General features: G+C 39.5%; 1 protein-coding gene and 1 long non-coding RNA gene across 2 annotated transcripts; both read left to right on the top strand.

Annotated features, from left to right (window-relative positions):
* Positions 1–2,958: 2,958 nt before the first annotated feature.
* foxc1a (forkhead box C1a) lies at positions 2,959–5,167 on the top strand. The gene has a single exon (XM_020637166.3). It carries the CDS (start codon positions 3,261–3,263, stop codon positions 4,683–4,685), a length of 1,425 nt encoding a protein of 474 aa, XP_020492822.1. The 5' UTR covers positions 2,959–3,260; the 3' UTR covers positions 4,686–5,167.
* A 57,037-nt stretch (positions 5,168–62,204) lies between these two features.
* Positions 62,205–103,707, top strand: LOC136178893 (uncharacterized). Its single transcript, XR_010666195.1, has 3 exons — positions 62,205–62,613; positions 62,972–63,136; positions 103,043–103,707. It is a non-coding gene; the product is annotated as an uncharacterized lncRNA (long non-coding RNA).
* The last annotated feature ends 18,189 nt before the right edge of the window (positions 103,708–121,896 follow it).

The following is a 121,896-nucleotide window of genomic DNA, read 5'->3' on the forward strand; positions in this document are numbered from 1 at the left end:
GTGAACACAGACTAGAGCAGGTACATCATTAGTGAATGGGTTATAATCCATATTTAATACACATTTCCTGCCAAATGAGTACTTTTACTGCTGCTTATTTCAATACATTTAGGTGATTACCTTTGCCCCTTTACCTGCTATTTTCACAGTAATGTGCTATTTTTTATTACTTTTTGTTAACACAAGTACTTCTTCCTTCTCCAACACCTATATGGAGAATAATAGGAGAGACAGCAGTTGTGTTTTGTCTATTGAATGACATCCAAAATAGTTTGTTAAATGCGTTTACACTAACATGCAGGTTGAAAGGTCTCGTACTTTTAAAACATAGTTTCAGTTTTTAGTGTGGCACTATATTTATACAACAGACAGAATGCTGTTGTATCTGTATATTTGTTTAACTACTGGCTGTGTTTCAAGTTCAGTGAAGTAAAGTTGTGGTTTTCTTTATCTGATAGCCTATCTGTGTCTGACATACCTGTCTCTTGATGTGACGACTGACTGTGCTGTTACCTGTATTCTTGATTTAAATTCTTCACTCTACACATTTTGCAAACAATTATATTTCAATATATTTTGCAGTTGGATCAATATGTTTTTAATTTCATGTGACTAATCATGATTTAGATATTGTATACAGGATACAGTCTTCTCTTCTAGCAATGAACTTTTTTATACTTTGCAAGCTACAACAAGCATTAAACTAAAAATGTTATATTTTATTTATTATTTAATTTAAAGTGAGGGACTGTGCGTGACTAGTTTACTCTATTATTCATAAAAATGTTGCTTATGTTGTCCCTTCGGCCTGAGGCAGCTCTGCCTGTCAGACTGAGGGGGGACACGAAGGACTGTAGTACTGTAGTAGACCGCTAGGTGGCAGTAGTGTCTTATTAATAGTATGCTATACCTTCCAGCCTAACACGATTCAACACTGCCACACATATCATGACAAATGTTATAGTGTTTATAAATTAAAACTTTTGCATTTTGGGCAACATCAATATATAGAAAAGAAAAATCCCAAAATAAAGAAACACAACTAAAGGGCCATATGAACAGAGAGGCTATATGTGTTAAAAAAAAAAAAAAACCTTAATAACTGAAGCATCCGTGGAGATTCAGTGTTGTTTTGTGTTCTGATTGTTCATATTGTGTTCAAATATCTCAATTAAGTTACAAATGTATCAATCTATGTTGAAGAAACTGACAGAGAAACTTACATCTTGCTGAACACTAGAGGGCGCCAACATCCTATTTATCTATCAATCAGTCTGTCTGTGTCTGTCTGCCTGTTGTGAGTTTGATTTGATACATTTTTGTAAACATGGCTAGTTATACAAGTCTGAATTAGAGTACACATTGTTTTATTTGAATCAGTCTCTGTACTTACATTATTAAAGTCAATATAGATATAATCTTTCTTATTGTTTTCCATGTCCCATGTCTTTTGTTTTAAGGAAAGTACAACTTACAAATGTGGGGAAACTAGATGTTAAAATTGACATAAACAGACAGTACAATCGACAAAGTTGTAGACCAAAATGACTAGAACAAGTGTGTTCATCTCCCCCCCCCCCCCAAAAAAAAAAAATCTGAATCTGAACAATAATGCAGCCCTGTAATTAGTGGTATACAAAAGTCCATAGCCTAATTGTTCCGCATGTTGTTTCGTTTATTATTTTCACATCCATTCATGTGTGTCGCTGTGGTTCACTCGTGGATACCTTCAATAATGAAGATTTAAGCAGGACTGGGTGGGCAGGCCGCAGTATTAAGTCAAAAGTCCGTCGTGAGTTGAGTAAACAGCTCGGGGCGGTGGAAAAAGTTCATGCCCGGGTCCATGTAAGGAGAAACCAGCCGAGCAGCAGGCCACTGCACGGACGTTTAATTAAGACGACCTGCGGAGGATTACTGCGATATTGGGACTGTAACTTTGCCTCACAGTGACCATTTACAATTTCATGCACAGTCGCCATTGACAGCAGGGCGATACAGAGGCCTCAAGGCTCCGCTTATTGAACCTTTTTTCTGTCTTTGGCCCAAATCTGCGTTCATTTCACATCGGCCTCAAACTGATTAGTTACGTTCGGCTGCCATAAAACGCCGTATGACCTCTCAAGTGACTATTTTTAATATTACATTTAAATTAAAAAGTCTCTCATGATTATTTTATTCCGTTTAAGTTAAAAAATAAATCCCCCAGAGGCCCTCAAAACATCACATCCCACATTCAAACATTATTCTGACAGGTACCTCGTGTAAGGTGTCACGGTCATCCCATTTGCTCCTTTGTCTTTAAATCTTTTTACTTTGAATAAACTCTCACACCTCGCAGCCCAAGCTGTCTTTTAATTCCTGCAGTAATGAGATCTCGCTTCACCGCCCACTGCCAACAATGCGAGGCTCTGATCTTACTGTGATCTGCTAACTAATACAAATGCACCTCTAGGCCTATGTTCAAACTGCGCGTTAAGACACCGTTTGGCTGTTTTGAGTTCATATGAAAGACAAGAAATGAACGTGGAAACCATATGTCATAAATTAAATAAATGAGGCTCATATTCGTAACGACAACCATGTGATTTCTCAGTAATCCCTGTGTACATTTGACTTCTTTAAGATATTTATATTTGATATAATTGATTTAATAAGCATATCTTTGTTATAATTAAAAAAATCTAATTTTGACAGACAATCCATCTGTTTCTTTTTTATTTAGACATCAACAGGTCTGACAGAGGATGTCTTTCTGTAACAAAGTGTGCGGGAATTTGCCCTGCACGCTTTGATTGCGCACATGTGTGAGTTGCTCTGTCACGTCTGAAGTCTTGGCTGGAGTGGACTGGGAGGTACCGACACCTCCTCTTTCTCGTTTTTTTTTTTAAAGCCCCGAGTGTGGCCATCAGTTCTCTGCTCCCTCCGCATGGCCTGCCTCCTCATTGGACAACTCGCGCACTTTTAGGGAGGAGCTCCACCCGCAGCAAAAAGGAGGAAAGAATTTAACTGCGCAAAAGTCCCGTGTGCGGTGACGGATATCCAAAGTTCAGAACTTTTTCAATGTGTGTTTCATAGAGACTTAGACATGGGGACGGCTTAAACGCAGCTGAGATCCAGCACGTTGCACTGTTGTTGATACTTTTCCTCTTTTTCTTCACAAGTGCGCAGTGGAGGAGCTGTGATTTGTGCGCCTCCGAAATCTGAGGTAGGAGAAGTGGAGCTCTCCGTGTGCGTAATTTGGACCTTTTCTTCCTGACAACATGCAGGCTCGCTACTCCGTCTCCAGCCCAAACTCTCTGGGCGTCGTGCCCTACATCAGCAGCGACCCGAGCTACTATCGGGCCGCAGCCGGTGGCGGATACACCGGGATGCCAGCTCCTATGAACATGTACTCTCACGCGGCCCATGACCAATACCCTGCCAGCATGGCGCGCGCGTATGGGCCGTACACCCCTCAACCTCAGCCAAAGGATATGGTGAAACCTCCCTATAGCTACATCGCGCTCATCACCATGGCTATCCAAAACTCGGCTGACAAGAAGGTGACCCTGAATGGGATTTATCAGTTTATCATGGAGAGGTTTCCATTCTACCGAGACAACAAGCAGGGCTGGCAGAACAGCATCAGGCACAATCTGTCCCTAAATGAGTGTTTTGTCAAGGTGCCTCGCGACGATAAAAAACCCGGTAAAGGCAGCTACTGGACCCTGGACCCGGACTCTTACAACATGTTTGAAAACGGGAGCTTCCTGAGGAGGAGGCGGCGGTTCAAGAAGAAGGACGTGGTGAAGGAGAAAGATGATCGACTGCAGAAGGATGTCGCGCCGCCGAGGCAGCAAGGAGGCCGGGAGCAGGAGCAGTCGGTGCAGGGCTCCAAGCCCGTGAGGATCCAGGATATTAAGACTGAGAATGGGACAGTCACGCCTCCGCAGGCCGACTCTCCCTCTCTGAGTACCGTGCCCAAAATCGAGAGCCCGGACAGCAGCAGCAGCATGTCCAGTGGGAGTCCTCACAGCATCCCATCCAACAGATCCATCGGGTTGGACAGCTCTGAGCACCACCATCACCACGGCCAGGCCTCTACGCAGGGCTTCAGCGTGGATAACATCATGACCTCCCTTCGGGGGTCCCCACAAGAGGCCACAGAGCTTTCCTCCGGCCTCAGCGCCTCCAGAACAGGTATAACCCCGTCTTTGTCCTTAAACTATTCTCCAAGTCAGCCAGTCTATAGTTCCCCTTGTACCCAAAACTCCATCTCCACTACCTCCAACGCCACCTATCATTGCAACATGCAAGCCATGAGCTTGTACGCCGGGGACAGGTCGAGCCACCTAGCACCGAGCACCACCGTGGACGAAACGTTGCCAGATTACTCTGTCACCACCACCTCGTCCTCCCTGAGCCACGCGAACCTAAACTCTGCGCAGGAGGGCCACCATTCCCACCAAGGGAGGCTGACCTCATGGTACCTCAACCAGGCCGGAGACCTGGGCCATCTAGGCGCGGCGTACCCCACCGCTCAGCAGCAGAACTTCCATTCAGTCCGAGAGATGTTTGAATCCCAGAGAATCGGCTTGAATAACTCGCCGGTGAATGGGAATAACAGCTGTCAGATGTCATTCCCACCGAGCCAATCCATCTATCGCACTTCTGGAGCTTTCGTATACGACTGCAGCAAGTTCTGACCATAACAACAACCAAAAACAGGCTCAGTATTCTCCTCACGGTGTTTGAACTCTTTTAGTCAAATCAAACATTTCCCCACATGGACTTAATGAGACCGAAAAGACAAACAGAAAAGACTTGATCTCGTTTTTGTCTAAACAACAGTGTTACTGCAAATAACACGTAAGTCTCTCTTCGCTTTTGTGCCTTTATTATATGATATGTTAAAGTAATGCCAGTTTCCATGGACGTGTAAATTGCATATAGTAATTTATTTCTAAAAATAAAAATGTAGCCGGATATTATGGACCAAACACCAAAAAAAGTGTTTTTAAAAAATGGAATTGCCTTTTGTGTCCAAAATAATTTGTTCCATTATAAAAGAAGAAAAAAAAAGGAACGTGTATATCGCCGTACTATTTCAAAGATTCTTCCTTTGTTGAAAAGTATTTTGAAGGATTTGTTTGTTTGTTTAATAAATTGTCATTTTTTTGAGTTTAAACTTACGTCTCGTTTCTTGCAGACTTCAATTCTGGCTCGTGATATTTCACATTAAGATTTTGTTTTTCTATCTGCTCTCACCCTCTGGCATGTTTTTTTTTTATATTGAGTGCGTTCAGCACAACATGCGTAAAAAGTTAAATACACTTAAACTGCAGGCATCCTAATCTTCAACACCTTGACTCTAATAATAAGAAAAATAATATATACCCCAATATAATACAATATTGCCCAATAATTCTCCTCTCCTTCCCATCAAGACAATTTAGAGGACACATGAAAACAATTATAAAGCAAAAAAGCTAATTTGTTTACAATTGCTTGGCACGTTACGTATTTATTTCAAAGCTTTTTACCTTCTTATGTTATTTTCTGCCTGTATTTTTATAGTCTCATTAGAAAGGCTGTTGGGTTTATACGAGCTGGTGTTGACCTGAGGCCTGCAGACCTGGGAGCCAGCCTGCACACAGCAGCAGCACTACTTTGTTTTGGATCGTGTTGTGTGTTTACTGGCGCATTCCTCTGCTTACTTAATATCATACCACACATGCCAAAGATAGTGTTGTTGTCACTTTACTTCTGATGATTGAATCATCACAAGTCTGACATGACGCTGACGTGAATGAAGACAACTAGCGTCACCTTTTGTTTTTATTAAACGTACCTCAGTAGTTGTTCAGAGTGTGTGTGAAGTGAACTCAACATGCTTGACATGTCAGATCGATGATTTATTGTTATCCTATGTAGTGTTGTTTTCATTCATCCTCACAGTTACATCAATTCATTACAATGATTCTCTGTAATCACGGTAAATACAAACTCAAATATTACTTCAGTCATAAAATAGAGAAACGCAATTCTTTATTTTTTTATGTGAATCATAGAAAATCTTTCCATTCACTGTAAACGCAAAAGCACGACTTTCTTTCTTGACAATCAAAGTAGAGTATTATTTGGATTTAATTTGCATTGCATTTTATTTTATTTTAAGGATTTCAAATATTAATTTAGCAAATCTAGTTCAAGTTCTATTTTATTTTGTTAATATATAGGCTACTACAATTAAAAATATGTAATAATAGTTATTGCTCTGTCAGACTTGCGTAAGACGTGCGGAAAATGACGCATGGCGAGAGTCCGTAAAAAAGGCAAAAGAAATTAAGTATGTATAGGCAAAAATAAGGCTTTATGAGAACATTATTATGTGGTGTAAACATGAAGTGCTTTAGAATATGGCTTAAAAAACATGTAATAGTAAATAAAACAATATCTTTAGGAATTCCAACACATACATTTGCATTTGCAAAGCAAGCTGTTGAATTTGTTGTTTTTATACTTTTGCATACCGAATTTCCTCCAGAAGGAGAGTGGAAGACAACACATCAGGCTGTGGCACATGTTGGCATACACAAAATTAAGAACCCGCAGCGAGAATTAGCACAAGTCGTTATTTGAACTAAAATATGAAGTTATTTTTTGTTGTTACAAAATCAAATGTGATTAAACTAGGCTTTTCGGCGATTTCACAAGAAAGACAGCAGCAATACTACAACACATCATATCAGAACTCGAGTAGCTGCAGGTCATGTGTTGTGTAATAGTGAAACAAGAACAAACAGTGAAGAGCAGAGCATATTTCAATTGTTCACTGTAGCCACAATGAAATGCTGCGTCTCTAAACTCCCCGATTGCACCGATTGCTCATAAAAGTCATTAGATACTTTCCCAAGTTTGGGGCCTAATAAACAAACGTCGTGTTAGCCGAAAGATTGATGGCGCCCTCACAGAAACGAGCAGGTCAGGAAGGAATAAAATTCAATCAGAGACGTGGAATCGTTTTTCATGAGACGGAAAAGGCAGAGAGGGAGAAGGAGGTCAATGAGGAGGATGTCGGCCGCCAGAGCACCCTCAACAATGTAACAGGACATAGCATACCCACACGTGCGCGCGGCCACACACACACACGCGCACACACACACACACACACATATGGAGACAGTAGAGCCTATCTTGGTGTGTTTGATTTGAGTTCATTTAAATTGTAAAAAAAAGAAAAGAAAAGAATATCGCCAAAGACAAGCAGTAAACGGTTGAAATGTTAGATAACAACTTGTACTTTTGGAGCTGAAAGTGAACAGATATTGTAATTAGCTCTGAGTTTCCTATGTGGGGCTCGACAGGGGCTGTCATCTTGTCCCGAGGGCTCCCACAGCAGCATAAGTACAAACTTAATTTGATTTTAATTTCCTTTCCAAGAGGCAATATTAGTGTCTATTTTCAGATATGTCCTGAACACTGTATATATATATTTTTTTTTTTTACACAAAACAACAGCAACCCAGATTAGATATTGCTTGTGGTTGCATGTCAGTAAACAGGGGCGTCATGTGTGTTTGGGGCTTCTAGGGACCCCTGTTTTTAGATTGTGTGAAACATACCGCCACATTCCTTAAAAAGCCCAACTTCCATAGTTTCTACGGGTGAAGTAAAAAAGACAAAGGCGTCTGTAGCCTCAGCATTTTATATATTACAAAACTGTATCTGTGATTTCATTTTTTGTTACCAAATGTGTGTTTAAAAGCAGAACGTTAAGTTCATGCCGTTCTTTTTGGCGACCATTGAAACAATATTTTAGAAAAACGTGGCAAAAGTTACACACCAGTAGGCCTATTAAATAAATAATGATCAAAGCAATTATGTGTATCATATATTAAAGTGTGTTTTTGACACTCTTGGGTGCAAGTGAGGCCTGATATTGGCCGGTGTTGAGAGGTCAGGTCAAAGTTCAAGAAATTAGATATAGATATAGGCCTACACTATGGCTCCGTCGTCACACAATTGTTATTAAACGATGCATCAAAACTAAAGTTCAGGTCAAATAAATGAATTATGTTCAATTTAAATTCAAACAATGCAAACAAGTGACGTATATTCTGATTAAATTAGGATGATGTTCAGACGTAAAACTGATCACTTTGCATTTTTAGTAAAACAAACAAAAGAAAAAAATCCACTACACCAATAGCCTACATCGTTCCTTACTTTCAAATGCTGTATTTTTTTTTTGAAGAAGTTCATCAGACTTATGGATCGTTATTCAAATATGTAGGAGTAGACTACATATTCCAGTGTGTTATAAACAGTGTGCCTTTAATAGCCTATACTGAAAAGAAAAAAAAACCTTTCACTGTTTGCAGTTTTTTTTTTGTAAATCTAGGAACCGATTGTCATTCCATCGACACTGGATGTAAATGGCGCCAGCTTTGAGTAAAACGCAGTGCAGTGATGCCAAAGCTCCCCAGGAAATATCTCGTTCTTGTTCCAGCCTCGTGCAGACTGTGTGCACCTGTGTGTCTGCAGTGTCCAGCTCAGCTCAGGATGGAAAAAGTTTCAACTCTCTGTCAGTGTACAAGACCCGAGCTGCGCGCGCCATCTGTTTCTAATTAGGAGTCCATAGACTCAAATGCTGTGTGCTCTGCGGCCAAACGAGGGAGAGGTTGGAGGTCCAACACTTGTCTCCCACAAGAAGAAATCAGCGCCGCGTGCAGCTATTCAGTCCTGCGAGTCTCATTTTAAAGACAAAGTTTTTTAAACAAAATTAATTATTCACTCGGCTTTATAAAGTCAGACAGAGCGATGAGTTGTAAACAGGGCTTCTGGATGATATAACCATCTTAAAATCATCTACAGGAGAACAGTATTGAGCTCGTGCGGACCTGGTAAAGCTGGATAATGGAGCTCTGTGGATTCAGAGCGACCTGCGAATAACCCGACAGCCTTGGCGAGTTACCTCAAAAGCGAACAGAGTTTCCTTCAAGTTACACAAAAGCTGCTTCTCTGCTGCTGCGCGCGCCTGCGGTTTCTAATTATAGCGCCCTATACGCGCCTCAATGTCCCAATTATCCCGCGTGACATACAGTCATTTATCGTCACCTGTGGTTTATTTTCATGCGCACATTTTTTGATTTTTTTGAATTTTTTTTTTTTTAAGGCCGACCACTTTATGACCGTCTTCTTGACGTGAAGGGCCAGTCAGGAATACGCTTCATTCTGTCACAGGTATGGGTGATAAAATTAACCTATATCTCTGTTTTGATTGATTAAATAATTAATTAATTAACGTAAAATTTCTTAAATTTAAGACACATTAGCAGCACAGACACAGAACGAAGGGTATCTTATTAGGTGACTAAAAACAACAACATTGTTAAAAGAAAGAGAACGCATTGATGGCTTGATGTTTACAAAAATATATATATTTCAACGAAATTAACACTATGACAAGATGACTAGACATAGCCTAAATGAAAAATAAAAACAGCAGATATTAAAATAGGCCTTGTGCATACATTTGACAGGATTTATTTTTATTTATTTAAAAAAACACATCCTGCGTCATGAAACAATAGCTTATAATGTAACTCCTTACACAGGTAGAAAATGAAACGCAGTGTGAACCTATTCACAGAAACATACTTGCATTATCACTGCATGGGTCATATTCATTCATGGCTTAACAATTTAGTTTTTTATGTGGAAATCTTTTTTTTTTTTTGTCTCATTGTCTTCCTGGTAGCAAGCAGAGCAAACTTGAACTCTTAACTGGTGACATGAGAGGAGCTCTTCAAAGCTGTCCATCTGCTGCTATCTGAGCCACAGTAGCAGTTGTCTGTGTCTTTCGAGGGTCTCATCTCTTTTTATGGCGCGAGCGAGGCGGCCACTTGGCTATGAAAACATCAAGAGCAGAGTCACACTGCTCTTACACACCGAGACATGACACTGCTCCTCTTTGATTGTCATGCTTAAATTGGATGCTTCAAAAATAAAATCAGGGCTATAATGTAATCATAGTTGGAAACGTAAGAAATATTTATTAAAAAAACTCTGTTTTAATTTCCTTATGAATATATGTTGTTTTTTTATCCGTTTTTAACGAGGTACTTAACGTTAGGTTATAAATATATTATTCCGTTTCAAATTTCAAATCAAACAAGTAAATACAACAACGGTATGTTTTACTCACAACGGTGTACAAATAAAGGAAATGTATTAACATAAATAAATTAAATATAGAGATGCTCAGCAGGACAAGCACCTAAGTAATCTCCCTTTATTATGTAGTCCCAATTATATTACAAAATCAAAAGAAAATAGAAATGAAAAAACAAATTTAGGATAAGACATTTAGAATATTATTCATATTAAATCAACATGATGTGCTCTTACATTTTGAATTAATGAAAGATACTTCCTGATTCAAGTCTTATACTGTATGCATACTCATGAAGACAGATTTCCTAGACTTGTCCGAGACAATCTTATTTTCCTGTGCGGTGGTGGGTGTTTTAAGTGCTCTGAGATGGGTGTCATATATGCACCGAAAGAGGAGGAGGCAGTCTTGCTAGTGACCCATCTCACGTCTGGGTTTTTTTACTCCGTCCTAAACAACAAGAAGAGAGAGAGTGTCACACCAACCAGAGGGAGGGACAGGGATTTAGTGAGCTGCAGAGTATTAATTGATTTATTCATTTGAAGTTTATTTTTTATAGAGGTATGAAGCAGGTAAACCGTTGCCACACTGCAGAAAAGTAAATGTCATATTTCATGATGGAAGAAAGGAAAGAAGTCACACAGGAGGTGGATCTAACTTAAAGTTTGATTTGAAAAGGGGGAGATGGTCTGTGTGTGTGTGTGTGTGTGTGTGTGTGTGTGTGTGCATGTTGAGTTAAAGCCATCTTAACTCTTACAGAAACCCACAAGCAATTAATTCCAGCAACATCTATGTGTGTGCTCATCTTTGCTGTAACCAGAAATTGAGGGGATGTCGGTGTGTGAATACAAAAATAATTAAAACCACCAAAACAATCCTCAACCTCTTTCCTCTTGAAATATTAAAGTGCCTTTTTGCATCTTCCATCTTCTGCCCCCGTTTTTTTAATATATATATATTTTTAAAGTTATGATTGGAGCAGCGATTGTGCTATAGCCAAAAACAACAACATTATTGACAACTTCCTGTGACTTCAAGTTGGGACTAACTCAGTATAAGTTTTATTTTGAGAAACAGATTCATGTGAAATTATTTTATAGCCATCTGTGATAAAAATGTGACCATGCATTATGTCTGTCAGTTAACCAAAGAGGTCAGTAAGTCAAGAAATATCTGATTTAAATGAATGACAGTTAAGTGCTACTTAGACATAGTAGAGTGTTAATCCAAATAGGCCTCCAGTCTTTCCACCCATCCCCATGTTGTTGACAGATTAGTGATGCTCAGATTGATAAGGCTCGGAAAAGTGAATACAAAGTTAAATCCTGGAAAGCTTATTGATTTCTTAAAATTTGCTTTTATATTTTCTTATAATCTATCATCATTGAATCTATGATGTCTGTACTGTGAATGCCAAACTTCCCAGCTCTTAAACATACAGCAACTTAATGTAGAACCACATTATTTCAGCACCTTCCCATTCTCCATTGTACTATTACAGTTACATATAACAGCTTATACATAGCAGTTTTATATTTAAATGATTAAATTACTTTGTTTATTCTTGTTTCTGCACATGGAGAGTAATGAGGAAGAAGTGTCAAATTTCGAGTTCTGTATATGCATTGAGTCTGATTCTGAAAATACACCAAAAAACATCCTTTCCTTTACTTTAAGAAGATGCAGAGAAACTTAGTCGTATTTCTCTGTATTTATAGATGATATTCATTGTTGTCTCTATAAATAAAGAGATCAAGCACCAAATATGTCTGAACTTTACTAACAGTAGAGAAAAAGTCAGTTTCCTTTTGTGAAAAAGACTGACTCAGTTTGCCATGGTTGCCGTTTCATTCACAACACCACGCTACAGAATTAAGATGGAAAGTGACTTTTAGTGGCAAGTAGCAATAACTGTGTGTGTGTGTGTGTGTGTGTGTGTGTGTGTGTGTGTGTGTGTGTGTGTGTGTGTGTGTTCTCTATTTTTCACATACATCGTAGTGTCGCAGGTAGCAGACACTTACTTAAAGCCCCCTCCCCACTACCACAACACACTTGTAATAAAAGATACACACGCACACACACATTACAAAACACATGAAAAGCTGTAATGGAGAATTCCTGCAGAATGGGGTGTGAGGTGAAACACAGGCAAGTAAAACAACCTGGTTCAAAGAAAAACACCACCACTTTAAAGCCACAGCTATTATAAATGTTCACAGTTTCTGACGAGATGTTGCTTTCAGTCATTCACAGATTTGTATTTGTGAGCAGAAGGGAGATTACACAAATCAACCACAAAGATCTTATTTGCTGTAATAAATGAACACATTTCCTTTGACCTGAAACAACGCTAACGTGCAGCATGAGGCTGTTGAAGTTGTAAAATATACAACATGGAATAAAAACAAATTGTACAAAATGTGGTTGATAGGAATTCCTGCAAAATATATCACAACTTTGTACAACCCAATCAATCCTGTGTATGAAAAGCTAACATAGCTCTATGCAGGAACCCAAACTGGATCTCAGATGTCAGCTGTCTGAGCTGGTGTCAATGGACAATCTACCCTTTGACCTCTGACAGGAAAACCATTCCTCCCAACGGTCTTTTTCTGCGAACCATTGTTTACTCTTCAGCCAGTTAACTAATTTTCTCTGAGTCGTCCTTTCTCTGTTTTTCATGCTTGGGTGCTTTGAAAAGAGAAGAGGAACGGAGGCAGAAGAGAAGGTTGAGGAAGAGACAGTATTAAGAGTCCAAAAAAAAAGAGGGAACGAGAGTAAAAAATAAACACTGGTTAGTTGAGATTGATCTGGAAAGACTGGGAAGTAAAAGCAAAGGTGAGAAAGTAATATTTGTTGAATGTGTTAAGATTAAATTATGAACCATTTGATTTAAAAAAAAAAAAAAAAAAACTCTCCACATTCTCTTTGTAACATTTGGATTGTGAAATTGTTATATATTAACTTGAAGAAAGCTTTGAATTTGGGTTTTATTTGTCATTCTGAAAGCTGAGGAAGTATTTTTTCTCATTCAAGGTCTCTACATAATGTGCTAATTTGCAAAGCTAAAAGTACTGTAAGACCTATAAGAACACTAGCATCTGGCTAACAAGGCAAAGCTAGACTTTGAATAAGCTCATACATTAATGTGTTTTAATGCCTTTTACAAACCCAAACCAAAGTCAGGACAAAGTTTTCTTCACGTGATATCCGTGGGTCTTTATGTACTCTTGTGTGGACTGCAGGTGTGAGGTCTTCTCCTTCTGCTGAGAGGCAGCCAGATGGTGTTTGTGTGTGATGGCGAGCAGCGGCGATACAGCGGTGGTTCCTTTCACAGATCAGCACTCATATCTCTGTTCCATCTCCAGGCTCTCCGCTCATATAAACATCCCCCAGTCCACGGCCCTCTGATGTTCTCTCCATTGTGTTTACAGTGAGAAGTCAGGCAAATACGTGAACTTTTAAAGACAAAGAGAACAAGGAGGAACAATGGACAAAGTGGCCGAGCCGGTGAATAAGTTGTAGGGAAAGATCATCAATGTTTCAATGTGCAAAAAAAAAAAAAAAAGTTCTTGGAAGATTGTGTGAAAATGTAAGTAGTCAGAGAGTCCTTTTGCCGCTCCCCCTTAAAACAAGACATTTAAGACGGATCTTTTGATGAGATTTAATCCTCAGTTTGCACACAACACTCTACACGCAGCACAGCAAACAAGTTCAATTTTCACTGATTCTGCATGGAGATGGGCAGACCCCAATCCTGAAAACAAAGAAGTCATGTTTCAGTTCTCAGGGCCTGTGGTAACCCAAATGAAGAGTTCAGGCAAAGTGGAATGCAACACACATGCACACACACACAAGTGCTTACTCACAACTCTTACTCATTCTGCCAGAAAGTTCAGTCGTCTTTACGATGAAGCAAATGAGATGTAGCTTTCACTTTTGACTGAACAACAATCATGCACAATCCCTGAACCCCGAGCAATACTACAAGTCCAACATCAAAGCATGCTCAAAGAGCTTGTCTCTCCCCCCCCCCCCTCTCTCCTTTTAAACGGCTTGTTTTTCAGCAGTAGAAAAGGGAAAAATCCCCCGAACATCAAAGAGTGAGACAGAGAAAGTAATTTAGCCTTATCTTAATTGAGCTGCAATTTTAATAATGATCTTACACATTGGGACCGAGGAGGAGAGAAGGAGCTGCAGGCTGCAGGACGAGATGGCCGGCTTCGCTCTGTGCCCCGCTGATCTACTCGTGTTGTCCAATTTCAGCTCCAGACATGTCGTTGGCCGGTGATTTATGATGACCTAATGTTTCGTTTACTTTATGCTCATAACAGGCGGGCAGATTGCATAGGGCATGCCGTATGGGGAAACATGAAAGTGCCGCGGCTGCTCGCAGGGCTGCAATCCCCAGCAGTTCACAGAAATAAACAGCTCTGTGCTGCAGCCACCTGGCACAGCTAGCCCCCCTTTAAATGGATGTTTACAAAAATTCCAGACTGTATGTTTCATTGGCCGACGTGAAGCGGCCATCAATCTGTAATGTGGAGGGTTAAACACTTGATTTAACCTTTGGAGAAACACACTGACCCCGCTGTTAATGCACTTTCCCAATAATTGACTTGCCTTTGCCAAACAAGAGGGCAAACAGACGAGGGTCTGACAACTGTCGACATTAAGGTCAAGAGTCCAGTAAGTCAGTCCACTTTAAGGGTCAAAGATTCAGCTTCTGTTTGTGGTTTTATGGCATTTAGCAGAGCAACTGAGAGAGACAGCAACATTTCTGGATGCTGCATACAGAACATTTAAATACTGCCAAGAAGTACATACAACAGTAGCTCTGTGTAAGATGATTGTATTACGGTATGAACAGTTTCAGTTTGTGTTCAGTACAAATATTCTTGTGATGATGTTGACATATGTAGTCTTAAGGGTCTATATAACAGGAACTGAAATATTTGTTCTCATAAAGTGAAGAGATATGTTTGTGGCATGATGCAAGTAGAAAGAAGCAGGGGCCACCTTAGCCCTCATCTCCAGCATCTGAAGTGTTATACCCAGGTTTCACCTTCCTGATACGGGCTGTTAAAAGTGACTGCTCTGTGTGTTTTCTTTACCGCTCACTGTTGAATCTTTGAACACACGCTTTAGGTACAAATTTAAGTCAAGTAGTAAAGATGTTCCTTTGTTGCAGATACTTCATTAGAATATTTTATTAATTATAAAGCCTTTTTCTTAGCAACCATTTAACAATGAAGTGTCATGTTGCCTGAGTCCTTAAAGGTGGAGTTGAGTAGCATTGTGCGTTGCAGCTTGTGAACGCAACATTTAAACTGGACCCCCTCCTCCATGGGCTCATCGCTCCCAGAAGCGCACACTCACAGCAAGACCTGATATCAATCAATCTTTATTTGTAAAGTGCCAATTCATAACAAATGTCATCTCAAGACACTTTACAAAAAGCAGGTAAAAGACCCTACTTTTTGCTATATTATCTACAAAGACCCAACGTTAATCCATCATGAGCACAGCACTAAGCAACATTCAGCAAAGTTACTGTATATTGGCAGGAAAAAACTTTCTTTAAGGCAGAAATATTGGGCAAAACCATACTCATGATGAACAGCCATCTGCTGAAACTGTGCTGGGCTTGAACGTGTGCTGGGCTTGTGCGAGCACAAGCTAACCGCCGTTTTTTGGCACCTCCCTGTAACAGAAAACACTCCAACTCCACGTCCACAGGTAAAAGCCAACACATACTGTATATATGTTTTCTCTTATTTCTCGCTATTGAACGATATCCACACCTAAACACACCTGCATGTTGTCATTGGCTGAGGGAAACACACCAGCTCAGAAACATCCAGTGTCAACCAAGACATGAAAACACATTCAGAGGACAGGCTCTCTACAAATACAGGTACCACCACACAAGTATGGAGGCACTTAAGAGATGATTTAGTGTCATTACTTTTGGCAAATTCTTTATCTTATTTTTTAGGAATAAGCTACTGACTCTATCTTTAATCTCAATGGGCACACTTTCTGGGAAAAAGGGTCATGACTCTAAAACCTATTGACTGACTCAGTCAGTCTCATTTCTTCACTCATCCCCTTAGTCATTCTTTTCCTCTGATGGTTTATAATTATCCTGCCATGTGCCTGAGGTCAGCCTCTCATGACAAACACTCCTTCTATGCTCATAACATAAGTTAATAAAAGGAGAGTTATAGGATTTATTTGTTTAAATATTTAAAGCGTAAAGAAGTCTATTCATATCGGACAAGGTGGTTTGTCTTAAATCAGGGGTTAGGATTAAGGTTACACACTTGTAGATGCAGGTTAGTTGTTCTGTTAAAGGTCATAGCGAATAAATGAACATGGAAGGAAAAAGATGTTGACAAACAGGAACATCTTTTGTCTTTACTTTGTTTTGCTCTTACCCTCATTTTCAGTGCATTTTAAAACTCGTACAAAATAGAAGAATTAGTAATATCTTTGTGTATCATTGTTCGCTCAAACTGTTTGATTTTATGCGTTGCTGTTGTTTAAAACACTGCCCAGAGGCCGTGCCTCTAACAGCCAGAGATGGAGATGTCAATCGTGTAAATATTTTTCTCCTACCCTGTCTGGCCATTCAAAATCCAATTTGAAAATCCCATCAGATAGGCATTTCCTCCTTCTGCACCAGCAACCAGAGCAGGCGACTGCTACATTCTTATCTTATCGGCAGCAACAATCTTTCATCTTGCCGTGCCCAAACAGGGAGAAACAGAATCGTAAGTGGTTATTAAGCTCCCACCTTCGTCACAAATAATGCACATAGTGATACAAATACGCTGCTTCTTTTGTCATGGACTAAGATTTGATACAAGAAAGGAAAAAAATCCCCTTGCTCTTAATACTCCCCAGGTCTTCCTTCTTTTTCTTCTCTCCTGGCACGGTGACATGCACGATAAGAGCAGTGAAGCAAACTGTGTGCTCTGTCTGGTCTGCACAGGAAGCACAACGGAATCAGTGGTGTTGTCAATCAACGACGGCTCTGCTGCCGTCAGAAGCAAGAACAATAGCTACTGACTCAACTGGCATCAGGGAAATGTAGTCAGCAAGCAAGTCTCACTTACACTGAGAGAGAAGATAAAGTGAAGAGGAAAATGAGAGAAAGTAATCCAAAAGTTAAGTGCGTATCCTGTGTAACCTTGTTCCCAAGATGAAACCATAAACTCATGACCTTTCATAAAATGTTCTGAAAGCTTCCAGTTCACAAGTTGTGTCTCATTTTTATATCATAATATATCTGAGGACTATGCTGTTTTTCCAAATTTCCCCATCTTTTCCATCATTCTTCATTATGTCTCAACATTTATATGCCACGGTACTGTTAATGTTGCTATAGCCTTGCATCTGTTTTCTCAGAGTGTATGTCAAGCATATTGTGTACCAGGTTTTAAAGGCAGGGTTGGTAATTTTCTCCAGATACACTTTTTAAGATTTTGATTGAAATTGTCTTCAGGTCCCGATAGGAATTAATAAGTCATGAGCTCTGGAAAAGGAACGAAGAAAATCTGTCATCTGTAGCAGTTGTAACCCTGTAAAAACTTGGGACCAATGTCTACCACGAGGTGCCATTTTTATGAACCAATCATGCCTCCCTGTCTCCCTGCTTATTCTCTACCTCATGCATGCACGAGCCCACACTCAAAGCATGAGCTGAGGTCTGTTTCTGGACCAATGGCGCTTGTGCATGTAAGTGAGGGGTGTGGCTTTTGAGGCATCGCAGAGGAGAGGGGATGGGTGAAGACGGGGCACTGAGGGAATGCTACTTTCAAAATCTTGCTAGTTTTTGAAAATTACTAACCCTTGCCTTTAACTTTGGGCTCTCTCCACTCATCTGTGAATCATTTCCTTAGTAAAAAATATTTGTTTTTCAAACACTGGTCCTTCATATCAGACAGAAGTATACTAAAAAACAAGCTTTTCAAATCATGCATCTAACTGCATCTGAAAAGACTACAGTAATTAACCAGTATTTAAAGCTGGTAGCCAATAGAGCCATAAGACTGGTCAGTTGAAATGTGGCCTCTTAATTTTTGAAGCAGTCTTTTAAAGAAGAATCTTGTGAGGGAAAAAAGGGAATCAAATATACAAAACACAAAAGCTTCTAACGAGTTGATGAACGTGCATGCCATCGTGCCAGGAGAGAAGGAACCCAAAGTTTTGACAGGGTTCCTGTGCGTATTTTGAGCTGCTAATCAATGATCAATCCACAGACAGTTGTGTTCTAGAGAAAAGGTTGGTTACCACAAGATAAGATAAGATAATTCCTTAATTGATCCCTAGAGGGGAAATTTCGGGCTTTGCAGCAACACAAGACAAGTAGCAGCTGGTAGTGCCAAAAAATAAAAACAGAATAGATATGATGAGTACAAAAAAAGATAGGAGGAATATACAACTGAACTGTAAAGGAGTGAAGTGAACTATGCAGGACAATTAACACATTAAGTGCCGTGAATCCCAAATGCATTAGAAAGATTTTACCTTTGAGAAATGTTTTCAGCGTCTAATGCACATTTTGGTTTTAAAAGCCGAAACATTCCTGCCTTGGCTTTCTTGACACCGCAGGAAATCCAATCCCAATCAGTCTATTGCAAAGAAAAAGCGTGATACACTGTGAAAACAAACAAAGCATCAGGACTTGTTCATTTAACACTGTGGCATGCATTATTGCACAGGAAAGGTTTTTCAATGCCAACATAAATACATCCCACCCTCATGTTGCACATTCTGGGGATAACATATAATCAATAATACAGTAACTAGTGTAAATAATAGTTCTAACAGCAGCTGCAATGTAATGATGATAGATCTAATAGCTCCTGTGCAGAAATGCATTCAGGCTTCAGAAGCTAAAAAATGGGGAAACAGATGGCTAAACCTCCCCATAAGACTTTTTACATCGATGGAAAGTATGGAACATAACATAGCACTTTAAGACACATGTGCGCACACACACACACATACATAAACCACACCAACACACAAGCCATCTGTGAAAGACAGGACGCAGCGAGTGCATCCTTCAGCTGACACTTAATGGAGGGGAAGTCGGGCTTTGAGGCTGTTGTATGACATCAGCACAGCAAAAGTGACACCATTTATCACCGACCAGTGAACATGAAGACATTCATAACATCCTGACAGGAAAATCTTGTGGAAAATAATCAGTTGGGCTTTGATAACAACCTGGCTCCTTCTTCTGCTCCTCATTTGGATGGTGTCCTGTTCTCTTTTGTTTTTCTTTATCTGTGACCTCTGTTAATTTATCACATATTAAACCTGCCGCATAGAAGTAGAGATGTTCCTATGCCATTTTTAAAAAAAAAATCCTTTTAAGCTCCTCTCAAGAACTTTCAGTTTGCATCAATTGTAGCATCCCCTGTAGACAAAGTGGTACCTCTTCTCTATTTCCTAATCTTGTTCTGTACATGCGTAAGAAGTGTTCTCGGATGAAAAATCTCCCCCAGCTGTCTTTTGACAGTCATTTGTACCACTCACTGTGAATCTTTGCTGGGAAAATATAAACATAGACTGTTTCTGCAGCGTGCTGTAACTCACTTTGCCTGGCACCTACCCAGTGGCAGGCATAACAGGCGTAGAAACCTACTGTATTGAAACAGTCAATCATGTCACTATTGATCTTGTTTGCTCCAGTGGGTCACTTTGAGGCCTCAGTATTCATTTCAGCATGTTTCACAACCTTATAAAAACTCTCTTTAGGTATGTTGTCAACAAAAAGACCTTATAGTTGATATTATTCATGGATCATTTCCCATGGAAAGACAGTTATCAATGTGATATCCATATACTGGTGAACTCACAGAAGAAGAAAGGGCAGATGACCAAATCTTTCCAGAACACACTCACTTGGGTCCAAAGGTTAGTCAGCCCTTTTCCCGTCTGAGCAAAGCGTGGAATCTTAGCAGCTCTTTGTAAACGACCTGCTCTCACTTTAAGTTTTCCCTTTTGTGCCACGGCAAAATTGGAGCTTTTGTCATGTGTCAGAGGAGCATGGACAGCAGCCAAGCCTGTCCGTAGGTCTTCCTATTTTGACACCCTAAAGCACCTGCCCTCACTGAAGCATGGCATGGAACGTCACAGAGAGAACAATAGAGAAAGGGCCTCTTTCCAACCAGTCCTCGTCGGCTGATCCATCACCGACTGCCTGTCACTCAAACCCATTAAAGGTCAGTGTAGCTTGCTAGCCTTTAACTCTCAGGAGGACACGCCCTTATGGACCCTGCCAGTTTTACACTCACTTTTTCCTCTCCACCATCCCCCCCCCCCAATCCCCCCCCCCCCCCCCCCCCCAGAGGTCAGACGAGGGGGATATCCCAGAAGGAAATGCCTGAGCTCTGAAGGAGGTGCCTGCGCTCTCTATCTTTTTCTCCATTACTTTAAGCACAGTCCTGGGTGTTATCTCTCTTATGTAATTGAGTGCTGGGTGCTGATAACAGCATGTCAGAAGAAACTATATTCCCTCCTGAACAACATTTTACTCCTATTGTAGTTCTTCTTTTCTTGGCAACAACTCTCTAACTTAAAATACTGTTGGTGACAGACAGACAGTTAGGAATTCATCATGTTAAGAGTTTGATTACAACAAATCGAGAAACTCTAAATGAAAGAAGGGAAGATATAAGATGAGAATACATTTTTTGGATACTTGCATGTTACCACTGAAACAATCATTTATCAGCTAGATTGTTGCTGCACAGTTAATTTCACAATATTTATTATGGTTAGCTTTCTAAAGGTGTCACTTAACAATATAGCACTTTATTAGTTCACCAAATGGTATCATTTGGGAAAAATGAATTTTCTTTTTGTACTGCTTTGTTTTGAATTTGTTTACAAGTGTCGCCATGGGTGTGTCTGTAGACTCAACTTCAAACAGCAAACCGGTGCTTCAACTCGGATAATAATTCATAATAAGATACTTTAAAGGTGATGACGGGTAAATTAATGGTGGCAAATGACAGTTCGACAGTAACCTTTTGCCTTGGCAGTAACTCACTTGCTCCTGGACTTACTAATTAGTGTCCAAAGGTAGAAATTTATGGAAGGTCTTTTGGACTTTCTTTGCTTTTAATCAAAGTGCCGTTTAAAAAAAGGTGCCTGAAATAACCCCAAATGCATTCATTGTTGCCAAAACTGTCAGTAAAAAATGCAGCCTCTAATTTATTATAAAGGCCGGTTGGCTCAAGATCATAAATTGAATTGTAGATATAAGGTTTTCTTACCTCGCTTACCTGATTCATCACTCACATCCGTTAGACCACACTGAAGAGACAACTAGAACAGCAACAAGGCATAATGTGTGCACACGCAGAGGCACACACAAGCGAGCCTGCACACTCAAGCACAAGTGTGTTCAGCCATATCACGCCTGGCATTCCAACCCCTAGCTTGGCTTCGAGAAATGATTTAGGTCTCCTCCTCTTGATAAACGCATACCTTCGCTGTTGTAAAATGAGGGGGTGCCGGGTAGGAAATATGAGGCACCTGAAGCTGAAAGGAGTCAGGTCGTTGTGGCGATACTTCATGCTGCACCTCGTTCGTCTCTGGCATTGCGAAGACAGATAAATCTCTTTTTTTATTGCGTCTCCATCATCAAGTGCAGGAGATAGAGAGCTAGTTGCCATGGCAATGACGACTCACCCCTATCAGTTCAGCACACAGCCTAAAGTATAGGGAGTTGTGCTCGACTGCACGCCCTCCATATGCATCAAGAGCTGATATGAAAGGACTATTTGTGATAAAGAATATTTGGTTTTTGGCTGGATATTGATCTTAACCATTGGCTTTAGATGAAGTCCAACGTACTGCAAGTTCAATAAAGTGCCGATGTTTTCCCCCCTTATAGACATCCAGTTTTTCCTGGCCAGTATCGCACAGTTCTTGCTGATGCTGGATGAGATAGATTGTCTAAATAACATTATAAGGGGTACAGTCTTGAGCTGTGTATGTAAAGTTATTCAGAGATATTTGTTGTGATTTTTGAGCTATAAAGGATAAAAAATGATTGTGTGATAAAAAACATAAAAACAAATGTCCTTGCTGTATGAAGAAGACTAGATTTCTAACCTCAGCAGATATCTTATTTCCAAGTCAATATCCTTTTTTTTCCCCCCACAAAGGAGAGCAGAGGACGTCAAGGGAAAAGTAACTCCTCCAATGATCTCCTAACAGCCCCCGGGCAAGCTTCAACCACAAAGCTGTCCATCATCGAGCTACAGTTCCTACCTCTGGGTTAACAGCCAACGTGCAGATAACGTCAGTCAGTTCACCCTCTGCAATGACAACTTTTACCGGTGATTTTTGCAGCTTCTCAGACAACAGTACGTCTTTGTCTGACCTTTGTTTTTTAAGAGGTAGAACAAAATTGGAAGGAAAACTGTAAAAATAAAAGTCAAGGTAAAATGATTTTTATGTATTTCATCTCTGTCTTTCGTCTCTGCTAATGCAAAAAAAATGTGTTATTTTTATCATTCAAGCTCAGCATTTTTCAAGGCAGCACAGATTTTTTTAATTGGTGTTTTTTTTTTTTTTCTTCAAGATAGAATTGCTTTAGAATTTTCTCGATTTCAATTAGCAACCTTTTTGTAAACTGGATTAAAATATGCATTGTAAAAGTAATATGAAGATGTTTAAAAGCACTAGTGCTCATCATGCCAAGTTAAATCAAGATTCACTTTATTTTAGCAGGTTAAATAGTAATAGAGTAAATGTGCTCATGATGATGCACCTTTTCAGCACAGTTCCATCAGAGCATGAGGGTACTGGAGTCAGTTTTCTGCTCGTACACACGTTGACTTTTTATAACTCAGACTGGTGAACAGTTTGAGCTTCACATTAATTTTTGACATAAAATAAAAACGTATTATAACAAACTTTGTGATACATCAACAACAAACTAAAGAAGCCTTAAAACAGTCAAATTAAAAAAAGAAGTTGGAAAAAATAGAAAGTAGATGAGTAAACAAAAGCTCATCTGAATCTTTATTTTAGCAGAGTCGTAAACCATGTGAGCAAAAGAGATGATAGCAGGTCGCCTGCCTCGTCCATGGCAGCTGTCAGCCTTGGCTCGTGGTTCCCTTCTTTAGGTCAGAGGTCATCCAGCTGTGGGCCCCCCTCCCTCTCTCCTCTTTCTCCCCCTGACACAGCAGATGTGGTCGGACCACCATGGCGAGGGCCTGACCACATCTGGCTCTGATTACAGCCAGACAATCCAGCTTTATCAGCTCCATCCACTTCGCTGAGCTTTCCTACACTCGTTCTCCCAGAGGTGATGTGTGACACATTCTCAACTCACCAATACCGGCTTTATGGGGTGATTTATACAGTATTTAAGTCGCCAAAGCTGAGTTTAAGGCCGTTGAAATTCTTTTTTGGTTTGCACACTATATCAGACTTCTACACTTTTCTTGTCTACCCACTTTTATTTCCTCACCTCTCTTAATTCCCTGATGTGACAGTGATGCCTGTCAAATCAATTACTTTATGATAAACGTCTGAACCTCCATCAATACCTGCCTGTACTTTAACATGCTGTTTCTGTCATCATGTGATACTGTCATCTCTTATGAATGCACAAAGCGTTTTTCGAGTTGATCATTAAGCCCCATTTAAACCACCTTTATTTGACGGGCAGTCATGTGATCAGGATGAGAAATATGTCACACTTGCAGATAGAAATCCCTACATCCATAAACAGGGGAGTTTGAGAGGATTGTGTTGCATACAGGGATCACTGGCTGCAGTTTATTTTCCCAGGGTGCCTTTCCCATTATCCCCACCCCATTGCCAATGAAACCTCCACAGCTCTTAGTTCCCGTGGATACATTGGGATATCTCAAATCACTTCAAACAAACAGTTGAAGGATGAGATGGAATCCCACATTTATGAAAATATGAACCTGAAATTGAGTCTACCATGAAAAATCTATGAAAACTATTTGAGGTGGGGAAACTTGATGCTTGTTTTTAATCTGTATAATACCGTTCTAAGGCGGTGGTTATACCACCTGACTTCTCCTTCATCCGTCAGGCTGCATAACTCAATGTTAAACACATTTTGTGCCGTGTCACATTGATGCCATTTCTCCTGTGGCCTGCTGTCCTCATCACATTAGAGGCTAATGGGGGAAGTCGCTGGGTTGGTTATCACAATGCTTTAAATGTCTTTTACCCCTCCATCCGTCCAACCATCATCACCTACTTTAACCCCACTCAACCCCAACAGCAGCCCAGCACAGGGCCGCTCTTTGCAGGCTTCCGCATGTCAGGGGGTCCCTGTGCAGTCCACTCGCAGGGACACAGGCATGTGCACTAAAGCTGTCACCGCCTGCTACTGCTGCCAGTGCTGCAGGTTATCTTCCCAACAGAAGTCCCAACTGGACCACTTTGGCTGTTTGATCTTTAATACAACTGAATGACCTTTGTTTTCCCTTCACTTTTATTTGTCTTTGAATTGTGATTTGCAGATGCCTGGTAAGGTATCTGGACTCTTGACACATTCATTTTTTTGAAAGGTCAAACTTTCATAGCGGTAATGCCACACTTACAGAAAACCCTCAAATACATAATAACCAAGGCCTTTGCCATAGTGTACTTGTGATCCTTGCCTTTATCAGGTTAGAGTGCTGATGATGCTAAGAGGTCAGGGATCCTATCAGCAAAAGGAGGAAATGGGTGAGGTTTGTTGCTCTTGAACTGTGAGGACAAACAAACAGAATGCTAATTAGAAAAGTTAAGCTGTTAATGACCCCCCACTGGTGGTGAAAACTGCCAGTCAGCAGGGAGGGTTCATTGCCTTTTTATTACCGTGAGGCTGATGACATCCCAAAAGGTCTTTTTCAAATGTATGTTTCACAGTGTGGCAATATAATTCATTAGCACAGCAGAAAAGAAGGTGCACGAAAGCCACGCATGCTAGTTATAGCATCAGCAATAACACGTAAAAGAACAATTTAAATGTGGTTAAGACTGTTAAGGATATTAATACCACTTTCATATGTTTATTTACAAAGAAAAAAAATACAGTCAGCTAAGAGTTAGCTTAGCTTCAATATGGGGATACAACTAGCTTGACACAACCACATGTTCACAGCTCAGCTTTTGTTTAACCCCCTAGAAATGCATGGTCATACATTAGATAAAATGTATTTTTTTGCAATCTTCTGATACAGCCAAGCTAGCTTCATTTTTCATGGACTCTAACAAGTTGTTTGTTGATAAGCTAATGAAAACTAATGCTTCAGTTTTCACACACATCATTAAGCGTTGTTATTTTCTCGCATAATGTACCTTTAATCTATTTTCTAATTCTAACTTCACTCCCTGATCATGAGCATATGACACCTTTAACACTTAATCTTAGTGATACTTAAGACAATGCAGAACTTCAAATCATTCACTCACATGAGACTCTCAAGTGTGAAAGCTGACTTCTACCAAACTGCTAATCAAGGTTTACAGACACAGAACTTTTTCTCTTTTTAAGTGCAAAATCATTTAAATCAAATTTGCTGCCAACTGGCCCAGGAGTTTGCTACTTTTTAGGTGTCATCAAAGTGACCCAGTTGGTTAAACCTCCAACATGTGTGAGAGTGTTTTCTTTGGGGGGAGGGAGCAGGAGGAGGTGTAGGGGACTGCAGGGAGCTAATTAGATGCTATTCTCTAACTCAGGGCCAAATGGAGCAATTATCTGGCCGAGTGAGTAGATAATTCCCTCCCATTCATCTCCCACTGTCAGGGTCTCACTATCCACCAACCTGTGCTGGGGATTGGATGCTTGGGCCTGTTGACACCTAACCTCTCTCTTAAGCCCTGTGTCACCTTCTTGCAGGTAACTCCCTGCTGTCTCTTAGCAATAAGCAACATGGTGGATCACCTAGTTGATCATTTCTCCCATGGATGTCACATACCATTGCCTACCCCCACCAGGATTTATCACTAGCACATCTCAGGTTCACCTAATGAGTCTGTTGGTGGGAGAGCTAGCTTAAAGGGATGATTAATGCAACTGCCCAATAGGTCTGATGCTGGAAACAGAAAGAAAACGCTACATATGCTCCTGCTGATTGAATTAAAAATTAAACATGGAGTTGGCAAAGAGACAGAAAGGAAATTTGATTACATAGCGAAAAAAAAAAGAAGATTAGCCACATTGCTGTATTCTGCACACTATTGTTCAACACATGACTCAAAACAGGTGATCTGTCTGTTTTCATCCAAGTTCAGTGTTTTGGAATGCTTTGCGAGAATCGTAGGATAACATTTTCCGCAGACTGAGACCTCTGTCCAGAGTTTAACATTTCACCGCATTTCCAAGCATAGCAGGAAAGTTCAACCTGCTGACAGGAGTTGCCATTTATTACAGTGAAGAATATCACTTAAAACCAATACGAAGAAGGCATCCTTTCAACACATTTCCCGACTGAAAAGAAGTGTTGAGAAAACAGGCCTTAAAGACTTCACTCATGTGGAACTGAAGCATGTGAGTCACAGACAACATGTGAGCATGCATCATTTTCAATGAGTCCTAAAAGACGACTCAAGTACAGTATGAGAGACAGGAAAATCAGTAAGTACAGGGTAAACTTTGATTGCTTTACATTAAAAAAAAAATCAATACTTTTTGCTCTCATTCTCTTACTCAGTTTTTGTAGACTAAATTCAGATGAAAATAGTCTGCAGTACAAAAGACATTTACATTGTATCAGTGTATTTTATTTTTAATGTGGGCTCAGCAGCTTTGATTTATTTTAATGCCTGATGTGAATCTGCAGTTTGGTAAAGGATTGAAAAGTCAGAAATAATGTAACTTTCAATTATAGTTAATTAAAAGACAGTGGTTGACACAAACAGCTGAAGGTGGGCCACACAAATCAAACTGTACTTTACAAAAAACGAAATTTTAGAAGGAAAAAAAACAAACTACAATTATTTTTTTCTGAGTTTTGAGATCTGTTTAAGGTTACGACATAATCGCATTAATGCTCTGCATAACTTATACGCTGCAAGTGCACTTGCTAATTATGCACAGTGGTTGTTTTTAAAACTGTAATTTATGATAAGGTATTAGGTCATAAGACATAAGGGTTCATGTAGTTTGTCTATTGTCAGTTTGTTTGCTCAGTCTAATGTGTTTATGTGTACATTTATAATACATTTATAATATAAAAGTGCTTTATTCCAGACACATTGTGAGCATCATTATTTCTGTTATGAGGTACAACAACAAGCAAACAATAAGCAAAATACTTGTTAGTATCCAAAATCTTTCAAATTATTTTTTTAAAATGATGTCTTTAGCTTCTGAGGCCCATTTTATTAATCATCAAACGCTGATAAGGAAATCTTTTTTTAGCACAAACTTTTCAAAGTCAGACAGATTTTGGTCAAGCCTCCATGTCTCCAGAGAGATCAGATTAATAGAGAACACATCTCCAGCCTTTGCCTGCACAGAGGGGTCACTGAGGCAGAGGGAGATTTAGGAATGTCTGGTATTGGTTCGGGCGCCACTAATGAAATATTCAATCACAGAAGATGGATAGAGCTTTCGAGGACAGCGCCAGGCCTCCCCTGTCCTCCCACCTCTGCAAATACATGCTGGTCACACCTGAGTAATCTGTGCATAAGGGAACTTCTCACTTCCCAGCCAAATGTCTGTGTGACAAAAGTAATCTTTGAAAGCCTCATGTTCACTGTCCTCCTCTGCTGTTATTCTCTCCCTAAGCCCTTCTCTTCCCGCTACAGCTGAGGTGAAAGACGAGGATGAGAGGAAAGGGGTGGAGACATCCACATGACCTTGGAATTAGTAGAACTCCTGGGACTCAGCTTGCTGGGTGGGACTGCATTGGCAGCTGCTGGATTTTTCCCTCCCGGGTGCACAAGATTAATGCATGCATTGGGGTTTGGGGGTGCTGAGGCAGTGGGGGGGCATGTGCAGTTGGAGCAAGAGTGGTTCAGGAGAGATCTGTACACTGTGAGGGTGTTCTAAAGGACCAGGACTTTGTCTGATAAGGGATCATAATTAAAGATTTATGCAATATCTAACATGAATACTTCTAAGCCAAAGTATAAAAGTCAGCAGTGGATAAAAAAAATATGTTTTCATCGTATGACCCTTGCATCACACTGCTACGCAGGGCCTGTTGACTGCTTCCTGTAAGGCCACACACGCACCAAACACTCTGGGGATGGGGAAATTTCCCATTTTCTCAAGTATTATTTTCCTTGAGCTTGAACAGTGACCCATTCAGGTCCCTTTAATGTACGTTTTAGGATCTCAAATGAAGGATCTGCAGAGTATTTTGCAGCGTATGCTGTAATTTTTCTCAATGCTATATGTATTCTTGTTGAATGTTTTCCATTCAATTACTTATTAAACCTAAACAGTTAACTGAAGCTTGGAAAGATATAAATATAGTTGGATGACAAGAATTTTTTTTTTTAAAACTCATGCTTTCTTAGAAGAATTGCATCAGTAATATATGGCAGGCCAATTATATTGGTTTGTTGACCCCTGTTTTGAAGCATTATGATATGTTGGCCAATGTACATTTTCAGGACAAGAAGCGACTATATTGTAATAGATCAGCTTTATACCCAATTATAGTCAGCAAGTGGTTATGGCAGCACATGTCAATCACTCGTACCCATAATATGATCAACATGTTTTGGTCTTCTATATTTTAAATGTGATTATAATGTACATAATGGAAGATTATTCTGTTCTGAGGAAGACTAAAAAAAAGTGATCAAGACTGTAAAGACACAAGGGAAATGTTAACTGAGGTATTACATCTACTGTAGAGAATATAGGAACATTTTCTCATAGGCTTCTACACAATTGGACTCCTTTGCAACCAGTAAAGTTGCCCCCTACTGGCAGTTAGAAAGAATGCGGGCTGTGTTAGTTTCACGGTTCAGATCCAGAGGATAAGAAAACATAAGGAATTTAAGAGTTGAAGAAAAAAAAAACCTCATGGTCCTTTTAAAGATAGAGACTCATCAGCAAACAGAGCATTTAATGCTTTGACTAAACAACTGCAACTTTGTACTTTAACAATAAAAAAGCACCTTCAGAGAAGTTAGGATGGCTATGTGTTACATGATGCCCGAAGTAACAAATCTTCAGTGGTCTTTTTTTCCCCAGAGCTTACCTCCCCAGGAGGCGCTTTTACCTTCAGCTCCAACACAGTAGCATTTTAAATGGAGCTTCCAGACGTCAACTGAGCTCAGCTGCTCAGGCAATCAGAGCTTTTCTCTTTATTTAGGAGGGCGTGTGGCTGTGCATGCACGTTTGTTCAGTTTGTGAGTGAGCATGTTGCAGCGTGATGCATGTAACATATTAGTGTGCCATAAATCCAATAACGTCAGGAACTAAGAGTCACCAACATATTTAAATAAACTGAGAAATACGGCCCGGGCAGAGTGTTGACTCGCTGTTTGACTTCTGTATGTGTACTCAGGCCACTTATATCTATTTATCCAACTGTATTTTGATTAGGTGAACAAATGTAGGAAGATAAATGCCGAAAACGTCGGGTCCCTCCAATAAGATGTATATTTTTCCTGGCCCTGTGGAGTAATTTATAACACTAATCCTGCAGAGTTTTCATGTGTAAACAGCATTTGAGATTATATAAAAACATTTTAGGATTATGTAAAGGAGCAATTAGTCAGGCAAGCTGCAGGCTCTGCGGTACGCATGGACACAACTCGGAGTGGCTGCTCTCAACAAGCCTTTTCATCTGGTATTAATCGAAACATTGCATTTAAGTTTCTCTCCTCTCGTGTGTAAGTTTGTCTATCTTTCTGACAGGTGTTGAAAACTAAAAGCTACTTCACTTTCGAACAAAGCCATCATATCTGCTGTGGTCCAGTTAGCGGCTCATTCCTTTTTCTTCCGTGATTTCTCTCTTTACTTGAATTCCCACTGACCTCATGACGTAGCATGGAATCAGGGTATTAATCGGGACTTAGGCTCAGCCTGTTCCCGGCCTCTCATCTTGGGAGTGCCTACAAAGGTGCCCGAGCAGACCAAATCCTGGCTTCATTTCTCCATATGAACTCATTTCCTTGCCGTGGTTCTCGAGTTCATGACAATGTAACCTGAGGAGAGCAAAGACCGAGGGCCTCCAGGGGATGAAAGCATCCAAAAGCCTGAGAATTAACCCCTCGGGTCAACTGCATTATCCACCTCTATTTATAGTTAAACTTTAATTTCTAGCGGGTGAAAAAAGGCAAAAAAACAGGATTACAGGGGTCACAGCAAGAGATTTGCAGTTAATTAAATCAATCGTAGAGATTGACAAAATCTGTGGCTTTTTCCCTTCAATTTTCTGTCCACTTAGTGACATCTTAATTGCATTACATGCCTTTATTTCATAATCAAGTTTTGTAAGTTTGCCTAGGGTCTTTTATGTTTTGGTTTCTGAGAGCTGACTGGAAAAAATGTGTGTACAAAATATTCCAGTGTGAATCCCAGTCTTTTATTGACAAATAAAGTTGTTAATGATGCCTGGCAGTCTCTAATCCCTAATCCCCCTTCTTCAGTTTTGCCCCCTCACACTCGTCTTGATTTGCAGATTGGTGATAAGGTAAAAAAAATATTTCACACTGAACAGAAGGGCTCTTAGACACTGAAGTCGGTCTTCTCATCAAGGTGTCAGCCTCGCCCTTCAAGTGTTTTAGACACATTGTGTAAAGTTTCTAAAGTTATGATCAGGAAAAAAATGATCTATTGACTGCCCATCAGTTTATAATGATGGCTGCGTTTCATGGAAAAAGATGACAACACTATAAGCTTTAAATAGCCACATTGTCTTTGGAATGCCCTGAAATATCTGAATAGCTCTTCTGAAATAATAAACATATCTTCAAATATTCTGTTTTTAGCTGTTCCTTTAACTACCACTCAGCTCCCTGTGGGAGGAAGCAAAGCAGTCTGGGAAGTTATATTTACACAAAACTCCCAATCAAAGCAATTACAGTGACAGGAACGTCAGTTTGGTGAATTTGGCCCCAGCATCAGTCAGTCAGACTTTATATGCAGAACATTTCACACAACAAAAATGTATTGTAGTCAGAAAATCAGAAACAGAAACTGACCAACTGTGGAAAGGTTATTGTTAATTATAAATGAGGAGCTATAAATGAGGAAACACAGGATGTGATGCAAGAACATGTTTGTATGGATGGATGCCTGTATGAGTCAGTAAAAACTCAAATGAAGAGGATATGTGTGTGTGTGTGGGTGTGTGTGTGTGTGTGTGTGTGTGTGTGTGTGGGGGGGGGCTCATAATCAAGGTTAGGTTAAGGTTTCTGTATTTGTACCTGTACTCTCACTGTACTCTCACTGTACTGCTGGTTGCAGCATGCACCCAAGGACAACCTTGAGCAAGCAAGGTTTTTGATGATGATATTATAAGCAGAAACAAAGTCCATCTGTAAAATGATAACTCTTACAATATATTGAGCTTGACAATTAGTTTTGGCAGTGCTATATCTACAATATGCACCAATGTGTTCCCAATACACCTCTGAGAAATGCCAGACTTTGGAATTAGTTAAACATTTTACTAATCATCTAATTGATTGTTCAGGCAATGAATCTGCGTTGTATGAACCTCCTAAACTAATCTAATGTCTGTGTGACCAACTTGAAGATCAAATCAGACTCATTATACAGTTGAGTGTCTGCCAAGTTGAGCAAGCAAATATAAAAAAATTAAAAAAATCTGTCATGGAAATGAAAGTCAGAGTGCAACCAATAATATAAATTGTAATCACGTTCCATGGTTGCCATAAAGCTGTGCTAAAGAGCCGGCAGCAACATACTGCAACAGGATGAAGTGCTTCCATTGTTTATGCCATGAGTTACACCTGTTTTAGGAGAAAAGGGTCTGGGTCCTATTTGGGACAGCTCACATTATAATAAAGGGTTATTGAGCAGGGCTAAAAACCAGGTGACTCCTTAAATGAGAAGATGGATGGTCATCTGTTTGAACATGATAATGACTGAGTGCTAATTGCACCAACAGTACGGTCTCTTCTTTGCATTGCTCCGCCATACCCCACCCATCTCTCTTACTGCAGTTTGCAGCTGCCCCCTCCACCTCCCTAAACCCCATAGCAATGCAAACCCCTGCTCGGAGCACAAAGGGAGCCTGTGTGAGGTGTTCACATACCCCCACCTCCCACCTCCCACCTCTCTGCTCCTACCCCAACCAGCCTCTCTCTCCCCCAGTGTGGCTGATGTGCTCCATTTGCTGGATGATGGACTGAGCGGGACGAGGCAAAAGTTCACACACCTTTCCTGTTCACATGGAAGGGGGAGGCTAGTTTGACCTCACAAGGCTGCTCAGGGGGGCCACCTCCCATGTGCCACTGCTGGCTGCTGTTTCTCCTCCTCGTTGCACTACAATTTGTCCCCTCATTTAAGGCGGGCCACGCCTCTGTTGTCCTAATGCCATAACTGTTCTCGACTGTGCTAGGGCTGCCGTTTCCTTTCCAGGGATGGAGAGAGGAGGGGGAGGTAAAAATAGAGGAGTTTCTTTGTATAGGGTCAATAGTACGTACTATATGAGCTCATAATGAACATACTATGGTTAAGCTAATGTACCAATTTTGTTTTTAAAAAATTGCAGTCTTTTTTTGGTCCAATTTCACATCTGTTTTGCATGCACCGCAACATCCTGCTATAAAGTTGTGCGTAGCAGTTTGCGGAGGCCGCCGCTTGGCGAGAGAAGTGTGTGATAGAAAAGTTTGTGTTTGCGTCTTTAATCAGTATGTACTCAGCAGGTCTGGCTTAGTGGCTGCGGCAAGCAAAACAAATGGCAGAGCCACCATACTTCCTCTTTTCCCACAATTCAGCTGTCTCAGGGAAAAGGATCTGCCAGTGACTGAGCACAATTTGGCAACCCCCCCCCCCCCCCCTTCACCACCACCACCCTCTTCCCTCACCAACCCCCTGACCCCCACTCATGTGCGCCCACCCTCATACACACACTCCACTCCAGCCCAGAGGAATTCATTTTCTAATTTTCCCTGACTGAGAAAACAATACACATGCCTTAACAATGTTGACATCTCTAATGCCTTTAAACGCAGTAGTAATGGAGCTTTGATTGGTAGTAAGTAGATACAGGATTACAAGCACACATAAAGAGCTCACCCACTCTACTGCAGCCTCTCAGACCCCCTAGAGAACTAATATATTGGAGGTAAAATAAAAGGAAAACATAGAAGATTATCTGTTCATTATTTGAGAATGAATGTTTAAACAATTATTTAATCATTTAAACAACATCATCGTTGCAAAAAAAAGCACATGAATGAATGTTGAATGTAAAACTATTTGGAGATCTTTTACAAGGTATAACTTCTTCTACAGGATTGGGTTTCTAGATGAACATTTGAGTGCATTCTTTGTTTGTGGTTATACACTAACTGTGGAGTAACATATTTAGACTTTATATGTGATTTATTTATATTGCTATAAAGGTCAGACGGGGCTGATGCACATGACTGAGGACAGCAGCTCAATCTCAGGACACACTGAATCTAGGCTCAAGAAATCTGAGCTGACAGAATTTGTCTCATTGTGTATTTTAAGACAGGATTATTCTACATCAGAACAATGTCTAAATATTAAACTGTATGAGCTTCACCAAGGTGTCCCGGAGTATAAAACAAGTCAATGTGACAGACTTATTCAGGAGGAGGTACTGTATGTCTTAAAGTGTATAGTTGGTTTAACAGAATTATAATTTTGACATTTGTATGAAACATTTTACATTGTGATTGACACAGTTTCATTTTCTTTGCAAAACAGCTCTCTGTAGGGGCATCAGTAGCCCAGAGGTTAGTGCTCATGCCCCATGTTTGGAGGCTACAGTCCTCCAAGAGGGTGACCTGGGTCACACTTAGCATATTCTGTTTAACTGTTATTATACAACATGATTATCCGAATTTAAACTATTAATTACAGATTTAACAACATTAACAGTCTGATTGCTACATGTTCGTGTGGGTCCTGGGTGGTAATGGTCCTAAGCTGCGGTAGTGATAGTGTCATCTGTTAATCAGACACTCACTTTAAGTTTTTCTCATCTTTTTCTGTGGCCACTTCATGCACCATGTGCTTATACTCAGCAGAGCCATAATCCAAGAACAGATCAAGAGCATCATTCACAGTTAGTTGTTCACTCATTGTGGTGCTACCACAGAATGACATGTAAGTGCAATCACTTTTTTTTTCTTTTTTTTAAACCAAAGTTATGAAAACCAATCATAACTGATCAGTTCAGCAATGTCTTGATCTGTTAGAGTTCAAGTGTTATACAGAAATCATTCAAGTTACTGTGGATGTGATCTTATTTCTAATACGTAATCTTTAAATAAAGGGATGACAGTTTCATTTTAATATATGCAAAAAACTGAAAGGGAGTTAACCTTTACACCCATGTGAACCACATACAGAGTGAACACTCAACTGCAGTTAAAACTGTGAAGAGGATTTAGCTGCATGCACATCATGATTGAGATCATGTTAAAACTACATTCATTGCTTTCAATCTCTTTAAAGGATCAATATGTAAGATATCTACTGAATTAAATCAAAAAATGACATTTCTATATCATTAAAGACATTAAAGAAACATGCTATGTTAAAGTGCTGGCTTCTCTGTCAAAAACTCAGCAGCAAGTGTATTTTACTTCCAGTCCGGAATGGTCTGTATTTGTTTTTACCAGTGAGGGTAGGTGGTTTTAGGGCATCCCCACACAGCTGTTTTTTGATGCCCCTTAGTTTGCCTGTTTGGGACCAGTTATGGTAAACCAACAGGTGTTGCAGCGATTGAAACGAACTGGTTCAGGAATAACTGATTCTACCCGACCTCAAAAGTCGTAGCATTTTTCTAATAAGCTCCACGAAACAGAGACGTGGTAAAACTAGGGTAAATATTGGAAATGCTTTTGGAAAATGGACAGAGGTTAGAACGCAGAAAGGTTTCAAGACCGATGCAGAGTGGGCTAAATGCTGAAGCTTCCTTGGCTTTTCAATTTGGACTACAGTACCCATTTTAAACGCTACTTGTCAGAGGTGTATAATGCACCTTAGAGTCCTTTGGGTTAGTCCAGAGTTCAAATTTATTTTAATCTTTTTAGAAGTGCAAATGCTAAATTTACTGTACCTATATGCCTTGCTGTGAATGTTCATTGGTTTAAAAACTACAACCTTGCAATTACTTCAACTATTATACAGTAAGGTGTTAGAGTGCAAAATTATGCATTTTCTCCAAAGAAATCACCTATTGAAGGTTACATAGTGCAGGTCTTCGATGGCAAGTCCTTGTCAGACAACACTCATTAACCAGTTCGTCTCCCATGAACACCTCTGTCAGTTATTATGGCTAATTGTTAGCCAAGTTAATGGCAGCAGTGACTTCCTTTCCCTCGGCACAGCTGATTTATAGCCGTCCACATACTTGCTTGAGACAATTAACACCAGTGCACCTGTCACATTCTACACAGTATAGAAATAGTGGTTGGTAGTACTTTATGAGCACTTTGACACTGTGATTGCTATGCAAATCCATGCGATATATCCAATATACACTCAATGAATGTACCAGATTTTGTTTCCAAGAGTTTGGAAATTATTTTTTTATAGTGGAGTCACCACAGCTTGATTTGACAGTCAGTTCTTTTTTAAAACTCTAATTCATAGTTTTGCAATAAAGTGTTACTTAACAACTAATCAAGCCATTTGATGAAAAAAAACATAAAACCACAGTTACCTCCCTGCCTGAGAGACCTTCATCATCTTATAGCATGATTTTATGTTTAGGTATATTAATTAGCATTATTGGGTTTTTTTTGGTTTTTTTAACAAATTAGTATTTCATTTTACCATGTCGACTTGAGAAATTAGATCAAAGGGCCAATACATTACATTGTTTTAGTAATATGTAGCTGCAACCAGAAGCTATCTAGCTAAGCCTAATGTAGACAGCTAGGCTACCCTGGCTCCATCTTAACAAAATCGAAATATCAGTATCTTTAAAGTAAATAGAACATCACCTTATACCTTATAGTTATTATAGTCCATACAAAAATTAGAATATCAGGTTGTAGTTTTTCAGGGAGTTATGTGTGGGACTATTTGCTTGTAGTTCATCCAGATGTTGCTAGCTAACTACTGAGTAAGCTAATTGTCTGTAGCTGGCTGTATCTAACTGTAGCCTTACATTGGCCACAATATAACTTTCAGAGAGGAAGCTAAAAAACATATTCCCCAAAATGTTGACTCACAAGAGTGAGACAGACTTAATGTTTCGGGGATAAGCCTTGAAAAATAGGCCATAAGTCATACGGGCATTGAATTGTTGTAGTGATTTTGATTTATATGCATGGGCATGTCGCAAACCAGTCAAACATTTTCTCACTTAACGATACAAGACTTCAGTCTGACCCTTGAGAGATGACATCTCTCCCATGTCCATGATTCCCTGACCTCATCATGTCCCCCACCATTTATGTGTTACCATAAAAATCATCTGTTTCTGGCCAAACCAACCGCTGAGTGACTTATGCCTGGCTTGGCAGCCCAGGAGGCAGCAAAGCAGGGAAGTCCAATCCTGGAGGCCGGCTAGTTTTGGATCAGCAGCCCACACACACAAAAAAGGACCCCTTCAATCATTCCCATGGTTCTTATTCTGGGCAGCAAGCGTGGTGTCTACAGTTTCCCAGGCCCCTCCTAAAAAATGACACATTCTCAGACCAGATGCTTCAGACAGCAAGCACAGAGCTGTGATTATTAGCAGGGCCCTCTTTTTTTGTCTGAGAGAGGGGGCAGGCTATTTTTAACCAACGATGAAAGTTTGAATATCCATCCACCCCTTGGGCACACCAAAAACTGCTGGAATAGCCCCTACAGAGGTGTCCATTACTGGCAATGCTACATTTACTTTCTCTCACTGCACAGAACCCAAAGTCTACTGCTAAGGAGGGCTGTTGATGAGTGATTGAGAATGCTTTAAGGTGGTTTGTGAAGGCTTGTGACTGGTTTTCTTGTTCCTTTGTTGGCTGGCAGTGATTGTCAGTGGCATTCCAACAAGCTATATTTCCCATACATTCCTACATGTTTGCAGTGTGGGCTGTCAGGAGCCAGATGCATATGACAAGCAGGGTTTGAGAGCAGAATGAGGGCTGTCAAAGCTCGGCTGTATTAGATCAGATGGAGAAAGACAAACGCTTACAGAGAAGGACAAAATAAGGTCTGGTGCACAGAATAGGCAGGTTCTGTTTTATCTATGTGATCTGCTCCTCTTACTACTTTGAAAACGGATCATGCAGCAAACTCTAATCATTAGGAATATGTGTTTGCAAACAGCTATCATGTTTGCTCAAACTCAAATTTTCTTATATTAATGATCGATCACACTTGCTGCACAGTTCTAAAAGTCTTGTGTTCTTTCTGTACAGTAGAGGGAGTGATGGGGATTTGGTTGTGAGGTCAGGCAAAGTGCAATAACAGTGAATCAATTGAGTCAATGTCAGACCTCTAAATGTGCTGTGTCTAGAGGTCCTGGCTACAGTTCAAGGCGTGCACAGTTCACACAGCTATGCTGGCTCCACATTAGACCCTTTAAACGGCCCCTAAAAAAGGTATGAAAGAAAAGCTGACAGTTATTGTATTTCCTTTCTTTTACATTTTGTTCTCCTTCCATCTTGTTAATAAAAAATAAGTTTGGTTAAAGATGTGGTTATCAGTCTACACTTGTATTATTTGTCAGAGTCCTTATTACAATCACAGCTGGATAAAAAAAACTCTTTGATGAGCTGTGTGCAAAAATCTATTGTCTTTAAACTGTTCCTCATAAACAATAACATGTTTATTATGCAAATCGATTTTTGCATGCACATGTAAGAGATAAATGTGACATGGTTTGTCATTATGATGATGCCAAACTACTTGTAAGAATGTCTCTTGCGCCTCAGACTTCTGCAGGCGCCAGCCGCTGCACTGGAAATGACTACGCCGAGGAGAGGAGAGAAGGACTATTTTTGGAAGTTTGTCTCAAAATATTTCAGAAATTATGACAGGAATGAGTTTACGTAGGTCAATGTGAGTTTATGAGTCACTTATATTGCCCAAGATTGCAAAAGAGTTGGAAAATACATGTGATGCACTGTGAAGAGTGCGTTTGCACATTTGTTGTTCTGTTAGGGGGGCAAATGGAAAGAACATGCAAACTTCTTTCATTCTTTTTCTCTCTTAGGCTCTCTCCGTCTCCTCTTTCCATTCCTCTTTCCCTCATCTCTCCATCTCTCGAGGGGAGGAAGGTTTCAGAGTTTCTCAGGAATGTTGACTTCTCTGTGCCTCGGTCCCCTGGGGGACGTTGGTAGGGGTCTTGACCCTTCTCCTCCTGTATCCCTGGAGCCTATCGGCTAACTAAGTTAGCATGAGATAACTCTCCGCTCCTGGCCCCTCACTGAAGCCTCTTTTCCTTCCCTCCCTTTCTTATTTCCCTCACCCTGGGCTAATACAAGACAGGAGCTTCATAAAAGAAACTACAACATCCATCACAACACTGTCTACTAGTGGCCTATGGCAAAACATGTCTTTCAACCCCTTGTCCTCACACTGCTCATCGATTTAATGTACTAGTGCCATTCTCACATCTGTTGGAATATGCCATGCTAATGGTGATTGTCTCTCTGTCACACAGTGGCATTTTATGTTATCATAATTGACCACACATAAAACGAATCGGGCATTAAAAAAGATCTAAGATTTTAAACAGTAGTGCAATACCATTAGGATGCATTACAATGCTGTCCAGGAGCTCTGACCTACCTGATGCTTCCATCATCTGGAAAAGTTGCTGCCCAGGTCAGCAGTGTATGCTGATGCCGTGGGGAGCATTTCACATGTCACCACAGTTTAACAGGTCATTAGCATCCTCTGTATGTGTAGTGTGTACTGTATGTCTATGTGTAGGCACATGCCCATGGGAACTATAGGGAAGTAGCATTGCTGTCTTTGAATGGCAATTGTTTTTGTTTGGTTACGTAGAGAGCAGTGATAAACAGCCCAAAAATGTATTACTCTTGATTTATAACATATTCAACTGTTCAACTTTTAGAGGTCGGGAAAAAATCGAAACAGCATACACAAATGTTTTCTTATTTGACCAAACAGTTCTTGATTTAGTTTAGTTTTGTGGACATAATATGCAGTTAAAAAAGGTAAATGCAATATATTGTATCTCAATTCTCAGCACATCGCAAAATGCTTAAAATCACAATAAAATCGAATCATGACTCAAGTATCGTGATTATATCATATCATCGCCCCTAGCAACTTTTGTGATACTACTTGTAAGAGGCTAGTTTACGAAAGAATAAGACATTGTATACTGAACTAGGTAATGTTTGCAGTATTTCAATTCTAAATTGTATCATAACCTTTTAAAATAACATTTCTATTGTCACCTAAGGAGACTGTTCAAGAATTAAGAGGTTGTTCCTATTTGAGGTCTACTGGGTCTCAAACCCTATACTTAACCCCACCAATTGATCCCAAGATGTAATTGGATTCCATAATTTCTCAAACACATGGACTAGATTTACCATAATAAATGATAGACCCAACCCCTAAGGGCCCAATGTCAGTTCTTTTGTCCTATAGGGTCCCGGTTCACCAGAAAGGACCTCTTGCCTGTGCCAAATTTTGTATCACACATCCAACATTATGGAGGCACAGTCCCTTGGTTCTATTTTTAGGAACTTTAGGAATATATTAGAAACTAATCTACTGCATTAATTCAAAGGATTTATGGTTGTTTGCACTGGAATTACTACTCCAAAATTAATCAAGTGTATTTCAAAATGCAAAATTATGACTGGAAGAAAAAACATTTCCTTTCTTTTCTATTTTATGTTTTAGGGCAAGGTTCAGATCTGTCACTTCAGAACTTTAATATTTCACACACCCTTGTATACATGCAGTACCAACAACCGACTTATAACGTATATACTTACTCAAAACTTCTTATGTTTTCTTGTCACTTTTACAACAGAAAACTCAAGTTTCAAAGACACTGGTAATAAAGCTACTGGTCGTAACGGCTGACCCCTGCTTTGACCTTTCCATGTCATGGAGACAACATTTATCAGGACCATGAGTTGGAGATGACTGATCCACCTCCTGTTTGTTGTGTTGTTTCTCAAGCCTTTCTTATTTCCCTGGTAGGTCAGTAACCCTGTGATTTTCTCCCACACTCTGGATAGCATTGCCTGGCTCTAGCACTGGTCCACCTCTTGGTCTCCTCACCCTTCACATTGCCTGGGGTGTTGCTTGAACTTAGGGACACACTTTGTCCTTCACTGGGGGAACTTGGAACCAGAAGGAAATGGGCTTTTTATTCCCAAGGTTGGGACAAGGAATCCTAGGGAAAACATGAGGAATGGCTTAAAAAGAGGAAACATGGAGATTAGAGGGGCTAAAAAAGAAATGCACAAATGCTGTTTTTCAAGTGTGTCAGCAAAGAGAAGATATAAAGGAAGAAGTTTAGCAAAGAGTGAATGGACATGGTGACTTTTAAATAGCTTCAGGCTAGAGTTGCTCAATCAGAAGGTCAAAGTTTGAAATGTGTAGCCTCAAATAAGGGAGGCATCTTTGAACCCTCAACCTAAAATCTGGATTTAGTTATTCTGTTACACAAGTGATGTGCCCCACTAAATGTAAAACCACAAAGTACATGGCTATTATTTATTATTTACGATTTCCATTTTGAAACTGAAAAATAAAGGAAATGGACAAGACTATACCTTGTGTAGAAATGCATCGCACAAATTTTCTTCCCTCCCCACTTCAGCCATTTATTGCCTGTCCCTTAAATGAACTAGCTGCCTGCAGACGGATATTACTCATAACTCCAGCCACTGCCAAGTCCTGCTCTGAGGGCCATTAAGGTGTTTAAAGTCAGCCATTCATATTTGTGCTGGATCGCTTTTTGTCTTTTTAAAAAAATAAATATTCCCCTGAAATTATTTCATGAAATATATCAATGGTGATTAACTTCATGTGCACTGCATCATGCCCAACCATCCTGCAATATGCATCATTCAACACCCTCTATAATATACTATCAAATCAAAGCTTTGTGTTTTGCTGTAGTTATAGCCTGCTATATTTCTGATTTTTAAACTTGACTTGAAACTTTGGCCAACATGTGGTACTAAAAGTAGGCAATAAAATCATAGAAGGTCAGGGCGCCAGTTTGGCTCAGTGTTTAGAGCCCATGTACAGAGCCTATAGTTCTCTTCAGAGCGGCGGTAGGTTTGAATCCAACCTCGGCCCTATGCTGCATGTCATCCCACACTCTCTTATCCAACAATTATTGTCTCTCTTCAGCAGTCCAATCAATTAAAGGCAAAAATGGCCCAAAAAAAACGACTTTAAAAAAACCACAGTCAGTCATTCTTCTTTTCTTACTATATCTTATATTAAGCCTTGCATGGCTCACGAATGTGATGGTAATGCTCAACTTGTGTCATTTGGTCATTTTGAGCTGTTTCTCTTATTCCATTTGTTAATGCAACTTGGAACCCTGAATCATCTGTAGGCAGCCTGGTATTGAAAATGTTCACAACAGCAAAAAAAGGGTAGCATAGATCTATAGAAGTTGACCAAACTGCTTATTTATGCATAAAGGAGCTAAAGGTGTCATTTTTAACACAGAAGATAGACTTTGGGTTTTTCCGTCCTTACACACCAGTTCTTTTTCAACTAAATCTCAGTTCTAAAGGCCCATAGAGTAATCTTGAATAATTCAGTATCCTACATGTACTTGTCTGTAGTATTTGTGAAAGTTCATGTGTTTGCAACTCCTTGTCTGAGAGCTCTCAAGCGTTTGAGTGTGAATGTGTGAGTCCTGTGATTGACACTGGTGTTTACAAAGCCGTCTCTCCACACATTTCGGGTCAACTGAGCGTCTACATTACTTTAGTGCTCCTATTGTTCAGCGCTTCTCCACAATTTAGCACAGAAATCATTCAGCACCAGTTTACACCACTTTCTGTGTTTAGGAAAGTCATTGATCTCAATCAGCGGTCCATTATCTTTAGCAGGCACTTATCCACATTGTCACTTTTTCTTGAGCCCTGTGACTCGGAGGTCACAAAGGCCTGGTGTAACTTAAACTGCGTGGATGACTCCCTGGCCTCACGTTTAAAGAGTCTTCCAGGGTAAATATCCCCCAAGGGGCCTTTCTGCACAGGCAGTTTCTCTCTACTCTTTACACTTAACCAACCAATAGCATAATGTCATGACTCACTCATTGAATCAGGGATAGACTCTTTTCAAAACTAAAAGTGTCTCTTAATCTGCTTAAAGTGAGAATTTTTTTTGATTTTGATGCCCCCTGTGCACAGGATAACATGTGACCCTTGTCCTTTCTTTTGACAGGCAGATGTAAGACACATGAAGAATCTCTGCTGTGGGAAATGTAAGAGCATGTTACAACAGTATGCAGTTATTCACTTCATGAGTATTAGGGATTATAAATCGTCTTTTTTCTGATGGTCTTGTGTCAGGTAGAGGCATCTGCATTCATTTCAGTTCCAGGAGCTTTATGAATGCGGTAGTGTGGTTTTAATTTCTCCTCTTTCTTGTTGCTTGTTTGGCAAACTATTTTTTTTATCTAAATCTTCTGCCTGTGGGAACACCACTCTATGTAGCTATCCTTAGCAGTGGGGTCGAATTACAAAAAAATACCAATAGAGTGAGTATGGAAGTGGGTAAGTAAGTAAAAATTTATTCATATAGCCCTTTTAAAACACTTGGTTACAGCAGCATCTTCATCCTTTCTAAATTTCACAGGAAGCCAATGGAGGGACACAAGAAGAGGGAATATGTGGGTTTAGGGCTGGGTCTTTAATAACCTGGCTGTTGCTTTTTTTGTGAGTAAAAAGCTCAGGATCTGTCAAAGAGAGAATTGGTGGGATTATTGTGCTATTTCTTAACCGTCGGAAACAGGTCAGAACAAGCTTTGTTATATGGTGGTCAAAAAGAGAGACAATGATGCAGGTAAACATATTTGGATATTTTTTTTAAATCAGATGCAAATGAATCTGTATGAATGTCAAAAGGATTAGATATGACTACTGAGGCCACATTTTCAGAACTGGACCTATGGCCAGAGCCTGTATTCCTATAGACTCAAATTTGCGTCGTCACTAGTCAGTGATAGAATGATTGTCTTATTGGTTACAAATTCAACACTGTTGTAAAGTTTAAATTAACCTTAAGAGCAGCAGGATAGTTTAAAACACATTTTTCATTTACAAACATAAAAGTTGTACATTGTTCATTTCTTGGAATTACAGACTCCATCAAAGAAATTGGATGGTGGTCATAGCCTATTCTACATCTCACTGTACACCAATGTTAAGTGTGGCAGTGGTTTAGGAGGTACACGTGATTTCTGTCACTCTGGGATTTTGGCTTTAATTACTAACCCAGGTTTCCTCCAGAAAGGCACAGAGTGTTCTCACATGGTGGTAGTGTTTCTCCTGAGGGAAGTCTCTGCTGAAGTAAAGTCAAATGAAACAATCAGGTATAAGGCCCCGTGTCCACCTAACGTTTTTTCCGGGGGGTTTTTTTCAGTTTTTTTCCGGGTTTTTTTTCAATTGTTTTCAATGAGGAGAGAGCATTGGCAGCAGAAAGCTTCCTTGTTTGTGTGGCTGCTCCAAGCGCTCAATTTGAAAATCTTTCAACTTTTCTGTTAATGTCACCGGTGCTCTTTTCCAAATGTATGATATTCCCTGTATTTTTGCCGCCTACGGATCGTGTTTTTGTACCCACATCCTCTTTGCTCCGTGTCTGATCGGGAAAAAAAACGATCTCAAATATAAAACATGTAGTAAAAATTAACGGAGCCGTGTCGGTCATACAGCGGCCATTGTCAACAGACTGTTGCCATAGACGGGATGGACATTCCTTTTCTTCTCAGCGCACAAACGCTCAATGTTAACACTCCCGAGTGCACAGCCAGCGGTTTTCTGCTAGGTGGACACGGGGCCTAACTTGTCATGTCATTGATTTCATAATTTACACAGCAGATTTTTTTTGTTCGTATTTATGAAGTTATTTTATCATACCCGATTTTTAATCTGCAAATCACTGACAGAAATATCAGACATGTAACTTAAAATGTTTCCACATTTTAAAATTTGCAATTGCACACACAAAACCAACTCCAATCTGTGGTTAATGCTGTCACACATTATTTACGAGCTTGGCCACATCCTCTTTTTACGAGAAAAAAATGCCCAAATGTGGCACAGAAAGTTCCATCCATCCTCATCAGACACTTAATGCACAGACACAACAGATAGCTGACTTCAAACAAAAAACAAATTGACCTTGATTGGGACTAATGTATGGCAGGAAAAGAAGCGGTGACAGAACCGATCTGGGTGGGATGTTGCTGACGGGTGCTTAAGCGAGGGAGTTGGAGCAGGGCGGGCTTAGTGATGCTTTGGCGCTTTGATGTAAACAAGATGAATATCTGGCATGTTTACGCTTAAATTTGGTGCCCAATTGTGAGAAGATTGGTTACAAATTGAAAAATGAAGATCAGGTGCAGAGTCTGGGAGCAATACTCACCTCACTTAGTGGAAACTGTACACTCAAATGCGCACACTACACTGAAACACACACACCAAGGCTTGACGAAGTTTGCATTACACAGTTCTTCTACTTTCACCAGCCAAACGTGTGCCCATAAACTCTCTGCTAATGTATTCTTGTCACATATTTAAGAAAGTCGTAAGAGTATTCATAAAGCGGCCATGCTAAGGAGGGGAGAGGGAGCCCTAACTCGAGTTGCACTGCTGCTACCCTCAGTCCTGGGAGAATAAAAACATCTTGTTTTCATTACTGGGAGGGGGGGGTCAGTGGTTGTGGAGGGAGGGCAAAGGAAAAGGGAGGAGGAGGAGGAGGAGTGGAGGTAGCAGTTTAATGTGTATGTTTGGTTGAATGTTTCTGTGTACTACAATGTTGTGTAGTTTATGTAATTGTCGAGAGAGCTACTAGCATTAGCCCTGTGGGGAGATGGTTCAGAGGCTGTGGGGACGGAATAAGAAGCTGATGACATCCAGATGACAGACATCCCCCTTCACACAGAGCTATCTGTCGCCAATGAACTGCGGTTGACATGACAAGATATGAATAAGCTTTCAATTGTATTTCTAGTTGTGACATCTCTGGCTAAAGACATTCGAAGAGCAGCATGCTGCGTGATCTTTGTGGTAATGCAGTCAACAAGTGTGTAATTTCTCTTAACCACAACCGAATGTGTACACTCGAAGGGGATGGAAAAACTTCTATGTACGCATTATGCACAGTTTTTTTCTGAACTGGCTACCTTCCTGCTGTCATTCATGAACCGCTGACCTCTCTCTTGTCCCTGTGTCTTCAGGGCTGGCTTTTAAAACTACATCCATGCATATACACACACAACGACACGTTGAAGACAACTCTAGCCAAACAGAATCAGAATCATTTTTTATTGCCAAGTACATTTAAACATACAAGGAACCCTAACCATGACCCTTACCCTAAACAGACCTGTGTTTTTTAATGCTGAAGCTTTCTTTTAGAATGCAGCCATTTCATTCAATTCTACTGACTTGATTAGGACATTTCTTGTTGTCAGGTGAAAAGACACTACAGGCAGTTCCATGTTTATTTACAGACAGCAGTTTAAAGCAGTAGTATCTATGAATCTAATATGAATATTTGCCCTTTATTTTTTTTACAATTATGACATGGAAGCATGTAGTTTGATACTTCTGTAACCTGATTTCTGTGAGTATCCTGGCTCCTTTTGTGCATGATAATACACTGATTGTAATCTACATCTTTCCAGGATCATCACAGGGCTTAGCAGAACAAGCAAGTGTGAATGGACCCGACCAAGAAGTTGTTTAACACATTTTGTAGAACATTTTCTGTCTCAAAATTGTATATTTTTTGTTTCTGTGAGGGTTACACTTTCCAGTCAGCCAGCTTTTGATGTTTTCCCTAAAGATATTGTAATATATATATTGTAAAGCTACTGTATTGTAAGTAAAAAAGACCCTGTAAAACACACACACACACACACATTCACACAAACAAGCACACAGTGAGAGAGACAGAGATAAACAATGACTTCCTACCTGAAACACCATACTGTTACCAACAACAAGGGAGATAACGTTGTTTCCTCTGCTCTCTGTGGGCTTGGCTTTATCACCTCACATGTGTGTTTATAAATGGTTGTATCTGTTCGTACAGCAGGAGCTGTGAGACACACAAATCCTGCCTTCTTCCTGAAAATGTTTTTCCTCTGTCCTTATCTTACAGGATGATCCCCTGTCACAACCACAATATTGACTGTACATCTCCACCATCAATGTAGAAATAACATTATACTGTCTGTAATATTGAAAAGAATGTTTTTATGACATGTATGGGCGTGTTTTACTGGACTATGATCTGATATGTCTGGATTTTGAACCCTTGCAAAAAACTCCTAAATCGCTGTTTAAATGACAACATAATGCTGGATAAAGACCAAAAATGAAAAAAGACATGAAAAGTAGAAGTGAACGCCAAACCACAGTTTCCTTGATTTAAAGCTTACGTGTCCAGTAGTTCCAAAGGCAGCACGACCAGTGTCTCCATCCTCTGAGGGCTCTTTGAATATAGCGGCAAACACGTGTAGTGGAAGTGTCGGAAACAGGTGCTTTGTGGCTCAGGCAGCTCTCCCCGTTTGATATCCTTTATAAGAAACAGACGGTAAGTGCCGGGCGTGTCCATAAACACAGCACGCACAGGCCTGCAGAGACCACCGCCTGTCAGTCCCCCTGTGCTGTAACATGGTGAAGAACAGGACATTTCAACACATTTACTGGTTTTAAGTGATACTCAGGGATTCAAAAAGAGAGAGTTAGTGTCATCCACTGCTGTATAAACTAATTGAACTATATCTAACAGGTATGTATGTTGCATAATAATAATGTTGAAATAAAATTAAAATAACCATTCAATCAAAGTATTTAATTATTGGTAACACATTTCTTTCTCGCCCATAACATGCTGTTTTTTTAAAAGCTGCCCTTACAACATGCAACAAGTCCCTCACTTTTTTATATTCAAAATCTAAATAATTCCTATTTTCTATTAATCATGGACGTAGCTAGAGCTAAGCTACATGAAAGCACTATGTTAAAATATTCTAGATGTTCAATTTGTGCCCAAAGATGAGCCCGTTTCTAATTTGGAAAAAAAAAGTTAGGCAGCCAAATGAAGAAAAGGAACACGATATTAACCATAAACAGTACTTTATAATAAAGCTATGTTTGGATTGCATTACATTTTAGTTAAATTAAGTACATGTAGTTGTATTTCATTTAATATAAATGTTCTAAAAACAGTGCCAGCCTTAGTACCCAAAACATCAAAATAAAGAAGGCCTTCAATACTGCTTAGGCTTGTGCTGTCATTAACTTAACTGAAACTATTCAGAAATATATTTAGCACACTGAAAAGGGCATAAGGTCTTTGGATCTTTTGTAACTGAGATGCTTTCATTTTGGAGTTTTCCAGATTTCTATTCAATTCTCATAGAGTTGTAGTGATTATAGGCCGGATAATGTTACACAACCCAAACTGTTCTACATCCAAAGAACACATGTCAACGTTTAAAAGAAGTAACTTAACTTTAATTTCCACATTTTTCACATCAGCAGATTCGTCTTCCGTAAGAAGACATCAAGGCTGAACATGTCACTCCAAACTCTCCCCCCCCGGGAGCAGCAGAGGCCGGGACTCCTGACATGCTCGACCTCCACCCACAAGTGATGGTGGCACAATAAAAATAAATCGCTTGTGATGATGTGTTAATCCCCTCTGACAAAGCGTCTCGCCTCTGAATTAAGATGTCATTTTTTATCACCAAAGTGACACCTGTTTATAATAGGAAACCTGGAATGACTTATGTGCCTGTTATTCTTGCCTGTGAGCAGAGAAAGTGAGGGGGACCGAGCTGATATGTGCAGCTTTGTGTTTCACCATCATTAAAGCATATTCTAGATTAAATCACGAGGCAATGTTAGAAAATTTTACTATAGAAATTAATTCATTTGAACAGCTCGATTGGGATAGCATTAAAAGTGCAGATAACTCAGTTCCCATGCGTTTCTTTCATACCATATGTCATATTAAAACCTAAAATCAACACTAAACCTAAAAAGCAATACATGTGAGAAATCCCCTAAATGGTTGTATATACCATCAGGACTTGGCTTGGTTGACTCTAACACAACACAGTACATACGCCCCCTCTGAGAACACACAAACGTCACCAATGAAACTGAATCGGCTTCCCGTGTAGCCGAATGCTTTGGCTCTCTGTTGCTGTCAGACTAAACTGAGTCGCAGTCGGAGCACGCAGTCCAGATGTGAGCCGAGGTGTCCACCCTCTCAGGCTAATCAGATTGATTAGGGGCAGTAATCTGGCGGCCTGGCACTGGACTCTGCCCTCCATGAGGCTGAGCAGTGAGAACTCACAAGATGGCTGGATGTTACACAGTCCAGAGCAACTGAAACCTGCCTGCTCCATGTGAACAGTACAGCCGAGTTGGGTTCTGACTTTAGCATTGTGAGTCTGTTTTAAATCAAAACCGGAGACTAAAAAAGAAAAGAAAAAAAAGACTCAGCCGTGTTGGGCATTCTCAGACTGGTCCTATGCATATTTTTCATTCAGGTTTTTTTGATGTAACATTGAAATATTTCTTGCCTTTTCAACTTGACTTCCTTCCATCGGATGAAACTGCCCCAAACTTCAAATCAAAGCATTCAGCATATAAGAGTGGAGCCTATAAACAGGCGGAGCAACAGGAGGTCTTATTCAGCTCCGGTCTGAATTTCAGACTTTGAATCCAGCCCATTGAAATGATTTCAGAGGGATGTGGGAACTGAGATAGCGGCGCTGACAAGCTCACCCAATGATCAGAAAAGGAAATGTGCTCTCAATGACCTTACTGTTACCCGTAACAACGCCACATAAGTCTCCTCTTTCTGATACCGGTCTGGGTCTGAAACATCCAATTCAGTCCCATCCCAGGAACTAGCCTTCCTCTCATTTCCTGTCTGCACAACAGCCGTCGCCTGTTTAAATTACGCCCCAGTGCCTCCTGAGTTCCCCTGCACAGAGCTGCAGTCTCTCCTGCTGGCTTTCTCCTCGCTCTCTTTCTTTCTCTTTCCCTTTCTCCATCCCTATTGGCTCCAGCTGCATCCAAAGCCAGGTTTCTCTGGAAATACCCCAAGATGCTAACAGGGTAGATCGCTGACTGATGCCCTGCAAGCTCCAGAGAAAAGCTCAGAAAGAACCAAAGGAACCAATTCATGGCTATACTACGTTGATTTACAATGTAAGGTTTGAAAGAAATAGCTTGAAATTGGAATTATTGACTTGTTTGTTTAGAGGAATAGATCGATTGCGATGTCACTTTTGCAGTAAATTTAAAGTTAGGCCAGCAATACAGTTGGATTAGTTTAGCAAAAAGATAGAAAACAGCAAGCCTAGCATAACCAAATGTACCCGTACCAGCATGTAAGCAAATATTAACACAATAAAAAACGTGATTCTTTTTAGCCTCAACTGTTGTGTAAAAATGACTGAGGATATGGGATTGGATAAGCTAAACTATTTCATGGCTCCAAGCAGTTGACAGGCTACCAGTGGTGACTCCAACAAGTTGCTATATCCTGGTCCCAGATATAGCCTTGTGTTTTTGTTCTTACACAGTAGTTCTTTTATTCAGTAAATACAAAGCTACAGCCTGTTGAAGTATTTATAGAGAATATAAAATCTGTGTATGAGCTATTTTCAAACTATTTTTTTTAACACATTTGATCTTGTTTTTTTCAATCCATACAAAAACTTGTGTGATAGCTTTTTTGTTTCACGGGGGTTATTGGTTTTTGTGCTAGTGTTAACCAATAACTCTCCATGGTTGTTATAACATCCATTCTTGTACAAATGAAGTAAGTGAGGCAATATAGATGTTTCCCCTTTCTCATCTTAGTGCTAAACTATGCTACTTAATCAGTAGCAGGATTAACATTACAATCCTCAGATTGGCATCGATATTTGTATCCAGCTCTGCAGAAAAAAGCAGTCAAATGTTTGCTAAACATTTGGCACCACTTATTTGAGCAGGAATGTTGTTTGTTTTTACAACTGGTTAAATTCAACTGAAGCTCAAGATTCCAGAAACCCTAACTCACCAGCTAAGAGCTCAAAAAGTGCTTTTTTTTCAATGGCAATATCCATGGAATTGAAGCCGGAGTTAATGTATTCACCCATAACAGAAATCTTTTCCTCTGTCTGACCTGGTCCAGCCAACCTCCCCTGAGATCCACATTAAAACGTCAACACTTCGAGCTTTTTGTGCAGCCATTGTCTTCATCTCTCAGTGAGCGGACCCTCAGCAGAAGCAACACCACATAAACAAGGTGCACCATATGAAAAATAATCAACAATGTGGCAATAAAAAGGTTAATTTTGGGAAGTGTGAAAAGATACTGGTGAAAACCCAACGCACTCGTTACCTACGATTTTTAACCGCAATGTCCCTGAGCGCAGATGTTATCGCACACTTTCACTACACACATGCTGCAGCCTCTATGAGATGGACATTGTTACTTTAACGAGGAATGATGTGGCTTTTAATGAAAGTATGAGAGTTCCTTAAGTCCGGACTGTGTGGCTAATTCCCAGAAAGGCAGTTAAAAGTGAATTTATTGTACTCGTTTACATTCTCAATGCATGTTCCAGAGAAATTGGGGAATTACAAACCACTGGCCTATTTTTCTCCTCTCTGAGTATGCATAAATGGGGAGAAAATGCAGCCAGTGTTTTTGTTTTACGTCTCCCTCATTGCTCTGACTGCTCTCTGTGGACACGGAGGGGACGGTGTTCTGCATCGCTGCTCTTTTTCCACACATCTAGCCTCTGCTGTTATCCCACACACATACAAATAAAAGACACATTTTGCTTCTTTTTAATAATTATATCTGTAAAACAGCAAGTCACCTGCAGCTTTGCTACCTTAAATGTTTAATATAGTAAAAGTAGTTGCTTACCAATCAGGAAGCAAGGAAAACAAAAAATCAGATTCTCAACATTTATCTGACTTTAAACTTGGAAAGAAATTGTTACTGCGAGAATATAGTCGATTGCCTGTGTCCAAGAACCAAAACAATCAGGGTAATGTACTTCAACTGTTATGCTTTGATCTTTATAATCATTTAAAATGACCTGGGGAATAATATAGTATATCATTGTGGTCAGATGACAGTCGTATGAGTATATATTGTTATCTCTACAAATAGGACATGAATTCTATTACCAAACCCTCAAACGTATCATTGAACAGATGTATAGACATGTCTCTGCTGTACACATATAAAAAGTCATGTACTGCAGCAAAGCAGGTCTTTTTTTTTTTTTACCACAGAGATCACAAAGTCTGACATGGTGGCCAATAAAATCAAAAGTACAACAACCCCTGTTGGGTTTCATGGTCACATTTGACATCAATCACCGATGTCCAGGGTCAGCAGTGCGAGTCTGTCCACAGGACTCCTCTGATCACTCCCTCACACTCCTTAGCAAAAAAACAGGCCTCTACATCAAACCTTCACAAGGAGGGCTCTTACTGGACATGAGGTCGTTACTGCCAGAAGAAAAAAAAAAAAATTTCAAGCAGTAATACTGCTGGAGGTCCATTTAACAGCGCTCCTCGTACTATGAGGGCAAAACCTGCTTCTTCTTCTGCGAGTGAAAGGGAGAAAATTGTGTTGACTTTGGAGTCTCCCTTGTTTCTCTTCATCACAGGAGTGAGGGGTCCAGTGATTTTTACAGGGCATGCGGCTGACATTTTGATTTCGGCAGTGTTCTTTTGACTTTGATGTCAACCCCTTTAAGTTTCCATGCAAAAAAAAATACAACAAAAAAAGAAAATGGTTGTGACACGTCAAGGTGGTATGTGCAATATTTATTGGATTCCCCTAATTGTAGCTTAACTCTACGTCCTGAGAGACCACTTAAGTGTTAGAAATTAGATTGGAAATGATCAATCACTGATGCTCCAAAATCCACACATAGACACACATTATATTTGGTTTAAATTCCATTCCCCCTCTCTCTCCCTCCCTTGACCCTTTACTTCTTTTGTCCATGAACAACTTTCATAACCCTCTCAGTGGTTTAAGATACATAAAAGTTGTTTTGCCTGCAGTCAACCTCTGCAGTCATGTACAATAAAGCACATGGGGAATTCCCAGCATGCATTGCAAGAGTACAACCAAATTTGTCTATTTATCTTATTTTGCTCCTAGGCCCCTTCTCATGTATGTTAAACTGAATCATCCAGTTCTTTCAGTAAAACTGTCCTGTTTGGTATCACACAACAAGCTAGTTCTACATTTTGTTTTATCCAAGATTTATTCCGATTTGACGTGACATGCATGGTGCCAAAATCCTGAAGCAAAAAAATGTGCCCATGTGTTTTCTTTTCATGCGCATGTGAGAGACCATTTGGAAGCAATTTTTCCTTTGTTAATATGAGTATTATTTTAATTGTCGTAATTATAGGTTAAACTGTTCGACCACTCGCACAGAGCTCACCAGCTTTAGACAAGCTGACAACTTGACTCCTTTCAGTCCATTCCTCTTTTCCTCTGCTTCTCTTTTCCATGCAAAACAATAGAAATCCATGATGAAAATGGTGAGATTCTTCATGTAAAGGCACTTTTTTTGGTGTGTTATTTTTAAGCGAGATCAACTCATGCACTTGCAGTGATCCTTTGCTTTGTGTTTTTCCCCATGAACGATCAATCGTTGTCACTCCCGAAATGAGACTTCAAATTATATGCATCCACCCACATGCAGACTTTTTTCTGTCCTCATACATGGCTCAGCTTGAACTTATCTTCCAGGGTGACATATCGGCATATGATGGTCAGCACAGAAAAAAACCAAACATGAGCAAGTTTTTGGAGTTCAACTGTTTACCGCCTAACCTCTTTGTGGTTTCCTCTTTCTATGACCCCTAAATCACAACCGAGATGTTGCAGTCCAGCATCGAGTCGAGTAAAATGTAACCTTCAGCAGACCTTACTGGTGGGTGGTACAACATATTTCACTTACATGTAGCCTTGCTGAAACTCAATTATGTAAGAGACTGGGTGGCTATCAGTGAAATATGTGGGGAAAACACTGTCATTTTACATGAAACATCACTCCTTTTTAAAATTCTTCTGCTACCAGGAAGCTGCACAAAACAAGAAGCAAATTCTGTATTTGTACGAACCAGCCCTAGAGGCTCATAAAGCTCTTTAAAGTCCGATTTTCAAGAGAACAGTTTGTATAAACTGTATCAGGAGGTTTTTGGGGTTTTTTTCAGGAGAAAAGTGAAAGTGGTAATTGTTCCACATTCCAACAGTTTCGATACATAAACTATGGGACTGTCAGCCGTGAACAACCCAGCTGCTAGCAATTTGTGTAGCAGATAATAATCAGGCTACATGCAAAGCAGCGTCTCCAGTCAGACATTAAGGCTGTGGCACATGCTGGATGGGATTTCAGACTTTTAAGGGAATGGTTGGTTTATTTTAAACAACCTTGGACAAGAGGAATAACTAGACCTCCTCTGGTTGCTTTAAAAATCTCACTCAGAGAGCAATCCAGATCGTTTATCAACATGACCCAAATCATGCCACACTCATACTGCAGTCTGCACAAATAAAAACATATGTCAAAGCATATTTTAATGCAGCTACAGTCAATTCCCAGAAGCCAGTGGTGACTTTTTAATGTGCATTTCTAAAAGAAGTTTTAGAAATATCCTAAAACTAAAGTCAAGCTTGTTTGAATGTTTTGAAGGTAACAGATGTGGAGGTCTGAAGAAGCTTCTTCAGCAACAGACGGATACACTGTATATGATGTAACTGCTGCTTTAATGTTTAACACCAGCATCACTAATCACAGTCAATCTCTGTCTCACAGCACTTTATGGCAGTTAAATCTCATCATTTATATGTATACATGGTACACTTTAAATCTCGTAATTATCATTTGTGCATATATTTATGCAGGTTTTTTTATGCAGTTATTCACATGTACACATTATGCAATTAATTTGTAATATTTAACTCTTCCAGGTTAAAAAAAAATATACGTCTATAATAATGAAATGCTACACACCACTTTCCTTTACTTAAAATAGGTGTTTATATGTATTATAACCTGATTTATAAACAAGAGACACATTTAAAAAAAAAAAAGGAGTTAATAAAATGATATCATGAACGTATAAGAAACTCAAACGCAAATATCTTAACATCACTTACACACATGTGCAGCAACTGCAGCTTCCTCCTGTGTGATTCATGTCCCTGCTCACTGTCTCTGAGGTTCCTCCTCAGCACATGGTCACCTCATGAACAGCTGGGCTAGATATTTGATTGGCTGTCAGGCTGGCCGCGTAGACTGTATTGTATGTCTTGTGGTTGGTGCTCTATATGAATGATCTGGTTTTATTTGGGTCAGGTGGCTCCCTCAGCAGTGACTTCAAGGCAATGAGGCCACTATAAGGTTTCTAAGAAACCATTATATTTCTCCAATATGATGAATTTCTTCAAATGAGTTAGATCAGGGTAAATATCGTAAACAAAATGTTTCAAATATATGAATAGAATCCAGGTTAAATATCTTCAAATCATGTGATGAATATGACAGAATACCTTCTTATTAGCTCTTCATGAAGTCGTATTGAATCCCATCATTCATCCTGTCTGTGCAGATTGACGAGCGGTTGTCAAGTAGCAGCCAGCACCATCTGATACACAGAGAGATGTATCAGGTCAACACAGAGCTGCCACTGATCTGGACCCCCCCTCCTCTCCAGTGCTGCCTCGACAGGTGCTGCTTCAGTCGGAGAGATTAGGTGATCAGTGTCCTCAGATTCCTTCCCGCCTGGAATGTCGTCCATGCAGAGGAGGATCGGCCTCTCCCGGCCTTCCTGAGGGGAGGTTAAGGTAAGGTGGGCAGCTGGATTAAAACTGTGAGGGGGGAACTAGGAACAATTAATACATCAATCAACACCAAATAAAATTCATTTGTAACAATTCTTAATGGTTGACGAAGTGTTTAAGGCAAGTAAAAACAGTAGCATTCCTTAATTCTAGCATCCAAATACTTAAAATTGGACCTCTGCTTTCCAACATAAGTTGTACGAGCAAGGATGTAAGTGACATTTACTTTAATTATAGCAGGGTTCAAAGAGGATCATCTCTTTTCAAATGTTTATTCTGTACACAGGGAATGTTTCTCGGTGAAAATTCTCCTTCTGCTGTCAGTTATCAGTAAATAGTGTAACTCAAATCTTTACTTAACAAAATGTCAACAAAGGCTGTTTCTCCAGAGTGTTGTAATGTTGACCCAGTGACAGCACTGAAAACTGGTATTAGAAACTATCCATTTTGAAGCATTGAAGTGAAAATGTCATTGAGTTGCAAAGTTAAGCATGACCACAGTTGTTCACCATAGTTATATTTGTAATGTGTACAAAGAAAACGTATCAAAATAGTCTTTTTAACCCAAGAAATGAGTTTCCCTGAATATAAACTGACTTAGCTAAATGTAGTTACATAACCAAACTCAATCTAGTTTAATGCTTTTTCTGTTTTCATAACTTGCCCATATCTAAGTTGTGAGGCATGGCTTTAGTAGTGTAAAATGTTGGCCATGAAATAATTTTTTTCTTTGCACTTCATGTAATTTAATTTAATTTCAAACCTTTATTTAATCCTCGAAAATCATTGAGGTCTCCCTCATTTACAACTATGTTGAGATACAAATCACAACAAACAAAAAGGACACAAATTAAAACAACAAAGACAGGTCAGGATGATTCTAAGTAGAAACAATCACACACTTTGAACTTAACTTAGGCTTTTGCAGAATAACCTAATATATATGTTGTTGACTTGAGTACAGGTGATGGCCTTGAAATCAAATAACTAAATGTGTAATTTTAAACTGTCATGAACAACTCTTGTCAGAAACCCCTTATACAGGACAACTTGGCTAGGCTTTCAGAATTTGATTTGTGTGTTTTCTTAAGATTAGGTACGGCTGCCTTAGCGTAGATAGTTTGTCATGTGTTGTTTATTTATAGGTAAGCAAGAATAAGCTGAACTGCTATAGTCTGCCACTGATTTGTCAGCCTTTGTCGCACGGCAACTTTTTCACTTCTGTCAAGCGTTTAAACTCTTTTGGCAATAGCAAACCTACAAATAGGAAGATCATCATAATCATAATTTTTTTGGCATCCATGCAGTTAGGTTTGAAATTGAAATGCAGAGTAAAGGGATATTCTGGTTTTAGTCAGGGTTAAAGTCCTTGGAGGGATTGAGCATGGAGACAGTAATGATACAGTGAGGGTGCTGGAGGGTGGTGTGGAGATGGGGTTGCAGGCTGGCTAAAGCGAGGTCACACATGCTTTGTGTCCCCCAGGGAGTCATGCGGGACGAGACAAGAGTGGTGCCTGCGTTTGAGGTGGGCGCCACACAGATGAGCTCATGAAACGCTATGCTGTCCTCCTAGCCGGGGGTGGGGCGTGGAGGGTGAGAGGAGAGGGCATCCCTGCTATCAATCACCCAGGGTGGAGTGGGGGACCCACTGCTACCGGATCAGAAAGACAGGCAGGAGAAACACGGGGCCAAGGCCACATTAAAGGCATTGGGTGTCCCCCCTCAGCATGAGAGGGTGGGGATGGAGTCAAAGGAGAGAGGCAGAGGGGATAACAACCAGGAGGTGTGGTGCCAAGTAACCAGAGAGGTGTAGCTGAGCGTGGAGACAAAGTGAGGAGTCGAGACGGGGGCAGGGGAGGGACACTTCTGAGAGAGCGGCCTGTGAAACTTGAGGCAAAGTTGGAAAGAGACAGACATTGTCAGAAGCCGACTTACGACTCAAAGCTTAGTCCATGAACTCATCACCTCTGGTCACATGTTGTGCAGCATGAACAAGAATGCTTTCTTTTTCTTAGATGTGTCCCTGCTTGCTCAGACGCAGGAGTCACTCCGGATCCCTTTCTGTGCTCTGTGCAGGAGTGTGATCCTCCCCTTCGTGTTGGCAGCAGTCACACTGTAAGACTCAGAGTGAAACAGTCTGCTGGCTCACAGGCTCACGCTCAGGGGACGTGGTGTTGACAGACAGGCAGCAGATACAGCAGGTACCAGTCAGAGTCCATCAAGAGGCGGCTCTGGAAATTCATTTGAATACAGACAACCCTTACAACATGGAGAGTGAAAACTGGCATTACTGTGAGCATGAACATTATTGTTTTTCTTTTTTGAACAAATTGTATTTCACATAGAAGAACAATACTTTCTACATGTATTGTGAGATGAATACTTGATTTAGATTTTCTTTATTACACGAGAATACATCCTTACATTTTATTATTTTTTCTAAAAATATATAGAGCAAGCTTCTTTAAATTTGTTGAATCATTTATGCATCCTTGGTAAATAATTCAATCACTTATCACATATTAAATGATCATAAATAGTTGAGAAAAAATAAATCTTCTAAATAAATAATACTGATGTGTAAAATGTACAAAAACACTGATTCATACACACTAGTTGTCCCCATGTCTCTCTTTAATTGTTAGCCCTTGATTTTATGGAATTTAAGGTGAAATTAAATATTTATTTTTAACCAGCCATGGGTCAGATCCAGAACCAGTGTCCAGTGTTGGTAATAGCCATGTTTTCTTTAAATAAATGTGTGTGTTGCTCACTCTTCCCTTCTTCTTTTGTAGATATGTTGTTTTGCCACTGAATGTACAGTATGTTAACCATAACATGAATTTAAGAGGAAGCACCTGTGATGCATAAATCTGTAACAAACTCCAAGACTAGTACGTTACATTTCTAATAAGCGTCACCGAACAGGGAGGGGGGTAAGTGAAAAAGAATGGCTACTGTACGGGTCTGTAATAAGAGCCAGCTGTGGCTGGTCATGTGTGCTTTGGGCTGGGAGCATGTTGCTAGAAGATTTGTGCCAGGGAGAAGTTGGCAGGCGCATCATTAATCCAGCCTGTTTGGTATGGTTGCATTTTTGGAGAGGCTCAAAACACGCAAATTGTCTTTTAATTAGTAAGACATCCCCTGAGCATTTAGCTTATAATCAGACAAATGCATTTCCCTTTAAGTCCACGAGAATGGAAAACTTGACTTACCTTAAGGCTAGTTTGGTATAACACATGTGTAACACATGATAAACACACATGCATTGTAAGATAATACATAGAAACATACCATTGAAATATTGAATTAAGTTTAATCAAAGTCTTAGCTGTGTTGTATTGATGTTCTAGTTCAACAAATTGCTGGATGTGCTTTAAAGAGCAACAGGATATAATTTAAGCTCGGTTATAATTCTGGGAGGTAGGGTGGTATATCACTGTGTTGAACTTCCCTAAAAAGAACATGACCATGTCCTCTGTTTATATAAATAAAGCAAAGAGGGTCAAAAGTAAAACATGCCATCCCAAATTTTCTTTTTTACTCTGAGCACCAACATGCAAAGATGTGAAACTCTACGCAGGTATGAAAAAGAGAAGTAAAAAAGAAACATTCCTGTCCGAACAATCACTGTAAGCACTACATCATGTTTATTAACAGTACTAAATCACAGTCGGTGCCGCGGAGGGCAGCTACAGTGCTCCTTAGGGGCCTCCAGAGTGACTGCGCCTGGATGAGCACAACATTGCACATTTGGAGTGTGTAATAGGACGGGTGGGAGTTTTAAAATCAGAAATATTTCCTGTATTTCCATTCTTTTGACCTTCATTCCTCCTCTGCATCTAGTTTAGTCAAAATGTGTTCAATTCGGAATGTCCTCTATGAGGGACAGAGGTATAAAGTTATAAATAGCCCTGGCCCTGTCTCGTGAGTTATGTCTTTTTGTAGCTATGTACATTTTCCTGAGTACAGGTTTTTTAATTAGGATAAATCATTAAAGCTCAGAGTTAATCATGGAAAAGGGTACTGCTCCACTCAAAGTCAGAAAAGCCAGAAGATTAAATCTCAACATCCTCCAAACCTTCTACCTCCACACCCAGTATCTCCCATTGGCTTTCTCTTCCCTCTCGTCAACAGCTGTAGACCTCCCGCTCTCTGTGTGGGCCAGGGGCTGCGCCCAGTATCCAGGCACCCGGGATGAAGTGGTAAATTCACACACATGCCCCTTAGACCTTCACTTACTGTACAACAACTCCATCGGCCTCTGCCTTGGTAATTACAACCATGAGCAAATGCACTCTCCCTCTCTCTACAAATTGCTGATAAGCTGCTTTTCTGAAACACAGTCCATTGCAAGTAATTAGCAACATGATCTCATACTGTATGCCCACCCTGGTGCCACAAGTTCCAAATAAGGTAGATTCCTTATTTTAGCTTAATGTTTGAAAGCAGTGTTGAATTGAGAGTGCCACTGATATAAACCACTATGTATCAAATCATTTGATGCTATTTGGAAACAAAGGTTTGCCCTGGGAAAAGTCTCAGACATATAGAACTGTTTCATCAGCAATAAAAGGTTTTTGAAATGCTTATTAGGAGGCATGATGTCTGAGAATAGATCCCTGTGGCATCCCATTATTAATTGTTTTTATATTGGCCCAGCACCAATGCTTTAAAATAAGGCCAAACAGAAGTCATGATGCTGATATTGAAGGCAAAGTCTTTTTGCTGAACCACTACTAACAGCCCTGAACTTCTGCTCTTGTCTTTGCCAGTGAACATACAGTATTTCCGACCTGTCAGGCTTTAAAGTTGTTGGATGTAATGGAAAGTGGAAAATTGTCAAGTATTCATGAAGGTTTTTGTTTTCAAGAGATGCCTTCCAGATTACTTTGTGATATTCAGTTGCACCTGCTTCTTCTTTTCTGAATGGGAAAGGTTTTAAAGGCAGAATTGGTTTTTATTTGAGTGTAAGGACAATGTGGCCTTGTTAGAGTTTATTTTGAATAGTCTTGTTTTTGGAATCATTACTTTAAAGTGCTGATCGAAGCATCCGAAAGCTCTGACAGACTGGAGAGAGTTGTGCCCATAAAAACAGATTCTGAGAACTGGGTTGTGAAGAGTGTTATAATGGGCATGATGTCTGTTAATTTGGTCCTTTCAACACATTTTTCAAACTTTGAACACTGGGCAATGGTTTGCAAAAAAAAATTATAATAAGACATTCTTCAATTTAGAAGGTTGCGAATGATGCAGCTGATGGTCCACTATGATCAGATGAATTGCTGTACGAATTGTGAAGCATGCTCTGGCTTTACAATGGATCCGTAAGGGGGGGGTGAAAGGTACAGGGGACATGGGGTGAGTCAAGGGGCTGCTTGTAAGGCCTCCAGGCCGAGGGATGCTGAGCACTCTTCACCCGGGCAAAGGTTCACTTCGATCATCTGGGCCAATCTGTTCCAGACGTGGTAAATGACACATTATTGGATCCAGACCTGACAAGGGCTTTGTGTATATTACTTTACCAGACACCAGGCTCACTTAAGCTTCATTACCTACATCCCTCCTCCCGACCAAGACAGAGAAAAAGGCGAGTGAGAGGGAAAGAGAAAGGGCAAGGTATAGATCTCACCCCGAGCCATGCACAGAGGGGGCTTTTTTCTGCAGATCAGGCCGACAGTCTGCAGTCAGCTCGCCATCACACAGCTTTCTTTCTCCCTCTCTTTCCTCCTCTCTCTGCGCTGGGAACCTGTTAAATATAACAACACCCTGGAACACCCAAGACGATCCTGCCCGCAGGGACTTCTGGTGAGATATTAGAAACACACAAGAGGGGTCACTCCACCCTGCTCTCTCCCACACTGATGAAACTAATGACATGAGATAATTTAACAATTAAAAGGAAGTTAATATGTGGAGGATGTTTTGAGTCGGGCTTGTTGGTGATATTGAGTCAAGGCATTCTCTTTTGTAGGACACCTAAAATTAATTATTTATTTGAACAAGGCATGTTCATGACTGGTCTTTGGACAAAACCCCTAAATCCATCCTCAAATTAAGATTAACTAAATCCCTTAACTAAATGAAACGGCTCAAGACTGTAAAGACATAATAGCGCCGACATTCTGAATGATATCTTAATGAAATGGTGGGAGGATTTCAGGAGTATGGTTGCTTAAGTTTCCATTGTTGGCTTTTAAACTTGGACAGGTGTGTGACCTTAGAAAAAAAAGATGGGCATCTTTAGGAGTGTGTGTATAAGGCACAGCTCAGGTATACATTGCACAGTGCAGTCTGCAGGCTCGGATTTTCATTTTGAAGAAACAGACATCGGGCTGCTATCTAAACATGTAAACCTAAGGTAGCTTAAGGCCACACCCACTGCCTTAGTACTGACACATACGTCAAAAAAGATTACCCATGATCATTCACAGACCATAGAATACCTCTCAGTAACACACAAACCACCACACCCTCTTGACCTCCGCCCGCAGTAACCATAATCACATAACAAATGGATCTATTTCCCCAACAGCAGGAATTTAAATGACAATCACCTTCCACGCTTTCTCGGTTGCATCACCTGCCAGGGTTCCAAGGACAGAGGACACTGCAACAGGAGTCAGACTAAAGATATATTGTATGTGACTCCAGGAATGATAACTGAAATGTGCACTCACAGGCGTCAGTGTAGATATATGTGCCACAAGGATTACGGTTACAGTAAGAGGCCCACAGCTGAAGCTTCCCCAGTAGCCAGCGAGAGGTCGAGAAAGCACATTATATACGCTTGCCGTGTGTAACATGAAATAATAACAGCTGCACCATGTAGGACCTTAAAATGAATGATGTTTTTATTATTTTTGGTGCTAACACCACTTTGGTTCACTTGTTTTTTTATGTGATAACTGGGTGGTACACAGAAAATGTATAGGGCAAAGAATAGATTCCAGTCAAAGGAGACATTTATTTCTCGCCCACACATATATAAAGAAGTCGTACATGCATTTTTTTGAGCATGGTATTCTTTCAGCACTGAAAAATACTTGGGAGTGCATTTATCAACATCAATTTTGTCAGTCGTCACTTTCCACGTGACATAACGTCTTTCTGTTTCCCTCCTTTGCTCATTCATCGCCGCACTTTTTGTTTGTTTAAACTTTGTTCATTACGACCCACCGGCTTCAGGAGGCACTTTGATGAAGGAAAACATGAATGCAGAACAGTAAGTTTGAAATTTTCGTTTACATTATTGCAGAAAGATACTTGGCCGACTATTTTCTCTATACTTGAACAATGAACGGTTTTATTTCACAGAATATATTTTTTTTTATTACTTCACTGTGTGATAATGTTGCTAAATAGGATACAAGTTTTATATTATTTTTTTTATTTTAATACATTTATATATGTATTTTTTTGTACCTCAAAAACATTATCAATGACTATGTTTTCATGTCAAAGCAGAGCGGCACTACGAGTAAAAAGTGTGTTTTACTGCACTTCACACAATGGTCCATGTCTGAGATTCTATCTGTGCTCGTGTGTGTGTGTGTGGTTTGTGTGTCTGTGTGCGAGGTTAGATGGTCATGGAAGGCAGCTCGGCTACATGGTTCCAGCTCATTAGACGTGATTAATCGGCATGCAAGTTTTCCCATGGTCCCCTTCGACTGGGGGAGACAGAGCTCACCTTGGAGGGCACGGGGAGTCCAGGCTGCTCCAGCTCTGTTGTTAACACACTGCCACATGTAAGGATGACTTGTATACATTCAGCTGCACTTGTCTCAGATATGTTTTTACATTTGCTTACATATTCACTGCTTCTGTTGACATGGAAGAATTTCTAAACTTTAGATATTTTATTTTTAAATTGATTATTGATAATCCATGCTCATCCATACCCGGTGAAAATAACGACTTCATACAGGAGTCGTTATTTTATATATATATATGAAAGTGTACCTGAGGATTTTTTTTCAAAAAATTTGACCCCACAAATCATCTCCTCTGACAAAACAGATGAGCTCCAGGTTTGTTCACACACAAATATACATCCATGTAGGTCTCCTCAATTAAGACATAATAAATTCAGTCAAGCCTTTGTTTTTTTCACTTATTGAGGAAATATGCTTTGTAATCCTCTGATATAAGAACCATCTGTGTAAATCCATGCCCACATCGCTGGCTGTGGTTCACTGTATCTGTGCACAGAGTCTGTGATGGACTCACAGTTGATTGGCTCTGGACTTTCAAAGAAGGATCAGTCTCATCTGCCTCTTACACTACTCCCTAAAATAAACAAGTCTTGTTGCTATTGGATCTCATCACACACACACACACACACACACACACACACACACACACACACACACACACACACACACACACACACACACACACACACACACACACACACACACACACACACACCGACGTAACCTGGTTTATTATCACATGTGTAAGACAGGGAGTCAGATATTTTATTCTGGTTGTCTAAATATACCAGTATAAAGCACTTAATCTATAACCTATCACACTTGTGAAGGTTAACTAATCAGGCTTTCATTAAACCAGACATTATGTGCATTGTGATATTAAAATAAGTTGTATTACCCCTGGGAATAAATCTAAATATATACTAAAAGTCGTAAAAATGTAAAATCTTTTAGAAGCTCAAAAACATTTTTTTTTTTTTAAATCATAAACTTTAAGAAATGGACATCTCTTCCAAATAAGATCTGCACTTAATCTGAAACTTGTTAGTGAGCACACTTGCCTGGAATGAGCACATGCTGAACCTTGTTTCACTTTTGTTTAAATCCGCTGTTCCAAGATAATTCAGACACAAATATGCTTAAAGCTGCAGAGGTTTCTTAATTTCCTGTGTGGGCCACACACAACTGCACAGATCTCTTGGCTGCTGACTGCACTGTGAAACTAAGACGCGTAATCCGCTGTCATTATTTGTACTGTAAAAATAGATTTCAGTGAAGGGCTTTGTCTCCCACTTATGAAAAGTTAACAAAATAATTAACGGATTGATTTAATACTTGTTCCTCTGAGCACAGCAATTTTCTGATGGATGTAATTTTTCTCACAATCCCGGAGCAGGGGAACGCCAAAAGTAAATTCCTACACATGGATATACAAATATATAACACCTTATTAATATCTTAAGAGATTAGACATATAGTTAAAAGACACAATATTATAAGAATGAGTGAATTAAAATCCAATAAATGACTAATGTCAAATTAATCATTTTGCTCTAATGCAGTATTAACCTGTTTAAGAATATCTGATGACAAATCCCCCTCACCATAATTTCCCTTTGTTTTTATTCTATGGATGAATGAGTGACCAGTTCACTCTTTCTAAACGCCTGGCCATGTGTCAGAGGCCACAAAACTTCTGATCCCGGCCAATCAGTCAATCAATCCGTCCCCACAGTCGGCCTGCTGAAACCCACCCGGGCCCGCGAAGACCCTCTTGCCCAATACATGCAAAGAAGGTGCTGAGAAGAGAAAAGCAGAGCAGACGCAGAGAGGCCAAGAAGCTGGAGTTAAGCTGAACAGCCCGATCTGCAGCAGCAGAATCACAGCAGCCAAACAGAGCGCTCATTGTCTGCAGCAGACATCAAGAGTTGTGCTCTCTGTCGCCCCCCTCAATATTCACACTTACTATTACTACTGCAGGGGCCAAGGAAGAGTAAGAGAGCTTATTTTTGTTATGATAAGGGTAAAAAAAAACAAATGAAACTTAATGTTTACATTTTAAGAATTAAGGATACCTTTAACAAACTCAATCAATGTCTTTAAAATCACAAGTTAGGCCCATGTGATCTTAAAAGTTAAAATAAAACACATACAAAGTTTAAAGACTTACCTCAACTGTGCCAGTACAAAGAACAGACTTCTTCTTTTAATTCACTCAGACAATTACATGAACACACACTAGATGAAGACACAGTGACACTTATCTAAAAAGCACACACACACAAGCGCACGCACACACAAACATTCATACACACACATATAAAGGGGGTCGGGAATCAGCAGGCAGCAGCAGTGACTGCTGAATAATTTACAAGTGGAAATGCATGATTGATGTGGGACGTTTCATTTCCACACCTTTAAAAGGTCTCTTTTAGCCCCGGCACCAAACAGGCCAAGTGGTCTCTGCAGTTCAAAGCCTGGCATGGATCTGGCCTTCCTAGTCGGGCTCTCGGGGACAAAAGCGGCTTTATTCTGCGGTGGGGGCACCAGTGATGGTGGCTGGGATTCCACACCTGTGTTTGCTCCTTACCCAATAATTGAGCTCTGCGAGCTATTTTGAGCTCAGAGCACAAAGTGTCTCACTCATGAGGAACTCGTGCAGCAGAATCTTGGCTCCCAGTTTCATGTGGCTGGAAAAGCTGCAGATCAACCCAGCAGGGTGCAAGATACTTTCAAAAGTATATTACTTAAAAGGCAGAAATATTTAACATTGAACATCTACAAAGAGCTCAATTGTAACTTGTGTATCATTCTACCAGTCACATTTTATACAAGTTATTTCCAAATTTGATGGTATATTTCTTAACTCAGTCATTATTTTGTTATGTAGTCAAAGTGTAAACAGTTCAAATTGAAGCTATAGGTCTGTATTATCACTTTTTTACATTCAAGAAACACGGTTCAAGTTGTTGTTTACAACTAAGAATGAACTAAAAGAAAGTACAGAATTATAAGCTTTGACAAAAGTTCAAAATGCAAATTGAATCTAAATGTTTTTTTCAAAAATCAATTCTACATGCTTTGATTATTATAACTGTTTTATCTTTTTCTGAACTTTTACAACATCTATGCCTAAGAGAAATGCAAGATGGGTACTCCAACATTTTAGTTTATCATCTTAAAAAAAGGTGTCCAAGACATATTGGAAAAAAAAAAAAAAGGTTCAAATCAGTACTGCAAAGGATAAGATATCTTGAATTGGGCCCCAAATACAAGCAGCTTGTTTATATACTGGTGTGATTTTGATCAGTCTTCCTCAGGAGCAGGAAAAAAACAAACAGATATCAACGGATTTAACAGGCTGAATATTTCCCTAAAAATGTATCTTTTTTTGTTGTGTTTATTATGTGTGTGGTCCGTGTCCTGTTATGTACCAACCATTTTAGTAGTTTATATCTGTGTCACCTCTGAGGCTGTCACGAATGGAATTTACACAGATTTTTTGGTACAAAATATGCACTTGGTTAATTCCTGTAGCGCTCAATCAAGTGTCATCATTTTTTTTATTTCTATGAACTTCAGGTTTTTATTTAAAATCTAGTAGTAGTTATTAATAACTACAGCTGTCACAGTCCCATAAATGTAGTGGAAGAAATACATCATAGTAACACATGTTGTTAACATTTGTATTTGAGTAACTTGAGTAAACGTTCATAATTGCCATTCATTCTGTCATTAAATAGGAACATTAGAGTGATAGCCTGTGTCTTTCCAACTTAATAAAGCAGAGGACTCTGAATATTCACCGACAGGCTGAAGGAGCTGACTAAGTACAGATAGACAAAATGAAAATGAGTGAAAAGAGCAGCAAGAGTGAGCCAGCCCACTGATAGTGAGCAAAGTCAGTATAGTGCGAGGGTCAGTCCAAGTGCAGAGAGACGTCCAAGTCAAAACAAACACTCACTTTGGCTTCTGACGGGACGGGTAGCTCACTTTTTCCCACAATCCTCCAGAACAGCTTAATTCATAGTAACACAAACTAGGTGGTCATGAAACTCATCACAACACAATGTTCCAGTAATGTAATTTAATTTTCACAAAAATCTGTCCACTTTTCCTGCCATATCCATGATGCATGTTGTATGTTTTCACAGAGTGACAATGATAGATTCAGAGTTGTGTTTTGTGTTTCTTGACAGCTTCGCACCGCCAGGTCATAATGATATTAATCGGGAGGGTTGAACATGTCATAACAGTCCTCAGTTGTCAAGCAACCTTGCCCTAGTTAAACCGTAAAGTAATGACAGAGATGTTGTTACCTACCAACAGAATCCAAATGGGACCAATTTTGATTTAAAACGTTAACTGGCTGTGTAATTTATTACCAAGAGACAGGGATTCTGACAAATCATGCAGCTCAGCAAACCTGACTGTGGCAAAGTTCAGCAATTAGGCTCCAATATAAAGAAGGTTGACTCCTCTCCATTGGGTGTGCTGGATTTATGTGCACTCGTGAGCTAGCAGGCGGGTTCAAAGCCCTGCGTAGGGGAGCTGGAGGTTGACACATGGGAAATTTCAGAAATATGGAGGAACACACACATTTTGCAGTAAATCTGACCAGAGACGAGTGGTCTTTGAGGGGGGGAAGAGGAGGCGGTCAGTGAGGGGAGAGAGGTGGAGTGTTGAGTGAAGGCAAAGCTAAATAATCAACCCAAGATGGGGGTCACATGTTTGCAAGTCATCTGTGATATTAAAGAGGCAGAAGAAAGGAAGAGAGAGAGAGCAGGATGATTTTGAGTTTGTACAGCCTGAATGCAAAATAATAGAATTTGCAAAACAGCTTGTTAAGCCTTGAAAAGTGCCTTTAAAAATCTAAACTCCAAATGTAGCTCACATGTTACATTTTGACTTCCAGTCAGCCAAGCCTGAACCCTCTGTCAATATTTAGCTTTCTTTTAATGGGCTGGTTTTAAGCTACTGTCCGACCAGGATGGCCAATGAGTAGTAAGTCTGTCTCAAAGCAGAGTACCTGAGAATAGCTGTATGTAAAACATTACACTCTGCTAGTTCACAGAGTGACAGAGATTCAGGACTTATTAGAGAAAGATTTGAAAAAAACACACTCAAATGTTAAGTTTAAGTATAAGCAAAAATTGTTATGAAATAATAAACTCTTATCAGGTTTCATATAGCATATTTTTGTGTTACTATTATAACAAAGAGTAAGGGCTAGACATTCTCTTTTTATCAAGTGTCTTTGTTCTGAATTTGCGCGATAATTAAAGATTGATTGATTGTTCGATATTTACTGACATAAATCCTGAAAAATATCAACTAAAAAGAGCCTTCGTTCCTCTTATATTGGGTGTTTAAATGTATGAAGAAAGAATAAGATGCCTTGTGATGCTTTTGCTGATTACAATGGAAGTCAAAAGGTTAAAGATTCATTCATATTTTTGCTATACAATAGTTCTCTGGTGAATGTAATGATTCAAAGGAACAAAATAATGTCAGGGCTCAGCTCTTCTAAATATGATTTTAAGGTGCAATAAGGAATGTTTTTTAACTTGCACTGCAGAAAACATGATCACAGCATACAGTACCTGCCGATGTTTTATAGAGTTGGGGAATCAACACAGTGAGCCATTGAGCACTTAGCCAGGTGATGATTAACTTTTCCAGCACCTGCTCAAATTTCAACTCAATGTTTCCTAATGAAGAGCAGAGGTGTTTGAACATCTGCAGGAATCGATCAGATATTTATGTCTTTTCTTCTCCTTAAACAGTAGAGACATCAAATGAATGATATGTATTAACTAATGATCATTGACAGTTCTGAACATGGGTGTTTGTATCATTTCCTTTACCATTTCAGAGAGTTGTTAAGTGCAACAATTCTTTGGATTTAAAGAGCCACATGGGAGATATCATTTAATGACTTTTTTTTTTAAATGGCTAAGTAGCAGGTATTTGTAAAAAGCAGAGAACAAGCGTTAAAGCCTATCAGATGATCGGTTTATTCCACCTATCCAGTACGAAGAGGTGATGGGTAGTTGATAGTAATCATTGTCCCCATGCTGTTAAAGAATTTCATCTATCAGCTGAATCAAAGTGGAGATGATGCCATTAGTCTCTGAAAAATGATAAAGATAAAGGAAAGCATGAGCATCTGTAATTATAAATAATAACACAACAACATGAATAGACTTAGAAATGGACTAACCAGAACATTTAATGCAAAAATATTAGCCTTCAATATGAAAGTGTTGCTCCATAGTGAGAGAAGCAACACATCTTAGACTCTAAATCTGAGTTCAATTTAGAAACACTTGATGCTACTCTCAACTCTTGCTCTGTCTCCAGCCCGTCCTGAAAGTCTTTAATAGTTTTCTAGTTGATGTAAAAGCTTCTGGTTATACATGAGTGAATAACAGAGTCGGTTTTGGTCTTACTCTTGAACTGCTTTAGCTGCCTTATGTTGCAGCATGTTTGTGTTCCAGTGTTTGTGTGTGTGGGAAGCCGCTTTCCCCCTGAAGTCAACTTCAGAGAGCAGCATCTTTTAAATTCAGTCATACTCAATTCAAGTTGTTCTCTTTGATGAATGATGTCTATCAACAGTGTGTCGGTTCCAGAAACTCGGATTTTGTGTATGTCTGGTGCTCGGGGTCTGGTGCGACCCATAACGCACATCGGCACCAGTTGCAAATACTCTGAGCGATAATCAAAATTCAGATAGGATGGCATCCAGATGCCATGTGCAAAAAAGAGTTCATGGGAACCTTGATGAAAAGGGAGATATTACTGGCAAATCTACTCATTATTTACATCTTTAAAAAAAAAGATGCAGTCTCACACCATGCAGTCTCACACACACAAATCATAACCCGGTCAGTGCTGTAATCTGTTGCTACAGAATGATGTCACATGTGTTTGTCCTGGTACTTTATCCCCTGCAGGACATGAACACAGGGGTCAGCGCTACAGGACACACACACACTCATGTCTGCTTCAACTTTGAAGCCAAAGTGCAAATCATGGGAGTCGACGTCAGCCATCATTTAGTTGTCAGGGGTGGAAACAAAATAGATGAGAAATGAAGTGCTGGGACTGGCCTGACCTTATGGATGATTGCAGCCTAAATAGCTGGAACTGAAATTGGGCATTTTACACCCTGGCAGCTGCCCAAGATGCAATTTGTCCCCGTTTTAGAGGACAACATGGCCAGAGAAGCATTCCACATCAAATATCAGTTTGTTGGGAACTCTTATATCCTGACCTGTTACAGCGCTGTGAGTAGAAAAATGCAGCGTTCATAGGAAAATTGCATTTGATGAACAGTACTTAATCCATGTGGCCTATACAATCATGCTATATTATTGATATTAAAAGGTAAAGTAATCGGACACAAAAACACTAATATTTGAGCTAAACATGTGAAGCACATAAAAGACAATGAATAATGTACAGTCAATGTAATGCATAATGACTATTTTGTCCATACTGTTTTCTATAACCAAATAAACTCAAATATTAAGTATAATCCATTGAGATGAAACCCTGTACTCCTTCCAGAAGTATGAATGATGTTATTATGTTTAACAAGGCAGCACTCATGAGTGCATGCTGTTACACAGTACAGCTTATGGTGGCACAATAATAACAGCCTACAGTAAAGAAGTCTTAATATCCCTTACAGTAAATGGTTCTGGCAAAGATGGATCGGTACAAAGGATGAAGTTAAGTGGGTGAGGTGCAGCTTTCCTCTCTGCAGCCAGTGTAGGTAACATGTCTTTATACCAGCTCATTCGTTGTGTCATAACTCTGACAACACATGACGACGGTGCACGGAAACTGGCAGAGAAAAAGTTTGTCTGGTAGCACTGCAAAAAAGAGAAAAATCTTTTTGAGAAGTAGTAAAAATCATGCTCATTAATTTTCTTGTCATGACTATTTGGAGGTGAGATAGTATGCTGGGGCTAGCTCAAAAACCATAAAGCTAGCAAGAGCAGCAAGTTAGCTTAGCTGAGCATAAAGACTGGACTAGAATAACTGTTAGCTTAAAACCTACTAGCACCTCTTGATGCTCATAGTTTTACATATTGGACAGTTTATTTCATCCAGAAACCAGAGGTAGGGCTGCATTTGAGCAGCATTATTTTCTTAATTTCTCTGTGACATAAATTGATCAGCCTGAATTCTTTGTGACTTTGCTGATTGCATGGTGATTCCACAATGAAGGCAAGACTCCAGGAAGTTATCCTTGGACTTAATAATAAACAGGAGCTCTTAAGATTCATTATCAAGGATCTCAATTTGGCAAGTTGAATTTGTGAGTAATAGAATCTGTGAGCTGGGCCACTCGCTGCTGAGATGTAAAAGAAAAACTGAATTTTCCAAATTCAGTTTTTTTGTCTTGTCACTTTTTCTCATGAAAGAATATCTAAACGTATTAAAGTGATACAGTAGCTGTTGTTAAAAGGAAAGTTAGATTGAGTCTAGTTCAATATTGGTATCAAATGCATTCCGGGATACATGGAGGAAGTGTTTTTAATCTCTTCATCTGACTTTTAGAAAGGAACTGACTTTACTACAGTATATTCCCACCAAACTGCTGAACTATTCCTTTACAGTATAGCTTGTAGGAGAGAAATACATCTCCTGTATGTATTCTTCATGATGGTATTTTTCTCATGTTGCCTGGTTCCAACATTCTGTATCCTTCCAGAAACAGTATCAGCCTCAGGTATTTGTGGCTGCTACTGTAAAGCATACTGTATGTGGCCCTTACCTCAGTTATTTTGTTAGTTTAGGAGCATAATCCAGAGGTACACCTCAGCAGCATCTGCCTGGGACTGCAGGGCTTAAGTCTCTGAGCAGGGATCACTTATAATGGAATCCAATCCCTAGCTGTCTGTTTGAGAGGGCTGGAACTAATCGATTAGAGGAGAGCATCTGTGAAAGAGATGTTCAGAGACGCAGCGCTGGAGCCAGAAGGGCTACTGTCTGATGCCCTTGTTCTGGCATTACAGCGCAGCATTACAACTCGATACGCTGGTCAAGCACAGCTTTGATGCAAAATATGGTGTGATGTGAAATGATGAAGCTGGCAAAGTTCTCCCCTGACTTCTAATTTTTGTCATCTCTGCTGTCTCTGGAGTCAAGATTTTTTTTCTCCGCCATCTTTAATCCGCTGTCAATGTCTCTGCTTTTCGCTTTTTTTGCATATTTTTATATCAGTTTCTGTGTTAAGTCCTTCCCCTCTGAACTCAATCCCCACGTCTGGCCCTCTGCTTGAGCCCCTCAGCTGCTGGTCTGCTCTCACACTAACCCCCTTGTTTATATCGGGGACGCAATTAAGTCCAAGCCAAGAAGAGGAGTCCCAGAGAGAGCAACAAGAGTGCAAGCTCGTGAGTCAAATTTCAACTTCTGCGCTCACACACTCCTCCCTCCGCCCTGATTTCACTCATTTTCTCTCTCCGTCCATCTCGTCTCACTCTATCTACTCGCTTTACCTTCCTTCCCTTTTATAAAGTTATCTTTTCCTTGTAAAAAAAAAAAAAAAAGGAATACATGTTTTTTAATCATAAAGTGGTTGGGTCTATTTAGTGTTTCCGGTTCCCTCAAAGAGAAATATGCGGCTTCAGATAGCTGCATATATGATGTGGACTGAAAACGGCTAACGCAAGACATTACCTCACCCGTGTGTGATGTAATTTAAGTTAAAAAAAATCTTCTGGGTTTTATGTGCACCAAAATATTCATTTTTCAATCGTTTATCCATATTTGTGGTTCAAAACATTTGATTTAAGCGCTTGTTGAATACTTTTTTTTTTTTTTTAGTTTTTTTCCTTTTTTTTTTGTCTTGAAGGAACTGGTTGGACTGCTGAGTTCACGTTCTCCACATGTGTGGTCTGCCGGCCCAGGGGACCTATCCCAGAATCCCAGACACACGTGTGCAGGCAGAAGCAGTAGTGCAATGCAGAGTAGATAAACAGTGCTCTTACTGGCCACTGGGCACACTCCATGTCTAAACAATGCCGAAGTAACTACTTTGGAGAAGTATATAGCGAAAAGAAATACGCAAATACAAGGTTGTTTATAGAGAAAATCAAAAGAAAACTGTTTTTTGCGCTCATCCAGAATATCTAAAAATTAGGAATTATTTAATTTTTTAGGTGAGTCATAAATTGCAGCATACAAAGTTTCACCTGTGGGTTTGAAATATGTTTCAAAGCATCAATACTTCCTCTTGAATTTAGTGTCCAGCCTCTTGATTCAACATTCCAGCGCAGCAGTGCAAGTTTGCCTCACTTTCTCGGGGGAGACGCAGGAGAAAACTCTAGGGATGTGTGCAGTGTTGACGGACAGGGGGATAAACAGAGGGATTGTCCCTGACCTCCCAACTACGGTCTGCAGGAAGACGAATAGCCCCCCGATGGGCCCTGAGCAGATAAAATACACCCAACCGTCTTCAACACCAGGTGTGACAGCCATCAGGGGTGGCCTATCAGCAGGAGGCACCGAGGAGGGGGAGGTAAGGGTAAGGGGGCACATTAGGAACATATCAGCAATTACTCTCTGCGTTTATTTTTCTTCCTGCTTTAACGCCTGGATACCGAGTTACATTCATCCTGGGTGTTGATTGTATCTTCAGGTCTAAGTGAGAACACTTTGCAGAGTCATTTGTCGATTATCTGATAATACACTCCAGCATGTTAATGTGTGTTATAGCAACAGTTTAAAAGCCCTGCAGTTTGTTTATTTGTCCGAGTTTTGGGGTCTGTGAATTTTTTGGCCTTGGTTTTATCTAGAAGGCTTTGTTCCATCTTTGCCGTGAGTTGCAAATCAACTTCTTTATGTAATGGAATTCACAGGGTCGAGGACATGTTTACCTCTTTTTCCAGGACCATTAGGCACCAAGCGGCTATATCATATCTGACACAAGAGAACAGCCTCAATCTGTTTAAGCCATGATCTCTGACTGCATGAGCTCCACATCTTCAGCCCGGCCTCTGCACACAGAGATATGAAGAGCGATGATAGTCATTTATATGTCCTGAACTTATGACATTAAACTCATTATGGGTGCAGTCATCCCACAGTCCAGACAAATAAATAAGCTCTGCTGTGTGTAGTTTGAGCTGTGGAGCAGGACAAAGGTTTTGCAGATGCTCACATGACCACAAAGAAAATAGCTGGAAAATAAGTCCACAGAGGTGAAATTGTAGTACATAAAATGACTTATTTTCTCCCCCATGAGACTGTATATGCTAATTCTGTCAAGCTGGTCTTTGTGCATTGTAAATTGTCAAACTGATGTGCAAAAATTAAAAGAAAGAGGCTGTGTGCAAGAGGAGCTCGTGTGAAAAAGGGAAGCCCAGACCTCTAATTTCCTGTGTGAGCATTTGCCGTCCAACGGGAAGGCAGGAGCGCTCTGTGGCTATCAGAAATCAGCCCAATAGTCCCTCGAGCCACCCCTGCCCTCACGATACCCTCTCCCCCCTCTTTTCCTCTCAGCCCCCGGCCCCAGGGCCACTCTGAGTTAACCTCGCTCAGCCGTGACCAGAAAACAGAGTGATATCTTACTCATCTAATCCCCCTCTCAGTCATCATGCAATAAAGTATGACTCGCAACCCTTGACCTCACAAGTCAGAGAAACCCCCTTCACCCCCCACCCACCCATCATCCTCCAAAAGCACCACACCACTAACCCCCCAATAAATGACCCACGAAGAAGAGAAAAGTCATATAACACACAATTAACAGTTGCAAAAGCACTGTCATTGCCAAGGTAACATCAGGTTAAATCTCAGGCTTAATGTAGGTATAACTCAGGCTTGATACTTATTAGTTTACAAAGTTTTTTTTGCAACATGGAAATTACAACTTAACAACAATATTAAGTAAAAATTTCTTTAACCTAAACCCTAGACTTTTAATTATTTTTTGCTTATAGTTTCAGGGTTGTGTTTTTCTTTTGGTATGCAGTTTGGTTTTGCTCTCGTAAATCTAAATACGAAAAATAAATCAACCAATGTTGTTTTGTAGGAGATACGATTCAAAATCAAAAGATCAAAGCTGTGTACAACTATAAATAATTCTGTCATCCCCTTTGGAACAAATCAGTAGTCATGTCCTTGATGAATTCTTGAAAAATCCACTATATCCTATAAAACTGTACTGAATTTCATTAAAACACAAATGATTCCCTCAAGAGTTACACAAAGGAATGGTAAGCTCGGTGACTTGATGTGTCCTGCCAACAGGAATCATGGTTTACTTTTCAAACTCATTATGCACAGAGACGGATGTCTTTGCCTTGTTATCAAAGAAACATGTGGTTGCTCATCATTTGAACTGATGGTTCAAACAGGAGACCGTCATGCTCAGCTTTGGAAAGGCTTCAACAGTGCTGACATGAGGAGTACAGAGGGCATGATGGGCCAGATATTAACATATCACAATGACAAGAAAGACACAGACACATGTGGAGACATTTGTTGCACTTTGTCTGTGTGTAGCTGGCAACTGGTTACCTTGTGTGTACAGATGTAGATACAAAGTCCATGTAGAAAGAGAGAGAGAGAGAGTCTGCTCAGAGGGGTTAGGGGCTCTCTCGCTCCGGCACATCTGGGCTTTATATCAGGCCTTTAATTAATCCTGAGTGAAGGCCAGGCAGTGACAGGCTGACTGGGCAGGCTCCAGTCCAGGACAGGGCCTGATTTATTACAAGTGAGCTCCAACCAGCATTGATTTATTTCAGACTCAGGAAAGGGGAGACCAGAGGAGGTGTGTTTAAGGGGATTGGGGAGGGCTTGGACACAGAAACAGCACTGTTACACCAGGAAGACAGACACAAGGTGAGCAACAGACTATAAGACAACTGAGGTGTTGCCTTTGTGATGCTTTATTTTGAAGGCAGGGTTTTTCACATGGCTGGGGGCTTTTAGAGTTTGTTAGCAGTGGATGGTGGAGAAAGAGAGCAATGCATGATGGATGTGACGCAGGAAGAGGGAGAGATTCTGAAAGTTGGAAACTCTGCTCCATCAGGTGGGTTATGTTCCCTCCCAGGCATGTGCTGTCAGTCAGAGTAACTCCTCTCGCCTTATCTCCCCACAAAGGGGGGGCTGTAAATCCTCCCCTTCTCATTTGACTTAATCATGACAGTCATCTGAACTCAGTCTAACACAGGAAAACATATACGACTCCCCCCGCCCCCTCCCTTACCTCCCCCAGGCCTCCTCACTGCATGGCAGGAGGAGGAGAATGTAAAGAGGATGTTGTTTTTATTATCTAACACATGCATCAAGTAGCCACAAATGGCCCACAGAGTTGTAGAGGGTGAGAGGCTCGCATGTGTTTGTCTCTCTGTTTGTGTGAGTAAGGTTGCATTGCTGACTCAGGCAGAGTTTTTATGATCTACGGTTGCTGTGTGTCCTCAACATGCTCCGATAATGAATTTATGACAGTTAACTTTAACACAGACATAAACAGCTGACACGTTCAAGATCTCATTTAAAAGGAAGATGATTTTTTTACTCCCACACCTAAAGTGTACAAAACACAAAAACAAAGTGGTTGTCCTCATCTCTGGAAAGGAAAGGTTTAGGTTTAAAAATGTATGATTTGCACTCTTGTGTACTGTTTCTGTTGAAAACTTTGTGTAACAATTCAGTTAAAAAGTTATTTACTAGATGATCTGGGAATAGATCAATTAAATTGTTACATTTATGTTTGCTGATGAATGGCAACCGGTAGCTGTCATACTGTTTATAGAAAAAAAAGTCTCACTTTTTGTATTTTGTAGTTTGGATAAAAAAAAAAAATCTATTAGTTGTGGAATCTAAAAAGTTTCCATTTTCATTTAATATTATAACGTTCTTGATTCTCCTGTGTCTCCTCATTTCCATCCACCCAGCAGTCTGCTGTGATTAATGGGCCTTTTGGCACAACTGTCTAGACGACAAATCCCAAAATACCTTAGGGCACAGGGACACCCAATTGTTGTTGAAGACCACCCCCCCCCCCCCCCCCCCCGTGTTCTTTTAAAAATTTGTCTTTATAATGACTCAATATTCTCATAAAAAATATTTGTTATTGAGTTATTGATTGCTCTTTTAGCTTATTATGGCGAGCTGGTGCCTTGTTATATCTGCATCTTAAAGAGCTGACATGAAAGTGAAAATCTTACTAGCCTTTCCCAAAGTGCACTCACATATGAGTCAGTAATTAACAGTAGTAGAAGTAGTAGTAGCAGTAGTAGTAGTAGGAGGAGACTATACTGTGGTCTTCTTGAGAGGAAAAAAAAACTTGCCTATAACCACTACACCCAAGTTTTTTTTTATTTATTCTTTACAAATCATACTGTACTTATTAGATAAACCTGTTATATATGGCTCAACCAGGACTGATTCAGGGACTGCTGAATATGCAGTCTGGAGAAAGTCATGAATTGATACAATATAGTCTACAGTATACAGGGTAAATAAATAGGAAACATGTATGATTTTTTTTATTTAATTTAAAACATGTTATAATCAGTGTTCATTTCCAATATAAAGTGCTTTTGAACTGTCTTGAAATGGGCGGTAGACATTATTAGAACATGCATGGAAACATCTTCTATTTCAAGGTGATGGTCTCCCTTTGTGCATGTTAAGCTGTTTTTTATTGTGTGTTTTTTAAGCTTTAGCAGCAACTATTACAAAGAACTTGTGTCAAGCTGTTCTTTAGGTGTGAAAGTTACTGGATGTCTTAAATCAGCAGCTCAGAAACTGGTTGGAGAATGAATTTCTGAGAAACAGGAATTATTCTCACAGAAGAGATTATAACTGCTAACATCTTTTGGTTTCTTCAGCACGATAAAGTTATTATACCTGACTAGTTAAGGATGGCCATCGGTGTCAGAATCTGTGGGGATCGATAATGAAAGAAGAAACCACAACACAGTGGATGCAACCTGAATTGCTGTGTTTAAAATGGGTCTAGAAGCCTACAGGGTTCATGTTGTCCCAAATCTTCCCTCCAGCACTTCACACTTGCCAAAGGGGGAAACAGAGCAACAGATTTTTAACTCTTGCCAAAAGTGGAATGAGCACGGGCTGTTTGTGAGGTCGGGTCTGGGGCTTTTCAGTACCGCAGACTCATATCTCCCTCCCTATCCCCTTCCTTCACACTGGCCCGAGACGGCCACTTTCAGTGCACCCAAGGGAAATGGGGAATTCAGCCTGCCACCCCTGAAGAACATATTTTTAAGCAAGACTTCTTTTCATAGACATATAACAGCTAATATTGAAAGGAATGTGCTTTTATAAATAGAAATTGCCTAAAAAGAGGCAGAGTATTATTTTGCAGTTTAGTCTTTTTACTCAGATGTCCCTGTTTAGATTGTGTGGGTTTGTGACATTTAAGACTGAAGCAACACTGCAGGCCAGCAAAACTGAAACTTAAAATATCCTTTGGGGAAGTTTTAGGGATCCAATTCAAGGATTATACATACAATATACCATGACACATTGGCAGTTTTGGAGAAAACATTGAGAGTTTTAGATATTGCCTTGTTTTACTTCCCGTTCTAAAGTGATAGAACAGAATAGTATCCCTTTTTTAATGTCTGTTAGAAACAAAAATACAGACACCGCTTTAACAGTGCAACTGTTAAACTACAGTTTTCAGCTCACTCCCTTGCCTCTCAAGCTAAATGTAACTTCTTCTAACACTTTCATACTTCATTATCTTTTAGCGCTACAGAGTTGCTTAAAAGAAACACATTATTACCTTCATGTCCAATGAAGGTAATAATGTGCACTATCTTTATGCTCCAGCAGACCAGCCAAAGTCAAGCAGGATAGCTTAACATTTGCTAGTTAGTCCTTGTCTCATCTCGCAATGTATTGAAGTATAAATCCAACCTCTTGCTTGTTCAAGAATCCTTTAAAAAAATAAGAATCTAACCATCCATGGGTTGCATGAAAAGATTTAAAACATGGATTTCTTTTTTGTTATATCAGATAATAGGCTGGACTTAACAGTTTAACCCTGCACCCATGGATTGTGTTGATTTAGTTTGCCTACATGCCTTCTGAAATGACAAGCAAGATAAAGACTTATTCCCATGCCTCATGGGACATGTAGATTTAGCTACAATCTTTGAGCGTTGTGCTTGTATTTTGCAACCATCATGGGACTCATGTTTTGTTAAATTGGAAAGATAGCTAGATCGTTTTTCATAAAGAGTCATTGCATTGGCATTAGCGTCACCTATGCTGGCTATCTTAGCTAATCAAATCAGATTAGAGAAAACATATTTTCTGCAGACAAGATCAACAGTTTGTAAATAGTGAAATGTATGCTTTTACATTTGGGTCATGAAATCTAAGACTAATTTACAATAGACTGACTTTCAAGGAGAAAATGGGCTATTTTTGTTGTCAACTTTAAATAAGTGGTCCAATGATGTTTTTAACGAGAGGGCAAATATATTTTATATCCTACACAGATCATTTAATAAATTATCATTGCAACCACAATCATCATCAGATTCATCATCAACACATAATCATAATCATGGGCCAGTCATCATCAAACATCATCCCTAACATCTTTATTATTATCCACAGTATCATCGCCTTTGCCATAAACACGCTCGTAGTGTCTGCTGTTCATTTCTAACACACTACAAAAATAGTAGGTCTGTTCCATTTAAAATGACTGAGATCATATTTCTGTTTAGGTCATTTTTACATGGTCCAGGAATTGTGTAAATCACATTTAAAAGACATATACACCTCATTATACCACTGCAAGTCTAATTCAGCAAAGTGCACTGGAGAATATTCAGACCTCATTTGTGGTGTAAACATGTCTTTACTTACCCAGATTAACTCTGCAGATCAGATTACGTTTTCTTCCCCAATGTCCCTCTACAGCACCGTTAAGGAAAACCACCCCAGTATCCCAAAGCAAGTGGTGCCCCTTCCATATTTTCTCTTAATAAGATGTATTTTAAGGCATTACAATCTGTGCTCACGTTACAGCAGTTAAGCAATTTCTTGTGTATGTTACCATGAAGTGCGCTCAGCCTGCTTGCTGGATGTATAATGAAGCTCAAGGCCACAAGCAGTGAGACCCGTCCATCAGTGGTGGTTATTAGGGGAGACCACCGCTGAACCAGGGCCATTTGGTGGGCTTAATAACAGCATGAATGGCGAGAGCTGAGGGACAGGAAGCGCAGCCAGACAGGCCGGTACTGAGCAAAGCACTTTTCAGGGAGGGAGGCCTCCATGGAAAAAACAATGACAAGGCCTATTTCAGCCTGAAACACTCTCATGGCTTACTTCCAGATGACAACCCAGTGCTTTCACGTCTTGAACAATAATTTTGGAGGGAAAAAGCCTAGAAAACAATCCTATCAAATTTTACAATGCTCACCAGAAGCTAGCATGAAAACAATTGCTATTAAAGAACTTAAGGATTCGTTTCTGTCCTGTAATCCAGGTTGCTGGGTTAGATCCATAACTACTTTGACAGTAAAGATTTGGGACCCCACGTGTTTAACTACCCATCAACATGGGAGGCTTTCACTTTATAGCCTGGGGTTTATTGTGCGACAGCTTAAACGTAGCTCAGGTTTCACACAGGGACTATTTCACTGTTTAGCTTCTCCCCTCTCCTGACTCGAGGATAAATGGGTAAAAGAGGCAACTTGGCTCAGGGAACCAGAATTAATTTAGTGTGAAGACCAAATTTAACCAAGAGTTGACCTTTAGGATGCGAAAAAAGATGACTTCAGTGTTGAAGAAGCCAGAAGAGATGTACAACTTGGGGATCGGATTAAAAAAAGTACTGCACTACCCTACAGTAAGCCTATGTTACTATTACAGCGCCAGATGATTGTGATTGGGGGAGCTATGTTGGAGGGTGGGGGCTGGATTGTTTGAAGCTAGGGCTAAACAAAATTGTCAAAACAAATAATACAGAAAATATAACTTATAATCATATAAGTGTAAAGCATGTTGCTAAATATGCAATGCAAGCACTATTTGGTCTGTCAAATACTACTGAACAAAAAAATTATCAAAACGTTTCAAACAACCTCAGCAATCATGATCCAAATCAGTCACCCCAAAAAGCAGGAGTGGATTCAAAAAGTAAATCAGCTGTTTGCAGTAAAACATGGTAGAAGCAGATTCATACATGGAAACAGCAACACACAACTGCTAGCTAGTAGCAGCCTGCTACCTGTACATCCAGCAATGGTTGGATTAGCAGTCCTATTAGCCACTATCTCTTTGTTTCTTATCGATAACGAAAAGGAACATGGTATAACATACATAACCAGCTGATTAGCAGATGCTTATTGTTTTTTTGTCAGTTGATGAAACTCCTACATTAGGATCTGTTGGTTTAACATGTTGTCCCACTTATGCAATAGCACTGGCAGCCTTACAAACATACTGGCAAAAGTGTAAAATCATGCATGTAGGAATGTCTGTGTATTGTGTTTTTTTTTCTTTTTGTATTTTGCTCTTCCCCCCCCAAAAAAACATACAAAAATGTATTCCAGAGAAAATTCATTCTCATATGTGGAGCCATATGAATGTTAGGGGTTTTACACCTTGCACAAACTTAAGAATCTAAGCATTGAAAATACAATATTTTTCAGTCCATACCAGCCTATGAGGGTCTTGGCAGGTTCAGATAATGCTTCATTTTCTGTGATTTGTCTGTGTTAAACCAGTGAGAGCCAGCAAAGTCATTAGTGGCTCTGACATCAGACTTGTGTGAGGCCTGGAATAACTCCTTATCTGGTTAAATGGACCAAAGGCTGAGACAGATTTACTGCTCAGTATGAGGGCAGCCCTGAAACAATAGACATTAAACCCCATGTTTTTCAATCACTTTGAGCACTGTAATTGCACACACAGGAACGAGCTCAGCAAAATGATACTTTAAACAACCGAGGGAGTCACACTTGAGGAACTCCAAATCTGTCATTGTGAACAAAGGTACATTCATCTCTTGTATATGTGAGACTGCAGTAAACTGTGCATTTATTGATTGTAAATATCAAATATAAGAGTGGTATTTCTATTACAGAGATTAATAATAAAACAAATCTGCTTGGTCAGCTTTGTGCACGCAGCAAGAAACAGGTCTGGTTTGTTATATCTGGGGAGCTCATTGGGTTGATGTGAAGCCTGATATGAGAGACTGAGGAAAGATGAAATGAAATGATGCTTGGCCAGACGAAGATCCAAACCAGCAGCCATAATGCTGACCACTACAACCATCCACTATGACAGCAGACACAGGTTTTTTATTTACCATGAAACCTATGAGACAGAGACACTAAAACTAACAAAACAAAGAAGAAGAATTCCCCATATTAGTCACTGAAAAAAAAAAGAGTCTTGTGCTTTAGGACCATAGTTTATAAGCCAGGAGCAGACAACTTTACACTCAGCTATATACTGAGCTATTCATTTTTTATGGTTAATGGTTGATTTTGGCCAAACATCCATACTTGCATATGGAATTTAGTCAACATCTGTTCACACTGTAACACTTTATAAACTACAACACAGGCAATATTCTATAGTTTTAATAATCAATCAAAAACTGATTAATCAAATCCCATCAAATTACAGTAACAAATATATGCTCTAGTCTATTTCTCTTAGTCAATACATATAAGGGGCCCAGCCCAAAGCCAACGTGTTAATACTTAAGATTTGGATTTTAAAAACATTCCTGAATTCATATTCAAATTTTCCTTTTCATCATTTTAATCAGCAGTAGCTTGGTCTGTAGAGCCTTTGGTTGGGAACCGGTTCAAGTCCTGTTGCAGATCAAATTTGAAAATTAGGCTGGCAACTGGAGAGGTACTGATTCACTTCCTGACCATGAAGCCGAACTCCAAACTGCTCGGTGCTCTTCTGTGTGCAGCCCCTCACTCTGACATCTCTCCACTAGTGCCCCATTGAGTTATTACAGCAGATGGATAATGTATGTGTTATCAATTGAAGATGAAATTCATTGGCCATCTTCATCCTTGTAAAGAAACACCTCAACCATGTAGATGTTTTAATGTAATGTCTAAACATCAACATGAGGTCGATTGCAGAGATGAAAAAGTTACAGTGTATTAATTTGTCTACCTATCATTGTGTTGCCTACTTTGTCATGGGATTTGTTGACCTAATAAAACAGAGAAGAATACCACCAGACCTTTTTACCCAAGATAGTTGAGTTAAAAAGAAAGAAATATCCATTGTTTTTTGTTGTTTTTTGTTCTTCCTGCTCCTGTTTGCTCATGGACAGTGTATTAGTATTATGAGAAAATATTTCATGTTGTGTGTTATTGTGTTGGAAGCATACACTGAAATGAGCAAATAAATCAAATATGAAATGAAATATCCTTTTGAAGATTTTGCATTCTTTATATATCACAAAGCCAACCATTAATCAACACAGAAAGTAGATTTATTCCTGTCCACACTCTGTGATGTCAACCCTCCATTTTTTTCATGCCATTTTTTTATGTTTCGGTGCGGCATTGCTATCTGGAACAAAAGTCTGGAACAAAAGTCGGTGTTTTTGGCCCTGTTGAATTCTGGGAATTCTGAAGTTGTTGTCTGAGGGTCTCAGCAGCTCTGAACTCCCTCTTGGCAGAACTTCATAAGAGGACTCATGCAGCTCAAGTATTTCAGCTTCAAATGAGCTAGAAAAACACGTTCCCACTGGGTGGTTAAAAGTGGGCGTGTGCTGTGTGCACTTGTGAAGGATGGGAGTGTGTGTCCGTGTGTGTGTATTTATGAGCTGTTCTGACTTTATTTGTCGATCACTTGTGACAGTTACTAAATGCGCTTCAGATCCAGCCGATTTCTGATACTCTTCCAAACGGCTTATCTGTGGTACTGTGATTATTTTCTTGATTAAAAGAACCCAAACAAACTTTTTCTCAGCAGATGGAAATTAAAATATTTTAGAAGGAATGAAATCATACACATTGAGATAAAAACAAGATCAAACATGAGAGAAAGTCCAGAAGCCTCATCATAAAAGTCAAATCTAAGCTTTCTTACTTTTATGATGATCACCCAGCACATTTGTATAAGGTCAGTATCAGACTGTGGGCTTCTAGCCAAAGAAAATCTGATAGAATATAAGTTTATCAACCAAAAATGTACAAAGTTAAACAAGTGTCTTTGTGAGGTGGGTGCTGGTTGCTGAGTAAATCATAGCCCATATTGCTGCAGGCCTGTAAGACCACCCTGGCTCTCAAGCTCCTAAAGCCTACCCACAGGCCAGAAAACAACCACGCCGCCCGACCACTGAACTACACTATTTCTGACTGAAACAAAAATCCAAAAAGCAAAGTCCACGGTAGCCTCTAACCAGAAAAACAAGCTGGCTGATCTGCACACTCAGGTCACTGAAACCAAGAGAGGCTACGTTTTAACAACAAATGTGGAGGACGAGAATCTTAAGGGAGGAGGCAACTGTGTCTGAGTTTTATGCATGAGCAATACTAGATCTATCTTTAGTCTTTTTTTTAAATTATTTATTTCTCTTCTCAAATATTTAACATATTTTGTACAGGGACAAGATGAAATGGACCGAGCAGTTGGTTGACATATATTTAAAAAATACATTAATAAAAAATAAAATTTATATTTTTTAAACATGATTTATTAAAAATAATAAATGATTGATATTACATCCCCCCAAAAAAGAGGTGTGACATTATCTCGTTTGTACCTCCAAAAGCTATTATGCTGGTAAAGATTTTCTTTATCATTTCTTATTTCAGTTAGATTAGAAATACCATTTTTGTCTTCTTCACTTACTGTGTTCTTAATTTCATTTCACAAGATCAGAGCTGGAAATGTAATCAGTTGTGATAATTCAGAGGTTGTTTTTTTATAATACCAAGAATATGATAATTGTTGTATTTATGAATTGAAACTCAGACTTTTTAATACTCACATATTATCATTAAAGTCAATGATATATGTTTAAAGCACATTTAGTATATTTAGTCTAGATGTCTGTTATCTATATAATGTTTAATGTATTAAAGGGGCTAATATAGAAAAAAGTTTTTTTTATATTTGTCTACTTGATTCTCACACTGAAAAGAAAGAAATCCTGCCCACTGGTCTTGTTAGGCATCACCAATGTATTATACAAAATCTCAACTTTTCAGTCCCTCTTAACCTTTGTAAGGTGTGTTCTCTTCTTTCTCTTTCTTTTCAATGTGACAGTTTAATGTCTTACGCACCTACATGTACTTCATGAGATACTTTCAAACGCTACTTGATTCTCAGAAATAGATTGTTGTCTTGTTACTTGACAAAGTAAAGTCAAAGCACTTGCACATCAAAATATATTTAATATTTGTCTAATGGAATAGAGACGAGTAAGTGTTTCCATACTTGTTGAAATAAAAATAACACTTCTTCTCAAGAGAAGTACTAAACGTATAATTGGTCTTAGGCTGTAGAATTATCAAGATGAAAGAAGAAAGTCAGATATCATTTGCTGCTTCTACACACCCAAATCCAAAACTGAATTCAAAGTAGTCGAACAGTAGACGAACTGTAATGTTCTTTGATTTCAATCTCATTCAAACAATTGTTTTACCTCCCACAATGCCAAAACATATGTATGTACACAATACACTTATTTAAAATTGTTCTTACAAGAACTTAATATGGACGAGTAATAAAAGGTTTTATGCAGAATACAACTTGAGCAATGTGTTTCAATTACAAACATACTCTTTAAATGTGCATGTTATAGGTCATTGCCAGATTCATAGACAAATGTTATAATAATTTGAATGGACAAGCAGAAATGTTGATTTTGTACCTATTCACTGAATGCAAAAAATAAGAAAACCTGTTTTTCTCCAATCCCCCCTTATATGCAACACATTTTTAGTTCCTATGGCAACCAGGTGTTGTAATAAAAATACAGGTGTATGGACCTTTGAGAGCTCATAAAAGTCCTCTGAGGTGTCCTTTAATTGGATTTAATGTCTGGAGCCGTGATTGCATGTGCTATAGCCCCCCACTGACCACCTCCCCTGGGGAAAACTTAGTAAAAGGCCCTGAGAGAAAACTGAGAGGATGAAGTCATTTCCTGCTCATGTGGAATATGAAGTCTGGTAACTGTGTGGCATTGTACCTCCTCAGCATTTTAGAGACAATGATGTCATAGCTGTTAACTCAGCCTTACAAGCTAAGTGCCGTAAAGTACCAGTGAGGCCACGAGCAGGTGACTGTCAGCATCAACTGGCCTGTAATAATATCCTGACTCTACATAAATATTTCCCCACTGGACTTTTACTTCTTAGATTGAGAAAATTATGTGCATGGAGAAGTTAGTCTGTAAATCCTCTTGCAATGAAACATTCTGTTCAGAAAATACATTGCTCACCACATTGAAATGGAAAAACTATCTTCTTCCTGTTTTAGGTTGATTCTGGTTAAAAGTTAAAGTCAACACTATACCTGATATTATGTGTGTGGATGGAAGATTGACCTGAACAGATTGACAGTGATGTACTCTTCTTGATCTCAACGTAAAAACTACGCTGTGATTCCTCGGTGTCTTGTAGTTTCAGCCTCAGTCTGATCAGAAGGGAGGGCCACACGACAAGCCCCTCTGGGTTTATTTGGCTCCTCCAGCACATTTCTCGTAAAATGTTTATTTTGTTAATTAACTAATCATTATGTTCTGTCTGTTTTTCCATTGATCTATTATGTTTTGTTTTTTTGTTTTTTTTGCTTTTTAAGTGCAATAAAATAAAAATAAAAATAAATAAGACAACTAGATAAGACAATCTAGTTTGGGTGGGTGGTAAACAAAACACAGAACCTTCACATAGGAGAACCAGGTGTGTTAAATATGAGAGACCAAGAAATAGTTGAAATATTTTAAATGATGTTTACTTGATGTAAGATCAGTGTCTTCATTTAACTAACATGCTACATCACAATTGAAAATTAAAAAAGATAATTAATACAGATTTAAAGACTAAAGGCTAACAAAGAAATGCATTTTATGGTTTCCTTGAAGAGTCGTATTTAACCAAACAACATAGAGTTGGTGCTGAAACCTAACTGTGAACATTTAATAATGATGACCACATGTGAATGTTACCATGACAACACACGTGCAGTAATACTCCTGTATGCTTACTTGATAATTGATTGAAAAGGAACGCAAATTAAGTTTTCCCATTCCTAAGCTTTCTACTTGTTGTGATAACTAACCTATTAATGGCCTGTAAATATCTGATGCACATAAAACAATTAAATAAAAAGAGAGGTTAACAGTAAAGTCATTTTACAACCATTCAAAATTAATTTACCAATTTCTTGTTAAATTTTAAGCACTCACCTTGTTTTGTATGCAGATGAGTCACTGCAATACATAACCATATTTTAGACTCCACATATAATGATGTTTATCAAATCAAGCAAAAAAAAATCTCATCATAAAATGAATCCTAAATTTCCCTGGAATAAAAATCCTTCCTTTACAGCAACCAAATGTTTAAAAATACCCCCAGCTAAAAATGTCATCCCCTGGTCACCTGAGAGTTTCATATCTTTGACAAACTGCATGTCTAAGTTTTGAGTTTAGAAATCTTCTCCTGTGCAACGCATGCACAGGCGTGACTCCTCTCAAAATCCGGCCATAAGTTGAGTTATCAGGCTGAACTGATTCCTGCTGGTCTGCTTTTGTCATTATTTACAGTGGCTCCACTCTGCTTGAAGGGTGCAAAGTGCTTCTAATAAACGGTTTAAGGTTTCCTCATCTGCTCGCTGCCTGCCAGACGCTTTACAAAAGACTATCAGAGTACTGACAGCAAATGGGGGGGAGTCAGACCCTTCACAGAATACAAGCGTCGCATTGGGTGAACGTTGGGGGCATAGAACAGCCCTATGAAATGTATGCATAAATATAAAGAGAGACAGACAGAGTATAAATAACAGACAAGCCACAGCATCCATGAGTGAAACAAGAGAACTATTAGGCCGTGTTGAAAGAGCACTTGCAGTAGAGACAAGCCAGGCGATAATATTTCACAGGTAAAGAGATGTCCACATGATGATAGCACCCACTATCACAGAGGATGAGTGGGGGATGAGTGAGAGGTCCCAGGCCCGAGATGGACCCCCCCACCCCAACACTCACGGCTGAGAGGAGATACCACAGGAGCAGGGAGGCTGTTATTCTCATGGCTGCCTCGGTCATCAGCAGATTCTTATCATGCCTACAGACTACACCTTAAATCCAGTTCAGTGATACACACCAAAAAAATCCTTCAATACTCAAACTGTGAGCAGAAATGTCACCCCAGGTCGGCTTTAATCAGTAAGGTTCTCATGGAGATGAGAGAGGTTTTGAGAAATTGTATCTCCTACATGCTCTTCACTATACAATGTACTCTTGAACATCTCATATTGCCTTGGCCATGCATTGCCGTTATTTGGTTCATTTAGCCAACAAAGGATATGAAACCTGAGAGTCCCCTTGGTTTTATCTCCTTAAATCATCATGCAGCCCTGGATTCAGAGGTTTAATATTTGATAGGGCTGGTGTCATCTCCTTTCATGGGAACTGTGATCTGTTGGCATTTTATTTTTTTCACAGAGCATGCCAAGAATTTGTTTTAATTTCTATCATTTCTAGCTCTCTTTGCCACTGCCCTGGCAGGCCTTTACCTGTAGCCTACCTCTTTTAGTAACGCTGTTTAAAACAAAATTTTAACTGCTTATAGAAAAAAGAGCAAAGGTAATCTTTACAGGACAAGCTCAACAACTCAGTTGTGATATTCTCTTTTGTTCCAAGAGATAAAAAAGCTCAAACATCAAAAGATGATTGAGCTTTGCATAAAGACATGTTGCTGGGGGAAACAGCTAGCCTGCCTGTGTTGTTCAAAGGCAACAGAAGAACACAGAGACTCAACCTAATGTAAGAAACAAAATGTGTTTGTTTAGATAAAAATAATAAGAAATAATGTGTTAATCTGTGAACTTTTTGTGGTTGAAGGCAGATTTTGTTTCCTTTTGGCATGGCTACAGAAGCAGATGCCCAGTGCTTCCAGTCTTGAAGTTAAATATATAATATATAGAAATTTTACATGAAATATCTAAATTAATTAATAATTTACTAAACCTATGTTAAATATTTTCTCAAGATGGCTTACAATACCTCAAATATTTCCAACAGTTATCAAAGCCTTAGAAATCCTTAATTTTATAGTATTGATGGGATGTGTTCAAATGGCTGACAGAGCCGCCATGACAGACACCATGGCAACACAGGGTGTTTCGTCATAGACGTCTCCATAAGGAAGTGATTAATACTACCGAAAGCTGCCATACTTTTGCTGTATGTGCTGCTGTGATAAGAAAATGTCATGTAAGTTATATTTGGATACATTAGCTCGTCGGTAAACATATTCTCCTCAGGTCTGTTTTGCACGTTGCTTGTCTTGACTACAGTAAACTCGGGGTTTGTTTACATCAGAGCTGGGGGTGGAGTAGCAGAGAGAGAATCAATCTCATGAATCCCCACCAGTTTCGACATCATCTTTTGTTGTCGTTTTGATTGAGAGCCCCCTGGTGGTTGATTTAACATTCTGTGCGTTGACGCTAAGAAAGGTTGCTGCTAGCAATAGCCAGATATTTATTGTAGAAAAAGCAGTCTCAGTTTTCTCATACAATGTCAAACTCTTCCCTACTAAAAATCTTCATCTTCTCAAGCCCTCTGCTTCTTGATATTTTACTTCACATATTTTCAGTTTCAAAGTCGCAGCTAAAGGATCAGACAGGAATTTATTTCTCACTGCTGCATTGATGCTAATGATCCTTTGACTCATAGTTCTTTCAAATCTAATGCAACCTGAACCACAATACAAGAAACCATGCATGTTTTATCTTTGAGTCCTTGCACAGATAAATAGTCTAGAGATGGGGTGGCAATGTGTGGGCTGGAGGTTCACTTAAATTGAGTGAGGATGAAATGTCCATCCTTCCTCCCTCCTGTCCTCAGAGAAATGGATTGGAGCAGCGACGCCTATCTGACTCTGAATTAATCAGCCGCAATTCCCTGGTCAGTGAACTCTATGGTTCATTAGACTAGTGGGAGGTAAAGCACAAGAACACACACACAGAGGGAGAGAGAGACTATGCAAAATGACCACAGAGCCAGAGAGATTTAGTTCATACATAGTGTATCTTGTATAATATAGGTCATCATACTCTTGTGCAAACAAATAGACAAACTGAATCCCCAGCATTCTGTTTGAATGCTTGAGACACAATCGGTAACACTTTACAATAAGGGTACATTAATTAACATTAGTTAAGGCATTATTAAGCCTTAACTAATGGTTACTAACAGTTAACTAATGTGTCTAGTAATCATTTATTAAGGGTGTTCATGTTAACTACCGGATTAATTAATACATTATTTAATCCTTATTAAGGATGCTATTAACATTAGTTAATGCAGTAATAAGCCTCAATTAACAGTAAATTCATACAATAATGAACATTAAGAAACCTTAACAGATGTCTCTTGTTAATATTAATTAAGGGTTCACATGTTAATTAAGACTATTAACTAATATTACTGAATGCTTGATAAAGTTGTTCATTTATGCATGTCTTGAGGTTCACAGCTAAGTCATGTCATTAAGACAAAAGTATTTGTTTTTATTAATGTTTATTTAAGGTTAATGACTGTTCACTTACTTGCCCATCCTCCAACTGGTGACTTATTTTTGGTAAAGGTTGAGATCAGTGGACCACACCATGGTCTTCATGTAGACGTTAGATTGTTCCTTTATCTTCATGTAGACGTTCTTAACTTACAGCCTAACCAATCATTATTGTTGATGTTATATAAGCATTACTAAACCATGATTAACCATTTATTAATGCTCTGAATAAGCCTTACTTAACCATAATTAACCAGTTATTAATGCTCGTTGTGACCCTTATTGTAAAGTGGCAAACATATATCCCTTAAGTAACTTTATAAATGCTTAAAAGTGCTGAATAAGCATTACTTAACTATAATTAACCATTTAATAATGCATTTTGTGAGAGGAGAGGAGAGGAGAGGAGAGGAGAACTTAAGCTGCTCCTTTTCATAAACCGAGCTGTAAAACTGTGTCAGAAAAATGCTGCCCTCTCGTTCGTCTTCTCTCCCCTCCCTTTATGCTTTATGACTCTGTAACCGCATTTGTTACTCGTTTGATGGGCTGGGGGAGCCGTCCGGGGCCCTGGAGTACAAGATATTATTCTTCACTCGCCCCCTCGCCCCCTCGGCCTTCCCAAAATAACAGCCTCCAGCCTACTGTTTAAAGTCTCTCAGCAGAGGGAGTGGGTGGGAGGATGGGGGAGGGCAAGAGGGGCTGAAAGATGTCTCCATAGCTCTCCTTGGGAGCAGATCAAAGTGGACCATTCCTTCAACCCCATGGCACCATAATGGTTTGGTGGAGTCCAAGTGAGAGCCCTCGCTGCTCAAGATGTTGTAACATGGATGATTAGTGACAGTGTAATACTTTGAACACGCTCCGTACAAAGGGAGACCCCAGCTGAGTGAGAGGCTTTAAACTTTTCTGGAGGGAGGTGTGGAGGGGTTGGAAATATTAGGGTTCCTCGACCACCGGAGAGCATTTAGGACTGAGATGTAAAAAGATATCACATTCACTTTTCCCCTTTCTATACGCTTGGCGGGAATAAAGGACAACAAATAGAATGTGGGAGGCAGCACACATGCCTGTCATACTTTCCTTTATTAGAAGAGGGAAGTCCAGGACGTGTGTTTCAATGATACATATGTAAAGGAAACCAGAGGTATTTAGTCCACACTGATACCCCTTTAAAGCAACATTTTTCATGCACATTTACATTTTAATGTGTGTTTAAAATCATGATTTACCTTTGATGCAAATATGTAAAGTCTTTTTTAAAATAATGAAACAACTTTCAGTGTGTAAATGATCTCCTTAAACTTGTGAACAAAGTTACAGCAGCATTGTACAGAGTTACATTTTTTAGTTATCCATGGCTCATTTTTCTTTTTATTTAGGTCTTCACTTTTATAATCTTTACATTATATTTGATAAATTAAGAGATGAAGCATTAGCAGGGAGGCTAAAGAGAATAAAATCCAGAAAAATATAATTATAATATATAATATCAAACAGTTATTTAGGGCAAATTAGTAGTAGTGATATTGATTATTTATTCAATACATTTTTCTTCAAACTTCTTCATAATAACTCATCCAGATACATTATTTTTGTTTCTATTAATCAGAAAGTTTTGTGTTTTAACAGGAGAAAATGAATTGTTGTAAAGCAAAGATCATTTTGATTTCTACAGAATTGTTTAACAAACATCCTAAAAAAGAAAATCTATGAAAAGGATCTCATGTGTTTCCTAATGTATCATACAGGAGATTCATTTCCAAAAATGTATTAAAAAATGAATAAGTTTCACATCCATTCAAGTTAAATCATTTAAAAAACAAGGTTCTGAAGTGCATTTTACAGACCTCTCATAATCTGACTGATTCAAAAATGTCTAATGACTAAACTAATAGAATAAATAAGTAGTATGTCCACCCATGTGTCAGTCCAGCTGGGGCCTGCTGGGGACTTTGTGCAGAACGTCCAAATTCCCAGGTTGTTACTAAAGAAACATGCCTTTTCAATGATGACTTGCTGGAGAGCCTTTTATAGTAAAAACAACACTTCTCCTATGTATGCAAACACTGCAGGGTTAGTATTGTCCAGTTAGTGAGGTAAATGTTGGAATTTTTGGTTAAGCTTTTACATTTCTTTTAGAAGAGAAAATTGAAAGTTATTGGCTGGAATATGAAAATCATTTGATGATTATATTTGTTGATTTAATTTGCTTAAAGTGGAAGCCTTCATTCCCCTGTACTGTCTGTACATGTTTCATTAGACAAAGCTTCCTTTCCTTGAGGCATCAGGGGATCATAGACCTACTGACGGGATGAATCCAACAGTACTTTAAGAAGCCAAAGCCTAAAAAAGAAAAGAAAATGTACACAGATTTTTCCTAACAATTATGTAGTTTCTGATGGCAGTGAAAATGGTTATTCTGGAGAGTGAAAGTTTTTAGGAGGTCACTTACTGTACACTCTCCCAAAACAAACTTTAATAAGTTCCAAAATCTCCCATCTAAGCCTCTCTCTGGCTCTGAAAATGTATACCTCCACTCATTCTCTCCAACTCTCTCAAAAAGACAAGTGCAAGTGCAACAAGTAGGCTACCTGGAGTAATCCTTATAAAGGCCTACATGTTAGCAAACAGTCGCCTGGCAACAGCTTAAGCTGATACAGAGTCAAATTACCATTAACCAGAGGCATTGTTTAATGTGACTGGACATCTTAGTCAGTTTGATGTGTTACCAGGCAACTGCTTTCTAACATGTAGGCCTTAAGGAATAGTGGGAGACTTGTGTCATTGAGCACAAGCTCCTAATAATCAGACGGAGACTATGGCTCGTGTATTGAGAATCTGGTTCATCTGGAAGAACTGGTTCAGGCCTGTTGCTGCCCAAACTCTGTGCCTCTGTAAAGTTTTCAACCTTTTCAAACTCCCACACTTGCTGTAGTTCAATAATTATATCAATGTATAAGTGATCAACATAGTTACCAAAGCACTAAAATAACTTTGACAATGAAAATGATGATAATATTCACAATAATCCTTGATTAAATTCCAAATAGAAGTCTGTAACATCTGTTGATCATTTGTTGAAATACTCTACTGGATCTTATACATTCATCTCCATGGCTTTACAATTTGACAACAAAAAAATACCTATAGTGCGTCTGTACAGCACACTGATAAGGTCACTGCAGGCTTAAGAAAGAGGCTATGTAATCCACTTATCTTAAGTGGGCTTTGCCTGCCTCACCTGCCCTCCTTTTAAGAAGAACAGGAAATACTGAGGGAAGGAAACGCTCACCTGGCCTCAGGCAGCCATGACAGAATGAGCCACAGCACATGAAGGGCACTCAGAGCTATTATCACATGTTGGATCATTACACAGGTGGAGGTGTTTTGGTGCTCGCTCTATGTTTGCAAAGTGCAAAGCCGGATGTTGTGATATCGTCTTTTTGCATGACACTCAAACAGTTGTAGTGTGTGTGTGTGTGTGTGTGTGTGTGTGTGTGTGTGTGTGTTTAAACATCTGCACCTATTGAATCCCCCCCCCCCCATTTCAAACCATGGCACTTTTTATGTATAGTCTAAAAATATTCTAAATATTCCTTTCAGAAATAAACAAGTTTAAAAAAGGACAAGAAATAATCCTTTTAAGGCTCAGAATAGATTGTGTCTCTTTCCGCGTGGCTTTCATGTTAGAGGAAGTGCAAAACAATCATATTGTTACATTGTTACATTTCCTCCTCTTGCTGTGAACGGCTCACATTGATCTTTATGAGGTCACAGACAGTCCGCTGGACTCCCTGCAGATTCTGTTAACACCACATTTATAAATATGTACACCTTGTGTGATATAAGAGTCTTTTTTATAATCCAGGAAGATATACAAGTTTATTTATAGCAAGTCAACATCCCCAATATGCTGCTTTTCACACCAAGGTTAAAAGACCAAAGAGGAATGAGTTTGCTATCAATGTCAAATATGTCTATAGTGATATACCTTAATACAGATTTGTTATACGTTTGGTACCATTTACATTTTTCTGACTGAAACTAATATTCCAATTGTTTACAAAACTACACTACAGACCTTTTTAAACATCTCTTTGGCAAAGTATACAACCAAATATAATACTGTAGAATTTAAAGTATGAGCATTTACCCGTAAGCCACCTGCTTATATGTGGCTGTTCCTTTAAACATGTTTAAAGTCCGCAAACTACATATGCTTTTAAATTCATTACTTCCTACTTTGTTTGGTATGGTTTTTTTTATAAACTTGAATTATTAACAGTTTAAGCAGGACATTTGACAATTAACCTACTGATTAAAGTATTTCTTGGTTAATCATATCAGCCTGCTACTGTGAGAGATTTTTTAAAGAACTTAATGAAGTTTAAATTGTAAAAAATTTAAATGAGAGTTGTCACCTTCAAAAAACAGCAATGAAAAATGTCACACTTACAGGGCCAAACCTTCAGTTAATTTGTATGGTTGTACAGCTCTTACCTTACCTACTCTGAAGGTTCATCATAAGATAAATTAGCTTTGTGGAGACAGAAGTGGAGCTCAAAAGAGAGTACAACTAGACTAATAACATGTCAGTGTTACACAGCCTGTTGCAATGATCCCAAGTGACAAAAGATTAATGCTGGGACAGTCTAGGGACGCTTGTGGTCATGATTCAAAGAAAGTGTCTTTGTCTTTTAGTTGAAAACAAGATGTGAAGAAAACTACAACAGATCCCAAGAGCCTGAACATATGGGATATTTTGACCAGTGTTTCCACTTTTCTGTTGATGTCAGTCTGCAATGAACTATAGCGACTAAATCAGGAACCTAAAGACACACACGAGTGACCAAAGAGAACCTGTTTTCCGTTTTTATTGTCTTGTTAAAATCACTGGCCTTTAAACTGCTCTGCAGCAAGACTGTGTAAAACATATCTGAAAAGCAGAGAGTAGTGAGACACAGGCAGAAATCCATTATTCCCCTGACATGTCCATTGTTGAGTCATGTACTTACACTTGGCAGGGAGAGGTGAGGCAAGAAAAAAAAAAGAAAAGAGAAATCCTTTATTATATCTTACAGTCACCGGCTCACTCGGACTGTCAGGACCAATCATCCGGGGGGAGGGGGGGGGGGAGCTGCCTTCTTCTTCTACAGCTGGAATTAATGGACTGACAGACTGTTAGAAGCAGATGATGGGGTACCAGACGGGCAAACATAGATAAAGACACAAGAGGAATGTTAGAGGTTTTTCTGTTGGCACAATTAGGGAATAATACACAAGAAGCAGACTCAATTGCTCTCAGCAGTCTCAACCAATAAAGTATGAGGCTCTATGTAAAATATTGTGATTTCCTTATAGGTCCTCCATGTTCAATCAATAAAGAATTATTTATTCAAATAGTGCCAGTTTACTAACAAGTATCTCTGTAACTTTATATAAAGAGGAAGGTCTACACTGAACATCTAGTTTTTACGTACTTTATTAATCCCAGAGGGGAAATTCTGGTCTAAACTCTATTATGAGAGACATGCTTCTCACACACATAGGCCCGAAATACACACATGCACAAACAGGATCTATGGACATGAGTAAGGGGCAGCACATTAAAGAGTGCCCGAGCAGTTGGGGGTTCGATGCCTTGCTCAAGGGCAGTACTCAAGGAATGATGTGGCAGCTCTCCAGCAACCAGACCAATTTCAGATCTAGGTCTGCACTGGGACTTGAATCCTCCAGTTCCAAACCTAAGTCCCTGCAGACTGAGCTACTGCCAACTCCAAAATATATATTATATTTTTTTATTTTTTTATAGAGAACCAATGTTGATCTACATGAGTAAACACTTGGCAAGAATTGGGATAGAAGAGAAGAGGGATAAAGACATTGCAGAGGGACAAGAAGGAAAACTGATGGAAACACACAGAGAGGCAGGCAGTGAAACAGAGAAGGAGACAGGACTGACTGGATATCCAAAAGAAAAAGAGACACAGAACAAAGAGAGGCAGAAAGACAGGGAAACTGGCAATGAGACAGGGAGATGTACACAACAACAATTACAACTGATGGAAGAGAATTCTAGCAACAACACCAAAGATAATAGAAATATTACTTATAATAGAGATACAATTAGTAACATTAGTGATTATACTCTCAGATTATTTTCCTACCCCTATGGTGGGAGTATCCAGCTGTTGCTGCTGTCGGCCCATTTGGTGGTAATGAGGTAGAGCCAGAAGGCCCACATCCTCTCTCTGATTAACACTTCTCAAATTCTAACACAGCCCTCGACTCCTCCTCTTCTTGAATATTCGACCAAAGCCCAAATTTGCTCACCTTGGAGAGTTATAGCTTTGGTGTCGACATGGAAAATAGTGACACCATTTTTGTCTTTGTTTGCCTTTGAAGAGATAAAAAGCTCCAAGCTACAGCTTCTTTTCAAACTGATGAGTGTCATGCCACATTTGTTTATTTGACTGAGCTGATGGTGGAAGTGTTCGCCTTCTTGTAATCAGCTGAGTCTCTGAAAGGTTCCTGGCCTCAGGTTTTCTACCTGTAGAGGAGTATGGATCATTCATATGCGTCATTAGCTGAGCTGCCAGACCTAACTAACTAAATGTACAACACACAGATTCATCCATGACTGCCATTACAGGACGTTTTGGCCTGTAACACACATTTCAAGCCAGAACAATTGAAAAGTCTGAAGAAAGAAGGAGAAAACGCAGTCCAATTATGTTTTCCCTTCATTATTCCCTTCATAAGGAGCAACGTGTTGATGAGCGTTATGATCTTCGTGCTCTTAGACGAACATGTTCACAGCCAGGGTTTCAGTTTGCGGTTTGTTGATTTTTCACTGACGGACAGTTTGTGGTGGTGGAGTGTCCGCATCACATACGTACGTGCCAGCTGATGTAAACGAAGAAGTAAACAATGCAAGTTTGAAAATATTTTGTTGGGAAATGCTTGGGAAATGCTTTCAACACAACTTTCAGGCCTCAGGGTACAAACTCTGATTTGGAAAACAACTCTGAATTCAGTGTTTTTGTACGAGGAAACATTTGGAGGAAATCATGTCAAGTACTGATGAGTGTTTGCATATTTTGGAATTGTAGTAAGTTGAGAAAAAAATCTCCCAGACACCCAAAAATCTCTTTTCACGCTACCCTGAAGCAGTAAACGGTCAGACACCAGTGAAAAAAAATAAACTGACAGAGTGCAAAGGAAACAGACCTCACAAATAAGTCATGACATACAAAATGCTAAGACTTAAAAAATCTTTAGACTCGTCCCCGCTGGGGGAAAAAAAGATGGATGAATCAGACATTTTTAAAGTGGAAACCACAATGTTTTTCACCTGTCACGGTCTGACTGGCTCTCTGACTGCGTCATCTCTGAAATGACTTCACAATTAGAAGCCATTTATTTCCACAATGTTTGCATAACATAATTCTGTAGAACGACGACCACATTATTATGCTTTTCTTTTGCCATTTTTCTGGAAATTGGTTTCTTTATAAATCTGTGCCACATTAAATATTAAGATTTAAAAAATAAAAACTTTAGTGCAAAGCCATTTTCAGTAGTGACAGAGTACTGACATTAGCAGAAGGCCAGCATATAGAGAGAAAAAGTGCTAAAACAAAAGTGTTAAAACATGTTAAACACAATGTCACTGTAGTCAGTAGAAATGAATCTCTGTATGTAAACTGAGAGTTTATCATGGTTACTCTAAAATGGAAGTAAAAATTGCAATGTCATCATAATTTTTTTATCATGTAAGAAATAACCATAGACTATATAACCTTACATAAATAACCCAACATTTTTTTAATAACCACAGATTTAACATTCTCTGCTCTTTTTTTATCACAAGCAGCTACAATGATTAAACCTTTATTGACAATGATAAGTACTTTTTACATTGCACTTTTCAAAAATAAAAATTGGTGGAAATTTCATAATGTTAAATTAGATGTCACTTTTAGTGACTTCACTTTTCTCCACTTTTAGGTTACTTCTCACCTTGTAATACTGCAGATATTTAATAGATAATTGACTTAATTTAAGGAATAAATATGACTTTTAAAATGTTTGAATCTTTAAAACTGTTCATCTTTTCTGTTTTAGTCATTTTTAAGTCCTCATTATACACATTGCTCTTATACATTCAACTTTTTTTAAATTACTCAACTAAAAGTTAATGTTTTGTCTTAACTAAGTTTAAGATGTTTATTCAACGCTCATATGTAAGGTTTTTAAATTTACTATCACTACTGAGATCATATACTTTTATACTTTATAAAAAAGCTTAAACTATTACATTTGATCAGCTGTAAGTGTGTTATTATAGGCTGAAAACATATATCAGCACTTGAGGATGTATTAATGTGGAATATTTCTTCAACTCAAAAAGGATTTGCAACTTGTTGCTTTACTTGTTCACCTTTCCATATAACTTTACTTGTTTTACAGTGTTCCTTTAAGATATTTAGATGTTAAATAGATGGTCGAGTCATTAAAGGAATCTTCAAAACAGAAATCCGGCATGGAGGGCCATTTTTTAAAAACTCATGTAGTTGAGTTAAACGTGATTCTGTTATGTTGTCTTTAGGTATGAGTGTGTTTGTGTGATTATGTTATTAGCATGCAGCTCTCTACAGAAACTGTCGAAGGCTTTGTAGTTAAATAATCAGAGACTGTGGGGGTAACTTCCCTCCTCGGATCAGGCTGTGAAGTTTACAACCTCTCCATCCTCCTTTTATTTATCAGTCAGATTCTTTTGATACATCCAACATGCCTGACCACGTTTCCCTCCGGTGACATGCCTCTTTTCATTCAATCCCAAACAAGGTATTTTGTGGCGAGGCACCCCGCTGACAAATCTACTTAGAAGTTTCTTTGAAGCTTTTTCCAGTCTGTCTTTGCTTTATTAACCCTTGACTCTGGGCGACAATATTTTTAACTTCATAGTAGTCTCACCAACCCACAATGCTACTGACTATCTTACATTTTTAGAGACAATACAACTCTTTCTTCCATATTTGTCCTGGCCCCTGGCTTAAAAATGAATCACCTTTTCTTAAATCCAATCAGCCATATTTGATTACAGAAGGGATTGTTTGGCCATCTTGTTATTTCTAGTTTGGCATGGCACGGAAATAAAGACATCTAAATTCATCTCAGGCTGATTGCCAGTGTCTGCTTCAACACCTTTCATCATAAACAGACTGAAAGCCATTAGTCCGTTTCTGTTATGTATGAGCTGCGAAATGTTTCATATAAACTGTTTTTCTCTTCTTGCAAATGCATTCATTCAGTTTGAGAAAAGGGAATATGCACACATTTGATTAATATGTGGGGGGAAAGGTTTATTTGGAACAATTTCAGACCTCTAATAAAAAGGATTTCTTAGGGAAGTTGTAGTTTTTGTTTCTGCATGTTGCCTGGGTTACTGATGTCTGTATTTCTTAAAGACAGCACCACCCGTTGGACTCCAGGGGAGGTGCCGTAATCGTAACCTCATCGTAACTTCACATACAGGTGACAGCATGTGGTAGAGGTTAGTTACCAACTCCAAAAGTGTGACCACCTGGCACAAATGAGCTCCCCTGAGAAGATTTACAAACCCCTCGTCTGAAACCTCAGCCCCTAACCCCCCCCTCTCTCTCTCGCTGCCTCTCTACCAACCTCCAAGCCAATTTTAGCTCTTAAATCTTCTTTCTACTGCAACAAAAAACTGATTGTTGCGCGGCAATACACATGTCTGTGCATACACACAAATGCACACAAACTCCTCCTGCAACCCTTGGAGCTTAATGCTATACAGTAAAAGTGACAAACTGCATGTGCAAGATGAGCTTCACACTCATTTATCTAGAGGTGGTAGGGGATGAAGTCTTGCAAAGCTGCTAGGGTTTTCTCTTCCTCTTCATCATATTTGTCCTCAACATTTTTTGCTGAAGGACGGGATTGTAAAGAAAATCATCATTTCCACCAGTGGCAAAAGGTCAGAGATGTAACCGTACTGATTTTGCATGAGAGTGATAATCGTGTATTATCTTGTTAAAAAGGACTCATTTTTTCAGCTTGCAGATTAGGAGTCACCTTTTCTGCTTTTATTTATTTATTTATTTATTTTACTGATGAAAGCAAGAATAATTCAAATATTTATACAATAAGTGCTTGGATGTTTTAAAAGAACACACTGCCCTTCAGCTTCAGCTCCAGGTTCAGGTTCCTGTATTTTTACCCATTGGTAGATTTGTTTTGATAGTGACATCCCTTATGACACACAATTACCAAACAGATAACATGAAACAACAAAGTAGAGAGAAAAAAAAATCCTTAAACAATGATAAAAAGGATAAAAGTGCTCAAGGTTCCGCCAATCAGGGCACACAAGAGAAATAAATATCAATCAATAAAATCAATTTTAAAAATCACTAATATGTAATCTCTTGAATAAAGCCGTAAAAGCAAATTTAGGGCATATATAAAAAAATAAATGTAATCTTGTTTCTTATTTCAATATATTAAGTTTGCATATGAATATTAATTTGTTTCAAACTTCTAGCATGTTTTGCCCCTAGAGGAATAAATGAGAGTAATTAGAAGTGAACTGAAACAAGGAGTCCTTCTTTGTGTGAAGTGAGCCACAGAGAGCGAGAGAGAGAGAGAAAGGAGAGACTGATTTTTTACACTTTCTGCACAATTTCCTCTCTATTTCCTCCCTGAAGACCCCTGTCTGCAGAATGTGCAGAGTATGCTTTCCATGGACAGGAGACCATGGAACCTGCCAGAACAAAAAAGTATGAAAAAAGAGGAGTGAAATTTTCCTCGTCTCTCTTGCACTGCAATAGAGGAAGATGGAGTTATAACCCATTAAAACCTCACCACCATTTAAAAAAAAAAAACGTTTTATCCAAGAGTTCCCGGAACACTGAGCTACTATTACGACCAGAATACTTGGACCGCACATCCGTTACCCGCTTTGACGTTAAGAGAGAGAGAGAGAGAAAAAACTAAAGCACCATATAGCAAAGTGCATCAAGCCTTTACTTCTGTCTTGCATCACACCTGATTGAGGTTCATGGCTGTCATGTGAGACAGCCAATTGAACACAGGGAATATTAGAATAGTGGGATAAAATGCTCTGACTGCCTCCTCTGAACAGACTCAGATATTTATCTTTATTTCAGGTTTAGTGAGGAGTTAGCAATTCAACTATAACTGTATAAATATGCATCTATATCGAAGCTACATATTTTTGTTTTCTAAATAACTGAGCTTGAAGTTGAGAAAAGAAAATGTTTTTGGTCTTTATCTACTGTGCATTGCTTAACATAGAGGCCTTATAGGTTTTTAAATATTTAAGGAGTTCATTTGCAAACACAAATAATCATACACCATTCTGGAAAACAAAAGTGCCCTGAGAGTTTTGATTAGCACTTTAAATAGAGTTGTTACCCAATACAGCCTATGGGGAACCGGGGAAAAGCAACACAACTACAGTCTGAGTGAAATAAAAAATAAATAAAAATGTTAATGTTATTTTTTTTTTTTTAGACATAGTTATTTGCTTTTGCTAAAGAGCTCTTCACTTAAAACATTTTATTTTGGCGGGGCCCCTGTCTTGTTTACATTTTAACAACGGGCTGCACCTTTAAAATGATATGTTATCCGATCTTTCAAAAGAAAAATGTTGAAAAGTTGATCAATCATTTTCGTGCCTAACTGTTAAATGCCTAAAACAAATATTCTTTACAAAGAATAAGGGGGGGGGGGGTTCTTTCTGGTGTTGCCAACCAAATAATTACAAAAATAAAACAACCACATTTCCTAACTTTCTACGTATTGCCTTATTTGCTGCTAAAACTTGATACTTGCGAATAAAATAGATGATACATGTCCTCCCACACACAAAGTTGTTCTTGGAATCTAGTGAATTCCTGGTACAGAACACTCACCCGTTTTACAATCAGTGAAATAACATTAGTGTGCACAAAAATAGCCATGTAGGCCTTGACGATTTATTTTTGTCCATTTGGAAGCGTAAAAGTGTAAACATCAACAAACTACCCAACAAGGACACAAATGACTGATGAGTAGATTTGAAACATGTCCTTTAAAGCCATGGTCAAAGACACCTCTCACCCAGACGCTTTCACCCTCATAGCTCCATGTGTCATAACAGGTGGTGAGAACGTCTGCAGTTGGAGGCCATTTGTCCTGACGAAATTAAAGCTGAAGTCCAATGGCCACTTGAAGCACCTTCCAACAAACACTGGGAGAACCTGTGAAGCAATGCTGTGCACAATGGGTGTTACAAAGCAGAGGAAGCTGGAGTCAAAGAAGGAAGGATGCCCTCTTAAAAACCAGGAAATGAGACTCCAGGATGCCAACTGCTTACCACCGAGGATCGGGGTTTAGATGGTGACATATACTTCACTCTATTTAACCTTTAGTAGAGGCAACCCCATCTTCATTCAACACACATAACAAACCAAAGAAAACCAGGCGCTAAAATATTTTTTCAAATAGATACTCATCATGTTGTGCTACAGGTTATAACAGGTGTGTTTTTATTTGTATCATATTGTTTCTCAGACAACATGACGTCTCCTTTGTGAGTCATAAACTGCTGCTGTCTAGAAAAGATAACGTAATGTGCTTTAAGCAAAATCAACTACAACACACACACTCACTCACAATCTGCTCTGGGGGCATCAGAGGGTTCGAACCTGGCCTGGGTTCGAATCCGACATGTGGCTCCTTTAAAGCATGTCATTCCCACTCTCTGTCTCTTTCTGATTTCTGACCCTACCCATTGTCCTATCTGTCCAATAAAGGCACAAATAAGCCCACAAATAAATCTTGAAAAAAGAAAAATTGGCTCTGGAGAGATTTGTAACATGGGAGGATGCAAGAGCAAGGCCGAGGGTTGTGGAGAGGGAGAGGAAGGAGGGGGGAGATGGGGAGATAGATGGAGTCATTAAGATAGCCTGGGTGTCAGTGTAATTCATCAGGCATGATAAGGCCATGGCCTGCTGCCAAAGAGCAAGGTGTGTCCTTTTCCCTCACCAATCAACATCAGTGGAAGATCACAGACAGTTTCCTCTTCATGCTCTCAATATTTATATCCTTGAATACTGATATAAATAATCCAATATGATGTCTGTTTGTACAAAGTGCATGACAGTTGTTCTCTTCATACTTAAATGACCAACATATTAAATCACATTTGAAGAGAGAATTAGTTATCACACATTATATCAAATTGAACCCCCTAGAGGCCAGATTGTTTTTTTTTTTCCTGAATGTCAATTTGCATTTTTCTTAGTTTTGCGTCTTTGAAAGTGCTTTGAGTGCTATCCTCTGTCTCAGCACAAATGCGCTCAGATTCTGAATGATAAATTCTTCAACATGCAATTTAATTACAAAGTTGCCCTGAAGCCACAAGAGACCCAGAAAATTACACACGTTTGTGATTATCGACAGTTCAAGTTTTTGAAAAATTAAATTCACTATTTATACACTCAATTCAAAACGTTAGGAATAAAACTGTAAAACACTATTTTACAGGTATCCAACTATTTTCTTTATATAAAGTCCATATAAATCTGAGAATATTACTTATTCCATTATAAATGTATGATTTATGATCTATAGATCAGTTGATGAGACACTATGTTAAAGTGCATGTCAGCACTTTCAGATGATTTCTGAAGTTTGTATCTTCATAAAATGTGGAAACAAATATTAAGCTGTAAATACAAACTGCTGTATGAATTTACAAATGAATAGATTGATTATTATAGGGAGCTGACAGTGACTTGTACAAATATTTCATGTTACCATTTAGTATTGTTTTCTTTTTATTTTCTCAATCTCTTAGATAATGATACACAACTGTGCCTTATTCATGATAACCAGCAGGATACCATTTATAGGAAGCTAAGGTTTTGTAGCACAATCTGTTCGGTATAGGCTACACACACACACACACACACACACACACACACACACACACACACACACACACTGAAACAACACAGCTAAACTGAGGGAGGACTTTTATCTGTTTTCCCTCTTTAAATTACCCAGAAAATGACGAGTACCATAGTCGTGAGCACTGTCTCTCGGAGGATGATGAATGGATTCATCAGCCGTTTTGTCCCCCGATTAAGTGTCTCTATCCAAACAAAACCTCCAATTTGCCAGCTTGACTCAGTAGCAAACCACTGCTGATTGATCACTTTCTTTCCCATTTTCTCTCCATTCCACCTGGGCATCTTCAAACATCACATTACCTGGCACTCATCTAGCTCTGTACAGTGAGAAACCACACAAATGGTCATTCATATAAATCACTAAACACTATCAAACAGACTCACTGTTCTTTATAGCATTGCGGCACACATACAGTCCTGTGCAGGAATGAAAAGTTGCCTTTGAGCCAAATTGAAAGTGCTACACTTGCTTTTTTTTTTCTCAATATTGTGGGATTGAAACTTGGGAATGTTTCCAATTCTCAACACCTTTTTTATAAAAGTTTGCAAAATATTTCACACAGTTTGAGATGATCGATGAAAGAGAGCTTTATGCTGACCTTCAGGGGTGCAGGAGGTTCTGAAAAATTAAGTGGGGGAGAAAGCTACAGCCTCCTGCTGCATTAAGGAGGTGTGAAAGGCCCATCCAGGCTCCAGTGTTTAGCATCAGTCCCCAGAGCAACAAGAGAGGCTGTGTAGGGACAGGCTTACCTCGCCCCGCACAAAGGATGTTCTGTGTGTTCCAAGCACACACGGAAACGCATGACCCTTGAAGCTTTTCTCTTTGTCAGGAGGCGCACGTTTTCTGAGCCCAAGCTTACCAATACTTGTTTGCTGACAGCCTGCTGGTTTTGTGAGCCTTGCAGCAGAAGAGTGAAGAGCTTTAACCCTCATGTCTGTCCCTCAGGCTGATAAAGTGCTCTGATAAGCTACGAGGTGCTGGTAAAAAGTGGCTGGCCCTCAGCCCCCACGGCTACAATATGAAAGAGTGGCTTGTATGGAGCAAAAGAAGAGATGGTGAGGCCCGAAAAAAAACATGGAAAACTGTAACAAAAAGAAAGTAAAGATTAAATAAAACTGGATTAATGATGAATTAGACTTGGTTCAGTGTGTGTGTGTGTGTGTGTGTGTGTGTGTGTGTGTGTGTGTGTGTGTGTGTGTGTGTGTGTGTGTGTGTGTGTGTGTGTGTGTGTGTGTGTGTGTGTGTGTGTGTGTGGTGTGTGTGTGTGTATGTTACTTTCGCCACCAGCTGTGGGCAGTGGGGGGGGGCAGAGCGTGTAAAAGTGGGGGAGCCCTGCCATGTGTTTATGTTGACTAATGAGCTAATTACCCAAACCCTAATCTAGCTCAGCTTGTGTCATTTCACAGGAATGCTGCAGCAGTCAAACGCTTGCAGATTATGGGTCATTTCCTGACTGTTAAAGGCAAACTACTGCAGCAGTAATTCCTCCACACACCAGGCGTTAAACCACAAGGATTGCAGCTTCTCCATTTGCTGCTTCACAAATGTATTGTCCTCAAATGAGACTACAGGATCCAGTTTAATTTATAGACTTAAAACAGCTGGCAGTTAATTTACTTGATGTTTCTGGGTCTGGATTCGTAATTCCCACATTTAACTGCTTTTATGTCCAACAGATCTTTTTTATAAAGCTGGAAGATTACGTGTCCTTTTATGGTCTCAGAAAACAAGTCTTTTCCTTTAGCCAAATAAAACCTTAAAAAACCCTTGGATGACAGAAACACCAGAAGTCTTTTTTTTTAACTTAAAAACAAATTGAATTAGTGGAGTGTGAACTTGTAGTAGTGTTAGCTTACTTGAACCTCTATAGCTGCTTCTCGTCTCTGTTTGAGGCTAGCAATTTGTGGCTACGTTAGCCACTACTAGCTTAACACAGTTGAAGTTCCATCCAAAATGTCAAGTTGCTACATTTTCAGGTTTTAACAAGGAAGAAGACTATGTCTTATATAAGAGGCGATATCTTTGGTTCTGCTTTAAAACGTCTTCCTTTTTTTATTCGCCATCATGAAAGTAATATAGAGCCCTTATGATGACGTCCTCTTTTTACCTAAATAAGACATCATCAGTGCGCAGTACAGCCAGTAGATTTCATGTCAAGCTTTGTATAACATCCTTGAATAACTGCCAATGGCATGTTTTGAGAACATTAAAATGCTACTGGAAAGAAAGACAAAGAAAGTGAAAAAGTCCTCGGATTGCTTTCAATTAGGTCACTGAGTGTTGACTGATCAGCTCAGATTATTTTGCTTTCATCTTTGAGGTATTTGGGGGGGAAAATACAGCTACTGCTGTACACTAAATGAATGTCAGAGGTGGAGTAACTCATTCTAACTTCTTAACAAACCTCCTTAGAGATCATATTTTTCATACGGAACAATGAAGATGAAAGTCAAAGATTTGAGAGAAAACAGGCAAAAGTTGAAAGTACTTTATAGGATTGAATCAATCAAATCTCTCCGTCAGACAGCATGGGAGGTCTCCATCCTCTCCACCCTCTCTACCCTCCCACAGCCAGAGGTGTGAGTGGGGATTTAGTGAACTCTCCCCTAACCCCCTTCCCTCCCTCCCTCCCTCCCTCCTCTGTTCATCATCCCCCTCCCCTAGGGTGTAGCTGCTTCACTCCCCCTCAACAAGCTCCCATCCATCACTCCTAAGATTTCACTTTAATAGGTGGTCCTCTTCCTCCTCTCACACAGCATTATGGGGAAATTTAAGGACGTAGAACAAGACAGTGGAGGATGAAAACAACACGTTTGTGTATCACCGTGAGAGAATTTTCATTTTAGTACTTATTAGTATTGATTTGTGATCACTCCTAGAATGAGAATCAGCATGGCACTTTACTATTCATCACACTTCATCACCTTTATGACAACAACTCTTTCTTGTCACTCATCATATGTCACCAAAACTAACCAATCAGGCGCTAGGATGACTAAACTAAAAATGCAAAGTGATCTGTGGAGGTGGATTGAACATGTTTCAGTCACAACAGATGCTGCAGAAAATGTATTAAAACAAGTAATACATGAACTTCAATATTTAAATATTTCTCTGTTATGTTGTAAACTTACAACTTAACTCAAGAAGAAGCACACAATGGAAATGATTACATTTTTTTTCAAAGGAATTTTGACATTTTTGGTATTTGTTTTCTTCTTCATATCATTTCCGTCTCTATTGTTTACACTTGTTTTTTCTATAGCACAGGAGGAACGCAGTTCTTCTCACCTGTTTATAGAGTACTGTAAACAAACTCAGCGTTGTACAATACTTTTCAAGGAATATAAGGATATTTTCAGGAGGATTTATTCTTACCACAAAGTATATTTGCTTCAGGACAACATTTTTAAGTTTAAATCAGAAATATCATGTAAAAAATGGTAAAAAGTGAAATAAAAAATGGTTAAAATCTTTGACAACTTTCAGCACTTCCACTTTTTTGATACTCAGTGTCTAAAGTTCCTTTCATTTTTCTGATTTTAGCTTAAACTACAATAAAAAAGTAGTATACATTCCACAGTGCATCTGCAGAAATGAGACCCGCAATGCTTTGTTTTTCTGTTGTTCCCCAGTATGGTTCACTTCCGTGGTTCAAATGACTGAGAATTTGAAAGTCTAGCATGCTGCACGTGCCCGCCAGAGTTGTGCCATAACTACCCCCTCCTCAGTCAAACAGAAGGCAGGTTGGTTGATATTTAAATGGTTCTGTTTGTTATCCTTCATGTCCCGTGTGTGCATGTGAGCCCAGTATAAAGGCCTGTGTCCTTTTGAAGGGGATCGCACCAGGAAAGTGAGGGGGAAGGAAACCTTTGCTTTGGTGTTTTATATATCGACAGGAATGACTTCCCTCAAATAAAGACGTGCTCCTTTCTGCTGCCCGGGCTGGAACAAGCTACTTGTTTCCTGTCCTGAAAACTTGCGGCGTGTTCGAACAATGCACCCGGGCCAGAGTACAGCAGATGTCACGTCTTGAAGATCTGGTGTGTTTTTCTTTTATTTAATCTGACCACAGGTTCAGACTGAAACGTATGTTTACAGTATTTGTGACATTTGAATGAACCGACTCAATTGTGCCATTTGGATTCATATAAATGCTGAAACAATAGATAGCAGCTTTTGAACTGTAATGTTGAACAAAAGGCCAAGATGAAAGTGTTTCCTCTCAGGCTGTAAAAAAGAAAAAACCCATAGACCCCCTTTTTGAGCCATAAACCGTCACCACGCAATAAATCAGACCATGTGGACAAAGAAACATCCAATTAATGAATCCTGGTAGAGTGAATCTTCCCTCTAAATGTCTACATTTCTGCAGACTGCAGTGTCCGTGCTACAAAGGCTTCTCTTCTTCTGCCTCTCTCCACTGGGAGCTTGCCATGCAGAGTTTCTCACTCGCCGCTGCCCCCTCATCAAATTACAGCCCTGCTCCCTCCTGTCATGTTGGCAAACAAAGGTCTTAAAGCGCACTCCCAGTGTAATTGCCTCTAATCTCAGACATAATGTGCTCTTTCATGTCGACTGGTCGCAGAGAAAAGGGAGCCGTTGTTCTGTCTGCTGTCTTTTTTCACCCACTTTCACTTTGAGGAGCACGCTTTAACAGTCTGCTTTCTTTTCCATTTTGAGGAGGAAGAAGACCTTTATTGTGAAGCAGTGTAAACATTTGGACAACATAAAAGTTGCTGGAATTGACCGTGGAAGTAAAGACCTTCGTAGCAGTCCTGCTTCTCAAAATGCCCATAGTGCTGATATTAAAATAAGCACCATGAAGTTGAGAGAAACGTGCATGGTGGTGCAGTAGTTCTCCTCCACCTTTGGCCTGGTTTCTCTCCGCGGTGAGCATCAGGCAGTCTGCAGCTGGAAGTGTTTCCGTGGTTTGGACAGGTGTCTCTCTGCCCTGCCTGTGACAGAGGCCTCAGCAGGGCCTGGGACTGGAGTGTGGGAGCTGTAGGCTGGAGGCTGTCTGCCCCTCCTTAATCTGAAATGTCCCGCAGACCCACCTGACTGGTAGTCAGCTGTAACTGATCCAGTATGCTAGCAGCGCTGGTGGGGGAGAAGAGAAAATGAAGACGTGTGTGAGCGTACAGGGGAGAGACATGGAAAGAGAAAGAGAGAGGGGGGATAATGGAAATGTTGGACAAATTCTCCAACTGTAGATGTCTTTTGGTAAGAAACATAGTCCTTAATATGGTTTCCAGGGGCTTTGGCAAGCAAAGATGAACATATCGAGTAGAAAGCCCAGTATCTGATATCTGCGCTGGGTTGATGGCGAGTAGGGAGAGTGCAGGGTAAGAGGAGATGCAGTGTTTCTAAAACATTCAGCCAGGGCTTTTTTAAGGGACCCAGCTGTGCGCCCTGGAGGTCCTGAAGCTCGAACTAGGGCAAAAAAAAATCAGCACGGCTGGGCTGCAGCCCCACAGCCTGGTTAGCCATGACCTGATGTTCCAGGAGCCTTGGTAAATTGATGGGCCCCAGGGGAGCCGTCATAAGGGCCCTCGAACAATCAGCCATTCATGCCTGAAGCCGCAGCAAGAGGGCAAAGACTGTGCATGATCAGAAATGCTGAAAAAGCTGTTTTAGGGTTGTGATTTGACAATTAGAGGGGGGTTTTTTTCTATGGATATTTGCACCACCATTTTTCAAAGATATTAAATTATTTCAGATTTGGCACATAAATTTGTCCTCAAGCACCAAAATAATGATTCCAAGCTGAGAAAACATCCCCTTTTTGTTGTGAAATTTAAACAAGAGCATGTAATAAGTGTAACTCCCCTGTGAATGTGGGCAGAATATTTTGGGATAATGTGGCTGAACTGGCCAGATCCCATCACGCCTCATCTGCCAGGTCTACACTCTGATGTTGCATAAGACATCTGAGCCCTTCCAGGCATCTAGACTAGTCCTTATGTGGACAAAAATGGGTGTGTTCATGGTGTCCCCTCGCCCAAATCCATTTACCATGACTAAATCAACCGACCTTCCTTCAGAGCTGACTCGTCTCGCTCTCAGAGATTACAGGCCCAGAAGTCAGCTTCACATCAGTTACATTTTTCTGTCAGTTACTGGCCACTTATTTTTAGAGCGAGGACAAATATACAATGAAAGGAGGGCAGTGGATTGGTTTGGGGTAGAAGGCAGGTTTAAAGCCAGGGAACATCTGTCCTTTCAAAGGCATCTCCTCCTTGGTATGATCAGAATCCACTGCAGGGCTGACGGAGCTGCACTGCGAGTCACAGGGCTGGCATGCAAGTGAAAACAGAAGTACAGGAGGGAGGGGGGATTCTAATCAGAGCCCAAACTGACATATCACCAGGCAAAGTCAATCTTCACAATGTCACCTGAATCCATTACAATACTCTCTCAGAACAAGAAGAACACCCCCAAAAACCATGTAATTTATGTAATCCAAGTAGAGAAATGATTGAAAACAGATAGAGTTTCAAAGAAATCAGGCATAGAAATCATCAAATTGTGGAGTTTGGAAGATTCTTGCAGAGATACAATATAGACAGCCGCTTTTTAAGCAACGATTTTTAAGGCTTTTGGTACAGCTTTCTTAAGACCTTGAAGAAATATTTAACTGTGTTCTACATCAGAACATTTTCAAACCCACTCAACTAATTGTTCATTTTCAGATAGAGGACAGACCTGTAGAGATGTAAATCTGTGTGTGTGTGTGTGTGTGTGTGTGTGTGTGTGTGTGTGTGTGTGTGTCTGACACAGTCTCTGTTTAGTCTGTGTGCGTCAGAGATGCTTCATTACACTCTCATAAATTCAACCGCACCGACATTCCCAGCACGACCTTTCACTCTCTGTGTCTCTTGTTCTTACTGACAAACATGGAAACAAACACATACATACATACACACACACACACACACACACACACACACACACACACACACACACTAAGGAAATGTACACAAATGCAAGGACCTTTTATCTCTAAATTAACATTTTATTTTTTACACTGAAAGAATGACATATTTGGAATAAAAAACATCACAATGAAAATCATTTCATTTACAATTATTTGTTTAAACAAAAAGAGAACAATGCATTTAAAGGACAATACAAAATAATACAACATTATAAGATGTCATGAAATATATATCAGTGTTTCATATACTGTATCAAATTATTCTCCTAACAACACATCTTTTACTTTTTCAAATCATTTTCAGCAACACATCTTTGCAGCAACACATCTATCAAATAATCCCTGAATTTATAATTATGATCAAATAGTGTGTGTGATTTGTTAAGTAAATTATTCATTGTTGGTATTGTATTTCAGTGTTATTTTCTGACTTTACTGAAAATTGAATAACTGCATGAAAGAAATAATTGAATGTGATTTTTTTTCTTTTCCTGTGGACTTTCTGTGTTTTACTTTCTCAGCCGTGCGTCACAGAACCAGTGAGGAAACTTTGAGGATGAACAGCAGACTAAATAAACTCACTGAAAGCAGAAATATCACAAACCTACACTGGCTGAGAGATGGATGAGTTTCTGGTTTCTAAAGAGTCTTCTCTTATTTTGCTCACTAACATCTTTTGATTGAAAACCAATGTTTACTGTTTATTTGGAATGAAGCAGACCGAGTACATATTTCAAAATTTGTGACACATCTTTTAAATCCCATCCATTACAAAGTTATAGTCCACTCCAAACACAGAACAAAACACATTTACATTCCAAAATGCTGTATAAACCTTTGAATAAATCCCACATTTTCAGCAATACCACATATGTCAGACTTCATTCTGGGAAAAACTCATCAAATATTTGAATTAAATATGATGGGAAATATATTCTATTGGAAAACATCTAATCAAGAGCTCCAAACAGCTATTTAAAAACGGCCTTTTTACATAAAGGTCATTTAAATTCTGAATGTTTAAATAAAAAGAATGAAGTTTAGACAGTTTGCTCCTCTTCGTTTTTGTGAATGATTTGGGGGGAATTTCACAAAAAAAAATTTCATTTTGATAAATTGTTTTTACTGATTAAAAGTTATGTAGCCTAGGCAATATTTTTTTTTTTTACTTCAGATCGAGCAGCTTTACAATGGGACTTGCTTGAATCTTTATCCGCCTTATTTCAGCTGCTTTAGTATCAGTGCTCTATAATATTTGTTACAATATCCCTCACTAACAAAAATGAAGTTGAAGGTCATTAAATCGTCTGTTCGTTTTTTTTCTTTAATCGACCTATTAAACACGCTCACCTCCATCCTCCGCCTCGTGCAGCAGCGAGCTCACAGGTCATCAGAGATCAATGAAACACCGACAGCGTGAACCCGCTGAGAAGCGTCGGACTGCAGGTCTCTAAAATACACACACGCACGCACGCGCGCGCACACACACACACACACACACACACGCACACGCACACACACACACAGGTCCCACTTTTATGGAGAGGTGTTCTTGTTTGACATGTCCGAAACAGAATCCTTCAAATGTTGCTGTTTACACTGTGAAAGAACAAAAACGAATAAATAGTGAAAGGGGAAAAAGAAAATGAAATCACGTTTTTTTAAAGGGAAATAATCAGTAGAGTAAATAAATAATAAATATGCTTGATGGGCCTCTTGTGAGATATATTTAAAAGGTAATAATTATTCCATCACACAAAAATAAATAATCATTTAATAGTAAAAATCTAACTGCAGTTGAGTCCTTGACATATTTTATATTAATTATATGCATAGGAGTCTGTTACTTTAATACAGAAAACAATCCCCAGCTACAGTAGGTCACTGGTACATTTATCCATCAGTACTGTATTAACCAATACTGTCCATCCTGTTCATCTTCAAAAATACACATGGGTTTTGTGGGGTCACAATTACAATGCATGCTGGGATATCTCAGTCTTTTGCTTGTTATTTCCTCTTTGCTTGCTTATACCTTAAATAAGACTTAATAAAATATAGCCACATAATTAATCAAAAATTAATTATAGAAATAATGGCGGACAATAGCCCACAATTCAAGAAGACACAATTATTAAATACTAGATTTAACTAAAGGTTGCACCATGAGTCCGTGTATAATGAAAAGAGATAAAGTTCAACGTAGATGTCAAACGCCTCAGCAGGAAAAGAATCCCTCTATAATTACATTTTAAGAGCAGAGGAAGCTGTAGGTTTGAACCCCGTCATTTAGTCGGCATTAAATAAACACAGGCCCCATCAGCGTCAGATATGCCCTCACACACACTGTAAATGATGACTTTCATGGCCCAGAGCAAAAAAATCCAGGGTCATGATAAGGGTACGATGAAGAACTGTGATGTTTTTGGAAGCTGATATATATGTTTACCAGCATATTATTATTTTTCTATATAATTATTATGTATCCTGCCCTCTCTAAAAAGGTGAAATCAGTCTAAATATGTGACACTATCAATGCAAAATTAATTATTCAGCATAAAGGAAGAACTTGAAGTAACTTGCTGTTTCTTTCCTAATAACACATCACAAGAATGATGGCAGCCACTTTCTTGCATCAACAAAATGGAGTAACAGTTCGATCTGAAATACTGTAATAGATGGTAAGAGTAATGTGTTGTTCATGGAGAGGTTTGTAGGATTTCCACAGAGGTGAAATGTGATATCTAACAGCTCATGTTGTGGAATTTCTATTCTTCATCTGCCCCGGCTCGCCTCTGATGCCGAGCCAAAAACCGTCAGCGTACTAAACCTCTGTGAAGATATGCATTACCCAGGGATTACACTGAGTCAATGACAAACAATTATTGTGAGCAGATTTAACATCAAAAGCTTTCATTTGTAGAAAAAAGTGTCGGACTGTGATTCCTATGTGGGCATGAAGTTAAATATTCATTTATTTTAAAGTTTATATCAGTGGTTGGTTATTAACAATTATTATTTCCTATTTCATAAATTTTATTTGTGATTTACTTTATTATTAATAACAAAATTAAAATAAAGTCTACAGTATATTTGCATGTAGTGAATTGTTGACTTAACTTAAAATTTCAGAAATTATTTTTTGAACTTGTTTTGAACAAGGACAATTCCTGGAGTCCTTTAATTTATCCAACCTTTAGTTTTGATGAACAGCTCAATAACACAGACATTAGACGCCCTCGTTGAGCTCAGTTCCACTTCAGTTGTAGCTTAGTGATTTAGGTTGACCTTTATCACCCTAAGGTCAACATCAACATTGTTTTAAGGAGTCCTTGTGTGGGTGGGCATTATGAAGCATTTTAATATGACAGAAAATATCAAAATGAAACATGTCTTTTCAATGAAATCCCTCAACCAAACCTTAAAGGAAAAGGCAAAAAATAAAAATGTGCGGATTTTGTCAAGTTGCATCCACACATTAACAACTAGTGCTTTGTAAGTTGTTTCCAATTTCCACTAACGTGCCTCCAGAGATCACACACTAATTGTCTCAACGGTACAACGCACCAAATATTTAGAGTAATACCTGGTAACTGTGCTATCTCCAACATCGTAAGCTGTCAATCTCTGCCCTGCTGCTAATTAAAAAGGCTTTATTTGTTTGCACACACTCTGAGGGCAGACTGGAACAGTCAGGCGTGGGGGCACGACAAGCACGCCATGCTCCCTTAAATCACTCCCCTGTGCCAAAAATGCTGACACCAGGAAAAGATCCTGACAAAACATTTACCATGTCCCCAGAGTGGGCGAGACACAGAGAGATAGAAAAAATGCTGGCTGGATTTTTCTTAATCATTCTTCTCTTTCTTTAAGTTTTTGTCATCTTTTCGTCTAACAGATTCATCCACATTTCTGTTACTTTTACACACAAAGTAAAGGAGAGTTTTTTTCTTAAGAGAAATTACATAAACCATGATCTAATCACTTACCGTATTGTCCCAGGCCTTTGTCCCACCACCTCCTTTTCATCCTTTTCTAGTTTTCTAGTTTTCTTTTTGTTCTTTAAGTGTCACTGCTGTTGTCGCTCGAGTGGCTCTACTTCCATCTGAAATCAGGACGTCCCGAGGAGTGACACAAAGATGGAGCTGGCATTGAATAAAAGACATTTTAATTGTGTTGGACCCTGCAGGGCATCAGCTGCTGCTGAGGCCTCATGGCTCTCTGCTTCCACCTGTCTGTCTGCAGAGGTACTGCATGAGAATTGGACATGCAGAATGTGCTGACTAATGCTCAGAATCATGCAAAATTGACTTCCATTGCAACTAATTTCTGAAACATTTGAAGGTTTTACTAAACTGGAGCAAAGCCTTTTTTAACAGGAGTGTTTTTCTTTGACTTTAAAATTTTAAAAAAACTGCATTAAAATTAGGATATTAAGATTAGTGATTTGACTGACTCTCTAGAGGGCAGCAGTAAAAATTGCCTTGATCCTGACCAAATCTCTGTAAATGACTGTTTGGAAAGCGAAACGCCTGTTTTGCATGACTTTACAGCCCAACAGGAAGCAGTTGAAACATTAAACATAAATAGTAATCAGGCCATGAGTAAACCAATCAGCAACTTTGTTTCAAAATATGCACCAATCAATTAGCGAATGGGTTTCCTTCCAAATTAACCGACCAAATCAAAGCATCTCAGGAAACACGTTACGGGCAATCTACAGTTTGTTTTGCTTAAATGTAGACCCTCTGGCAATATGTACTCTCACTTTCTGGATTTGGATCTGCTTAAAATGCTGCCGAGATTGTGCAGACTGTAAACAATATCTGATTATCTCTTCTTCATCAGCACTTTCTCTCCCTTTCTTAAGCTTTAAAAAACACTTCTCTTTCCTTCCAGGCTTTTTGAAAGACAGCATGTTGGCCTCATTTGTACTCCCGCCGCACTCACACAGCTGTCTCCCAGCCTACAAGCAGAGCTCCATCACCTGCATCCAGCTGCAAACCACAAACAGATTGTAGTTTTCCCCTGGAGACGGATTTTTTCAGTCAGGCCATCATCAGGCACGGAAGATGAAGAGGCAGAATATTACATAAAACTTGCCTCGCTGCACATCAAAAAAGGACAGTGTGCATGAGCCTAAGTGTTTGTGCCAGTGACGGCTGATACAGTAGTAGCCAGGAATGTTGTCTGAGCATGTGACAACATTTCCCAGACCACTAAACATTGAAAACAGACCAAAGAGGCAACATATTGCATTGATTTAGTAATTTGACAAATAGCTTTGGAATGAGTATTCCCGCCCAGCCGTTTGTAAGCGGTTGCTATATAAGAAGTGGATAAAAGGAAACATGGAGTCTTATTTTAAGAACAGGAAATGAGACAATGACAGCAGACAAACTTATCACATATTGAGATGATTGTGGTATCCGTGGTGAGACACTTTCTTTGAATGGTTTCTTTATTGTCTCTCCATGCAGGAATGGTGAAGTAGTCATGCCAGAGCTCCAGCTTTAAGCCTGTCGTCAGGTTGACTGAAAGTAAGGTTGAGACAGCATTGGCAGCATGGTGACCATGACCCTGCAGTAAGAGGTGAGTGACAGTCTCTGGTGATTGCTAACATTAGCTGCTGTCTGCCCGTAGCTACGTATATGTCCTTTTAGCTTCCAATATAGACTAGTGTCCTTCCAGATTTTGTTGTTCATTGTTTTCTAAACTGCTGATCAATGGAGAAGCAGCGGCCTAATAACAGTTTGTCAGATTTTCTCATGTATAAAACCTAAACCCTGAACTAATAACAAAACACTCAAATAGATGGAAAGGTCAGATTTGGTTCACAATTAAAATTCATGTAATGATTGAGATTTCAGAAGAATCATTTAAACTTTACAGCTATGAACATTTTGTATTTTATTTTGAATTTTTTAGTTGGACAATATGTTTTATCTTGCTTCAGAGTATGCCTAACAACAAGATCAGCTTTTACGTTCTATGTATTTACAATCAGCACCAAACAACCACAAAGGCTTTTTAAAGTTTATCTTTTCCAAACACTGATTGTCCTCCATTTGATTTTCATTAAGCAAGCTAAAATCTCCAATGTTGAACTTCTGTCATCGAGCAGCTTACTTGGGAAAACAGGATTACGTGCTATGGCAACAGCTGGAAGCAGCACGTGCAAGCAGAAAAGAAAAATGATCCTGGTTAACTGCTGAAGATAATGACGCTGCTATATTAATTTTTTTCTTTGGCAAGGACAACTCAGCCATTCCACTATTAAACACAGCCAGCTTCTTTTTTTTTTTTTGTCCATAAGACCCAGAGAGACTCCGTTCCAACAGAGGAGCCCCCAAATACTCACAGGTCAGAGGTGTCAAGTGACTTAGAGATTGTAATTACTGGAAGTCAGAGTTGTGCTCTGCAGTGCAGCGAGTCAAAGCAGTAATGTGTTGGACATGCTGAAATGTGAAGACAATAGAGGGTGTTTCATTATGTAAGTAGCTTTGTGATTGCCGATATTCCACATATTCTCCTGTGGCGATTCATTAAAGACACATTCAGTGATTGCACTGCAACTGCAACATCATGATTGTGATGGAGATCACTGTATACACTTTGAAACTGACTTAACTAAGAAAAAAACTTTTGTAACACATCAACTCTGCTGCTGTGAAAACAGCAATTATACTTTGCAATTTTCTTACATTCCCTATCAGAACTGCTGGGCTCAAGATGTCTCCTGCTTTAATCTAGAACATTTCTTCTAGGTGCTGCATTGATATGCAGTGGAGGGTTCAAGTTTCCACAACACATGTTGCCCAAGTTGCATAATAGACCGCCTCTGCTCAGTGAAGCGCTAACATAGAAGTGAAGCAACACTCTGAACACACATGATAAACTGAGGAAGTCTGATCCAACTTGATTGGCAGTCACATTTTTGCATTGCTCTGACTGGATAATGACTTGTTGGTGGGGGAGGGAATAAAAGACTCAAACAGGATATCAGATCCTCAAAGATAATAGTTGGGACTGTGAAGACATCTGATTTATTGCCGCAAACGATTACAGAAAACTGGAAAATAACTGACGCATCACACGTTTCCCTGATTTATTTATCCCTCCCATTCAGTGCTGCTGATAATGCCTGGCTGTCTCTATCCTCCCAGGCCTCAGGTCACATTCAGGTGGAGCTTCTGTTTGACGCCACAGGGCAACGATTCCAACCTGGCAGACCTTCTTTTTTTTTTTTTCTTTTTTTTTAAACTCTGTGACCCAGGGGCCCCAGACAGTAAGCCTGGCAGCTTGCTCTGCTTTTTTTTTAAGGCTTTTCCGGTCCATCACTGTATGCATTGTGCCAAAAAGATGGCAACTATCAAAAGAGACGGAGAGCCTGAGGTGAGAAAAGGTCAAAGAGATGTACAATCACAGGGAGAAACAGGAGATAAGATTTTCAGACAGAGAGATAGCGAAAGCAGCGGGGTGAAGAACGTGTTATTGCCGTCACTGATTCAGGTCAGATGGGTGTGAGACATGAGTTGGCAGAGCTAAGAGCAGGGGCTTGTTGGAATATGTGTGGGGCCATAGGAAGTGCTGTGTGGAGAAGATAACAGTGTGTGTGTGTGTGTGTGTGTGTGTGTGTGTGTGTGTGTGTGTGTGTGTGTGTGTGTGTGTGTGTGTGTGTGTGTGTGTGTGTGTGTGTGTGTGTGTGTGTGTGGTGGAGGTGAGAGGAGGCATAGAGGTGGGAGGGAGGGTTGAGAGAGTAACCGTGTCCTCAGCCCTGCCCTGCTTTCCTCTATTCACTGCCCGTATCCTGCCTGTGCGCTGCTCCCTAATGGCATTTAATGAGCCACCGGTGGATCCCGCTGCTTCCTTCCTTCACACACATGGCAGGCCACAGAGCTAGTGAAAGGATGAGAGAGGGAGAGAGAGCTAACTGGGTTGAAATAGCAACATCACTGCCTCAAGGGGTGGTTACTTATTCTCTCCTTCAGGTCCACAGAGAACAATTAGGGTGGGAATCCCAATGTAACCAATGGTACGACAAGCAATACATGGCCCACAATAACAATAATAACACAATCCGAAATTGTGGGATAATGGATACTTTGCAAGACAATGATGTAATGGCAGATCATCATTTCTGATTATCTGAAGAATATGACTAAAAGGTAACGTGCAAGATTAAAGTTTATTTTCACATGAATCGTTTTATTCTCCTTTGGTATCAGTTCCACTTCTTATCATGTTTCATCTCTTCACTTCTTAAAGAGCACTGTCGTCCTCTTTAATCCCGCTGTCAACTTCTCCTTATACCAATCAACTTATTTCATGTTACCCTCATTCATGTCATAAGTCCCTCTGTGAGGAGTCATGAAGTGGTGACGTGGTGAGTCAAATTGTCAGTGAATCAAAAATCTGTTTAGAGCGTCAGAACTACAATATACAACCTTCAATATTTTGTCCCACCCCTAATTACCCTAACATAGCGCAACAATTTGACCTTAAAGGGGACATATTGTGAAAAATCCACTTTGACAGTGTTTTTGAACATATATTTGGGTAAGCTGAGTGTCTACCGACCCACAAAATGTGAAATAAACCCATCCAGTCCTTTGTTTGTGGTTTGCATAAGTCTTACAACACAGAGAAAAATGCTGCATTTCAAATTTGCTCTCCTTGTGACATCATCATGGGATTCTGGTAAACGAAATACCCTACCCTCCTGTGTTGTCTCCGGCAGCTATGTTTTCCCAGTGTGGCACGCTGACGGGTTCCATGGAAGCTCAAAGCTGAACTTGTGTCAGCACCAGTAGACACACGCCGGATGAGGGGGAGCTCACTGCATTTAAAGAGACACACACCCCAAAACAGAGAGTTCTGAGAGAGCTGGTTTATACAGGGTCACAAACCTCCTCTGGTGCTTGATTCATGTTATGTTTTGACAAAAGCACAGCACAGATGTTTCATTTAGACCACAGGGGACTGTTTTAAAAGGCGGAAAAGGTGTATAATATGTCCTCTTTAAAATAAAAGCATCAAAATGTATTGGATCTTACATGGACATTTAATATTCCCATTCAACGCCACCAAATACCAGTTCCTTCACGGAGTAACTATTGTTGAGCCGGTATGCAATCTGCTGTAAAAAGTGCATACAGCGTGGCTTTTTGGATAAAACCCTTAAAGGTAAACTTCTTTAATTACAGGTCTATAATTGCTTTTCTCAGTACAGACATCATGATGGTGTCAAAGAAAAAGAAGCATGCTGACAGAGGCAGCTAAGAGGAGGAAAATGAGTGAACGAGCAATAGATCATATTCCAACAGCGGCCATGTTGCCGTGACGTCACGCTGAGTGAAAGACCAATCGTTGCGGTCGTCTCATGTAAACCTTGAAAAGCTGAGCAACTGTTTTCATTTCAAAGCTTCCCGATTGATGAGAAAGTACACACACTGGATACTGAAAAGACCCGCTGTGGGAATATGGTCTGCAGGCCCTTGAAGAGTAAATAATGACTGATTTAAGTTCCAGTCTACAGCAGTAATGTTACTCATTTTTAGGCATTGTGTTATTCAGCGTCCCAAATAAATGTTATTTGCAGCATTGACTGAAGAAAAATCCTCACAAATGTGAGCAAGCAGACTCATACACCAGCCAGACAGTGTACTGGTGGAACTTTTTATATTTCTCATTCATGTAGAAAGGTATGAATCCTACTTAACGCTCTCTTAAATCACACTTTCTGCTGTCTCCTTCTGCCGTCGTCTCTGGCAGGAATCCACGGCTCAGAGTTGTGTCTCTTTGTTGTGATAGATGACAGGTGAGAGAGTCTCTGTGATCCCTCTGACACTCTGTAATTGAGTTAAGAAGGCTGGATTAGAGGCTCCTTTTGAAAATGGCTGAGGTCAGTGCTCTATTCTGCCTGATGCATAGCTCCAGAGAGTGAGAAAAGGCCTGACATTGCTGGCAGGAATGTGTATGCATGAGATACAGAGATAGACCGGGGAAAGAAAGAAGGAGACAGTTGTGGAGGAGATTGTGCAGGGCTTTGAAGGTGTTCTTTGAAAGGATTTAAAAACAAAGCTTGCAAAGTGGACCAT

Source organism: Labrus bergylta, chromosome 4, assembly GCF_963930695.1.
Source record: "Labrus bergylta chromosome 4, fLabBer1.1, whole genome shotgun sequence".
Lineage (NCBI taxonomy): Eukaryota > Metazoa > Chordata > Actinopteri > Labriformes > Labridae > Labrus > Labrus bergylta.

Bases quoted from the DNA above. Each gene is read 5' to 3' on its own strand.
- foxc1a (XM_020637166.3), top strand. From the start codon at position 3,261: ATGCAGGCTCGCTACTCCGTCTCCAGCCCAAACTCTCTGGGCGTCGTG.